At 44.3% G+C, this 141,855-nt stretch overlaps 9 protein-coding genes and 1 pseudogene across 11 annotated transcripts; 5 read left to right on the forward strand and 5 right to left on the reverse strand.

Moving 5' to 3' along the window:
• The first annotated feature begins 186 nt into the window (after positions 1–186).
• Positions 187–1,857, forward strand: LOC103125049 (GTPase IMAP family member 7-like). The gene is made up of 2 exons (XM_060195760.1): positions 187–1,145; positions 1,851–1,857. The coding sequence occupies exons 1-2, from the start codon at positions 187–189 to the stop codon at positions 1,855–1,857; spliced, it is 966 nt and encodes a 321-aa protein (XP_060051743.1).
• Positions 1,858–4,924: 3,067 nt separating this feature from the next.
• On the forward strand, positions 4,925–6,023 carry LOC103125041 (GTPase IMAP family member 7-like). The gene has a single exon (XM_016193742.2). The coding sequence runs from the start codon at positions 4,959–4,961 to the stop codon at positions 5,808–5,810; it is 852 nt and encodes a 283-aa protein (XP_016049228.2). The 5' UTR covers positions 4,925–4,958; the 3' UTR covers positions 5,811–6,023.
• Positions 6,024–9,304: 3,281 nt separating this feature from the next.
• LOC103125050 (la-related protein 7-like) lies at positions 9,305–20,440 on the forward strand (annotated as a pseudogene).
• A 9,361-nt stretch (positions 20,441–29,801) lies between these two features.
• Positions 29,802–37,068, reverse strand: LOC132539813 (GTPase IMAP family member 8-like). The gene is made up of 3 exons (XM_060195743.1): positions 36,971–37,068; positions 30,882–31,542; positions 29,802–30,058 (listed from the first exon to the last, which is right to left on the reverse strand). Exons 1-3 carry the CDS (start codon positions 37,021–37,023, stop codon positions 30,017–30,019), a joined length of 756 nt encoding a protein of 251 aa, XP_060051726.1. The 5' UTR covers positions 37,024–37,068; the 3' UTR covers positions 29,802–30,016.
• An 8,570-nt stretch (positions 37,069–45,638) lies between these two features.
• Positions 45,639–57,213, reverse strand: LOC103125053 (GTPase IMAP family member 7-like). The gene is made up of 2 exons (XM_007535823.3): positions 57,057–57,213; positions 45,639–46,574 (listed from the first exon to the last, which is right to left on the reverse strand). The coding sequence occupies exon 2, from the start codon at positions 46,532–46,534 to the stop codon at positions 45,653–45,655; it is 882 nt and encodes a 293-aa protein (XP_007535885.1). The 5' UTR covers positions 46,535–46,574; positions 57,057–57,213; the 3' UTR covers positions 45,639–45,652.
• Positions 57,214–61,808: 4,595 nt separating this feature from the next.
• Positions 61,809–67,756, reverse strand: LOC103125055 (GTPase IMAP family member 4). The gene is made up of 3 exons (XM_060196794.1): positions 67,643–67,756; positions 66,480–66,533; positions 61,809–63,507 (listed from the first exon to the last, which is right to left on the reverse strand). Exons 2-3 carry the CDS (start codon positions 66,517–66,519, stop codon positions 62,576–62,578), a joined length of 972 nt encoding a protein of 323 aa, XP_060052777.1. The 5' UTR covers positions 66,520–66,533; positions 67,643–67,756; the 3' UTR covers positions 61,809–62,575.
• Positions 67,757–81,164: 13,408 nt separating this feature from the next.
• Positions 81,165–92,310, reverse strand: LOC103125056 (GTPase IMAP family member 5-like). Of its 2 annotated transcripts, none has more exons than XM_060196800.1 (3): positions 92,212–92,310; positions 85,578–85,626; positions 81,165–82,241 (listed from the first exon to the last, which is right to left on the reverse strand). In XM_060196800.1, the coding sequence occupies exons 2-3, from the start codon at positions 85,618–85,620 to the stop codon at positions 81,361–81,363; spliced, it is 924 nt and encodes a 307-aa protein (XP_060052783.1). In that variant the 5' UTR covers positions 85,621–85,626; positions 92,212–92,310; the 3' UTR covers positions 81,165–81,360. The 2 variants fall into 2 exon arrangements, with proteins under 2 accessions (XP_060052783.1, XP_060052784.1); XM_060196801.1 differs by lacking the exon at positions 92,212–92,310 and adding an exon at positions 92,032–92,138.
• Positions 92,311–104,501: 12,191 nt separating this feature from the next.
• Positions 104,502–115,307, forward strand: GIMAP8 (GTPase, IMAP family member 8). The gene is made up of 5 exons (XM_060196797.1): positions 104,502–104,921; positions 107,733–108,396; positions 110,644–110,677; positions 111,956–112,591; positions 113,324–115,307. The coding sequence occupies exons 1-5, from the start codon at positions 104,854–104,856 to the stop codon at positions 113,917–113,919; spliced, it is 1,998 nt and encodes a 665-aa protein (XP_060052780.1). The 5' UTR covers positions 104,502–104,853; the 3' UTR covers positions 113,920–115,307.
• Positions 115,308–123,913: 8,606 nt separating this feature from the next.
• LOC103125058 (GTPase IMAP family member 4-like) lies at positions 123,914–129,804 on the forward strand. The gene is made up of 3 exons (XM_016193750.2): positions 123,914–124,046; positions 124,741–124,794; positions 128,055–129,804. The coding sequence occupies exons 2-3, from the start codon at positions 124,755–124,757 to the stop codon at positions 128,984–128,986; spliced, it is 972 nt and encodes a 323-aa protein (XP_016049236.2). The 5' UTR covers positions 123,914–124,046; positions 124,741–124,754; the 3' UTR covers positions 128,987–129,804.
• Positions 129,805–135,281: 5,477 nt separating this feature from the next.
• LOC132539957 (GTPase IMAP family member 1-like) lies at positions 135,282–139,302 on the reverse strand. 2 transcript variants are annotated; one of them, XM_060196798.1, is made up of 3 exons: positions 139,079–139,302; positions 138,396–138,684; positions 135,282–136,298 (listed from the first exon to the last, which is right to left on the reverse strand). In XM_060196798.1, the coding sequence occupies exons 2-3, from the start codon at positions 138,499–138,501 to the stop codon at positions 135,421–135,423; spliced, it is 984 nt and encodes a 327-aa protein (XP_060052781.1). In that variant the 5' UTR covers positions 138,502–138,684; positions 139,079–139,302; the 3' UTR covers positions 135,282–135,420. The 2 variants fall into 2 exon arrangements, with proteins under 2 accessions (XP_060052781.1, XP_060052782.1); XM_060196799.1 differs by having other exon boundaries at positions 138,396–138,796.
• Positions 139,303–141,855: the final 2,553 nt, after the last annotated feature.

Here is a 141,855-nt window from a genome sequence, read left to right on the forward strand (position 1 = left end):
GTGAGGTCACCTGTGGAACCATTGGCTCCTGAAACTCTTCTGTGGGAGAACTAATCTATTCAATCTTCTGTCTCTACAACATATATATGAAAACAGATGGTTTCCACTTCCATTACTGACCCTTTTTTCCTCTTCCCTTCACCTAGGTCTTGTGGAGATTTGAAGACCACAGCTTCCTGTGTGGGCATGGCTAGCCATCAACACACCACCCCCCTGAGGATTGTTCTTGTAGGGAAAACTGGCAGTGGGAAAAGTGCCACAGGAAACTCCATCCTTGGGAAGAATGTATTTGATTCCAAAATTGCTTCTTACTCTGTCACCAAGACCTGCCAGGAAGCTTCCCGGGAATGGCAGGGGAGGGAGCTTCTTGTTGTGGACACTCCAGGGCTCTTCGACACGAAAAAGAAGTTGTATACCACCTGCAGGGAAATCAGCAAGTGTGTCCTGTCCTCCAGCCCAGGGCCTCACGCCATCCTCATGGTCATACAGTTGAACCGCTACACCGAGGAGGAGCAGAAAACCGTGGAGTTGATCAAGATTGTGTTTGGGCAGTCAGTTATGAAGCACATGGTCATCCTGTTCACTCGCAAAGATGACTTGGAGGACATGGACCTTCTCAACTTCATATCAGAAGCAGATGTGAAACTGAAAAGCATCGTCAAAGAGTGTGACAACCGCGTCTGTGCCTTCAACAACAAGGCAGAAGGGCTGGAGCAGGAGGCGCAGGTGCAGGAGCTGGTTCAGCTGATAGAGAAGATGGTGCAGAAGAACGGAGGGTCTTACTTTTCTGACCCCATCTATAAGGGTGCAGAGGAAAGGTTGAAACAGTGGATAGAAAGACAGGAGAAAATCTATGATGATCAATTAATGAATGAGATTGAAGAAATAGAGAAGGAATATGACGGCAAATTCCAACAAGAAAAGGATAAAATTTTTGAAAAACAAAGGGAACACTATGAAAATTTAAAAAAACATGTAAGAGAAGTAGCTGAGAAGAAAGTACTTGAAGAAATATTGACTGGAGGTGCCGAGCAGTGGCTGAACTCACTGATTGCACAATCTACAGGCTGCAAAGAATCAGGTTTAAGCTCCCTCTTTCTGCCTAGAAATGGGGAATATTCACAAGTAGGGATACTGGGCCACAGGTATGTTTCTCTCTTACTCCCTCTGTCTCTTTTATGCCTTGAAAATAGGCTCTATCCAACATAAATACATAAACGAGCAAATGAGTTAGTGACTGTGAGGCGTGGTCAGTAAGGGGTGGTGATATCTATCTTTGGGAAATGTGAAAATTTACCCTAATGACAAGCCCAACAAAACAGAATTTCCTCCGTAGACTAAAAAAATGATTGCATTAAATATACAAAGGATATCTTGGTACACTTTGAAGTGTTCTTATGTTTCTACTGCTTGTTTTCCTGGGTCTGTTTCTGTCTCTTTTTCTATGGCACTTTTGGGAGTAACTCTTGGTAAATTTCTTTATTTATTCTTAAATTTATATTTATTTTACCAGAGCACTGCTCAGCTCTGTCTTATGGTGGTGAGGAAGATTGAACCTGGGACTTTGCAGCCTCAGGGATGAGAGCCTTTTTGCATAACCATTATACTATTTATCCCCACCCTGATTAACTCTTGTAAGCCAAGTGTAATGGCAAACTTCTTTAGTTTTTGCATTCCTGCTACTGTTGTTACTGTGTCTTCATATTTGGATGATAGTCTTTCAAGGTAAAGTGTGTGTGTCTTTTAAAACCTTGAATATACCACTCCACTTTCTCTTGGCCTCCATATTCCTGCAGAGAAATCTGATCAAGTCTGAGTATGCTACCTTTATAAGTCTCTTTTTTTTCTAGTCCCTAACAGCTTGTAAATTTTTTTCTTCATCCTTGACTTATGATAATTTCACAATGGTACATTTTAGTGTTGGTCTATTTGGGTTTAGGAATTTTGGAGTTCTCTCTGCTTTCTAAATATCTATGTCCTCACTAGAGCCCAGATTTGGAAAATCATCTGCTGATATTATTAAATGTTTTTTGTTTCATTTTTTCCTCTCCTCTCCTTCTGATATACCTATAATCCTGAGATTTTTATTTTTTTTTATTGTGGGACTAATGGTTTACAGTAAATACAGTTGTTGGTATATGTATAAAATTTCTCATTTTTATGCAAAACAGTATTACCTCCAATCTAGGTCCTTCTCCATCATCAGCACCAGGACATGAAAGGCCCCCTCCCACCTCTTCACTTTGGTGCACTACACCAAACTCAGCCCAAGTTCTGCTTTGTGTTTCCCCTTCTGTTCTTATTTCTCAACTTCTGCTTATAAATGAGATCATCCTATACTCATCCTTCTCTTTCTTGCTTACCTTACTTCACATAATTCCTTGAAGTTCCACCCAAGATGAGGGAAAGAAAGTAAATTCATCATTTTTTTTAGTTCACTGGAGGAGATGAATGGTTTACAGTCTACAGTAAAATACAGCAGCTGGTACATTTGAGACTTGCATTAGTTTTCCATATAACACCCTAATAACCCACCTAGATCCACCTCCAGCATCTGCACCAGGACCTGAACACCCTCCCCCCTCCCCAGAGTCCTTACTTTGGTGCAATACACCAACTCCAGTCCAAGTTCTGCTTGGTGTTTTCCCCTCTGTTCTTATTTCCCAACTTCTGTCCATGAGTGAGATCATCCCATATTCATCCTTCTCTTTCTGGCTGATCTCACTTCACAGGATTCCTTCAAGCTCCATCTAAGATGAGGTGAAGAAGGTGAATTCATCATTCTTAATATCTGAGTAGCACATATATTATGTACATATGTATTAATATATAGTATTAATATATGTATATTAATATATACATAGTACATGTTATACCCAGAGGTTCAAGTCCCGATCTCACGCAAAGAAGATCAGAATCACATGCAATAGCAAGAGCCTTTATTAGCAAGCTCAAGCTTGGGCTGCCGACACCCTTCCAAGCAAAGGGAGAGTCTGCGACCCTGATCATTTTTCATCCCACCTTTTATAGTTATTACAGGGTGGGTACAGATGGAAATATGTATGTGGAACAAGAAACAGTTGGTTTTGGGTTAACGGCTGTTCTCAATATTCGGGGCTTTTCTCTAACCTCCACAGTACATATTATGTCCATATACCACAACTTTCTCAGCTGCTCATCTACTGTTGGATGCCTGGGTTGCTTCCACGTTTTGGCTGTTACAAATTGTGCTGCTATGAACATGGGTACACAGAATTTTTTTTTTTTTGAATGAAGGTGTTTGATTCCTTAGGCTTTATCCCTGAGAGAGGAATTGCAGGGTAATAGGGCAGATCCATATATAGCTTTCTGATAGTTCTTTAGACTGCTCTCCACAGAGGTTGGACCAATATACATTTCCACATTTCATAATTTAGTTCACATTATTCTGACAGAGATATAAAAAGTAAGAGACCATAGCATGGTAACTTTCTTCATTGGTGGTGGCCAGGCTTAATCCTGGCCCACAGACATGACAAAAAAGATGTAATATTCAGATGAGCTGTTTAACTAGTTCTTGAAAACAGACTTTATGAAATTTTACTTAAACTGCAAAAAAAAAAAAATCTTAAGGGACATTTTTTTGATACTTAAGTAAAATTATCATAATGAAATATTTATTCATTTTACTTTTCTGGAACATGCTAAATTTATTAGAGCCTAATTTTTCAAATGCCTTTTTTGTATCTTTGTGGTTTTCACATTAGCGTATTGGAAGTAATGTGGTGATAAAGTGATTTTTTTCATGTATATACACTCTAGTATTTTTAAAGTGTAACTAATTTGACTGTTTTTTTTTTTTTTATCACAGAAAGACTGAAGTACTGCTCCACTATCTGTGGGTTTTTTTTAAAATTTCTGTATTGGGGGATTAATGTTTTGCAGCCAAAACAATAAAAAACAATAAAACAATAAACAGTAAAAACAATAGTTTGTACATGCATAACATTTCTCAGTTTTCCACATAACAGTACAATCCCCACTAGGTGGTCTGCTTCCTTTTCTTGTGCTCTCCCCCCGCACCCACCCCATAGTCTTTTCCTTGGTGCAACACACCAACTCCAGTTTAGCTTCTACTTGTGTTTTCTCTTCTGATTCTGTGTGCTTTTATTTTGCTGTCCCATCCTCGGTTTCTGTGCAATACCAGCGGCTTAACCCAGAGACTACTGAATGCAAGACAAGAAGCTACACTTCTGAGTCACCTCCCTGACCTCACCCTAGTATTTATGAAATAAATCATACTTAATCCTGGATATTAGTGCTTACTGTGTATTAACTTATTTTTATTTTTTGTATCAGTGTCCAGAATAAAACTTATCTGTTTTTCTTTTTTTAACAATTTGTAGATTCCTTTGAAAGTAATGTTACTTACAACCATTGATATAATTGAAAGCTCTCCTTTCTTGAGTCACTGAAAGTAGTTTAACCATTGAAATGGCCAGATCATAGAGGTTTAAGTTACACCACCTATGAAACTATCAGCTCCTGAAACTCTTCTCTGGGAGAACTAACCTATTCAATCTTCTTAAAATTTTTTTTAATTATCTTCATTTATTTATTGGATAGAGACAGCCAGAAATTGATAGGAGGAGGGGAGATAGAGAGGGAGAGAAACAGAGAGACACCTGCAGCCCTGCTTCACCACTCGCAAAGGGGAAACCCTGCAGGTGGGGATCCGGGGCTCGAACCCGGGTCCTTGCACACTGTAACATGTGCATTCAACCAGGTGTGCCATCACCCGGCCCTGCTATTCAATCTTCTGTCTCTAAAACAAATATATGAAAACAGATGACCAAACACGCTCAGAGGGGAAGGAAAAGAGTTTAGGGATGGTTTCCACTAACATCACTGACCCTTCTTCCCTTTTCCCTTCACCTAGGTCTTGTGGGGACTTGAAGACCATAGCTTCCTGTGTGGGCATGGCTAGCCATCAACACACCACCCCCCTGAGGATTGTTCTTGTAGGGAAAACTGGCAGTGGGAAAAGTGCCACAGGAAACTCCATCCTTGGGAAGAATGTATTTGATTCTAAAATTGCTTCTTACTCTGTCACCAAGACCTGCCAGAAAGCTTCCCGGGAATGGCAGGGGAGGGAGCTTCTTGTTGTGGACACCCCAGGGCTCTTCGACACGAAAAAGAAGTTGTACACCACCTGCAGGGAAATCAGCAAGTGTGTCCTGTCCTCCAGCCCAGGGCCTCACGCCATCCTCATGGTCATGCAGTTGAACCGCTACACCGAGGAGGAGCAGAAAACCGTGGAGTTGATCAAGATTGTGTTTGGGCAGTCAGTTATGAAGCACATGGTCATCCTGTTCACTCGCAAAGATGACTTGGAGGACATGGACCTTCTCAACTTCATATCAGAAGCAGATGTGAAACTGAAAAGCATCGTCAAAGAGTGTGACAACCGCATCTGTGCCTTCAACAACAAGGCAGAGGGGCTGGAGCAGGAGGCACAGGTGTGGGAGCTGGTTCAGCTGATAGAGAAGATGGTGCAGAAGAACAGAGGGTCTTACTTTTCTGACCCCATCTATAAGGATGCAGAGGAAAGGTTGAAACAGTGGATAGAAAGGCAGGAGAAAATCTATGGTCACCAATTAATGGGTGAGATTAAAGAAATAGAGAAGGATTATTCTGACAAACTGAAACAAGAAAAGGAGACTATTTTCATCAACCTGAGAGGTCACTATATCAATTTAAAAACACTTCTAAGGGAAGAGGCTGAGGAGAACATGCCTGAAGAGATGTTGACAGGCTGGACCAGTTGGTAGCATACCTTGTTGAGGGCAAATATAGTGCTCACAGACCCAGATTCAGCTCCTATTCCTAATCTCCAGTGGGGATGCTTCACAGATACTGAAACAGTGCTATAGGATTCTCTCTCCTTGTTTATCTACCCTTTCCCTCTGGATTGGTCTCTATCCAAAAGAAAGGAGGAAAGGAAGGGAGAGATTGGTATCTAGAAACACCAAGCTGAAGATGTCAACCTTCCAACCCCAACAATCTGGTGAGACCTTTCTCAACACATGGGATTATCCAGTTCCACTTCAGAAGGTGCTTTCTTTAGCAAAGTTACAGATTCTAGATATAGGATAGGATCTAGGGACTGGGTACATACATACACCTATCTATAAGTTAGGAGCAAGTATATACCTTCAAATCAAAGTGCTTAATAGTCCGCTTTGATTATATTTAGAACAATTTGGCTCATCAATTTAGTAGAAAGGCCTAAAGAAGGGACCAATAAATTTGCTAATCAAATATTTATTACCTAGGCTTAGGTACCCTCCTCTCCTACCCCCTACTTCACGTCCCTCAATCACTTTATCTACTCAACTGATTACACAAAGAAAGATACACCTCTTAATCTCTTTTGGCAGCATCAGAATTATTGTCACCCTCTAATAATCTTCAGTAATTTCTTTCTTTCTTTCTTTCTTTCTTTCTTTCTTTCTTTCCTTTCTTTCTTTCTTTCTTTCTTTTTTTTTTTTTTTTTTTTTTTTTTTTTTACCAGAGCACTGTTCAACTCTGGCTTATGGTAGTGCAGGGGATTGAACCTGGGACTTTGGAGCTTCAGGCATGAGAGTCTGTTTGCATTACCATTATGCTGTCTACCCTCCACACAACCCTTTGATAATCTTTAGAAGAAACCCTGTATACAATCGGCCAAGAGATATACTGGCAAAAAATATTGATTAAGTAAAGAACAGTTACTGTTTCTATGACAGCCTTTATTAGAATCACCAAACAAGTAAATTCACTAAAAACTCAAGGTTAACTTAGACCTCACTAAAATCCTAGGTGTGTTTAAGGTCAGGCCTCATAAACCTAATACCAGTTTGGATACAATAAATGACGCTCAACTCTTTGGTAACTGGGAGAAAGTCCAAGGTTGTTGAATAAACCGGGAATACAAAAACTGGAAAAGGGCATGAGACTGGCTCACTTAGTAATGGCCTTTTGGTTACTTCCAGGTCATCTGGGGCCCTAGTCGGGGAATCCTTGGATTTCCCCATAGAATCACTGGGCCTAGAGCTCTAGTAGATCCCTCTCTCCACTATCATTGGTCACTTAGACCAGGAACACCATTATAAGTCCTCCTTTGGGCTCCTTCAGGACCATACTCTCACTATGAAATACCAATGGCAAGGACTTCCCCACTATTCAAAGGGAAGCTGGGTCAACGTACTCCAGGAAGACTGGTCCTGAAATGAGTGCTGAATGTTCCCAGCTGTGACCATAGATTGTGAGCTCCGATTGACAGGAACTCAGAGATCACAGACTCCTGTGGCAAATATGAATAGATATGAGCACTGGGCCAGATAGACATGGTAAATAGTCAACTTTATTTATATATTTTCTTCAAGTTTGGAAGCTACTCTCTGCCCCAATCTAGCTTTCTAGTCCTATTCTCAACTCTGATGCCATCTTCTCAGACAATACTTTTAGTCCACCTGCAGGGTAGCTATCAAGATCAAATAAATATTAGTAAAAGTCATAGGTCCCTAGGAACATACCTAAAATGGACTTCCTAGCTTCTATCCACCCCTATTCGTATTTGCTCTATTCTTACTTTATGATTCCTGCTCATTGAACATTTTGTCTTACTTTATCTTACTACATTTCAGTCATCAAGTTATGGATGCTAGTATGAGTTCATCCTGAACTCCTTGGGCAGATGACCTCATTAGTGTCTCCCAGAGCCTCACCTCCCAGAGCCTTACTCCATTAGGGAAAGATAGAAACAGGCTGCGGGTATGGATCCACCTGCCAGTTCCCATGTCCACTGGGGAAGCAGTTACAGATGCCAGACCTTCCAACTTTGTGTACCCCATAAGGAATTTTGGCCCATGTACCCAGAGGGGTAATTGTTATGGGAAGATGAACCAAAGGCTCTGAATTCCAATTCCGTCAGGACCTGTAGAGAGAAGAGTAAAAAAAGGGGGGAGGGAAGGATACTGAGAAGTAGTAGGTGTGACTTAGAAAGTCAGAGCAGGGAGAACCATAGGAAAAAATGGAGAGGGGAGTCGGGCGGTAGCGTAGCAGGTTAAGAGCACATGGTGCCAAGCGCAAGGACTGGCTTAAGGGTCCTGGTTCGAGCCTTGGCTCCGCACCTGCTGGCCAGTCACTTCACAGGTGGTGATGCAGGTCTGCAGGTGTCTGTCTTTCTCTCTCCTTCTCTTGTTTTCCCCTCCTCTCTCCATTTCTCTCTGTTCTATCCAACAATGATGACATCAATAACAACAACAATAATAATTACAACAATAAAAAGCAACACGGGCAACAAAAGGGAAAATAAATAAATAAATATAAACAAATATTTACAAAAAAAGAAAAAAATGGAGAGGTGGTGGTGGCACACCTGATTGAGTGCCCATGTTGCAATGCACCCCTGGGGGAAAGCGTTGCAAGTGGTGAAGCAGTGCTGCAGGTGTATGTCTCTCTCTCTTTCTACAACCCCTATTCCTTTAAATTTCTAGCTATCTCTAGTCGATAAATAAAGATGATAACAAATTAAAAAAAGAAAAGTGGGCAAATATGTACAAATATAGATAGTTGTAGATATCATGTCAAACCACATGTATGACCTTGGGAGAACTATTGCAGTTTCCAGTGAGGGAATGGGGGACAAGGAACTCTGATGGTGGGAAAGATAGAGAATTATAACCCCTGTTATCATTTTATAAGTCAATATTAAATAACTAATAAAAAGTTTAAAAATATAATCCCAGTAATAAAATAAAGCATCTGAAAAAAAAGACAAAGAAGTAAGAAAGTGGAAAGAAAGAGTTAAGAAGAAGAAGAAGAAGAAGAAGAAGAAGAAGAAGAAGAAGAAGAAGAGAGAGAGAGAGAGAGAGAAAAGGAAGGAAGAAATAGATTGAATGTTTGACTGTAGATGGTGGTAAGAAGTGATTACTATCTTTTGGAAGCCTGTGACAATAAGTGCAATAAACCAGCATTTCCTAAATAGACTGACAAAGAAATTGCTTTCCGCCAGATGAGGCTTGTTTTGGTAGAATGTCAAGTTCAGGATTTCTTCTTAATCTACTATGGTTTGCTGAAGTTGTAGCCTATATTTCTCCAATAGGATACTAGCAATACTTTATGTCCTGCCCATTCTTAGCATCTAACCAAGCCATTTCCTTTTTCCCTATTGGCTTTTGGAATCGGTGTCCCCAACAGAAAATTAGTTGAACTTTGTGGCCACTCTTGCCAACAGCAGATGACTCAGTGATACCACTGACTTCAAGGGTAGATAAGGGCCATGCTTTCCTGTTCTCTTGAGGAACTGGCCCTGGAACTTGGCTGCCATGTTCTGAAGAAGTCCAGGGTGCCTCTCAAGAGGCCCAGTGAGGAGGACGTGAGGTCCCTGCCCCCTGCTCGGACTGCCCCTTTCACCTGCAGCCAGAACCAAACTCCCCATCATGTCACCAGAGAGCCTCCAAGTGCCAGTGGAGACACTGGGTGAATCTGCAAAGAGAAAGAGGGAGTGAATGCCATTAGTGATGCACAAATCAAAGATTTCTGGGGAAAATAAAGCACTTTTTTTTAAACTACTTAGTGTTGGGTTGTTTTATTCAGAATAATCACTAAACAACATGGCAGTTTATTACATTCACAGTGCAAGACATTACTTATTTGTGAGAATCAGGCAGTTACCCATGGCATGAACATCAAGGACTGAATTTAGCAAATTTAAATGAGAAACACCATCTGCCTTACAAGGAACACCTCTGCCACTATGTGTTCTCTTATTCACATCTATAAGTACAGGTTCCTCCACAGTCCAGGAATAGTGTTTCTAAGAAATCTTTAACACTAACATGGTCCAAAGAAGGCTAACATTGTGTCCAGGACCTAACTCACCAGCCAGAGCACAAGCCAACTATATTCAGGACTTAGGTTCAAGTCCCAAGCTATCACCTTGGAGCACCTTGCAAAGGGGGAATCTTCAGTAGTTGTAGAGCAGCACTGGGCAGTTCCTCTTTCTCACTGTCTTTACTCCCTCTTTGTCTCTCATACTTCATTTGAATAAAAAAGGGGGGAATGGTTTCTTGGAATGGCAGAATCACATACAAGTGAAACCCCAGTAAAATGCTGATGGTGACATCAAGAATGAAATACTACTCAGTTATTAAGAATAATGAATTCATATCTTGGATGGAGCTTGAAGGACTCAATGCGAAGTGAGAGAAGCCAGAAAGAAAGCATGAAGATGGGAATGATCTCATCTATGGACGCAAGTGGAGAAATAAGAACAGAAGGGGAAACATAAAGCAGAACTTGACTGAGTTTGGTGTATTGCACCGAAGTAAAGGACTCTGGGGCGAGAGAGCACTTTCAGGTCCTGATGCATGATGGTGGAGGTGGACATAGACTGGGGGTGAGAGTGTTTTACAGAAAAATAGGAAATTTACACATATATTAGGAACTTATTTGCTGTTTACTGTAAACCATTAATCCCCCAATAAAATAATTAAAAAAAGAAACAGTATTATTTTACTTTTTGTCACAAAAACAAAGAACCTCCTCAGATTTCTGGCTGGTGAAATCAAGTGATTGTTGGAAAGCTTTTTTTAAAATTGATTAAATAATGATAGAAAAGACTGTAGAATAAGAGGGGTACAATTCCACACAGTTCCCACTACCAGAGGAGTTCCATATCCCCAATCCCTTCATTGGAAGCTTCCTTATTCTTTACCCTCTGGGTATGGGCCCAGGATCATTATGGAGTGCAGAAGGTGGGAGTTCTGGCTTCTGTAGTTGCTTTTCTGCTGGACATGGGTGTTGGCAGTTGGATACATACTCCAAGCCTGTCTCTCTGTTGGTATGCTTCTAGTTCTGCTTCTGGGATCTAGTTCTGCTTCTGTTACGTTGCTTGACATTGTGGTCTATTTACATGGTCTTTTCTGTTACATTGGTTTGGTCTCACACTCCCCCCCCCACCTTCAGGAGATTTGGTTTAGCCCTTGCTAGTTTCCTGCTTCTCCCTTCTTCCCACCCCCTACCCTACATACTTCCTGAATTCCGGCTGCTGCCACCGGGGGAGAAAGATGCAGGGCAGAACTTGTGGTGATTAGATTAGTTTTTGAATCGTTGCTCCTAAATAAAGAAATACAGCTTCTCTGCTCAGCCATGTGTCCCCAAGTCTCTGTCTACCACGAAGCTAACCTGGTATTCTGGTGCCCCGAACAAACGACATATGGCGCCCACGTGGTACCTGACCTGCACATCCACAAGCCTGTCTCTATCTTTCTCTAGTGGGGCAGGGCTCTGGGGAGGTGAGGTTCCAGGACACATTGTTGAGGTTGTCTGCCTAGGGAAGTCAAGTTGGTGTCATGGTAGAACCTGCAACTCAATGGCTGAAAAAGCATTAAGATATAAGGTAGAATAAATTGTTTACTAATCAGGAACCTAAAGGTAAGAATAGAGCAGATGAGATTTGGGGGTTTCCGTTTTGGAAAAAGTTAGGAAGTCATTTTAGGCATAGTTGAAGGAGTCCATAATTTTATCAATTTTTGCCTGAACCTGATAGCTAACATACAGGTAGGTTAACAATATTGTCTGGGGAGATAGTGGCAGAGTTGGGAATAGGATTAGAAAACTTGATCAGGGCAGAGAATAGCTCCGAAATATGGGAAAACTTTATGAATATTGTTAACTGTAAGCTCCATTGATCTGGGCTGGGGCCCATATTCAGTACAGGAGCCTGTAACCTCTGCACCCCTGTAGGTCTGAGCTTGAATTTTGTGGTCATATCTAGGAACATTCTAGGCTACACTCATTTCAGGACCCTTCTTCTTCTAGCAGTGGAGTATGTTGACCCAGCCTTTCTTCAGAGAGTGGGGCAGTCTTTACCATTGTTGTTCTACATTGAGAGTAAGGTCCTGTAGAGTTCCACAAGAGGTAGTTGGAGAGTTCTTATGGCTCAAGGTAGGTGGTTCTCTGAACTTGTTCTTAGCATAATATTGTGTCCACACATTTTCTCATGATGAGTGAGATATTAAAAATTATTAAAAAAATTATTTATAAGAAGGAAACACTGACAAAAACCATAGGATAAGAGGGGTACAACTCCACACAATTCCCACCACCAGAACTCCATATCCCATCCATCCCCTCCCCTGATAGCTTTCCTATTCTTTATCCCTCTGGGAGTATGGACCCAGGGTCATTATGTGGTACAGAAGGTGGAAGTTCTGGCTTCTGTATTTGCTTCCCTGCTTAACATGGATGTTGACAGATCGATCCATACTCCCAGCCTGTCTCATTAGAGATGATTTTAAAAGTGTTTTGTAGGGAACACTAGCTCCCCAGTGTTCACCTGCTTTCCCAGATTGGCAAGTAGGACCCCCTATCCTTGGGCTTGCTGGAACAGACCATCCCTAATTCTAGTGTCACTCTGTGTTCTCTTTCTTTTCTCATTTATTTAGTTCCATATATAAATGAAAGCATTATCTCTACCCTTTTGGTTGATCTCAGTTTACATGATTCCTTCAAGTTCTATCCAAGAGGGAGCAAAGGATATGAATCCATATTTTTTCCCCCTAATTTTATTAGGTAGGACAGAGAGAAATTGAGAGAGGATAGGGAGCAAGATGGAAAAAAAGTTAGACACCTGCAGACCTGTTTCATAGCTCATGAAGCAGACCCTCTGCAGGTAAGGCTTGGAGACTCAAATCTGGGTCCTTGCACTTGGTAATACACGTGCTTAACCAGGTGTGCAACCACCAGGCCCGAATTCATATTTTTCCCAGCAGAGTAGCCTGGCATTCCCTACTGTGCTCTGGAGGCCAAGTCTGAATCATTCAGCTGGAATATATGAGCCTCAAGGCAACTATTCATTCACAATATCCTTGAGGGTAACCCAAGGGATTACCATGAACCTAACTGGTCAGAGTTCAGATGAATTCTGACTGGATTTAAATAACATGCGGAATGTTAGTGTTTCATAAATGTTTTCTCCTCCCAACTATTGTGTTACCAATACCACAGAAAGACATATGTATAGAGTCTGGTTCCCATTACAGTTGTGTAATAGTTTTATCCAACTGATTTTTAAATCAGATGGGAGAATAGCATGCAAATAAGAGTTATATACTGACTTAACTTTCATCCGTGTTTTGAATGTTGGAGGTTCTATTTATGTATGTTTTCAAGACAATTGAGTTACTGTTTATTTTTATTTAATTTTGGTCCAGAGAATTCTTTAGCTGTGCAGAAGCTTTTCAACTTGATGTAGTCCTGTTGATTTAGTTTTTTTTTTTTCCCTGTGAATGGATTTGAGTTATTGAAGATACCTTTAACACTTAGATCAAACACAGTCCTGCTGTTGGGGCTATGTGTAAGCTTGATAGAGCTTAGGGAGAACCCCCCCCCCATCCTTGGATGGAGGTCTGAGAAGATACCCTCTTGCTAGTCTCTCTCAACTGAGGTGAGCAAAGGGGAGAAACCATCTCTCAGATTAAGTTCTTCCCTTCTTGACTCTCAAGCCCACAGAAACCTCAATACTTCTCTCCATTAACTGCAGGCCACATGGCTGCCTAATTTAATGTTCACTTACTCAAAGTTCACCTCACCTTCTGATCACAGAGGAGAACACACCTTATCACACACTCCATCATACACCTCAGACCTAAGACAAGAGAAATTCCAAACTATATGGCCTTTTGATATCCATCTTCTCTCTGTCTCGACCTACTGGTTTAACCCCTATGCTTCTCTCAAATACCTTTGGATAATTAAGTTGCTTGTGTCATGGAGAATAACTGTCTTGTATCTCATCAATTCCGGTCATACCAGCCCCCTACCATAGGGGCAAACTGACCTTTAAGAAACCTGTAATTTCTGACATGTTTGAAATATGTTCTTTGTTTGGTTTTCTATTTAAACTTTTTCCCACATGCTAATAAACGAGATCTGAGCATGTGTCAGTCTCCCCGGTGTCTTTACTTTGTTTTTTGTCCCTTGAGTGAGTGAGAAAGAACCAGTCAGTTTTCTTTCTGCTGGAGATCACCCCGCCAGAAAGCCTACACCCTGCCAACGTTTTCCTCTGACTATATGATGGTTTCCAGTTCAACATCCAAGTCCTTGATCTATTTAGAGTTTACTTTTCTGTGTAGGGAAATACAGTGGTTCAGTTTCATTCTTTTGCATGTTTCAGCTACTTACATTGTCATGTGTAGGTGTGACATGATGCCTGTGAACTCTTATATTTTTGTAAAGCTTTATTAATCTATGGGTAAAAAGGAGAAAAGAAGTGAGAGAAATACTAAAAGAAAGCTGATGGGGTTTTCCCTGCCCCCAAGAGGGCCCTTTACAAAAAAAAGGTTGTACAGCCCTGCCCATAGCCTGCCTGAAATCACTGGGACTTGTCCCACCTGGAGCTAGGTTCTCTTTGGCTTCACTGAGACCATCTGAGTTTCCATAGCCTCTTGGGTGTACCTACCTCCCCAACTTGGCACTTTGAGCCATCAGACCTCCTGTCTTTGTATGTGTCCCTAACAGAGTGTGTGTGTATAACCTTTTCTAAATTTAACTTTCATAATATCCACTAGGTCTGTCAGGCTTGAGGATATAAATAACTTAGATTAAAAAAAATTTTTTTCAGAACTGCCTAAACAGTTTAAGCCCAGCATCAGAAATCAACATACTGACTGAAAATATTATTTAAAGAAATTATCTCAGCATTAAAAATCTAGGCAGTTTGCCTTATTCAGATATAGCAATAGAGGAGATGAGATTTTGGGTCTTCATGTCATAAGAGGCTAGGGAGTCTATTTTAGGTAGATTTCAAGGGACCCATGACTTTACTAAATTTTTTGAGCCCAACAGCAAGTACAGTAAGCATGTAGAAAGACCTAAAAATGACCATAATGTACTTTTTATCAAATATTTTCTTAGAACTAGACACCCTTCTTACCTACTCTCTAATTCACTTCCCTCATTCACTCTAAATTTAACCCTGTCAGATAAAGTAAGGACTACAAAAGCTGGATAAGGGCATGAGACCAGCACACTTTACTGATGGCCATTTTGGTCATTACCAGGCCACCCCATCATCTGGGATCCTAGTCAGGGAATCTTGGGATTCCCACACTGACATGATGGGCCTAGACCTCAAAGAGATCCCTCTCTCCACCATCGCTGGTCATCTCTATGGGGAACAGCATTGTAGACCCTCTTTGGGCCTCCACAGGACCTTGCCCTCAATGTATAACAACTGTGGTACATGACCTGGGTCAAGCTGCTTATCAGATATCAGGTGCAGGCAAAATCTAGTTGTCATGGGCCACTTGGAATATACTTAAAGTAGACCTCCTAACTTTTTTCCAAAATGGAGACCCTAAATCTTCATCTGAAATATTCTTGCCTTTAGGGTCATGACTAGTCAACAATTTTTTCTGCTTTAGATCTGCAGTCAAATACTCTGCCACTGAGCTATACCTCCTAATTCTACTTTCTGTTTTAACTCTTTTCCAGCCACCAGGTTCCAGATGCTGCTAACCGGTTTTCCTTGGGCAGACGACCCCACCATGTGTCCTGGATCCTCACCTCCCTAGATCCCTTCCTCACTAGGGAAAATAAGGACAGGCTAGAAGTATGTATCCACCAGTCAATGCCCATGTTTAGCAGGAAGCAATTGCAGAAGCCAGACCTTCTACTTTCTGCACCCCATAATGATCCTGGGTCCATATTCCCAGGGATAAAGATTAAGGAAACTATCAAGGAAGGGTATTGGATACAAAGTTCTGGGAGTGGGAACTGTGTGGAACTGTACCCCTGTTATCCTATGGTCTTGTCAATATTTTCATTTTTTAAATAAAAATAAAAAAGAAGAACAACAGTGTTATAAACTGCCCTACTCTCTGAAGGGAGGCGGGGTCAACATACTCTGCCACTTGAGGGAGACCTGTCCTGACATGAGAGCAACCTAGAATGTTCCCAGCTGTGACCATGGACTGTGAGCTCAGACTGACAGGGATGCAGGGATTACACAGGCTTCTGTACTTAATATGAATAAACATGGGCCTGAGGTCAGATTGATGGGGTTTACAGTCAATGGTATTTATATACTTTCTCCATATTTGGGACCTACTCTCTGCCCTGATCCAGCTTTCCAGTCCTATCCCCAACTCTGAGACCATCTTCCCAGACAATAGAGTTATCCCCTATTTCTAATGGGGTAGTTTTTGCTTAGTTTCATGAGCTCTTTTTATGTTTTGGTCACTACACTATTGATTATAACATGCAAATTACTTCTTCCAAGTTATTTACATGTCATTCTTTTTATGGCTGTGGTTCTTACTACTGTATAGATTTTTTTCTTTTTATTTATGAGGTATAGGAGGAGAGAGAAATAACCAGACATCACTCTGGTACATGTGCTGCTGGGGATCGAACTCAGGACATCATGTTTGAGAGTTCATTGTTTTATCCACTGTGTCACCATCCAGAACACTAGAAAAATTTCACTAATATAAACCAATTACTTTATTTTTACTTTCATTTAACTTCTTGGGTTTGAGATATAGTATATGCTTCTTCTTTTTATATTTATTTATATATTCCCTTTTGTTGCCCTTGTTGTTTTATTGTTGTAGTTATTATTGTTGTCATTGTAGGATAGGGCAGAGAGAAATGGAGAGAGGAGGGGAAGACAGAGAGGGGGAAAGAAAGACAGACACCTGCAGACCTGCTTTACTGCTTGTGAATCGACTCCCCTGCAGGTGGGGAGTGGGGGGGCCTCTAACTGGGATCCTTACATTGGTCCTTGTGCTTAGTCTGTACTTCTTATTTATTTATTTATTTATTTATTGGGGGGGTTAGTGTTCTATAGTCAACAGTAAATACAATTGTTTGTACATGCATAACATTTCCCAGTTTTCCACATAACCATCTGCTTTCTTTTTTTTTTAATTTTTAAGTGGGGAATTAATGTTTTACATTCAACAGTAAATACAATAAGTCTATACTTATTTTAAAGAATTAGCTATCTTTATTTATCTCCCATGCTCCTTCAATATTTTCTTGTTACCTGAGTACATTATTAAAGATTCTTAAAGTGTATCACAAAAGAGTAATGAATAGTAATGTTTGCATTTATTTCAGTTTTCTGACATACAGAAATGAAAACCCTCTTACATTAATACAATTTTGAGAACTTTTTAATTTTTTTATTAGTTATTTAATATAGATTTACAAAATTATAAGATAGCAGGGGTCTAATTCCTCATCTTTCTGACCACCAGAGTTCTGTGTCCCCATTCCCTCCATTGGAAACCGCAGTGGTTCTTCCAAGGTCATGGATATGGGCTGACTTTTATTTCTATAATGATTTACATTTATATATATTTGCCCATTTTTTTCTATGGTACTGCCTCCTCTTCTTTTCTAAGTCACAGCCACACCTATTACTACTTCCAGATTTTTTCCTTTTGTCCTCTTCTCTCTTTGGGCCCTGATAGAATTGGAGTTCAGAGTTCTTTGGTCATCTTTCCCTAATGTCTCTCCCCCTCTGGGGGTATGGACAAAAATAAATAATACATTTCTTAAGAGAAGAGAACATAGTGTCCTGCTAGGTTTTTATTCCATAGATGATATAATTTCTGATCTCACATTGAAGCCTACTTCGGTGGTTTACTTTGAGTTGACTTTTGTTAAATGCGTAATGAGACAATTCTGTTTCATTCTTCTGCATGTCATTGCCCAGTTTTCCTTACACTTTAGATTTAAAACCTCTATCTATTTCCATTAAATATTCTGGCTTTCTTTGTTGTAAGTATGAAATGATATTTGAGAAATAGAAGATATGTATCGAATTGCATATATTTTAAAGTAGATATCCTATTTCCCAACACAACTTATTGAAAACATTGTACTCTCCTTACATTTGCATACCTTGCCCTGCTGTGAAAGATACTATATTTTAAAATTTTTAAATTTCTTTTTGTTGGATAGGATAGAGAGAAATGGAGAGGAGAGGAGGCGAAGACAGAGATGGGGAGAGAAAGACAGATACCAGCAGACCTGCTGCACTGCCTGTGAAGTGACTCCCCTGCAGGTGGGGGACACTTTATTTCCTTATTTGTCTGCTTGTTTATAGCAGTGACAAGAAGTCTTCCAGATTAGTGCATGCATGTATATAATTTCATTTCATTAGCTGTTTGTCACTGTCAATATAACACACACACACACACACTTTTTTTGTGTGAGATATGTTCGTTCAGAGCTTAAGTGTGAGTGTGTCTTTTCTCCCTGAGAGACAAGCACAAGAGGACAATTTCTGGGATAAACTTCAGTCCTTGTTGGTGCATCAGTCTGGGAAGGGGGCAGCTGGTACTCTCTCCCTCATCTCTGCTTGACCCTCAATCATCTCCCTTCAATTTTATTTAGCTCTAAGGACAATTCTGCCTTTTGTGGAGCCTGAATAGCCAGTCCTGATGGATAAGATCCAAATTCCCATATTGTTCCCAGGCTGTGATTACTTCACATACCCATTCACATGTACAAGGTGAAATAGAGCCCCCCCTCCCCCAGAGGTGACCTTGTGCATTCTATAAATCCTCCTTGTACAGCACTTCTTCCTCCTGATGATCAGGGCAACACAATACTGAGAAATGATTCTTCTTTGCAGGTCACAGTCCAATGAGACTTGTGATGCAGGCAGTTAGTTTAACCCCAGAGAGTCCAGGGATATAAAGGACAAAGTCCTCCAATGGGGAACTAGGAGTAATGGTGACTACAGTTCTCTTGACACTTCTGCCCTTTAGTTCACAAACCCAGGTGAACTTCCTTATCTAGATCGCAAAGCGATTGTGTTGGGCTTAGCTACATTGGTGTTTGGTGTCTTGTCCACACTGAGGATACTGTGAAAGGCCACAGTAGACCCTCCCATAACCACATATGGGTGTCTTCACAATGCTACTGCAACATCTCCACATGGAGCTCATCCCACCTGTATGATGATATGCCATTGATGTGCTGTGATGGTTCTCAGCTGAAAGATTTTTTTTTTTTTAACAAGGGACACTGGCATCACTTGAGACATCTTTGGTTGTTAAAACAAGATGCATAAAAAGAACAAGTGGCAAAAGCTATTCAGTTTCTCAACAACCCACCAGAAGAAGCACCAAGAAAACCCGGCATATTTCCCAAGACAGTGAAAAATAACCCCATTCTGGCATTTGGAGGAGAAGAGGAGAAGAAGAAGGAGGAGGAGGAGGAGGAGGAGGAGGAGGAGGAGGAGGAGGAGGAGGGTAAGAAGAAGAAGAAGAAGAAGAAGAAGGAGAAGGAGAAGGAGAAGGAGAAGGGAAGAAGACAAAGAAAGAAGAAAGTCCGGGTGAAGAAAGAAGACAGTGTCCAGACCAAAGAAGTGGCACAGACACAACAGACAAGGAGAGCACAGTAAAAATGTCCAGGGCCACATTGGATGGCTCTGATGCCGAGGCCACAGAGCCCTTGAAGCCACCCTCAAATAAAAAGAAAAAAAAGCGAGAAAACAGATGGATCCAGTTTACTTTCAACCAGGACAAGGAAGAGGAAGAGAAGTAACTCAGAGGATGGAGAAAGTCTAAACCCCAAATCAAAAGTCAAGAAATTTACTCAGAAAGACATCAGTCAAGAAACATCAGAAATATCTAGAGATAAAGATTTAGAACTCTCAACAGAAGAGGAGAAAGATACTAGAGATTTAAAAGACAGATCCCTCCTAAAAGCAAAGTGGAAGCACAAGAAAAAGCGTAAGAAGAATCATAAAGTGAGAGAAGAGGTCATCCCACTAAGGGTGCTATCCAAGTGTGAATGAATGGACTTGAAAAAAAGAATATTTAGCATTGCAAAAAGCCTGCATGGCTTCTTAAAAAAAACAATATCCAAAATAAAATTGGAGTCAGAGATGGAGACAGACAATGGAGTGAAGCTTGAAAAAACAAACAGCGATGAGTGTGACCCATGGGAGAAAGTTAATGCCACAGGGCCCACCGTTTGTCAGTGGTGTCATTGTGAAGATCATTATCATGGAGCCTCTGCCTGGCAGGAAACTAGTCAGGGACACTTTGTCAGCAGTCTCAGAAATTGTTATGTTGACCTGCTAGAAGGAGACGCAGAGTGCCATGCTAGATTTAAAACCCCTGAAGATGCTCAAACAGTAATAAATGCACATTCAGAAATTAAAAATAAGCACAGCTGGAAACTCGAGATTCTCTCTGGTGATCACGAGCAGAGGTACTGGCAGAAGATTATGGTAGATAGGCAGGCCAAGCTTAATCAGCCCTGGAAAAAGAAGAGAGGCACTGAGAAGTTAATCACCAAAGTTGAGAAGATTAGACTTGAGAAGACTCAACAAGTGAGTAAACACATTAGATTTTTTTCTGATAAAATATTCTCTCTGCCTATATGACTTTTCTGGTTCAGTATCTTTAGCACAGCCATGCCCTCAACCCAAAGTCTCAGACTATAAGGCTGCCTCCACCTGCCCCCAAGGCAGCCCAATCTCTATGCTCTCTATTTTCTTCTGACCTGCATCAGGAAAACTCACCCATCTCTCCCATTAGGCAAAGAAGCCTCACTTTAGAGTTCTGGGAAACAAAGTATGCAATATTCTACAACTTAAAAAGAAGTAAGTGGAAACTTCTCCCACTTGGAACTTCATACAGGGAGGCTAGTTCTTGAAAGCTTGTATGTCTGCAAATCCTCAGCCTGTGAGTAAAACAAGGTAGCTGGTAAAATAACCTGATTATTAATAACAAATTGTGTGACTATATATTAAATATTGAAAAAGAAAACATGGCAACATTGGAGCTCACATCTCTCAAATACTTAACATAGAATTTTGAAAAACATTTATTTTTACCATGTGTTATTTGTGATTACCAGTGGGTTATAAGATTGTAAGATTACAGAGTATAGGCATAAGGCAACATATCAGTGTTTTATTGGTTTGAATTTTCCCTATAATTAGTGAAGAAATTTTTATTGAACAGAAGGGAAAATGCAAAGCAGAACTTGGGCTGAATTTGGCATATTGCACCAAAGTAAAGGACTCTGGGGAGTGTTTAAGTCCTGGAACATGATGGTTGAGGAGGATTTAGGTGTGTGTGTGTGGGGGTTAGAGTGTTATGTAGAAATCTGAGAAATGTTACACATGTAGCAACTATTGTATTTTACTGTCAACTGTAAACCATTACTCCCCCAATAAAGAAAAAATAAAGTGTATAAAATATGTGTAGAAAATGAAAAAAAAGAACAGTGGACATATGAGAATTTTTCTGGTGATTAAGTGAGAAACAATTGCATGATACAAATTTACTTGTAAGCTAGTACTTGTGAGCTAGTAGTATTCTTAAACAACCAACCTCTGGTGTGACTGATAATATTGTCAGTTATGTAGAATCAAAAGCAGAATGTTATATAGTATTTTTAAAACAAAACACTAATATTTCAAATAAAAAAGAAATTCTCTTTTGGTCCATACTCCCAGAGGGATAAAGAACCGGGAAACTTCCAATGGAGGGGATGGGATATGGAACTCTAGTGGTGGGGATTGTTTGAAATTGTACCTCTGCTATACTATAATATTATTAATCATTATTAAATCACTAATAAAACAAATTATTATTTATTTTCAAACAATTTTATTTATTTTGGATAGACACAGAGAAATTGAGAAGGAAATGGGACAAAGAGGGAGAGAAAGAGAGAGAGAGAGAGACACCTATAAACACTGCTTCTCCACTTAGGAAGCTTCCAACCTGCATGTGGGGGCCAGGGAATGTATCTTTAAAAATATTTTATTTATTAATATTTATTAATTAATGAGAAAGATAGGAGAGAGAGAAAGAACCCAACATAATTCTGGTATGTGTGTTGTTATTGAACTGAGGGCCTCATGCTTAAGAGTCTAATGCTTTATCCATGGCATCACCTTTAGGACTGTGGGTAAGCAGGCCTTCAGTAAGCTATGGGGTCCCATCTTTTCTTGAAGATCTTGAATTTTATGACTGAAATTCTCCCATGTAAGGAGATACCCACATCCTCCATGACTCTTTATCAGCTCATTGGCCATTGTTAAAAGGACTTTCACCTGGGATTCTGCATCTTGGCCAGCTGCTCTGTTATTAAATGCACAAACTCTCATCCCACACTGTTCAACTGTATTCTTAAGAGCTTTGTTATCTGTGTTCTTGACATAATCTTCAATCTTATCTTCTAGATCTTCCTTCCTGGTGAACAGCACAATTGTGTATTTGTTAACTTCCTCTCCAAAGATGGACTTTAGTTCCACCAAAGCCTTCTTATCCATCTGAGTGAACCTCCCCAGCTGGAACACCAGGACCATCACTGTGTTTCCCTCCTTACAATAAGAGGAGCAGTGCCTGACTTCTTCCTTCAGTTGGGACAGACTCTCTCCATCACCAGGCTCCACAGTAAGGGAGGGTGTGTCCACAACTACCAGCTTCTGTCCTTTCCAGATTCGGCTGCTGCTCTGGCAGGTCTTGGTGATGGGCTGAGCACTGAGCTGAGAGAGGAATTCTCTTCTCCCAAGGATGGTGTTACCTGTTGCACTCTTCCCAGTTCCACTCCTCCCCACAAGAACAAAGTTCAATGTCTCTGTGGAAAGAAAAGAAAAACAGGAAGGAACCATGACCATGAGCTGATCTGGAAACATCTTTCATGGTTGACTGTGCCATACACAACAGCAGAGGTTGCTGAGGCAACTGGGGCCTCTTTTCTACCTGGAAGCTCCACCCCCAACCTTAGGAATAGTTAATACCAGTTACATAGCCTTCAAATTCATAAACAGAACTAGGATCTCAGTCTCTTTTCAGTGCTCACTCACTGTCATAACACTCATTCAGACACTGTCTCAGTTCTCTGCCTTTTTCTGGCAACATCTCTGACACTGGGTTCTTGGGAGTGCACTAGTTTTACTACTTTTTAGTTACTCAGCTAGGTCTGTTCCACACATCCCATTCTGTCTTATGCTTCTGTTGTGATTGCACCGTTCTGTGGTCAGCTAATATAACTCTTCACACGTTCTTGTGTTTGAAAATTGTGCCATAGGCAGCTGGTAGAGTCCATCTATTATCAAGTGTACACTGGTCCAACCTTTGTGGAAAACAGTTTGGGGACTTCTTAGAACACTAGAAATAAATCTACTCTATAGCTCAGAAATTCCTTTTCTGGAGGAAGTTACCCAAGGGAAACAAAAACACTTATCACAAGAGACCTATGTTCATAGAAGCACAATTCATAATAAACAAAACCTGGAAGCAACCTAGATGTCCAATGACAGATGAGTGGCTATAAAATTGTGGTGTATGTACATGCCACAAATACTACTCAGATGTTAAATAAGTCAAGGCTATTGCCTTTGAGTCATCTTGGATGGTATTAGAAGACATGATGTTATATAAGGTAAGCAAAAACAGAAGGACAAACACCAAATGATTTCACTTATAAGCAGGATTTAATAAGTATGGACAGTATGGGAGAACATGAAATGAAACATGGACAGAGAATGTTAAATTGCATCAAATAAAGGACTTGGGGATTGCAGGACTATGTGAAAGCTTGGTAGAGCTAAGGGGGAGCTCCTCCCATCTTCTGATGGAGGTCTGAAAAGACACACCTCTCTTGTTAGCCTCTCTCCATAGAGATGAGCCAAGAGAGAAAAGTCTATCAGACTCAGCTTGCCCTTATTAGACTCCCAAATTCACAACAGGCCTACACCCTCTCTCTCTTAGTTCCCCCTGCTGTCAGCCAAATGGTTGCCTGCTTTAGAATTCACTTACTCAAAATTCACACATTCCAGTTCACCTTTTGATCACAAAGGAAGAGCGCATCCTGCCACGCACTCCTAACACAGACAAGTGAAAGCCCCCAAAATCTTGCTTCCTGATGTTCTTTGATGTCCTTAATTTAAATGTAGCCTTGTTCCTCCTTCTCTATCTCACCTTACTGGTTCTACCCCTATTCTTCTTTCAAAAGCCTTTAGATAATTCAATGCCTGCATCAGAGACTAACTGTTTTGATCTTTATGTATCAACTCTTGTCATACCAGCCCCCTGCCATAGGGGGCATGCTGACCTTTAAGAAACCTGTGAATTATGATGTATGTGAAAACTGTTCTTTGTTTAACCTTCTATATTAGCCCAAACCCACCCCTAATAAACGAGTTGTTCCATCAGAATGTTCCCCAGTGTCTCTTGTCTTTATAGTTGAGTCCTTGTGCTAGTGAGGGGAACTGGCAGTTTACCTTTCCTGGCTGGGAGTCACACCAGGTGAGTGCTGGAAGGGGATAGGATCAGGAGGGAAGGGTAAAAGAGAACTGTGGGATTCTGGTACTTAATAAAATCATATTCATATATCAATGACTGCATTGTAAAGAATTAACTTCCTCAATGAAATAAAAAAGAAGATAAATACAGGTGAGCAACATGGATAGATTTAGAAGATATACTAAGGGGAGTTGGGCGGTAGCACAGCAGGTGAAGCACAGGTGACTGCAAAGCGCAAAGACCGGCTTGAGAATACTGGTTCGAGCCCCCCCCCCCCCCGCTCCCCACCTGCAGGGGAGTCGCTTCACAGGCGGTGAAGCAGATCTGCAGGTGTCTGTCTTTCTCTGCCCCTCTGTCTTCCCCTCCTCTCTCCATTTCTCTCTGTCCTACCCAACGACATCAATAACAACAACAATAATAATTACAACAATAAAAAAAATACAATGGCAACAAAGGGAAATAAATAAATATATATATAAAAAAGAAGATATACTAAGTGGAAAATACAGACATAAAGCCACACACAGCATGATTCCATTCCATGGTATTCGAGTACTGGAAAATTAGTCTCTGCTGAAGGAAGATGAGAGAGCAGTTTTTCATTGAGGAATAATGTCTAAGTCACAGAAACATGAACTTCTGTATCTAGATGATGATATGGGTGTAGGTTTGTCAGACTTAATCAAGCTGGACTCTCATGCTCTTTATTCCATTTAAACAATCTTTCAATAAATTACTTATTTATAGAATAAACACCAGATCCATATACTTGTTTCTATACACACACTCTGTCTCCACCCTTCTTCCATGAGCCAAAGTCCACACCAGATCTATGCACTGAACAAATATTAGACTCAGCCAATCCTGATACCATTCCCTGGCATGAGTCCTCCAGAACGTCCATCAGGGTCTGAGTTATAAGGTTGGGAAATGCACTGAATATGACATTGCAAGAGAGCAGGGGGATTTTTGGAGGCGTGACTATGGAGTAGTAGCAGTCAGTCGTATTTTGCTCTTCTTGGTCAACTAAGAAAAACAACAAAAAGTACCTGGAAACTCAACAAAATATGACCAGAATTTCTTCAGAAACTCACCAAGCCACAGTTGAGTACAGACATGTTTGGTTCATAGATAGAAAAGAGATGAGGGAGGTATTCTCAGGATTAAAGGCTGTATTCAGGGACATACTGGGAGAGTGGCAGCTGAGGTGCACCACTTTTGGCTCTAAGTTAAAGAAAAATCTGCTAAAAAAAAATAAAAGAAAACCACATAAGCTACAAGTGAGTACAGACATTTATGGCTTGTGAATAGAAAGGGGTTGAGGAAATGATTTCCAGGACTAAGAACTGTGCTCAGGTACAGCTGGCACAAAATTGGGAGATGGGTGGCTGATGATGTAGCACTTCCATGTCCAAGTTTAAGCAACAAAGAGCTGTTCTTCTTGAGTTTCCAATGCTGTTGTTCCACAGAGGCTGGAATAGCAGCAGAAAAACCCTGTATTGACATCAGGAACTCTGAGCCAGCTTTGTGGCTCAGGATAAAATCTCCCCTCCTCCACAAAGATATATAAACAAGGAAATTGTACTGGCATAACAAAGAAAGCCACACTAAAGGAGGAAACTGAGAAATACACAGCAATGACAGAAACCCCAAATAGCCAGAAAGACACAGAGCTAGAAAAAAATTAAAGATGTAGAGGTCAGAAAATTCATTATGAAATTAAGTCAAGAAACTAACGTTAAGATTCAAGCACTCAGTAATCATTTTACCATAGAATTACAGAAGAAAAATCCCAACAGAACTTCAGGGCCTTAAGGACAATTTGAATGCAGTTCAGGTTGAGGTAAAAGGCCTCAGTAGTAGACTTAGTCAGGTGGAAGCGAGAATATCAACACTAGAAGACACACCACCACATTCTGTGAATTTAAAAGTCTTGGAGAGGAAAGGTTTAGAAAATATGAAGCACTTATCAGTTAAACAGAAGACTGCATCAGAAAGACGTACTTCAGAGTTATTTGGTTCCCTGAGGAAGAGGAGAGAGAAAGAGGAGCAGAGAACATGTTCAAAGAAATTTTAGCAGATAATTTTCCATACCTGAGCATTGTTCAAAATATAGAATTCAAGGTGAATACACACCTAAATTTTTGAATACAAAAATGACACATACCAAGGTATATCACTGTAAAACTATCCAAAACCAGAGACAAGGAAAAAAATATTGCAGGCTGACAGGGTAAGGAAGAAAGTCACCTACAAAGGTAGAACCATCAGGCTTTCATCAGATTTCTCATCACAAACCCTAGAGGCAAGGAAGGAGTGGAATGGCATATTCAAAGTATTAAAAGCTAAGAATTGCCAGCCATGAATTTTGTATACTAATGAATTATCCTTCAAATATGAGGGGTAAATAAAGATCTTGGCAAACATTCAGAAACTGAAGGAATTTGCCACTCCCAACCCTGTCATGCAAGAATTATTGAGAGGAGTCCCACCTGAAAAAAGAAGCAAAGGAATTCCAACTTTTAATAAGATGATAAGAATTAGAATAGAAACAGGACATACTTTAATGATGACTCTTTGGTCACTACCAGGCTACCCCATCACTTGGGGCCTTAGTCAGGGATTACTGGGATTCACACACAGACATGATGGGCCTAGACTTTTAACAGACCCCTCTGCTGTCACTGCCCATCTCCATCAGGAAGAGCGTAATAGACCCCTTTGTGGGTCCATATAGGCCTTTGCCCTCAATGTGGATCAGTAATGTCAGGGACTGTTCTATTCTCCTAAGGCAAGTTGGGCAACATACTCTATCACTTGAGGAAGATGGGTCCTAAAATTAGTGCAGCTTGGAATATTCCTATCTGTCACCACAGAACCTCAGACCTACAGGGGTGCAGAGGTTACATAGCCTCCTAAGCATATAGGCCCTGGATCAAATCAATGGGGTTTACAGTTAACAATATTTATAGACTTTCCCCATATTTGGGAGCTACTCTCTTCCCTGATCCAGCTTCCTAGTCCTTTTTCCAGCCATCTCCCCAGACAATACCTTGGGTCTAACTGCATGTTAGCTGTCAGACACAGGCAAAAACTAGTAATGTCATGGGCCACTTGGAATATACCTAAAACAGACCTACTAGCTTTTTCCAAAATGGAGACCCCCAAATCTTCACTGGCAATATTCTTGCCTTTAGGTTCATGCATAGTCAACAGTTTTTTCTGCTTTATATCTTAACTCATTTTTAGCCACAAGGTTCCAGATGCTACTATGATGCCAACCAGACTTCCCTGGGCAGATGACCCCACCAATGTGTCCAGCCTCCCCAGATCCCTGCCCCACTAGGGAAAGAAGGATACAGGCTAGGAGTATGATCCACCTGCCAATGCCCACGTTCAGTGGGGAAACAATTACAAAAGTCAGACCTTTCACCTTCTGCACTCCATAATGATGCTGGGTTCATACTCCCAGAGGGATAAACAATAGGAAAGCTTTCAAAGGAGGGGATGGGATATGGAGTTCTGATGGTGGGAATTGTACCCCTCTTATCCTATGATCTTGTCAATATTTCCCATATATATATATATATATATATATATATATATATATATATATATATATATACATACATGTATGATAGAACCAGGAATACAACAACAGAAAAAACCAGACACAGGAAATGGGAAGAGCAAAATAGTCACTTTGGCACAGTTCAATGTTGGCAAGACTGAAGTCCTGACTTGTGAGGTATTCTGTCATTCAGTTAAGCTCCACCCCCTTTCAAAAATTAAAAAAAAAGGCTTTGCTTGTGAAATATCCCCCCTCCTTTGGGTGACTCTCCCACTGAACCTGCAATCTTGATAAAGTAATTAGCTCCACAGAGGCCTACCAGGAGCACCTGGCTCTCTCACCCCTCTGGTGTGGGGGTTGGTCTTGGGGAGGGAGGAGTACAGAGAGAAATAGCAAAACTCAACCTCCCTCACTGAATCCATGTCTCCTTTGTCCTTTTTGGCCTCTGTTTGCCAGCCCAAGGGTGGTATAGGGCTCTTCGTTGGTTCCACCTTGACCTCCCCCTTCACCCCTTCACCCCTCCTGCACCACTGGCCCAGAAATCTTATCCTCATCCAAAATCCCCAGGTTTAAAGCAAGTTCCTTGCAGAGCTCAGGCCAGGCGTTGTTTCCAAGCCGCCATATTGCCTCCACCTCAAGTTTAATATGTTTAAGAATCTTACCATGTGGATCGTTTTCATTCTGATATGTAGGTTCACTCATAGAGTCCTGGAAAATGAGAAGATGAATGATATGCATAGATATTAAAACAAAAAACAACAGTTAACAAATAGGAAAAATGAGAAGTTTCAGTTTGCATTGGGAGAGTACAATATAAGAAATGTAATTATGAGTGTTTGTTGTTTAACTTCCCTTATAAAGCTCTGTGGAATAATTCTCAAAAAGAAAGAAACAACTAAAAAATAAAAAGTTATCTTTTTAAAGTAAGGACTACAAAAGGTGGATAAGAGCAAGAGACTGGCACAATTTATTGATGGCCTTTTGGATCACTACCAGGATGCCCCGTCATCCAGGGCCCTAGTCAAGGAATCCTGTATTCTCACACAGACATGATGGGCCTAGACCTCTAACAGATCCCACTCTCCACCATCACTGGTCATCTCCATCAGGGACAACATAAACTCTCTGTGGTCCCCTACAGGACCTTGGCCTCAATATAGAACAATAGTGGTGGAAACTGCCCCACTTTGAAGGGAGGCGAGATCAACATACTCTGTTACTTGAGGAAGATGGGTCCTGAAATGAGTGCAGCCTAGAATGTTCCCAGCTGTGACCATGGACTGTGAGCTCAGACTGACAGGGACTCAGAGGGCACACAGGCTCCTTTGCTAAATATGAATAAACATGGGCTCTGGGTCAGATTGATGGGGTTAACAGTTATTGCTACTTTTATACTTTTCCCATATTTGGGAGCTACTCTCTCCCCTGATCCAGCTTTCTAGTCCTATTCCCAACTCAGACACCATCTTCCTAGACACTTTCAGCCCACCTGCATGTTAGCTGAACGTGGACTGGGTTTGGTGTATTGCACCAAAGAAAGGACTCTGGGGGGAGGGTGGAGGGGTTTTCAGGTCCTGGTGCATGATGGGGGAAGGGGAACTACATTGGAAGTGAGAGTATTTTTCAGAAAATTGGGAAATTTTACACATGTACTGACAAATGTATTATAAACCGTTAATACTACAATAAAAATAATAAAAACAAACAACAAAAAGTTTTCAAAAGAAAAAGCACAAAAGTCCAAGGAGGGATCTTTTAAAAAAGTTTTTTTTTAATGTTTATTTATTCACTTTCACTGCCTTGTTGCTTTATTGTTGTAGATGTTATTGTTGTTGTTGTTGTTGTAGGATAAGACAGAGAGAAATGGAGAGAGGAGGGGAAGACAAAGAGGGGGAGAGAAAGACAGACACCTGCAGACCTGCTTCACTGGCTGTGAAGCGACTCCCCTGTAGGTGGGGAGCTGGGGGCCCGAACCAGGATCCTTATGCTGGTCCTTATGCTTTGTGCCACCTGCGCTTAACCCACCGCATTACCACTAGACTTCTCCAAGGAGGGATCTTGACCAGGGTCACTCATTTGGAATCTGTTGTCAGTGCAAGAAGTCTGACACCACAGCAAATTGCACTCAGCTAAGTGAGACCACAGAGAGCTGGGGAAGAGCAAAGGCCTGAAGAGATGAGAATTCACTTGATGAGGATTTAGCTACTTCTGGAGTAGGAAGAGAGAGGGAGAGGATCCAAGGAAAGTTTTATTGAAGCTAAGAAAAGGAAGAATTCAATGAATCCAATGGGGGCAGAGCCAAGATGACGGCTTGGAGACAACTCCTGGTGTGAGCTCTGCAAGGAAGCTGCTTTCAACCTGGGAAGCTTGGCCACCAGGTTCCAGATGCTACCATGATGTCAACTGGACTTCCCTGGGCAGATGACCCCACCAATGTGTCCTGAAGCCCTGCCTCCCCAGAGCCCCTGGCCCACTAGGGAAAGAGAGAGACAGGCTGGGAGTGTGGATCAACCTGTCAACGCCCATGTTCAGTGGGGAAGTAATTACAGAAGCCAGACCTTCCACCTCCTGCATCTCACAATGACCCTGGGTCCATGCTCCCAGAGGGTTAAAGACTAGGAAAGTTATCAGGGGAGGGTATGGGATATGGAGTTCTGGGGGTGGGAATTGTGTGGAATTGTACCCTCTTATCCTATCGTCTTGTCAATATTTCCATTTCATAAATAGAAATTAAAAAAAGAATTCAATGAATTCTTTCTGAGTCCAGTACTGTGAGGACTGAAATGGACCTATCTACTTGTCAACAGAGTGTAGACGCTCATGACACTTAACGTCACCTCATGCCTATGCTTCCTGTTCCCAAACTGTGGCTGCATCTCTCCTTAGATGTGTCCCATTACCCAACACACCATCAATCACCAACTGGGACTAGGTTCCTCCCACAGCACTGGGGCACAGAGATGCTGAGAGACCCTCACAGACGCTCTCACCTGCAGTCCCCCGGCTCCGTGTCTGAGCTGCAGGCGGTGTGGCCCTCCGTTCTCACGCACCAGATGCTGGACCTTGTCCAGGAGTTCCCTCACCTGGGCTTCCCGTTCCTCCGCACCTGCCTTGTTGTTGAAAGCACAGTACCGGCCCCCGTAGGTCTGCACAGACTCTTTGAGAGATGGGTCATCTTCAATGTAATCTTGCAGAGTGTCACCCCCCAGCTCATCCTTCCGCGTGAAGACGATGAGGGTGAGCTTCCTGCTCTCGTCTCCAAAGGTCTCCAGGATGCCCTTGATGGCATCTGTGTCCTCGGCCTTGAAGTGGCCAATGGGAATGACCAGCAGCAGGGCGTGGATGCTGGGGACACAGAGCTGCAAGCAGTGGTCAAGGTATCTGCACCTGTCCTCAGCCCTGAGCTGTGAGGAGAAAAGGGCAGGCGTGTCGATGACCACGACCTTGCTCTGGCCCCGGGTGGTGCTTGCTGTCTCACACTGGGTGGTCACTGGCTGCTCACTGAACTTAGACGTGAACTCGCGGTTGCCCAAAATAGTGTTTCCGGTGGCACTTTTTCCTGATCCACGTTTCCCCAGGAGAAGAAGCCTCAGCTCAGACAGGGATCCATCTGATTCTGGCAAACTGTTCTCTTCTGAGACCTGGCTGCTTCTGTTGGTTCAGAAAAAACAGTAAATCAGTGTTCCACTCACGATGTGGACAGAGAAATATTAGTACTGGGCAAACTCCTTTTGACTTGATTTGTTTTCTGACAAAGGTTTGGTTACTAAAAATTCTGCAGTCAGACCAGTCTGTGAAAGTAATCCTGTTTTCCAAAATATTCCTTGTTTTCTAATCTCTGAGTGTTTCCTTTTATCTATTTTAATTTTTTTTGCCTCTATGTTTATCACTGGGGCTTAGTGGCAGTACTAAGAATCCACTGCTCCTGGTGGCCATTTTTTCCATTTATTGGACAGGACAGAGAGAAACTGAGAGAGGACGGGAGATAGAGAGGAAGAGAGAAAGAGAGACACCTGCAGACCTGCTTCACTGCTTGTGATGCGTCCCCCTGCAGGAGGGGAGCTTGAACCCGGTTTCATGCATGGGTCCTTGCACTTAGTACTATGTGTGCTTAACCCAGTGCACCACCACCTGGATCCTAATTTAAATGTTTTATGTGGGAGTTGGGTGGTGGTGCACCTGGTTGAGCACACATGTTACAATGTGCAAGGACCCGGGTTTGAATCCCCCGACTCCTCACCTGCAGTGGGAAAGCTTTGTGAGTGGTGAAGCAGGGCTGCAGGCATCTCTCTGTCTCTCTTCCTCTCTATCTCCCCCTTTCCTCTCTATTTTGGCTGTCTCGATCCAATAAGTAAATATAATGAATTAAAAATAATTTAAGTGTTTATTATCAGGAATCATAAACAATACAAAATCCCTTCTAAACACAGCGAGCAGGACATAAGTTGGTTCAGCTGCAATAAAAAACAGTCTGGGGTGTCTTCAACATTCTAAAACTAGACCTAACATGTGGCCTAGCAGTTCTTCTGCTAAGCATCTAGCCCAATAAAACAAAAACTCTCATTTAGCCAAAGACATGTATGCGTCCCAAGGCTCACTGCAGTGTGATGTGTATCTGACAAGATCTGCAAATAGCAGGAGTGGCTAGGCAGGGCACTGTGCTCTCTACACATTATGGAACACTAGCCAAGCATAAGGAATGATGGATTCGGTCTTAGTACAGCATGGCTAAGACGAACAGGATCACCAGAGGGACAACACCCACGTCCAGAGGAGAAGCAGCTACAGAAGCCACAACTCCCACCTTCTGCACCCCAGACAGACTCTCAGAGGGATTAAGAATAGGGAAGCTTCCAATGGAGGGGACGGGACACAGAACTCTGGTGGTGGGAATGGTGTCGTACCCTGTTATCTAATAACCTTGTTATTCAGCATGAAATCACTGATAAAAAATTAAAAACAGTAAAAAAAAAACAACAAAACAATAGATGCACAGAAGCAGATGAAACCCAAAGTAAAACGTCCCCTCAGTGTCTGACTGCAAACTCTCACCGTGGGGGAGGGGAGAGAGTAAAAGGCTGAGGGTCCAGTGGGCTGGGGAGGGCTGAGATGGACACTTGGGTGGTGGGTGTGAAAGGGTAACGCACTCTTAAGCGGTGGAGACTGTACTGTCTCCACCATGCATAGTCTTGCAAATAAGTTCTGACAGAAGGGATATATATATATGTGTATATGCATACATTTATTTATTCTCTTTTGTTGCCCTTGTTGTTTTATTGTTGTAGTTATTATTGTTGTTGATGTCTTCATTGTTGGATAGGACAGAGAGAAATGGAGAGAGGAGGGGAAGACAGAGAGGGGGAGAGAAAGACAGACACCTGCAGACCTGCTTCACCACCTGTGAAGCGACTCCCCTGCAGTTGGGGAGCCGGGGGCTCGAACCCGGATCCTTACGCCGATCCTTGCGCTTTGTGCCACGTGAACTTAACCAGCTGCGCTACTGCCCGACTACCCAGGGTTCATATTTTTCCGAGGGAGCAGCGGTTTCACATTCTGGTATGAACACAGAGTGAGTCTACGCAAGACTCCTTCTGTTCACATGACACATGCGCTGTACTCTCTCCATAGACACAAAGACACATGCAGAAATAATCGCACACATGCACAAAAGCAAATACATAACACTGCCTGCCTGTACCGTGGTGTCCCAATCACAGAGAAAACCTTAGAAGCTCACAAGGGAATCCTCCCTCCCTCCTTGTCTCCCCTCTTCCCTCAGCCCCTCCCAGGCCAGTCTGGAGACCCAGCACACAGGAGACAGAAATGGGGGTGCCCTGTTCCTGAGCTCTGACAGAGACTCTAAGGGCAGCCCCCGCCCTCTTTTCAGCATGAAGACCCCAGGGGCTCAGAGAGGAGCCCCTCCTGGTGCAGGGAGGTCTTTCCCATCGGGAGTGGTCAGACCTGCAGAAAAAGTGCTCAGAGAAGCCAGCAGACCTGGGGAGATGCAGCCCCTGCCCAGCTGAGGGTGGGAATGAGTCTAGAGGGATGGCACGTCTGGAACATGAATCTTGATTTGGGCAAATACTGACCACCTTGGGCGCTCAGAGTGGACACAGAACTGAGGGACGTAGAAAAAGTGTGAGTGGGGGTGGGGGTAGATAGCATAATGATTCTGCAAAGAGACTCTCGTGCCTGAGGCTCCAAAGTTCCAGCTTCAAGCCCCACATCACCATACACCAGAGCTGAGCGGTGCTCTGAAGACAAAAAAAAAAAAAAGGTAAAAAAAGAAAAAGCGAGGGAGGGGGAATCAGACCCAAAGTATAGTCCCCATAACCCCTGCTCAAGCCTCCCTATACTCTGCTGGAGGCGCCAAAGGAGGAGTGATGATCTCTTTTTAAAAAAATTTTTAAAAGATTTTTAAAATATTTATTTCCTTTTTGTTGCCCTTGTTTTTCTTGTTGTTGCAGTTTATTGTTGTTGATGTCGTCATTGTTGGATAGGACAGAGAGAAATGGAGAGAGGAGGGGAAGACAGAGAGAGGGAGAGAAAGATAGACACCTGCAGACCTGCTTCACCGCCTGTGAAGCGACTCCCCTGCAGGTGGGGAGCCAGGGGCTTGAATCTGGTTCCTCACGATGGTCCTTGCACTTTGTGCCACATGCGCTTAACCCACTGCGGCACTGCCGGACTCCCTTTTTTTTTTTACATTTTAATTTAATTTATTTATTATTGGATAGAGACAGAGAGAAATTGAGAAGGGAGGGGGAGATAGAGAGGGAGAGACACTCGTGAAGCTTTCCCCCTGCAGGTGGGGAATGGGGGCTTGAACCTGGGTCCTTGCACATTGTAACATGTGTGCTTAACCAGGTGTGCCACTTGCCCCTCACTTTCTTTCCCTTTTGTTACTTTATTTTATCTTGTTTGCCTCCAGGGTTATTACTGGCTTTCTGTGCCAGCACTACAAATCCACTGCTTATGGTGGCCATTTTTCCCCTTTTATTGGACAAGAGAGAGAGAAATTGAAAGAGGAAGGGGAGAGAGAGAGAGTGAGAGAGAGAGAGAGAGAAAGAGAGACACCTGTTGGTCTGCTTTCAAATTCTGCTTATAAGACCTTCTGTTTTGATCATCACATTAGGTTCGCTTGTATTGCTTAACTCTGTGGTCTATTTACATAGTCATTGTTTTCATTGGTTTAATCCCCATTGGTTCCCGAACTTTTTCCCTTCTCCCCACCCCCTATCCTGCGTACTTCCTCTTCCTGACACTTCTGCCTCAGGAGATATAAAGGACAGGATTTTCTAATGAATAGAGATTAGATTGTAGATCAGGACACCCACCAGCACCCCTGAGGTGTAGATCAGGGCACCCACCAGCACCCCTGAGGTGTAGATCAGGACACCTACCAGCACCCCTGAGGTGTAGATCAGGGCACCCACCAGCACCCCTGAGGTGTAGATCAGGACACCTACCAGCACCCCTGAGGTGTGGATCAGGGCACCCACCAGCACCCCTGAGGTGTAGATCAGGGCACCCACCAACACTCCTGAGGTATAGATTAGGACACACACCAGCACCCCTGAGGTATAGATCAGGACACCCACCAGCACCCCTGAGGTGTAGATCAGGACACCCACCAGCACCCCTGAGGTGTAGATCAGGACACCCACCAGCACCCCTGAGGTGTAGATCAGGACACCCACCAGCACCCCTGAGGTATAGATCAGGACACCCACCAGCACCCCTGAGGTATAGATCAGGACACCCACCAGCACCCCTGAGGTATAGATCAGGACACCCACCAGCACCCCTGAGGTATAGATCAGGACACCCACCAGCACCCCTGAGGTATAGATCAGGACACCCACCAGCACCCCTGAGGTGTAGATCAGGGCACCCACCAGCACTCCTGAGGTATAGATCAGGACACACACCAGCACCCCTGAGGTGTAGATCAGGACACCCACCAGCACCCCTGAGGTGTAGATCAGGACACCCAACAGTACCCCTGAGGTATAGATCAGGACACCCACCAGCACTCCTGATGTATAGATCAGGGCACCCACCAGCACCCCTGAGGTGTAGATCAGGACACACACCAGCACCTCTGAGGTATAGATCAGGACACCCACCAGCACCCCTGAGGTATAGATCAGGACACCCACCAGCACCCCTGAGGTATAGATCAGGACACCCACCAGCACCCCTGAGGTATAGATCAGGACACCCACCAGCACCCCTGAGGTGTAGATCAGGGCACCCACCAGCACTCCTGAGGTATAGATCAGGACACACACCAGCACCCCTGAGGTATAGATCAGGACACCCACCAGCACCCCTGAGGTGTAGATCAGGACACCCACCAGCACTCCTGAGGTATAGATCAGGACACACACCAGCACCCCTGAGGTATAGATCAGGACACCCACCAGCACCCCTGAGGTGTAGATCAGGACACCCACCAGCACCCCTGAGGTATATATCAGGACACCCACCAGCACTCCTGATGTATAGATCAGGGCACCCACCAGCACCCCTGAGGTGTAGATCAGGACACACACCAGCACCTCTGAGGTATAGATCAGGACACCCACCAGCACCCCTGAGGTATAGATCAGGACACCCACCAGCACCCCTGAGGTATAGATCAGGACACCCACCAGCACCCCTGAGGTATAGATCAGGACACCCACCAGCACCCCTGAGGTGTAGATCAGGACACCCACCAGCACCCCTGAGGTATAGATCAGGACACCCACCAGCACTCCTGATGTATAGATCAGGACACCCACCAGCACCCCTGAGGTGTAGATCAGGACACACACCAGCACCTCTGAGGTGTAGATCAGGACACACACCAGCACCTCTGAGGTATAGATCAGGACACCCACTAGCACCCCTGAGGCATAGATCAGGACACCCACCAGCACCCCTGAGGTGTAGATCAGGACACCCACCAGCACCCCTGAGGTATAGATCAGGACACCCACCAGCACCCCTGAATCCCAGCCCTGCAGGAGGCTCCTCAGTCTCCCCAAGTGTCTGCCCCTCTCACCAGTGCCCCACACTGGTAGGCACCTACCTGGACTTTGTTCTCTGAGCTGTCACACTCCTGGGATCCCCACTTGTCTCCATTGTTAGATGCAGAGAAGCAACACCAGTTCTCCTGAAGCTAGCAGAGTCCTAGAGAGCAGTGACTCCGGGACAGAAAGGCAGAGGCCCAAGGTAGGGGTGTGGCCAAGTCACATGCCAGGATCTTATCTCTCACACAGTGTTTCTGAGGCGGAAGTTTTCTAGTACTTTTTTATTTTAACTTTTATTTATAAAAAGGAAACACTGACTGAAGCCACAGGATAAGAGGGGTACAACTTCACACAATTCCCACCACCAGAACTCCATATCCCCTCCCCTCCCCTGATAGCTTTCCTATTCTCTATCCCTCTGGGAGCATGGACCCAGGGTCATTGTGGGATGCAGAAGGTGGACGGTCTGGCTTCTGTAATTGCTTCTCCGCTGAACATGGGTGTTGACAGGTTGATCCATACTCCCAGCCTGTCTCTCTCTTTCCCTAGTGGGGCAGGGCTCTGGGGAAGCAGGGCTCCAGGACACAGTGGTGAGGCTGTCTGCCCAGGGAAGTCTGGTCGACATCATGTTAGCATCTGAAACCTGGTTGCTCAAAAGAGAGTTAACATACAAAGCCAAACAAATTGTTGACCAATCATGGACTTAAAGGCTGGAATAGTGCAGATGAAGAGTTGGGAGGGTCCTTCATTTTGTAGGTAGCTAGTAGGCATATTTTAGTTATATTTCAAAAGGCCTGTAGCTATACTAGTGTTTTTTTTTTTTTTTTGCCTGAGCCTGAAATCTGATATGCAGGTGGATCCTAGTTATTGTCTGGGGAGATGATGCCATGTCTGGAAAAGGACCAGAAAGCTGGATCAGGGAAGAGAGTAGCTCCCTAGTATGGGAAAGGGGTATAAATTTTACTATAAACCCCATCAATTTGATGTGATCTGGGGCCCATAATTACCTTAGGAGCCTGTGTGACCTCTGCAACCCTGTAGATCTGAGGTCACATTCTGTGGTCATGAGTAGGAACATTCCAACCTACCTCAGTATCAGGACCTATCTTCCTCAGGTGTAGCATAGAGTATGTTGTCCAGCCTCCCTTCAGAGGATGGAATATTCTCTACCATTGTTGATCCAGGTTGAGGGCAAGGTCCTATGGGGGAGATTTCCTTTTCTTTATCTTTTGGAGTATGGACCCAAGGTCATTATGGGATGCCGAAGGTGGAAGGTCTGGTTCCTGTAATTGCTTCTCCTATGAACACGGGTGTTGGCAGGTGGACCCGCACCTCTAGCCTGTCTCTCTCTTTCCCTAGTGGGGCAGGGCTGTGGGGAAGTGGGGCTCCAGGAACATTGGTGAGGTTGTCTGTCCAGGGAAGTCTGGTTGGCATCATGCTGCCATCTGTAACCTGGTGGCTGAAAAGAAAGTTAACATACAAAGCCAAACAAATTGTCGACCAATCATGAGCCTAAAGGCTGGAGTAGTGCAGAAAAAATTGGGCCTCCATTTTGTGAATAGTTAGTAGGCCTATTTTAGTTATATTCCAAAGGGCCCATTTTTTTTTCCTAAGCCTGACATCTAATATGCAGGTGGATCCAAGTCATTGTCTGGGGAGATGATGTCTCGGCTGCAAAAAGGATCAGAAAGCTGGATCAGGAAAGAGAGTAGCTCCCAAATATGGGAAAGGGGTATAAATATTGTTGACTGTAAACCCCATTGATTTGATGGGATCTGGGGTCCATATTCATCTGAGGAGCTTATGTGACCTCTTCATCCTTGGAATTTTTATTGCAGCAGTGATGAAGAAGGGCAAAGTCCTTCTTTGCATTCAAAGGGCAATGGGCAAGTCTAGGACTAAGCAAATCCTGAGGTATAAACCAAAGGGCAGCCTGGGTGGAGGGCGGGAGAGACAGGGGCAAACCTTCCAGGAGCAGCACTCCCTCTGGAGGGCCCACTCTTCTGCGGTAGTGACAGAATGGGTGGTGGGATGGAGCTGAGAGTTGGTTGCGGTTAGGGTCCTAGCTATTTTAGTTGGGATCAAGGATTGGGGACTTGGGAACCTGGTTGTGGTGCACCGGGTTAAGCTCACAGTACAAAGTGTAAGGATCTGCTTAAGGATCCTGGTTCAAACCCCCGACTCCCCAGTTGACTCCCCAGTTGTAGGGAGGTCGTTTCACAAGTGATGAAGCAGGTCTGCAGATGTCTTTTTCTCTCTCCCTTTCTTTTTTTTAAATTTATATATATTTATGTATTCCCTTTTTTGCTGCCCTTTTTGTTTTTTATTGTTGTTGTTATTGGTGTCATCGTTGTTGGATAGGACAGAGAAAAATGGAGAGAGGAGGGGAAGACAGAGAGGGGGAGAGAAAGATAGACACTTGAGCTTTGCACCACCTATGCTTAACTCGCTGCACTACCACCCAACTCTCTCTTTCTCCCTTTATATCTTCCCCTCCTCTCTCAATTTCTCTTAGTCCTATCCAAAAAACAAAACAAAACAGCCTGCAGGAGCAGTGGGTTCTTGTGCCAGGACTGTTAATTACAGCGGGTCACAGTTGGCCATCCAGTTGGGCTGAGCCATGAGACTTCAAATTCGACCTACACATGGGGTTTGCCTTGCTGCGATGAGCCCACTGTCCCAGGCAGACTCCTTCAGACTCAGCCTGTGTAACTCAGGGGCTCAGCCTTATGTGGCTTCCCTGGTTTAAGAGCCCTTTCCCTGGTCAGTAAAACACAAAAATGCTACAACTCTGACACTCTCAAATGGCTCATAAAGGGAAACCTTCTTCTTTTTTTTTTTTTTTTTTTTTAATTTATCTTTATTTATTTATTGGATAGAGACAGTCAGAAATCGAGAGGCAAAGGGGAGACAGAGAGACACCTGCAGCACTGCTTCACCACTCGCAAAGCTTTTCCTGTGCAGGTGGGGACCTGGGGCTTGAACCCTGAAACCTTCTTCTTAAAAATAAATATTGTTTTATATTTATTATTGGATAGCGACCGAGAAATTGAGAGGGAGAGGGATAGATAGAGAGGAAGAGAGACAGAGAGATACCTGCAGCCCTGCTCCACCACCCATGAACTGTTACTCTTGCAGGTGGGGAGACCAGGCTTGAACCCAAATCTTTACACGAGTCCTTCCGCTTAGTACTGTGTGATGAGCTTAACTGAGTACCATACCACCTGGCCCCATAGGCCAGAGTTTCTTAATTTTCATTTTACGATGAAAAAAAGACCAAAGGACATGAAACAGCTGCTCTTAGTCATGTTCAAGTGCATGGTACAACAGCATCAAGAACATCTTTTAATCCTTTCCTTTCCTTCCTTTCTTTCTTTCTTTCTTTCTTTCTTTCTTTCTTTCTTTCTTTCTTTCTTCCTTTTTCTCTTTCTTTCCCTCTTTCTCTCTCTCTCTCTCTTTCTTCCTTATTTCCACCAGGGTTAATCACTGGAGCTAGTTGCTAACTCTATGAAGTCACTGCTCCTGGTGGCTATTTTCCCCATTTTTTCCCTTTCTAATTTATTTGACAGGACAGAGAGAAATTGAGAGGGGAAGGTAAGACAGAGTGGGAGAGTGAGAGACCTGTAGACCTGCTTCACCACTCATGAAGCATCCCCCTGCAGGTAGGGAGTGGGGGCTTGAACCTGGATCCTTGTACTTGGGGATATGTGCCCGGCCCACAATTCTTTCTTTCTTTCTTTTTATAATTTTAATTTTATTAGTGACTTAATAGTGATTCACAAAATTATAAGATAATGGGTATAAATCTGCCCCATTCCTACTGTCAGAGCTCTGGGTCCCTATTTCCTCCACTGGGAGCTACAGCAGTTCTCCTAAGGTTGCAGATAGGGGTTAATTATTACTTCTAAATTTTTTTATCGTTGTTGTGGTTATTGTTATAGTTATCACTGTCATTGTTGTTGGATAGGACAGAGAAAAATCGAGAGAGGAGGGGAAGATAGAAAGGGGGACAGAAAGATGGACAGCTGCAGACCTGCTTCACCACCTGTGAAGCGACTCCTCTGCAGTTGGGGAGCCGGGGGCTCAAACCGGGATCTTTACGCCGGTCCTTGCACTTTGCCACCACCTGCACTTAACCTGCTGTGCTACCATCCAAACCCAGGTTAATGATTATTTCTACAACTATCTGTTTATATTTGTCCTTTTTTTTTTCATGGCCCCATCTCCTCTTCACTTCCAAGTCACAACTACACTTATCACTACTTCTGAATGTCCTTCCCTTCCCCTTCTTTTCTCTCTAGGTCCTGATGGAATTGGGGTTCAGAGCCCTCTGGCCACCTTCTCTCTATAGAAGTGAAACCATTGAGTAGTTGTATCACTCCATTTTTATAAAAGACTTACTTGTCATCACCAATGAATAAAGATCCAGGGGCCAGGTGATGGTGCACCTGGTTGAGCGCACATTACAGTACACAAGGACCCAGGTTCAAGCCTCCAGTTCCTGCCTGCAGAGAGGAAGCTTCTTGAGTGGCAAAGCAGGGCTTCAGGTGTCTTTCTATCTACCCCTTCCTCTCCATCTCCCTCTTCCTCTCAATTTCTGTCTGTCTCTAGCTACTAAATAAAGATAATAAAAATAATAATAAAACAGAAATCCAAAGAGGGTGTTTGCTTTTATCACCAGTAGTACAATAGCATCAGGTTTCTGAACTCTCAATCATTTCACCTCTAAATGTTTCATAGGGGTGATGCACTGGGGAGGGTGGAGGAATCCATGCTCAAAACATGAATGAAATAGCACGTATTGGGGGGCAGAGCCAAGATGGTGACTTGGAAGCAGCAGCCGCCTCTGAACAGAAGCAGCTTATAACCCGGGATTCTCTGGATAGGGTAGAACACTGGGCTGTCTGTAGGAGGATGAACACAGGCTGATCAGGGTGACACCCAAACAGAGTCCCATAACTCACTCTTGGGCTGACAAACAGAGGCCAAAAAAGACAAACTAAGGAAAATCTTTTTGGCTTGATTATTTCTGAGCTCAACCCTTCTCCACCCCAGAAACAGCCCCCAGGGGCTGGGCATCCTCTTGTAGCAGGCTTCCAGTGAAGCTATTTTATTTACTATGATTCCTGGCTCACCAGGGGTGTCATTCCAAGCCTTTCTCTCTTTGTTTTCCTCCTCTTTTTTTTTTTTTTGGCTGCTGGAGCTCTATTTGAGTGACAAAATACCTGACCATTCAGAGACTTAGCTCTGTCTGGGAACGTCTACTTGGAGGATTTATTTTTATTTTTATTTTTGGATACTTTTTTTTTTTTTTTTTTTTTTTTTTTTTACAATTGGCTGTCTTTGTTCAGGCTACCTGCAGCCAATCCAGAGCAGTCCAAGCAGCAGACTGGCTGTTAGGGTTTCTTACTCTATTTTATTTTATTTTATTATTTACTACTATTATATACACGTGTCCCTCTTCCCTTCTCCTTCCTCAGGTTGACCAAAATTAATTGCTGCTGCTTTTTTTCAATTGATAGCTGTCTGATTGTCCTATTCATTGTGAGAGGAATTTATTTCTCTCCCTCTCCCCTCCACTTTTCTTTTTTCTATCATCCTAGCTAATTCAAAATAAATAAATAAATAAATAAATAAATAAATAACTCCTTTCACTGCTTCTTTCCCCCCTTCTTATTTTCTTCCTTCTTTTGCTTTCTGAATTCACTGATACTCATTTGGGAATTATTTTGTGGAAGAAATCTGACTTGCAGTGGACTCTTGTGTGTCTGTGCATCTCTCTTTTCTACTGCCTTTTCTCCTCTTGCTATCCCTAGAATATACAGTGGACAGTAGATTTTCATAATTGTTTATTCTTGATCTCCCTTTTTCCCTTTATCTTTCTTTTTCTTTTGGCTTTGGTTGCTATCTTTTCTTGGACTGGTGGTGCTGTTTTGCTATTGTTGTAATTTGTGAGGTTTCTGACTGCATTTGTCATAAAGGGCTTTAGTATAGCATGGCTTGTACTAAAAACACAACAACTGAAGAACAACAGAACAGAAAAAAAAAACCACATCAATTAAAAAAATGGTTAAATCAAGAGCAAATAAAACTGCTGCCATAATGAATCAGGACAGGAGCCCAGAAGAAACTCCAAATCAATCAGATTTAACCATAGATAAGAAAAGTTTGCAAACAATAATAAACCTAATAATCACAGAAATGAAGACAACTATGGAGGAAAGGGCTATCAGAATTAGGGAAACTACAGATGAGACCCTCAAGGAAAATACTAGCTACTTCCAGGTAACTAGAGAACTGAAAGCCGAAATAGCTGAGCTAAAAAGCCAACTAGCAGAACAAGCTAATACTATAACTGAACTGAAGAAAGAAGCTGAGGGAAGGGAAAGCAGACTAACAGAAGCAGAAAACAGAATTAGCCAGAGGATGAACTAGAGAAAACGAAAAAAGAGGTAAAAGAGCTCAAAAAGGGATTGAGAGACACTGAAAACAACAACAGAGACATATGGAATGGTCCCCAAAGATGTAACATTCACATAATTGGTCTGCCAGAGGAAGAAAGAGAGGAAGGCGAAGTAAACATTCTAGAGGAAATAGCAAAAGAAAACTTCCCAGACCTGAACAACAGAAAGGACATTAAGATTCAAGAAACCCAGAGAGTCCAAAACAGAATCAACACAGACCTGAAGACACCAAGACACACCATAGTCACAATGAAAAGAAGTCAGGATAAAGAAAGGATCCTAATGGCTGCAAGAGAAAAACAAAAAGTCACATACAGGGGAAAACCCATAAGACTATCAGCAGACTTCTCCACTCAAACTCTAAAAGCCAGAAGAGAATGACAAGCTACCCACCTGCAGGGGGGACACTTCACAAATTGTGAAGCAGGTCTTCAGGTACCTCTCTCTTTCTATCATCATCATCTCTCTCTCTCTCTATCCCTCCTCTCTCAATTCCTCTCTGTCTTATCCAACAAAATGGAATAAATGGCCACCAGGAGCAATGGATTCCAGCACTGAGCTCCAGCAGTGACCATGGAGGCAAATAAAATAAATAAATAAGTATTACATATTGTCAGTGGTGCTCCCTTTGAAGAGTTTGTCAGTAGCTACTTTAGATACAGCAATTTTAATGGGCAGTAGAATTGAGAGGAGCTGGCCTCAAGGGATCAGGTGACTCCTGAGGCCTCTGTCAGGAGATTGTGGCCATTTTCAGAGCCTTTTAAATCACATGTACAGAGTTTGTCATTTATATTGTGCTAAGCCCAGTCTTTGAAGTTACTGGCAGAGGTAACTGCTAATTGTGACAAAGGAGTCATGTCTGAACTGTGGTCCTGTGAAGATGAATGGATGGGACAAACTGGGAAGATGTTCAGTGATGGGCAGGGAGAGTTGCTGAATAAAACAACCTCCAACACTAAGTACTTCAAAATAATGATGTTTTTCCCTCAGAAATCTTTGATTTGTGCATCACTAATGGCATTCACTCCCTCTTTCTCTTTGCAGATTCACCCAGTGTCTCCACTGGCACTTGGAAGCTCTCTGGTGACATGATGGGGAGTTTGGTTCTGGCTGCAGGTGGAAGGGGCAGCCCAAGAAAGGGGCAAGGACCTCATGTCCACCTCATTGGGCCTCTTGAGGGCCACCTTGGACTTCTTCAGAACATGGTGGCCAAGTTCCAGGGCCAGTTCTTCAAGAGAACAGGAAAGCATGGCCCTTATCTACCCTTGAAGTCAGTGGTATCACTGAGTCATCTGTTGTTTTGCAAGAGTGGCCACAAAGTTCAACTAATTTTCTGTTGGGGACACCAATTCCAAAAGCCAACAGGGAAAAAGGAAATGGCTGGGTTAGATGCTAAGAATGGGCAGGACATAAAGTATTGCTAGTGTCCTATTGGAGAAGTAGAGGCTACAATTTCAGCAAACCATAGTAGATTAAGAAGAAATCCTGAACTTGACATTCTACCAAGATAAGGATCTGGCAGAAAGAAATTTCTTTGTCAGTCTATTTAGGAAATGCTGGTTTACTGGACTTATTGTCACAGGCTTCCCAAAAGATAGTAATCACTTCTTACCACTATCTACAGTCTAACATTCAATTTTTTCCTTTCTCTCTCTTTCTTCCCCTCTTAACTCTTTCTTTCCTCTTTATTCCTTACTTATTTCTCTCCCCTCCCCTTTTAAAAAAATTTCTTTATTGGAGGATTAATGGTTTACAGTTGACAGTAATATACAACAGTTTGTACATGCATTTTCTCAGTTTTTCACATAACAATTCAACCCCACTAGGTCCTCATCACTCTCTCTATTTTATTCTTTCCTTTTCAGATGCTTGTTTTTATTACTGGGATAATTTTTTTCTTTATTGAGGGTGAACTGATGGTTAACAGTTGACAGTAAAATACAATAGTTTGTCCATGTGTAACATTTCCCAGTTTTCTACATAATAATTCAACTCCTACTAGGTCCTCCTCTGCCATCATGCTCCAGGACCTGACCCTCCATCCCTACTCCAGAGCCTTTTAATTTGAAGTACACCCCCTAATCTTTTTTTTATTAGTGAGAAGTTCAATTAATTTACTGTTATGGAACACAGATTCTAAAAGTCAATAGAAGAGCAGAATAGCCAGGTTGGATGATAAGAATGGGCAGGGTAGAAAATATTGTTAGTGTCCTACTGGGGAAGTTGAGGCTATAATTTCAACAGATTGTAGTAGGCTAGAAAGAAATTCTAAATACTTTATTTTGAAAAAACATTCCATATTTCTGAAAGCAGATTCTTAATCATATTGAACATGTCTTCCAGAACTCCGTGTTCAGCTTGCTCCCTCAGACTTTTCTTTAGATTGTCATAATAAACCTTTTTACTTGCAATTACTTCCTCCTTTTCTTTCTGGAGTCTCACGGCACATTCTTTCTCTGCTTGTTTAAATTCCTCCATAAATTGGTCATCGTAGATTTTCTCCTGTGTTTCTACCCACTGCTTCTTCCTTTCCTCGATGTGCTTGTACAAGGCATTGGAAAAGTAGGCCCCTCCGTTATAACACAACATCACCTCTATCAGCTGCACCAGCTCCTGCACCTGAACTTCCTTCTCCGGCCTGTCTGCCTTGTTGCTAAAGGCACAGACGCGGTTGTCACATTCCTTGATGAGGCTTTTCAGACTTACATCTGCCTCTTGGATGAAGTCCCAAAGGTCCGTATCTTCCAAATCCTCTTTGTGAGTGAACAGGATGACCGTGTGATTCATAACTGACTGGCCAAACACGGTCTTGATCAACTCCGTGGTTTTCTGCTCCTCCTCCGTGTAGCGGTTCAGCTGCATGACCATGAGGATGGCGTGAGGCCCGGGGCTAGAATAGAGGACACACCTGCTGATCTCCCTGCAGGTGGATTCGAACTTGTCCTCAGTGTCAAAGAGCCCTGGGGTGTCCACCACCAGGAGTTCCTTCCCTTGCCATTTCCGGGATCCTTTCTGGCAGGTCTTGGTGACAGAGAAGGAAGTGCTTCTAGAATCAAATACTCTTTCCCCAAGGATGGTGTTCCCTGTGGCACTTTTCCCACTGCCGGTTTTCCCAACGAGAAGAATTCTCAGGGTGTCATTGTCCTGATAGCCAGCCATGAGAGTGGAGGAGGCTGTTGTGTTCAGGTATCCACAGAACCTTGAGGTAGGGGAGAAATGCATATCGAATCAATTCAGGTCATCAGAATTCAATGTCCTATTTCTTCCTTTTTTTTTCCCCCTTGAAACTTTGAAGTCTATTACAAAATTTGACCAGTAGAGAGGATGACACAATCCTGTTGTGATTTGAAGAAATATTTAGTTTTTCCATAGAAGAGTACCAGGTGCAGATGGTTTCACAGAGAATTTGTTTAAGTCTTTATGGTCTAGCATCCCAACTCTGATCAAACTATTTCACATATAGAAGAAAGGATGAAAACTGATTCTTTTTTAAATTTTTAAAAAATTATTATGTATTAATTATTGGATAGAGACAGAGAAAACTTGAGAAGGGAAGGGAGATAGAGAGGGAAAGAGAAGAGAAAGACCTGCCACCCTGGGGGCTTGAACCCAGGTCTTTGAACATTTCAACATGTGTAACTCAGCCCCTCTTTTTCTCCCTCCCCCTTTATTTCTGTTTCTCTGAGCAATAACTAATAAGTAAATAAAATGTAAAAATAGTTCAGACAAATTAAAATTTCAAAGCTAACATGTTAGAATTTGGTGGGAATTGGGTGAACCTCTATTTTCCTATGGTCTTGTCAATATTTCCATTTAGAATTTCCATTTAGAATTTGGTGGGAATTGTGTATACCCCTCTTATCCTATGGTCTTGACAATATTTCCATTTTATAAATAAAAATTAAAAAATATATAAAGATATAAAATATAAAAATACTAAGTCCAAAAGGAAAGAATATGAGATACTATATGTGTAGATGAGAAGTCCCATCTGCCTATATCATTCTACTTAATAAACTATAAAGCATAATTAAAAAAAATAGGTCAGAATAAATCATGGAAACTTTACAAATCAATTTAAGCAAAAGTCTCAAGGCAGACAAAAAAAATTTCAACTCAGGGCTGAGTGGTGGCATACCTGATTGAGCGCACATATTATAATGCACAAGGACTGGGTTTGAGCCCCCATCCCCCACCTGCAAGGGGAAAACTTCACAAGTGGTGAAGCAGGGATGTAGATGTCTCACTGTCTCTCTTTCTCTCTATCACTCCCTTCCCTCTTGATTTCTGGCTGTCTCTATCCAATAAATAAAGATAATAGAAAAGAACCTATTTAAAAAATTTCAACTCATATCATAAAGTAAATCTAAAACTAAAGAGGCATCAGTCCAATAATGTGAGTTAAATGGAACAAAACTGTGAACAAACAGCTCAAAGAAAAAAATAAATGCCCTGAAGTATACATAAGTATATTAACATTTACTCATATTAGAGAAAATAATTCAAAATGTTGGAAAATAATTAAAATTATACTGAGATACTGCTACTCACTCTCCCTGCAAGTATTAAAAACTCCATTGCCATCAAAAATAGAAGTATTTTATGATTAAGAACACCAATCCTGGGACTGCAACAAGACAGGACTAGAACGACTCCAGGAACCCACCAAATCACTGGTGAGTGGAAACACATGTGGCTCATGGACAGAGAGGAGCCTAGGGAGAGATTAAGTGGTTGGTAACAGTCCGGAGGTTTATCAGTTGAGACAACACCTCCAGTCTGTTTCACCAACAAAAAGAGTCTGAAGGGAGGAGAGGACTCCCCTAAGACTCAACAAATGCAACTGTGAGTCTCCATTTCTACCTCCCTCAGAATCTGGGGCAGCTGCAGGGAGGCCTTGTGCTAACACCAGGGGACAGAGAACCAACCAGGAAACTCAGGAGAAGATCTATACCTCGATGTCCTAGCAGTGGGGCTGTGAGAGTCTCTTTGCATAACCACTGGATTACCTCTGTCCCACCCTGCTTTATCTCTTGCTCAGGAGTCAGTGATTAAGGTAAGAAGCCTAGCTGAGTTTAAAATCCCTCAAGCTCTCATAGCCTACAGGGAAGAAAAATAACAAAAGAGGCTTTTAAGCCACTGTGCTGCAACTCAGGGATTAAAATAATATTGAAACAATTGTCAATTTATACAACTGTGAACCCTTTAATACCTTACTTAGACATAAGTCAATCCAGGCAAGAGTGATCAGTAATTTGAAAAGTACTGAGAGAGGGACCCCATAACATACTATATAGACTGGTTAAACTAACAAGAAGAAATATTGGAGAAATGAACCAGGACAAGAGTCCAGCTAAAAGCCACCTAAAAGTTGAAGCATAAAATAATGAGGACAACATTTAAACACTAGTTAAGAAAATAATCACAGAAGTAAAGAGTTTGAAAGAATTGTCATCAGAAATGCAGAAACAACCAATGAGACCCTGGAAGAAAACATTAATTATCTCAAGTTTATTAGAGAGCTGAAAGCTGAAATAGCTGAGCTAAGAACACAACTAGCTGAACAAGCTAAAACAGTATCAGAACAGGGCAACAAAATAGATGAACTTCAGAAAACAGTAGAGGGGGGAGAGAATAGAATCAATGAGGCCGAAGACAGAATTAGCAAGATCAAGGATGAATAAGAGACAACTAAAAAAGAAGTAAAAGATCTCAAAAAGAGATTAAGAGATACTGAAAACAACAGTGACCTATGGGATGACTTGAAAAGAAATAATATATGCATTATTGGCTTACCAGAGAAGGAAAGAGAGGGAGGGAAGAAAGCATTCTTCAGGACATAATAGCTGAGAACTTCTATAGTCTAGACAACATAAAAGACATAAAGGTTAAAGAATCCCAGAGGGTCCCAAACAGAATTAACCTAGACTTATATACACCAAGAGACATCATATTTAGAATGGAAAAGAATAAGGATAAAGAAAGGATCCTGAAGGCTGCAAGAGAAAAACAAAGGGTCACCTACAGAGGGAAACCCATAAGATTAGCAGCAGACTTCTCCACACAAACACTACAGGCGTGAAGAGAATGACAAGATATCTATCGAGTGCTCAGTGAGAAAGGTTTTCAACTAAGAATACTGTATCCTGCTAGACTGTCATTCAGACTAGATGGAGGCATAAAAACCTCAGACAAGCAACAGTTGAAAGAATCAACCTACCACCAAGCCTGCCCTGAAAGAAGTTCTGAAAGATCTCCTGTAAACAGTCAGGCCACCATAAATAAGTTATCTATCAGAACACGATAAAATCTACAAGAATGGTAGATATCAATAAATGTCAACGACCTGAATTCACCTACTAAAAAGCACAGAGTAGGAAGATGGATCAGAAAACACAACCCAACAATATGCTGTCTATGGGAAACCCACCTAACTCAACAAGACAAACACAGGCTTAAAGTGAAAGGATGGAAAACTATCATACAAGCTAATGGCCCACAAAAAGGGCAGGAACAGCTATTCTCATATCTGACACAATAGACTTTAAAATAAAATTAAAAATATGGGGGTGGATACTACTTAATGCTCAGTGGATTAGTCAATCAAGAGGACTTAACAAATCTATCTATGCACCCAAGGAGAAGCCATCAAAAATCTACTGAAAGAACTACAGCAATATAGTAACAGCAACACAGTGATAGTAGGGGACTTCAACACCCCACTCTCTCAACTTGACAGATCATCCATGCAGAAAATCAATAAAGAAATGAGGGAGCTAAATGAGGCAATAGATAAACTAGAACTACTGAACATTTTTAGAGTCATTCATCCCAAGAAACTGGAAATACACATTTTACTCAATTTCACACGGGTCAGGATAGACCATATGTTAGGCCACAAAGACAGCATCAGCACATTCAAGAACACTGAACTCATCCCAAGCATCTTCTCAGACCAGAGTGGAATTAAACTAACACTTAACAATCAACAAAAGATTAGAAATAGTCCCAAAATGTGGAAGCTCAATGGTACACTCCTTAACAACTACTGGGTCAAAGAGGAAATAAAGGAAGAAATCACAATGTTTCGAGAGTTCCATGAAAATGAAGATACAAGCTATCAAAATATTTGGGACACAACTAAGGCAGTACTGAGAGGGAAGTTCATAGCCATACAAGTACACATTAGGAAACAAGAAAAAGCACAGATAAACAGCCTGATTGAACATCTTAAAGACCTAGAAGAAGAACAAAGGAACCCTAAAGCAACCAGAAGGACAGAAATCACTAAAGTTAGGGCAGAAATAAACAACATTGAAAATAAAACCATACAAAATATCAACAATTTTGTAAATATTGGTTCTTCGAAAGAGTGAACAAAATCAACAAACCTTTAGGCAGACTCACAAAACAAAAAAGGGAGAAGACCCAAATAAATCAGATCATAAATGAAAGAGGAGATATCACAACAGTCACAGCAGAAATTCAGCATAAAACGCGAGACTTCTATGAACAACCATATGCCACCAAGCTAGAGAAACTGGAAAAAATGGATGATTTCCTAGATACCTACAAACTTTCAAAATTAAGTAAAGAGGAACTAGATAACATGAACAGACCCATCACAGCTAATGAAATTGAAGTAGTTATCAAAAACCTTCCCAAGAATAAAAGTCCTGGACCAGATGTTTTTACAAATGAATTCTATAAAACCTTCAAAGAAGAATACTCCTACTTTTAAAAGTCTTCCAAAAGACTGAAGACAGTGGAATATTCCCTTCCAGCTTCTATGAAGCCCACATCACTTTGATACCAAAAGCAGACAGGGGCACAACCAAAAAAGAAAACTACAGATCAATATCTCTGATGAATACAGATGCTAAAATATTGAACAATATTCTAGCCAACTGGATATAACAGTATATTAAAAAGATTGTTCATCATGACCAAGTGGGGTTTATCCCAGGGGTGAAAGTTTGGTTTAATATATGTAAATCAATCAATTGATCCCCACCACATCAATAAATGCAAGACTAAAAACCATGTGGTCATATCAATAGATGAAGAGAAAGCCTTTGACCACATACAACATCCCTTTATGTTCAAAACACTAAAAAAAATGGGGTCAGATGGAAAATTCCTCAAGATAGTGGAGTCTATATATAGTAAACCTACAGCCAACATCATACTCAATGGTGATAAACTGGAAGCATTTTCCCTAAGATCAGGTACTAGACAGGGCTGCTCACTATCACCATTATTATTCAACTTAGTGTTGTGCCGGGCTAGCATGGGGGTGCCTCTTCTGGGGTGTGTACTCTCTGGGTTGGAGAGAACTCGACTGGAGTGAGCCTGGGCTCCTACTTACTCAGAGATGTGGGAGATAGATGACTCAGGACCCAAGCTCATGGTGGGCTAGAGAATGCAATCTCTTTATTGATCAGAGAGCAACGCTTTTAAAAGCCAGACCTGGAAGTGACAAATCAGAAACGGAAATGGCTAGTAAAGGGGTGGAGAAAGGCAAAAGGGTGCTGGGAAGGTAGAAACTTCCTTAGCAAGTGTTCCAAGGGTTTCAACTGGTGGAATTAATGATATGCTGGAGGAAGGGAGGGTCTTGAAAGATAGATCAAAGGAATGGAATGTGTGGGGATCTTTCAGGCAAAACAGTGATTATGTAGATAGGCCATAGTATCAGGAATGCAGGGTGGAGATGGGGGAGGGAGCTGGCTTCACAATTTCCCCACAGTGTTGGAAGTTCTTGCCATAGCAATCAAATGAGCAAGAAATTAAAGGGATACAGACTGGAAGAGAAGAAGTCAAACTCTCCCCATTTGCAGATGACATGATTGTATACATAGAAAAACCTAAGAAATCCAGCAATTATCTTTTGGAAATCATCAGGAAATACAGTAAGGTGTCAGGCTACAAAATTAACATTCAAAAGTCAGTGGCATTTCTCTATGTTAACACTAAGTTAGAAGAAGTTGAAATCCAGAAAGCAGTTCCTTTTACTATAGCAACAAAACAACAAAATATCTAGGAATAAACCTAACCAAAGAAGTGAAAGACTTGTATACTGAAAATTATGAGTCACTACTCAAGGAAATTGAAAAAGACACAGAAGTGGAAAGATATTCCATGTTCAAGTGTTGGAAGAATTAACATCATCAAAATGAATATACTACCCAGAGCCATCTACAAATTTAATGCTATCCCCATCAAGATCCCAACCACATTTTTTAAGAGAATAGAACAAAAGCTACAAATGTTTATCTGGAACCAGAAAAGACCTAGAATTTCGAAAACAATCTTGAGAAGAAAGAACAGAACTGGAAGCATCACACTCCCAGATTTCAAATTGTATTATAGGGCCATTGTCATCAAAACTGCTTGGTACTGGAACATGAATAGACACACTGACCAGTAGAATAGAACTGAGAGCACAGAAGTAAGCCCTCACACTTATGGACATGTAATATTTGACAAAGGTGCCCAGACTATTAAATGGGGAAAGCAGAGTCTCTTCAAATGATGTTGGAAAAAGTGGGTTGAAACATGCAGAATAATGAAACTGAACCATTATATTTCACCAAATACAAAATTAAATTCCAAGTGGATCAATTACTTGGATGTTAGACCAGAATCTATCATATACATAGAGAAAAATATTGACAGAACTCTTTTCCATATAAATATTAAAGACACCTTCAATGGAATTAATCCAATTACAAAGAAGGCTAAGGCAAGCATTAACCTCTGGGACTACATTAAATTAAAGAGCTTCTGTACAGCAAAAGAAACCACTACCCAAACCAAGAGATCCCTCCCAGAATGGGAGAAGATCTTTATGTGCTATACATCAGACAAGAGGTTAATAACCAAAATGTATAAAGAGCTTGCCAAACTCAACAACAAGAAAACGAATGACTACATCCAGAAATGGGGAGAGGACATGGACAAAATATTTACCATAGAAGAGATCCAAAAAGACTGAGAAACACATGAAAAAATGCTCCAAGTCTCTGATTATCAGAGAAATGCAAATAAAGACAACAATGATATACCACTTCACTCCTGTGAGAAGGTCATACATCAGAAAAGGTAACAGCAGCAAATGCTGGAGGGGTTGTGTAGTCAAAGGAACCCTCTTTCACTGCTGGTGGGAATGTCAGTTGGTCTAACCTCTGTGGAGAACAGGTTGGAGAACTCTCAGAAGGCTAGAAATGGATGTACCCTATGATCCTGCAATTCCTCTCCTGGGAATATATCCTAAGGAACCCAACACACCCATCCAAAGAGATCTGAGTATACATATGTTCTTAGCAGCACAATTTGTAATAGCCAAAACCTGGAAGCAACCCAGGTGTCCAATAACAGATGAGTGGCTGAGCAAGTTGTGGTCTATATACACAATGGAATACTACTCAGCTATAAAAAATGGTGACTTCACCATTTTCAGCTGATCTTGAATGGACTTGACAAAATCATGTTAAGTGAAATAAGTCAGAAACAGAAGGATGAATATGGGATGATCTCACTCTTAGGCAGAAGTTGAAAAACAAGATCAGAAGAGAAAACACAAGTAGAACCTGAACTGGAGTTGGTGTATTGCACCAAAGTAAAAGTCTCTGGGGTGGGTGTGGGGGAGAGTACAGGTCCAAAAAAGATGACAGAGGAACTAGTGAGGGTTGTATTGTTATATGGAAAACTGGGAAATGTTATGCATGTACAAACTATTCTATTTACTGTCAAATGTAAAACACTAATTTGCAAATAAAAAAAACTAGCTAACCAAAAATAAAATACAATAAAAACCTATGATTTACATGGAGACCTGAGATAAAAAAATAAAAAAGAACAAACTCCAAGGCACATCAGCAAAAGACATGAAAATATTAATTTGAAAGTCCTCCCTGGAGTGACAGCATAACAGTCGCTCAAAATACTTTCAAATCTCAGGCTCTGAGCTCCCCGGTTCAGTCCCCAGGCACCTGTACCTTTATGCTCATAGATGCATGGTTTACAATAATCAAAGTCTAAAAGCAGCTGACCTACCTACTGAGAAATGGCTGGAAAAAGAAGCTTAGGGTATCAATTCAGTGGAATACTACTCTGCAATAAAAAATGGGATTGTGCCATTCAGATAAAATGGGGTGACCTAGAAGTGATTCTGCTGAGTGAGAGATCAGTGGGTGAAAGTGGGAGCCAGATGGTGTCTCTTATAAGCCAGAGCTGAGCAGGGCTCTGGGAAAAGGAATACAAAATGCAATCGACAAGCAAACCATATATAACAAAGACAAAGCAAATATGACTTCAAGAGGCTGATCAAGTTGCCAAAGTCCACCAAAGGCTTTGTGTCTGGAGTCCGTCTGACTGTTCCGCCTTCACCCTTCACCCCTGCACACCTCTCTGCCTCTTCCCGACTCCCTCTCAGGTCCAGGATTCTTTTTTTAAATTATTATTATTATCTATTTGTTGGGGGGATTAATGGTTTACAGTCAACTGTAAATTCAATAGTTTGTACATATATAATATTTCCCAGTTTTCCACACAACAATACAGTCCCCACTAGGTCCTCCTCTGCCATCTTGTTCCAGGACCTGAACCCTTCCTCCACCCCAGAATCTTACTTTGGTGCAATACACCAACTCAAAGTTCTGCACAGCAGGTTAAGCGCATGAGGTGCAAAGCGCAAGGACCTGCTTAAAGATCCGGGTTCGAACTCCCGGCTCCCCACCTGCAGGGGATTCGATTCACAAGCAGTGAAGTAGATGTGCAGGTGTCTGTCTTTCTCTCCCCATCTCTGTCTTCCCCTCCTCTCTCCATTTCTCTCTGTCCTATCCAACAACAACATCAATAATAACTACAACAATAAAACAACAAGGGCAACAAAAGGGGATAAATAAATAAATAAGTGTATATACATATATATAAAGTGCTGCTTAGTATTTTCTCTTCTGATCCTGGTTTTCAACGTCTGGTCTGATCATGAATGAGATCATCCCATATTCATCTTTCTATTTCTGTTTTCCCTCACTTAACATGATTCCTGTAGGCCTCAGGAATCTGACTACCTTTCATTTACTGCAACTCAGGGACAGACCAGGTGAGGGCAGAGAAACCCACCCACATCCCGTCTGAGAAGGTAAACTGGTAGCAACATGGAACTAGAGAAGGCTCTGAGGAGTGCTGGGATTTCCTGTTCCCTCACTCAGATGTTACCCTCGCAGGGAAATGGATTCTCTCTGTGAAATGCTGGGAAGGATTCAGTTTATGGAGTCTGGAGGGAATAATGCCTCCAGTTCACTGGCAGGTCCTGTAGAGGACCTGGTTCCCCACAACAGAGCCAACAGACTCTCTGTGATCCTGATTCTTTTAAGAGACTCAGAATAAAGAGGAATTTATTGTGTATGATTTCTCATCGCCTCCAACTTTAACCACCTGCATTGGACACAGTAGGGACCAATTAAGGAAGAAAGATAGGCTAGGGCCAGGTGGTGGAACACCTGTCTGAGAGCACGCATTACAGTGTGCAAGGACCCGGGTTCAAGTCCCCAGTCCCCCCCCCCACTTTTCTTTGCTTTAGTAAAGACAAGTTATAGCAGTCAGGCAGTGGTGAGCCTGGCTAAGCACACACAGCTTCCCGTCTGCAGGGGGAAGCTTCATGAGAGGTGAAGCTGGGCTGTGGGTGTCTCTCTTACTCCCTCTTTACCTCCCCCTCTCCTTTCAATTTCTCTCTGTCCCTATCCAGTAACTAATAAATAAAAATATTTTTAGAAGAGAAAGAAAGATGGGTTGCCAGGAAGCAGTGACTGTCACAAAAATAGCTGAAGAGGCATTTGTTAGAAAATGTTTGTCTAGGCTGGGAGTATGGATTGACTTGCCAACGCCCATGTTCAGTGGGGAAGCAATTACAGAAGCCAGACCTTCCACCTTCTGCACCTCATAATGACCCTGGGTCCATACTCCCAGAAGGATAAAGAATAGGAAAGCTGGGAGTCAGGTGGTAGCGCAGTGGTGCAGGTGGTGCAAAGCACAAGAACCGGCGTAAGGATCCCGGTTTGAGCCCTGGCTCCCCATCTGCAGGGGAGTCACTTCACAGGTGGTGAAGCAGGTCTGCAGGTGTCTGTCTTTCTCTCTCCCTCTCTGTGTCCCCCCTCTTCTCTCTATTTCTCTCTGTCCTATCCAACAACATTGACAACAATAATAACTACAACAATAAAACAACAAGGGCAACAAAAGGGAATAAATAAATCAAATAAATATTTAAATAAAAAAATGAAAAAATATATTTAAAAAAAGAATAGGAAAGCTATCAGGGGAGGGGCTGGGATATGGAGTTCTGGTGGTGGGAACTGGGTGGAGTTGTAACCCTCTTGTCCTATGGTTCTGTCAATATCTCCACTTTATAAATAAAAGTTAATAAAAAATAAAAAAGAACATTTAATATGTAATAAAAGAAAATGTTTTTTTGATAAATATGAAGATATGGACAGGGTGCTAAACAGTCTCCTGCCTCCCCCAGTCCTCACCCCTCTGGCATAGTACCTGCCCCCTCAGACTAGTACACACCCCTGTGCACCCACACAGAATCCCACTGACCCTTACCAGCCACCATTCTGCCTTCTCTCTCTCCCTCTCCCTCTCCCTCTCCCTTTCCCTTTCTCTCTTTCACACTCACCTTTTCTGGAACAGCTTGTCAATTTCCTTCCATAGACTTTCTTGGGCTGACTGGAAAAACAACACCTTCTGAGGTGTCTGAGCCAGGAAGTCCAGTGGGGTGGGGCCAGTGAAGGATGTGTGTGCTTTTAAAGAGACAGAAATGCCTCCCTATGGTAGTGGGTGGCTTGGTTTTGTCTGTTTGAATTTTAAGGCTTTTTCTGAATGTGCCTCCCATGGATCTTTTTCAATTAATATTTTTAATTTTGTATTATAACAGGGGTATGATTTGATACAGTTCCCACCATCAGAATTCTGTGTCCCTTTTCCCTCCTTTATAAACGGCAGGAGGAGGAGCCAGGTGGTGGTGCACTGAGTTAGGCGCACACAGTACTAAGCCCAAGGTCCGGGGCAAAGATCTGGGTTCGAGTCCCTGGCCCCCACCTGCAGAGGGAAGCTTCACAAGTGGCAAAGAAGGTCTGCAGGTGTCTTTCTCTCTTCCTCTCTATCTCCCTATCCCCTCTCAATTTCTCTCTGTCAAATCTATTAAGAAGTAAGAAAAATGGGAAAGCTATCATGGGAGGGGGTGGGTTATGGAGATTGGGTGGTGGGAATTGTGTGGAGTTGTACCCCTCCTACCTTATGTTTTTGTTCATTAATCCTTTCTTAAATAAAGAATTAAAAAAAAAGAAGTAAGAAAAATAGCTGCCAGGAGCAGTGGATTCATAGAGTGGTCTCTGAGCCCTGGTGATAAGCCTGGAGGCCAAAAAGAAAAAAGAAACTGAGAAACTCTAGTATTTTCCCAAGGTCATCAGGATGGGCGGACCCTATAACTTCCTCTCTCTCTTTCTCTCCCCCCCATATATATGTGTGTGTGTGTGTGTGTGTGTGTGTGTGTGTGTGTGTGTGTGTGTATTTTCCCCTGTTTTTTTCAACAGTCCCTACATCACTCCCTTTCCAAGTCATTCCTCTGGGTGTCTTTGCTTTTCTCCTCTGCTCTCTCTGATAAGAGAAACAGTGCCTGTTTTTCTCTAGTGTTTTCCAGGCTGTCTTCCCTTTCAGTGCTGGTATATAAACAAGATTCCTGATGTCAAAGACTTTGGGTCCTGGCAGAATGGGGGTGCAGAGCCCTCATGTGTTTTTCCTATCATTTACCCCTCTGGGAGCCTGGACCCAAATTCTTTATGGGGAGCAGCAGGTGGGAGTTCTGGCTTCTGTAACTGCTTCTCCACTGGACATGGGTGTTGGCAGGTGGATACACACCCCCAGCCTGTCTCTCTCTTTCCCTAGTGGGGTAGAGTTCTGGGGAGGGGAGGTTTCAGGACACACGGGTGGGGTCATCTGCCCAGGGAGGTCAGGATGGAATCATAGTGACATCTGCAACTTGGTGGCTGAAAGGCGGTAAGATGAAAAGCAGGACAAATTGTTTTAATAAGCAGAAACCATAAAGCAGGACTAGAGCAGATGAAAACAGAGACTTGGGGGTCAGGTAGTAGTGCAGCGGGTTAACTGCAAGGCCCCGGCTCTCCACCTGCAAGGGAGTCACTTCACAGGCGGTGAAGCAGGTCTGCTCTCCCCCTCTCTGTCTTCTCCTTCTCTCTCAATTTCTCTCTGTCCTATCCAACAATGATAACATCAATAACAACAACAATAATAACCACAACATCGATAAAACAACAAGGGCAATAAAAGGAAAAAAGTAGCCTCCAGGGGCAGTGGATTCATGGTGGTGCAGGTATCAAGCCCCAGCGATAACTCTGCAGGCAAAAATTTTCCTAGATTTTCCAACTGAATATTTTCCACTTTCTACGGAAGCTTTCATATTTAATCTTGCACCTGTAAGAATACTCTTTTTATATTAATTTTTTTATTGAGGGATTAATGCTTAACAGTGAAATCTTTAACACATAGGCACAACTTCATTTTCTTAATAACTTTATTCATTTTCAAGTATGTTTCAGTAGCATTAAAAACACTCCCAGACACGTTGGCACAATCTTCTCCCCCCTCCCCTTTTCATGTATATCATTCCCGCCACCAAAGGTCTGTGTCTCCACCCCCAGCTCCCTATAGTGAAGCTGAAAATATACCCTCACTCTCCACCCAGAGTTCTTCACTTTGGTGTAATACTCCAAACTCAGTCAAATTCTGCTCTGTGTTTCCCTTTCTGTTCTTTCTCAACCTCTGTTTATGAGTGGGATCATTCCATACTCACCTTTCTCTTTCTGACTTAGCTCACATAACATAATTCAAGACACAACCTTCTTAAGAGAAGGACCAATGCTGAAAGATATCACTCACAGGTAGAACTTGGACAAAAAAGGAAAGGAATGGAAAACTTAAAGTGATACCTGGACTGGATGTGTTGTATTGCACCACAGCAAAGGACTCTGGGGAAGAAGAGAAAGGGACACAATGAAGGGACATCTTAGGTTAGGGGAATGACTCTCTCCCAGACACCTGTCAGGGGGAGGTGAGAGGTTGTGCCTCTAGGCCTGTTGGTATATGTTGTTTTCACCGGGCTGGCTTCACGGCGGGTAACAGACGACCAGGGACTCATGGTTGAGCTGTACTCAGTATCTCTTTATTCATGCTGGATGCAGCACAATCTAAACCGAGCTAAGCTAAACTAAACTAAAAACTACAATCTTGTCCTTATAAATATACTATCCCAGTAGGGTGGGAACAGGATGCGATGCAGAGAGGGTGGAGAGAAAAGTGACTGGTGAAAATCAGGGTGTGACAAGGAGAGGGGGCGGAGCAGGCAAGAATTCTACCACTAAACCACCAATGCCCTGGAGGGAAGGTGGTGCTTGTTAACAGAGGTTATGTAAATAGAATACAGTGTTATGTAAATAGAATGCAGGGGGGATTAAACCAAATGAAACAGAAGGGGTTTTTAAAGCATACCAACAGGTATATTTAATGTTAATGATATATATATATATATTTCTTTAAAAAATTAATTAATTAGGGGGTAGATAGCATAATGGTTATGAAAAGAGATTCTCATGCCTGAGGCTCTAAAGTCCCAGGTTCAATACCCCACACCACCATAAGCCAGAGCTGAGCAGTGCTCTGGTAAAAAAAAATTAATTAATTAATTAACTTTGAAAAGAAGACATTAAACCATAGGATGGGAGGGGTACAACTCCACACAATTCCCACCACCAGATCTATATATCCTATCCCCTCCCCTGATAGCTTTCCCATTCTCTATCCCTCTGGCAATATGGACCCAGGGTCATTGTGGGTTACACAATGCTTCCCCGCTGAACATGGGCGCTGACTTGTCGATCCATACTCCCAGTCTGCCTCTCTCTTTCCCTAGTGGGGTGGGTCTCTGGGGAAGCAGAGCTCCAGGACACATTGGTGGGGTCATCAGTCCAAGGAAGTCTGTTTGGCATCATCTGGAACCTGGTGGCTGAAAAGAGAGTTAACATACAAAGCCAAACAAAGTGTTGAACAGTTATGGACTTAAAGGCTGGAATAGTACAGATGAAGTGTTGGGGGGGTACTCACTGCAGACTCTTGTGTACTTCTGCTTTCAGGTATATATTTTGCCCTAGTTTATGGATACGTGTGAACATATGCTCTATCTCAGAGGACCTGGTCTATATCTAAGTTTTGGGACTTTGTTAGGAAGTGAACCACCTGGAATTGAATTAGAGAATCCTATGAAAGGAAAGGTCTCACCCGGGTAATGAAGCTGAAGAGTTGTCATTCCACACCTGAAGTCTCTGGACACAGTCTGAAGTGAAGCATGTTGAGGTGGCACTCGTTGAGTTGATTAGGTTGTGATCGGCGGATGCAATATTATTTGATATGAATTAAGAGAAGCATGCAGGAAAGTGGGCCCTACCCTAGAGGTTCCAGGACTGAGGGAAATATAGGCTATGTAGTGTAAATGTGAGGTTCCTGCTGTCTTAGGGTTCAAGAAGACAATGGATAGTTATTGTTATCATCACATTATTTGGTAATTGGGTTAACTTTGAAAAGTCCCTTTTTTAGGTTTTGCTGTACAATACCCAACATCTTGTATATAGCTGTGCCACCAGTTGCTTCTGTTCTCCCTGGTCTAGGCTTTTGAGAGAGTCAACATGTCAAAGACTCAGCCTATGTATTAAAAAGACTCAGTCTGTGCTTTAAAAAGTTCGAGACATACAATCAAATTTTCCCCTCTCATATTAATTAAACAGTGATTTATATGACTACAAATAAATGGAAGTGTACATAAACACCATTCCCACCACCAAAAGACTGTGTCCCATCCCAGCCCCATGCAGCCCCAGGGAAAGCAGATTCTATCAATAAGCAGTGAGTGAATCCCAGGAGAACGTGGTCTACAACTATCAAAGGGGTGGTGGTGTGGTTGACACCTTCCAGGCTAAAGACAAAGGACAGGTGTCTTGAAGGCAGATCACTTCTATCTTGAGACAATCTGAGTTTTGATTAAGGTGGTAAATTCATTCTTGAGAGCTTGTTTGGAGGTTCTAGAAGGGGAGCGCAGCTACTCGTATCCCCTCGACCGAAGACCGGTGGGGAAGGCCGTCCTCTTCGACCGAGCGCGCAGCTTTGGGAGGGACGCACATGGAGCGGTGAGGGAGGAAGGGGACACCCGCCTAGCCAGCCAGATTAGCCGAATCAACCCTGGCGATCAATGGGGTGACAGATGTCGCAGCCAGATCGCCCTCACATCCGGTAAATTCATTCTTATGCTCTTAGAAGAAATAGTGTCATTTTCTAAGAAAAACACCCTGCACTTTTGCATGAATAGGAGAGGAAAGTTTTATTACAATAACAATGAGCAGTCAAACATTATTGGGAGCAGGGCAGTGGGTAAGCAGTCGAGTGGTGGACATGGGTGGGCACAATTTCACAGGGGCAGGGAAACTGGCTATTCTGCAAGCTGGTTACATGAGGTTGGTCACAGAGTTTCCAAGATACATCTGAATATACTGAACGCTGTTCTCTTATCTGTTAACTCTCTCCCACTCTAATATTTGACTTAGTTACACTCTGAAAGAGTTAGTGAATATTTTCCAGAAGGCTTTTTGTTCTACCATGTGAAAACTCTAGTAAAATATAGAGTCCATCTTGAAAAACAACGAAGCTAATTTAGCTAGAGATAAGTCCAAAAGCCTTTCATTCTAACTGACTATATAATGCAGAGAAAATTTTGGGTAAGGTGATCATTGTGGTGCCCATGGTAAAAATAAGTGAGAAGAAGCTACAGGCAGAGGTGATGTGCTCATCTATAAAGAACTGAAAGTGGCAAGGTTAATGATGGAAAAAGTGGAAAAAGGTCAAAGTTGCTTTCTTGGGTCTCTACCTTTGAGAAGGAATTCACAAGGTTGGAAGCTGAATGCTTCTGCTCTGAAGCTTCACAAATAAAAATATTGACCTTCCCTTGTTAATCAATAAACTATTTGACAACTCTAATCAGAGAACACTCTTAAGAGTCTGACTAAAAGCAAATGTTTTATAATATGGGTAGAACCACTTAGATAAAAGTTTGGAAATACAAGAGTTTTGTGAAGTTTAATCTTCCCTAAATAAATTTAACACATATAACATGCCACCTTTAAGTGCTCCCAAAATTTTATCAAGGAACCCAGGCTGACTCTCAACTTCTCTTCTGGCATTTTGTTGCCTGACCATGAAGTGAGACCTTGTTTCCGCTATCTCCCTTTCCATCTGTGTCCTTTTTGCTTGCTGCTCTAGTTTATCCTCCAGATTTCTGATTCTCTCTTCATATTCCTCTTTTATCTTTGCTACCTCTCGCTTCAGTTCTGCTCTATAGTGCTCTTGTCTTTCCTGGGTCTGTCTCTGAATCTCCTCCTCAGCCTGCCAGTACATCTTGTTAGTGTAGCATCCTCCCCCGTTCTCCATCACCACCCGCTGGACCAGGGACAGAAGCTGTGCCCTCTGAGCCTCCTGCTCAGCTCCTGTTGCTCTGTTGTTAAATGCACAGCAGTGACCACTGAACTTGCCCACCAGCTCTCGAATCACTGCTGGAGCTTCCCGTAAGTAATCATGAAAATCCATGCCATCAAGGTCATCTTTCCGAGTGAACAAGAGGATCATGTATCTCTTAGCCGCATCCCCAAACAGTTTCAGCATCTTCTCGGTGGCCCTGTGCTCTTCCTGGGTGTAGCGGCCCAGCGGGACCACCAGAAGCAGAGCGTGAGGACCCGGGGAGGTCAGGACAAGGCAGCGGGCAATCTCCCTGCTGGTCTCTGCATCTGAGACCTCAGTGTCAAAAATGCCTGGCGTGTCCACCACCACCACTTCTCTCCCGTTCCAGGAGCTGGTGCCTTTCTCACAGACCTTGGTGATGGACTTTGAAGAAAGGCTGGACTGGAACACCTTCTCTCCCAGGATGCTGTTGCCCGTTGCACTTTTCCCTGCTCCTGTCTTGCCCACCAGGACAAGTCTCAGCTGTGAATCATTGGGCTCTTGCTTCCCAAGTTCTGTGAAACAACGAGACAAAAGCCCAGGGTTAGGAGCAACTCCAGCCACTATTCCCACTACTTCTCTTCCCACATAGTGTCCTGTCCTATTGTCCCCTCTGTCCCGTCTCCACAGAGTGCCTCCTGCACTCATATCAAGACCCACGGGCTGCATGTTCCTCTTGCAGACCTTGGAGAACAATCAACTACTTTGCAGGTTCCCTTGAACTTCTTTCTCTGAACTTTTTTTTTTAGATCGGTGACCCAAAGAGCTTGAAACAAAGCAGTTTCATAAGGAAACACTTACTGTTGATAAGCCCTTCCTCTCAGGGTCCTAAATGATTAACCCCAATTCTGCCTTTAGGTCACCCAATCTCCTTGCTGGTCTCAGTATCTGAGACCTCACTGTCAAAAATGCCAGGTGTGTCCACTACAACTTCTCTATGCTTCCCAATTTATATTTAAAATTTAAGTCTTTCTCTTCTCCACCCAAAGTCAGATAGGTTCATTGCACATTCCTCACACATTCTAGATGACAAAGGGACACCACTGTAGAATGACAAGTATCCCTTTATTGTCACTTGTGCATTCAGCCAGTTTGTAGACTGGCCCACAGTAACACAGCACACATGGCATTGAAGTTCAAGGCTGGAGCTTCATCAGACCAAGAAAAGGCAAAGAAACACATGTCAACAGAAATCCAGGCATTTAAAAAATATTTTAAATTAAGGTGTTGATGAATTATAGCCAACATATTGATCAGTCTCAAGTAGCTTTAAAATTTCTTGAAATTTTCAATAAATATAAACAAGGCAGAGCCAAGATGGTGACTTGGAGACCACACCTGGTGTGAGCTCCAAAAAGAAGCAGCTGTCAACCTGGGATTTTACAGAGAGGGAGAGCAAGGGGTGGTCAGGGGTAACACCAAAAAAGAGTCCTATAACCGCCTCTTGGGCTGGCAAACAAAGGCCGAAAGGACAAAGAAAGGAAAATCTTTGGCTTGACTATTTATGAACTCACCCTCCCCCCCCCAAAAAAAAAAAACCCAGCCCCCACAGGCTGGCCAACTGCTCCTATCAGGCTTCTTTTGGAGCTATTTTCTTCACCAAGATTCCTGCATCAGCAGGGGGGTCATTCCAAGCCTTTTTTTTTTCTCCTTTCTTTTTGTAGGGGGTTGGAGCTTTATTTAAATGACAGAATACTTGAGCAATCAGCCCAGCCTGGGAAAGACTAGCTGGAGGTTTTTTTTATATATATAATATACTTTTTATATTTGGTTGTATTTGCTTAGTTTAGGAAGAGAAACAGGCTGTGTGCAGCCAATCTGGAGTGGTCTAAGCTACAGACTGACTTTTAAGGATTTTTACTCTATTTTATTGTATAATTATTATAATTATATGCACGTGTCCCTTTCCCCTCCTCTTCAGGTTGACCAAAATTAACTGTTGTTGTACTATCCATTGTGGGTGTACTATCAGATCAGTGGGTTGAAAAGTAAAAGGGAGGGACCCTTCAAAACTGAAGAAGCTGTGCTCAGCATAAGCAGGTGCTATCTTGCTGTTCCAATTATTTGCTTCTCTACTCAGCTTGAATAAGAGACCCAATTTTCCATCTTCCTCAAGCAGCTGTGACAATATTAGGTTGACAGTTCCACCCACTCCTGAAACACACCAAAAGTGAGCAGCTTCAGGGATCCAGGATCCAGTCAACTAGAAACTATCTCATACCACATATAAACAGCAACACCCAGCACAAACATTTCAAAAGACAACAAATACAATGGTCAAATAGAAAAAGAAACATTGGAGAAATGAACCAGGACAAAAGCCCCAACAAGCCAGATGCAAAAGAAAATGAGTAACATAACTCAACCACATGTTGTCTGCAGGAATCTCTTAACTCAACAGAACAAACACAGACACAAAGTGAAAGAATGGAAAACTATCATACAAGCCATTGGATCACAAAAAGGACAGGAACAGCTATTCTCACATCTGACATGATAGACTTTAAAATAAATAAAGTAATGAAAGATAGGGCTGAGTACTACTTAATGCTCAGAGGATCAGTCAACCAAGAGGGCCTAACAATTATTAACACCTGTGTACCTAATGAGGGGTCGTCTAGATACATCAGACGTCTACTGAAAGAGCTACAGCAATGTACCAGTAGCAATACAGTAAAGTAGGAGACATCAACACCCCTCTCTCTCAACTTGACAGATGATCTAGACAGAGAATTAATAAGCAAATGAGGGAATTAAATGATAGATAAACCAGAACCACTGAACATTTTCAGAGTCATTCACCCCAAGAAACTGGAATACATATACTATTCAAGTCCTCATTTGTCATTCTCAAGGACAGACCATATGTTAGGCCACAAAAACAGTGTCAACAAATTCAAAAGCATTGAAATCATCCCAAGTATCTTCTAAGGCCACAGTGGAATTAAATTAATACCTAACAACAACAAAAACAAAAATGAGTGAAAGTCCAAAAATATGGAAACTCAACATTACACTACTTAACAACTACTGGGTCAAAGAGAAAATAAAGGAAGAAACTAAAATGTTTTGATAGTTCAATGAACATGAAGACACAACCTATCAAAATATCTGGGACAGAGCTACAGCAGTTCTGAGAGGGAAGTTGGCTTCATAGAAGGTGAAAGTGATGGTGATTTATGCAGGCATGTGAAGCTATATGGTCTCAAGGTCTATAATATTGTAAGACCCTCTTAAGTCACTAAGAAAACAAAGAGAGGAAAAATAGAGGCATATTTATCTTTGTTCATCCTTTTTGTGATGCCATATTACAAGGAAGACTTGAAGATGCTCTGCAGGGATGGGGAAGTAGGATGGATGCCCACGGCCCGTTCTCAGGCTGGGACACTCTGCTGTAGCTAGAGAGTGAGGGGCTAATAAGACAGGGGAGCCTCCTCCCACCTCTGCTCCCTCCATCTGCACAGTGGAGGCCCCATCCCCCTCTCACCATGGCTGCTCCTGGGCTCTCTGTGGATTGGGGATGCCATTGGAGTTTGACTTTCTGTGGATAAAAAAACACAGTCATTTTCAGGAAATGGAGAATAACAAAGAATTTATTCCTATGAGAGTCAGCATTTTCTTTTTACTTATATATTGGGTGTAACAGAGAGAAATTGAAATGGGAGGCAGAGACACACAGGGAGAGAGGAAGATAGACACCTGCAGACTTGCTTTGCCATTTATTTATTTTAATATTTATTTTATTTATTTATTCATTCCCTTTCGTTACCCTTGTTGTTTTACTGTTGTAGTTATTGTTGTCGTTGTTGTTGGATAGGACAGAGAAATGGAGAGAGGAGGGGGAAGACAGAGAGAAAGACAGACACCTGCAGACCTGCTTCACCACTTGTGAAGTGACTCCCCTGCAGGTGGAGAGCCAGGGCTCGAACCGGGATCCTTTCGCTGGTCCTTGCGCTTTGCATGGTGCCACCTGCGCTTAACCCGCTATGCTACAGCCTGACTCCTGCTTTGCCATTTATTAAGGAGGTGGGGAGCAGGGCTTGAACTTTACTGGCTGTGCCACTGCCTGGCTCTCTGAATCATTGCTTAGATTGTCAGTTATATGTTATTGTTATTGTCAAGTTATACTGGAAAAGTCTAGGAAAAATGTCCCTGCCTGTAAGCGAGGCTGGTAAGGAAAGTTCAGGGGCTAGGCAGTGGCACACACCATTAATTAAACATAGTATGAAGTCTGTAGACTGGACCTCCCTCAGAATTCAGTCTGGAGTTTTGAAGGGCATCTCACCCAGAACTCAGCCCAAACTGAGCCCTTGACCTGCCCCCAGCCAGTTCTGCCCCCTGGTCCCCATGTCAACTAGTGACATCACCACCCAGCCAGGGGCTCAAGCAGAATCCTCGGTTCAGCTATGACTCTTCTGTCCTCCACGACCAGCCGTCTGCCACCAACACCTGTTAATATATTTATTTAGACGGGAAATGTATCATTTCCACCTTTACATAACCCAGTCAGTGAGCTCTCCAGAGAGCTCTTTGCTGTGCTGTCTGTCAGCACAGTCCTGGCCCCTGTCAGATCCCAACCCACCCAGCAGACACCCGGAGCCCCAGGTCCCTCCACGCTTTACCCCTCTGAGGGCTCTCTGCCAGGCTCACCTGCTCTTGAAGAAGTTGAGAAGCTCTCAAAATCCTCTCCGGAGAAGCCTGGGAGCTGGTGCTTCTGTTTTCAGAGAATGGAAGTGTTTGCACCATTTGAAGCCTCAGCTTCTAGCAGTTCAGGATGGGTGGAGCCAGTGAGGAGTCCTGGTGGCTTTAAAGAGACAGAAATACTGCCTTTCACAGGTGGTGTTTGCATTTTACCAAATAGATGACATGTTCCTTACTCACCCAAAATAATCAACCTTGATTAGATTGAATTACAGTGACAGAGACAACACTTTGGGATGACACAGCATTGGCTAGGAAGCCAGGATCCCTGCCTGCTCACCATCCCTGCTGGAATGGGAGACACAGAGAAATGCAGAGCAAGTCCAACAGGAAATGTGGTGTTTCCACATTTAGAACCTGCCGCACTCCAGTGACTGGATACAGTGGAAGTGAATAAAACAGAAAAGCCCTTCAGGGAGTTTTCAAGCTTCAATTCAAATATTAAAACCACTGTGGTAGGAAGTCAAAACATAAAACCATTGGGAACCAAGACAAAAGACACACGAGGCTGGAGAAATGGACTCAAAGGACCAGACATGTCCTCTGTTCTTCTCACTTGGCTCCTGGGGGCTGAACACATACTCAACCTGAGAATTCACTGACCTCTCTGCTGGCTGCAGACTCAAGCTTCCCTGTGAACATTTATTTTTTGTTGTTGTTGTTGTTGACCTCCAGGGTTATTACTGAGGCTCTGTGCAGACACTAGGAATCTACTACTCCTGATGGCCATTGTTTCATTTTACTGGATAGGACAGAGAGAAATTGAAGGAAGGGGGAGATAGATAGATATATAGATAGATAGAAAGATAGACACCTGCAGACCCACGTCACCAAGTGTGAAGCTTCCCTCCTGTATGTGGGGAGCTGGGGGTTCGAACCCAGAGCCTTGCAGGGTCCTTGAACTTCATACTATGTGTGCTAAACCAGATGTACCACTGCCTGGACCCTGAACCTTCCTTCCTAGCCACGCTCATGGACAGAGGCATTTTTCTAGACTTTTCCACTTAATGGTTCCAATGTTCTCTAAAAATATGTTTGAAGTGAGAGTCTGGTTTTGCAAGCTCTTATGGTTGAGCAGTTACCCCAGTGTCTGTGGAATTTCCATTAGTAGTTTAGGGATTACTACCTGCTATGCTTGTCTGTCAGCAAGGCTCTTCCCATGAGTGGTGCTATCCCTGGTGAGTGGAGAGCTTTCATTCTCTGCTGAGCACCGATTCCCCACCCAGGCGACTCAGTGGGAGAACTGCAGGAAACAGTGTTTACTGAGAAGGAAGTGAAAGCAGCAAGGCCAAACCAAAACAAGGGGCCAAAGCAGATGGTTGGTTCTTTAAGGTTTTTTTTTTTTCTTTTCTTCTCCAGGGTTATTGCTGAGGCTTGGTGCCTGCACTATGAATGCACTACTCCTGGAGGCCATTTCTCCCATTTTGTTGCCCTTGTTGTTATTATTGCCCTTGTTATCATTATTGTTGCCATTACCATTGCTGGTGATGGATAGGACAGACAGAAATGGAGAGAGGAGGGGAAGACAGAGAGAAGGAGAGAAAGATAGATACCTGAAGACCTGCTTTGGGCTTGTGAAGTGACCTCCTTGAAGATGGGGAGCCGGGGGCTCAAACCGGGATCCTTATGGTGGTCCTTGAGATTCAAGTAATGTGTGTTTAACCCACTGTGCTACCATCTGTCCCCTGGTCTTTAAGGGATTTTAGAGACAGACTGCTTTAAATTTTTATTAAACAGGCCAGTGGGTGTGCACATCTGATCCAGTGTACACATTATCATGCACAAGGACCTGGGTTCACAGCCCTGATCCCCACGTGCAAGGGGAAATTTCACAAATGGTGAAGAAGAGCTGAAAGTGTCTCTCTTTATCTCTGCCTCTCTACCTCTCCCTTTTCTTTCAATTTCTTTCTGCATCTATTCATTCAACAAACAAATAAACAGAGAAATAAGATACTTATGAAATAATAAATTATTTTTATTAAAATAGCAACTGAAGGAAAGTATAGGGGATTATATTTTCTCAGAGTGGAGAGTGGGCAGCCAGTTCAGGTGACTGGCTCAGCTTCCCTCCTGTGGGGTGATTGTGAAAGCATGGTAGAGCATGGGGAACTCCATCATAAAGATGGAGGTCTGAAAAGATACCCCACCTGTCAGTCTCTTCCTTTCAGGGTCGAGCATGGAGGGAAAAGCTTTCCTGACTCAGTTTCTCCTTGTCAGTATCCCAAGCATCACAAAAACCTACACCCCCTAACACTTAACTCATTTCCTTGTTACAAACCAAATGGTTGCCTGCTTGAAGTTCACTACAAGTTCACCATCTTTGATCACATACAAACTATATCATCCTATCCTGTCAGTAGAATAACAGTAAGGCCCACACTCCATTTTCTCGTTCTTTGATCACAATTACTCCATATATCGATATTCTGCCTTGACCAAAAGGCTTTTCTCTGTCTGCCTCTCCATTTATGGTTTAATTAACGTGTTTTTCTAAATACCTTCAGTTAATTACTCTCTTACCCAATAGCCACTAATCACCCCTGAACTCTCCTCTACCCTTATCAATTCTCTTCATTCCCTAGATCCTTCACCATGAAGGTTCTGACCTTTAAAAACCCATCATTATTGTCACATGTGAAAAATGTCCTTTGTTCCCTTCTGCTATTTAAACCCTGCCTTCTGTACAATATATTGGATTGTTTGCAACTAAATGGTCCCTGGTCTCTTCCTGTTGTTAGCCACTAGAGTTAACACAAGAGGTCAGTCTGGTTGCCTTCTGTTGCGAGGCCCCCAACGCGAGTTCCAGCACCCTCCCACCATATCAGGACCTGCAACACCTCTGGCAGACCTATCCTGCTGGTCACACACAACAGAGGGCCCAGTCTGGGTTCTCCAACCTCCAGTCTCCTGCCCCTCCATTTGTCATCACAAACCTACCAATATTTGTGTTCCTAATGACAAGACTCTCCCACCATTGGATAGCAGGGTGGCCATGGCTGGGACCTAATGCTCAGCAGAGAAGCAATTACAAAATCCAGAACTCCCACCTCCTGCACCCCAAAAACAACTTTGGTTCATACTCCCAGAGGTGGAGAAATGTTAGGGAGAGGTGACCTGAGGGCTCTGAACCCTGATGGAATCATCAGAACAGGGAGAGAGAAGAGGAAAAGAAGTAGTAACACGTATAGGTGTGACCTAGAAAGGAAGCAAAGGCAGGGTGGTAGAGAAAATGAGATATATGTATTTAGAGAAAGAACAGTCAACCCACATCTGTGACCTTGGGAGAACCACTGAAGTTTCCAGTGGAGGTTATGGGGACACAGAACTCTGGGGGTGGGAGTGGTGTGGAATTATACCTCTAGTATCTCATAATTTTGTAAATCTATAGTAAATCACAAAAAGTATCTCTGTATTTATATCAGTAACTGTCTATCCCATCAATCTGACCCAGGGTTCATATCTCTATTTCTATTTAGATCAGGAGCCTGTGTAGACTCTGAGTCACTGTCAGTCTGAGTTCGCAGTCTGTGGTCACAGCTGGGAACATTCTAGTTTATACTCATTTCAGGAGCCATCTTCCTCAAGTGGCAGAGTAGGCTGACCCAGCCTTCCCATTGCTGCTCTACAGTGAGGACCTAAAGAGACCAACATGGATGTTGTTCCTGATGTTAAGTGACCAGTGATGGTGGAGAGAGGGATCCATTAGAGGTCTAGGCCCATCATATTTGTGTGGGAATCCCAAGGATTTCCTAACTAAGGCCCCAGATGATGGGGTGGACTGGTACTGACCAAAAAGGCCATCATCAAAGTAAACATTTTTAGCTCTATTTGAAACTTTGACACCATTTTAAGAGACAATATTTTTAGTCCACCTGTGTGTTAGCTATCAGGATCAGGTAAAAATTACTAAAGTCCTGGGCCCTTTGGAACATACCTAAAATAGACTTTATAGCTTCTTTCCAACAGAAGATACCCAATTTCATCTGCTCTATTCCCACTTTTGGGTCCCTGTTTATCAAACAATTTGTCCTGCTTCTATATTACTGTCTCTCAGCCACCAAGTTGCAGATGCTACCATGACGACATCCTGAGTTCTCTGGCAGACAATCTTACCCACTCTACTTCCCCAAAGCCCTGCCCTAGTAGGGAAAGATAGAATCAGGCTGGGGGTATGGACCCACCTGCCAGCACCATATCAAGCAAAGAAGCAATTACAGAAGCCAGACCTTCCACCTTCTGCACCCCATAAGGAATTTGGTTCAGCTCTCTTTCCAGGGACTACCATGTGACCATGAAGCCTGTGAGTTCTTTCCTCTCTCTCTCTCTCTGTCTGTCTGTCTATCCATAAAATTCTTCTTAATAAAAGTTTAATTTACCTGGAAAAAAAAAGAATTTGGTCTATACTCCCCGAAGGAATTTCTGATTTTTAATCCATTTTGACTTGACCTTGGTGTATGGTGTTAAGTGGTTCCTTTCTTTCTTCTCAAGACTGTATTAGTAATATTAGGTATTTTCTGGTTCCAGATAAACATTCACAGCTTTTTTATATTTTCCTAAGTAATATTGGGTGGTACTTGCCTTTCATTAGACTTTTGAAACAACTCTCAGCAAAAAGGAGCAATATGCAGGAAGTCTGAACACCACATGGACAATTATAGGAAATACCTCTTGCTTTCAAATGTTTTAAAACACTTCCTCAACTAGTCAAATCCCTTTGAGGTTAGGACCAGTAAAATTATTAACGTGAGTTCAAGGGTGTGTCCCTGCTTCATGTACCACAAACTAATCTGGTTCCTGGACAAGGCAGTAAAATCCTAACACAAGCTGGCACCAGATGGACCCAAATTCCCCCCCAGAGACGTTACAACTGAGGTTACAGACCCCCACCAAGAATGAAGAAACCCTGGCAGGAAGGACTCCATGATGGCACAAGCCAAATGACTCCCGGCAAAATGAAACTCCCTGGGTGATTTGCCAATGAACTCAGAAAACTCTTCCATGCAAATATTCAGACAACAAATGCAATAGTTGCCTCTTTTGTCAAAACCATCTCCAGCAGATAAACTTAAACATATCTTTATTGCTTAACCAAGAAAGGGGAATATGTTGGGGCATATTTAGAGAGTGTATCTGATAACTTCAGGTTTAATGTGTAACTCAAATATGAAAGGACTTTGTACTCAATGTATGGTCTTTGACTCTTCAAAGAAAGAAAGAATGTTAAAGAGCGAAAGATCTTATGTGAGCAGAAGCCTCAAACAAAGATCATTGACTCAACTTATTTTTTTTTTGTGATTTAATATTGATTTACAAAATTATAAGATAACAGGGGTATAATTCCACACTGTTCTATTAATTCCACACAGAGTTCTGTATCCCCATTCCCTCCATTGGAAACTGTAGTGGTTCTCCCAAGATCACAGATATGGGCTAATTCTATAACTTTATATATTTATGTCACCCCTTCTTTTTGATGGTTCTGTCTTCACTTCCTTTCCAAGTCATCCTTACACCTATTACTATTTCTGGGTGTCTTTCTTTTTTTTACTTTTTCTCTTAGATAAGAGAAACAGTGCCTGACTTTCTCTGGTGTTTTCCAGATTCATTTCTCTTTTACTGATGGTGTAAAAAAAAGATTTTCTTCCAACTATGACACCATCTCCCCAGACAGTAACCTGGGTCCACCTGCATGTTAGTTGCCAGATTCAAGGCAAAAACTACTGAAGTCATGGGCCCTGAGAATATACCTACAACAGACCTACTAGCTCTTTCTAAAATGGAGACCCCAAATCTTCCCCTGCAATATTCCAGCCTTTAGGTTCATGATTAGTCAACAGTTTGTTCTGCTCTATATCTTAACTCTTTTTCAGCCGCCAAGTTCCAGATGCTAACATGATGCCAACCGGACTTCCCTGGGCAGATGACCCCACCAGTATGTCCTGGAACCCAGCCTCCCCAGACCCCTGCCCCACTAGGGAAAGAGAGAGACAGGCTGGGAGTATGAATCGACCTGCCAACACCTATGTTCAATGGAGAATCACTTATAGAAGCCAGACCGTCCACCTTCTGCATCCCACAATGACCCTGGGTCCATACTCCCAGGAGGATAAAAAATAGGGAAGCTTTATAGGAAGGGGATGGGATACAGAGCTCTGGTGGTGGGAATTGTGTGGAATTGTACTCATATTATCCTATAGTATTGTCAATTTTTCTATTTATAAAAAAAGAACAACATGATTTTTGGTGACACTTAGGGTCCTGGTAGAATGGGGATACACCTAGCATTTTAGTGGGGTCTAAGCTAGACCTTGCTAGAGTTTTATTTAATTTTTTTTCTATTTACTTGTTTGATTCTAATAAAGGTTCTTATAGGGAAAATAATTGTCCTTTAGTTGATATGTTTTTTCTAGCGTATCTCTAGGCCAATAGTGTCCAGGGTTTCTTCTCCCTGATTTCAGGAGAGGACCACATAGCATTACTGCAGCAGAACAGTCATAAAGACAATGAGCTTATGGGGCCAGGTGGTGACACACCTCGTCAAGTGCTCACATTACAGGGCACAAAGACACAGGTTCAACTCCCCTGATCCCTACCTGCAGGGGGAAAGCTTCACAAGTGGTGAGCAATGCTGTAGGTGTTTGTCTCCTTCTCTACCTCCCCCTTTTATTTCAATTTCTCTGTCTCTATCCAATAGTAAATAAACAAAAATATAGAAAAAGATACTGAGATTAGATCTATAACTGTATAGGGTCTAACTATCGCTTCGTTCTAGCCTAAGGTGTTTATTCATGCCTATGATATTTGTCCTGCTTCCTGCTAGTGTTAATCTTTCTGGAATTTGGAATTGGGATGTATATTTAGGTGTGTGAATAAAAGGAGTCCAACCCCAAACGTGAGGTTTCACTAATTGCTCCCCCTTCAATGAGGATGCACAGAAATGATGTCATGTCTGGGCTTTCTCAGACAAAAAAAAAGATAGTAAAACAAACTTATCTTTGGGTAGTTTTTTGGTATTTTGCACTGCCAGCCAACATTGCACAGGGGATGGCTTTTATGCCAGTCCTATCCCATCCTGGCCTGTAGTTAGCATCTCTTCTTCTGGGAGTATCCCCCCGTCCCATCTCTTCTGAGTCCCCTGCAAGGACACTATCATCCCGGGTCGTCAGCAGCAGACAGTAGGCAAGTCCTGGGCTTCCTTTAGGGACTGTGCTGTGACACTCAATCTTCATACCTGTGTGGTTCAGGTGCTGTTTTATCTCTGCAGTTACCGCCCATAGCTGACTCCAAACAGGTAAACTGTGTTAGGACTAAGCTGCTCAATCCCTGGGCATCCTAATGGACATCACTTAGGGACCACTTCCTGTGTGAAGCCCTCCCAGCCCTTACGGACCACTTGCTCTGTGAAGTCCTCCCAGCCTGCCAAATTAAAAACATTTTTTTCTTTCTTTACTGGATATAGATAGCCAGAAATCAAGAGGTAAGATAGATAGATAGATAGATAGATAGATACCTGCAACCCTGCTTTACCACTTGCAAAGCTTTTCCCCTGCAGGTGGAGACATGGGGCTCAAACTCAGGCCCTTGTGTTTTGTAACTTCTGCGCTCAACCAAGTGTGCCACCACCAAGCCCTAGAGGGTACATCTTTTCCTTAATTCAGTGCCTTTCTTTTCTTTTTTAAATTGATTAAATTATGAACTTCAAGTCTGTTGGATAAGACAGGTACAATTCCATATCATTCCCACCACCAGAGTTCTGTGTCCCCCTTCCTCCACTGGAAACCTCCCTATTCTTTATGCCTCTGGGGTTCTGGACTCAGAATCATTATGGGCTGTAGAAGGTGGAAGGTCTGGCTTCTGTAATTGCTTCTCCATTGGACATGGATGTGTTGGCTGGTGGATTCACACCCCTAGTTTGTTTCTTTCTTTCCCTAGTGGGGTAGGGCCCTGGGAGGTGGGGTTCCAGACACATTGGTGATGTTGTCTGCCCAGGAAAATCAGGTTGTCATCATGGTAGCATTTGCACCGTGGTGGCTGAAAAGCATTAGGATATAAAGCAGAACAGATTGCTTAATAATCAGGAACCTAAAGGTAAGAATATAATAGATGAGATTTGGTTGCTCCACTTTGGGAAAAGCTAGAAAGTCTATTTTAGGTATGTTCCAAGGGGCCCGTGACTTTACTTATTCTTGCCTGAGCTCTGCAAGCTAACATGCAGGTGGGATAAAAGTACTGTATGGGGAGATAGTTGCAGAGCTAGGAATGAAACTAGAAATCTGGATCAAGGAAGAGATTAGCTCCCAAATGTTGGAAAAGTGTATAATATAATTCATTGTAACCCCCACTGATCTGATCTGGGGCCCATATTCAGCACAGGAGCCTTCATAACCTCTGCATCCCTGTAGGTCTGAGCTCGCTTTCTGTGGTCATAGCCTGGAACATTCTAGGCTGCATTCATTACAGGACCTGTCTTCCTCGAATGGCAGAGTATGTTGATCCAGACTCCCTTTGGAGAGTAGGGGCAGTCCTTACCATTGTTGATCCCCAATTGAGGGCATGGTCCTATGTGGGACTATGTGAAAGCTTGGTGGAGCTTAGGGAAGCTCTCCCATCCCTGGATGGAGGTCTGGAAAGACACCCTACTTGTTGGCCTCTCTCCTTATAGAGATGAGCCAAGAGGGAAAAGTCTCCCAGACTCAGTTTCTCCTTGTTAGTCTCTCAAGCTCACAGAAAGCCTGCAGGCCTCTCACACTTAGTTTTCCCTGCTAGCAGCAGGCCAAATGGCTGCCTGATTTAAGGTTCACTCAAAGTTCACACATCAACTTCACCTTTTGATCATAAAGGAGAACACACTCTATCATACACCCCTAACACCAGACAGTGAAAAGCCCCAAATCCTATTTCCTTGTGTCCTTTGATATCTGTGATTTACATCAAGTTTTGTTTTTCTTCTCCTCTACCTCACCTTACTGGTTTAACCTCTATGCTTCTCTCAAATGCCTTTGGATAATTAACTTGCTTGCATCATGGAGACTAATTGTCTTGATCTTTATGTATCTCATTGATTCTTGTCATACCAACTCCCTACCAAGGGGGCAAGCTGACCTTTAAGAAACCTGTAGTTTCTGACATATGTGAAAAATGTTCTTTGTTTAACTCAGTATAAAAGCCTGTGCCCATCTTCAAATAAATGGATGTTCATACCAGAGTATCTCCTGATGCCTTTTTCTAGTTCACGAAGTTACTACAACTGGTAACAATAGAATATTAGTAATATCTGTAACTTCTTGTCTGAAGAGCAGTAAGATATAAAGCAGGACAAAATATTTAATAAACAGAAACCCAAAAGTAGGAATACAGCAGATGAAATTTGGGGTCTGTGTGGAAGGAAGCTAGGAAGCCTACTTTATGTATGTTCCAAAGGGCCTATGACTTTATTAATTTTTTTTTGCATGAGCCTGATAACTTACATAGAGGTGGACTAAGAATATTGCAGAGAAAAGTGGTGTCAGAGTTAAAAATAGGACAAGAAAACTGGATTAGGGCAGAGTGTGTATCTCCCCAAATTGATGAAGATGTAGAAATTCAGTGAACTGGTATACATCTTCCAAGCTCAGAAGTTGCACCAACTTAGCTATGAGTGGGTTTGGGCCCAAGGTATGGTGTATAAATAATTGTCTCTCAGAGTAGATTTATCCTGGTTGGTCAAGCTGCAAGGTCTGAACCTGGTGTAATGTGAGGGACACTGAGGAAAAGGTGTTATTCCACATATTGGAGTGAAATCCAGGTGATGTCTTGGACCCAGTAGAATCCAATGAGGGTGTGACAATACTGCCATCACCCAGGGAGTCTCTGGTCTGTCTTCAACCCTCTGCCTCACAGTCACTTTTGAGGCACAGGAAACATGTATTATTTAGAAGCTTGTACTATTTAGTTGGTGCCAAGCATGAAGCGTAATAGTCTTCCTGCTTATATAAAGCTGCACTGAATTCCTCATTCCTCTAACAGGTCTGTCTCCCCACTGTCACTGGTCATCTCCATCAGGAACAACATACTGAATCCTCTTGTGGGCCTCTATAGGACTGCTGGCACTCACGTGGAGTGGCCCCAGCCAGTGGGTAAGCCACCGACCCTCCCTCACTGGCTCTTAGGGACCACGTGATTCAGAAGGGAGACATTGGGGAGTACTCTGGTACAAACACTCATTTATTTGGAGATGGGTACAGGATTATATAGAGAGTTAAACAAAGAACATTGCCACCGGTTGTTTCTGTTCTACCTGGTCTAGACTTTTGAGAGAGTCAGCATATCAAAGACTTAGCCTATGTAGTAAAAAGACTCAGTCTGTGTTTTAAGAAGTTTGAGACATACAATCAATTTTTCCCCTCTCATATTAATTAAATAGTGGTTTATATGACTACACTTTAATAGGAGTGTACATAAACACCATTCCAATCATGAAAAGACTGTGTCCCATCCCATCAATCCCATCCTCCCACTGCCCTGGAAAGCCAAATGTCCACCATTCCCCTCACCACAGGGTTTTACTTTGGTGCCCTACTCTCAATTTAATCAGATCCTGCTTTTAGTTTCCCTTTCTGTTTTTAACTTCTGTTGGTGAGTGGGATCATCCCATACTCATATTTATCTTTCTGATTTAGATCACTTCACATAATTCCTTCTAGCTCCATCCAAGATGGGTCAGATAAGGTGGGTTCATTGATTTCAATAGCTGCATAGTATTCCATTGTGTATATATACCACAGCTTTCTCAGCCACTCATCTGTTGTTGGGCACCTGGGTTGCTTCCAGGTTTTAGCTATTATAAATTGTGCTGCTATAATTGTGCATAGGTGTAAACATATCTTTTTGGTTGGGTGTTCTGGAATCCTTGGGGTACATCCCCAGGAGAGGAATTACTGGGTCATATGGAAGGTCCATGTCTAGCCTTGTGAGAGTTCTCCAGACTGCTCTCAAGAGAGGCTGGACCAATTTACATTCCCACCAGCAGTGCAGAAGGGTTCCTCTGTCCCCACAGCCTGTCCAGCATTTGTTGCTGCCGTCCTTTTTGATGTGTGCCATTCTCACAGGAGTGAGGTGGTATTTCAATGTTTTCTTTATTTGCATTTCTCTGACAATCAGAAACCTCGAACAGTTTTTCATATTTTTGTTAGCCTTTTGAACCTCCTTTGAAGTGAATGTTTTGTTCATATCCTCTGCCATTTTTGGATGGGGTCATTTGCTTTTTTGGTGCTAAGTTTGCTGAGCTCTTTGTATATTTTGGTGATTAGTCTCTTGTCTGACATATGGCATGTAAATATCTTCTCCCATTCTGTGAGGGGTCTCTTTGTGTGATAATTTCTTTTTTTAAATTTCTTTTTTATTTAAGAAAGGATAAATTAACAAAACCATAGGGTAGGAGGGGTACAACTCCACACAGTTCCCACCACCCAATCTCCATATCCCATCCCCTCCCCTGATAGCTTTCCCATTCTCTATCCCTCTGGGAACATGGACCCAGGGTTGTTGTGGGTTGCAGAGGGTGGAAGGTCTGGCTTCTGTAATTGCTTCCCCGCTGAACATGGATGTTGACTGGTTGGTCCATACTCCCAGTCTGCCTCTCTCTTTCCCTAGTAGGGTGGGTCTCTGGAGAAGCGGAGCTCCAGGACACATTGGTGGGGTCTTCAGTCCAGGGAAGCCTGGCAGGCATCCTGATGGCATCTGGAACCTGGTGGCTGAAATGTGTGATAATTTCTTTGGCTGTCAAGAAGCTTTTCAATTTGATGTGGTCCCATTGGTTTGTTTCTGCTTTAGTCTTCCTTGCATTTGGGTTTGTTTCATCAAAGATGCCCTTGAGGTTTAGGTGGGAAAGTGTTCCACCAATGTTTTCCTCTAAGTATTTGAGATTTTCTGGTCTACCATCCAGGTCCTTGATCCATTTAGAGTTGATTTTTGTTTCTGGTGAAGTAAGGTGGTTCAATTTCATTCTTCTGCATGTTACAACCCAGTTTTCCTAGCACCATTTATTGAAGAGAGCCTCCTTCTTCCATTTAATACTTTGGGCCCCCTTATCAAAAGTTAGATGTCCATAGATGTGGGGGTTTAGTTCTTGGATTTCAATTCTGTTCCACTGGTCTGTGTGTCTTTTTTGTTTCAGTACCAGGCTATTTTGATGATGATGGATTTATAATATAGTTTGGGTCTGGGAGTGTGATGCCTCAATTTCTGTTTCTTTTCCTCAATATGGTTTTGGCAGTTCTAGCTGTTTTCTGCCTCCAGATAAATGAATCTAGTTTTTGTTCTATTCTCATAAAGAAGCTTGGTGGAACTTTGATGGCTACTGCATTAAATTTGTATATGACTCTGGGGAGAATATTCATTTTGATGATATTTATTCTTCTGATCCATGAGTATCAGGGTGATGCCCCCTAGGTGTTTCCTCCTAACTTTCCTGCCTCAGAGATGCAAACCTTCACCCTGTTGCTGTAAAGGCTTTTCTCTTTCCTGCCCCTCACATCCTGATTCCACCTTCACAATTTCTTTCTTCAGGAATGTAGATTTCACCAGCCCCCAAATGTTCCAATCATTCTCTCTCATGGGGTGTGTGTGTGTAATAGGACATCACTGTTGACAGTCTCCTCTGCTGAAGTCAGAGTGGGCTTCTGGGTCAATAAGGAACACTGTGACCAGCTCTTTCTTCCTTTCTGCTAGAGCACCCCTGGGCCTTCATGGCTATCTGACTCTGCCATGATCAATAGATTTATTAGTTTATTCATTTTAGATACACAGTGAGACACAGAAAAAGAGAGAATATGGGGGAGGAGAGACCACCCCAGGAGGAGAATATGGAAGAGGAAGGAACCACAAAACTATCCCTGAAGTTTCAGTTTGTGCTTGGGACTCCTATATTGACTGGGGACTAGAATCCAGGTTCTCACACATACTAAAGGGTATGCTACCGGGGGAGTGATTGCCCACCCTCCGACCATCCGCTCTTCATACAAATTCTTTCCTCCTATGCACAACTCTAGAGAGAGTAGGATCCTGAGGTGAAACACTCACAAGGATTCTCACCCAACTTATCTTCTTTCTCAAATTCCTCTAGACTCTATCAAGCCAAGTTAGTATTTACTCTGATATTTTCTTTTCTTTTAATGTTTTTATTGGAGGGATTAATGGTTTACAGTAAATACAGTTGTTGGTACAAGTGTCAAATTTCTGACTTTTCAGCAAAACATTCTCATGCTCACCTAGGTCCTCCTCCACATCAGACACCAGGACTAGAAGCCTCCCCACACTTTACAGTCCTTCACTTTGGTGCAACACAGCACACCCAGTCCAAGTCCTGCTTTGTGTTTCTTCTTCTGTTATTATTTCTCTACTTCTGTCCATGAGTGAGATCACCTCATAATTTTTTTTCTCTTTCTGGCTTATCTCACATAATATTTTTTCTTAATAGAACAACAAGGAAATGTTCCCTCCTCATTGGATTTTATTGACCTGAAATCAATGACAAGAACATGAATGGCATGCTCTACATAACAAGGAGAAATTAAAAGTGAAGTGATGTAAATAGGTCAAATTAAGTATCCAGCAGACATACACAGAATGATCCGTAGAGTGAAAATGACAAAAAAAAAAAAAATGCAGAAATAACCTGGACTCACTCACTATCCACCCATCACACCACAGCCGATTATAATGGCAAGAAGGACCAGAGAGCCTATGCTGATGGCTATAGATAAGCCCGGGTGGGAAACCACCCAGCTCTTGGCTCTGAGCAGTGCCCTCCTGAGGCAGCTGCTCCCCCCTTGCAGGTGCTGCCTCTGCTGATCCACCTGCCTCTGCACCTGGGCCAGGTAGCGCCTGTGCTCCTCTGTGCCGGGCCTGTCCCCACTCTGCAGCAGCAGCTGGGCCTCCCAGTAGAGCTGGTTGCTGAGGAAGGTGCCCCCGAGCTCCCTCTCCTGGCTCTCCAGTACAGCCGTGAACCCCTCCAGCTGCACCCTCTGCTCCTCCCCGCTGGCCCTGTTGTTGAAGCCACAGTACCTCCCCCCGCACTCCTGCACCAGCCTGCGCAGCCTGAGGTTGTCTGTGCCCGCCACATAGTCCTGCAGAGACTCAGCCCCCAGGTCCTCCAAGTGGGTGAAGAGGAGCACCATGTGCCTCAGGGTCCCCTCCCCAAAGACCTCCTGGACCCTCCTCACGGCCTCTGAGTCCTGGGCAGTGAAGCGGCCCAGCTGGGTGACCAGCAGCAGCACGTGGGGCCCTGGGGCTGAGAGCAGGTAGCAGTCCCCTATGTCCCTGTAGGTGTCCTGGGTGGGGGGCTGGGCCTCAAAGATGGGGGGCGTGTCAACCACCAGGACGCTCCTGCCATTCCAGCTGCCAATGGCCTTCTGGCACTTGGTGGTGACAGGTTGGGGGGACAGTAGGGACTTGAACTCTGTCTTGCAAAGGATGGTGTTCCCGGTGGAGCTTTTCCCACTGCCAGATTTTCCCACAAGTATGATCCTCAGTGAAGATGAGGTTGCCAACGGGCTCTGTACTGCAGTGCCTATGAAAAAAGAAAAGTGTGTCTTACTACTGTAGAACCTTTTTTTTTAAATTAAAAAATTATATTTATTTTTCCCTTTTGTTGCCCTTGTTTTTTTATTGTTGTAGTAGTTATTATTGTTATTAATGCCATCATTTTTAGGATAGAGAGAAATGGAGAGTTGAGGGGAAGACAGAGAGGGGGAGAGAAAGATAGACACCTGCAGACCTGCTTCACTGCCTGTGAAGAGACTCCCCTGCAGGTAGGGAGCTAGGGGATCGAACCAGGATCCTTATGCCAGTCCTTGAGCTTTGCACCATGTGCACTTATCCTGCTGTGCTACCGATTGACTCCCTGTAGAAACTCTTAAGATACTCATGGGATTTTTTAAGGGTTCGGGACTTCCTTGCAGGAAGTCATGTTGAGAGCTATGCATGAGCTTGCATTCAATCTGGAGAACTCACGTTTGCACTAGGAGCAAACTTTATCACTTCAGAAATGTGTAAGATCCTTTTTTTTTTTTTTTTCCTCCAGGGTTATTGCTGGAGCTTGGTGCCTGCACTACAAATCCACTGCTCCTGGATGCCATTTTTTCCCATTTTGTTTCCCTTGTTGTTGTTATTGTTGTCATTGTTGGATAGGACAGAGAGAAATCAAGAAAGGAGGGGAGACAGATGTTGGGGAGAAAGACAGACACCTGCAGACCTTATTCACTGCCCATGAAGCAACACCCCTGCAGGTGAGGAGCCAGGGGCTTGAACCAGGATCCTTATGCCAGTTCTTGTGCTTTGCTCCATGTGCACTTAACCCACTATGCTACAGCACAACTCCCAAAATGTGTAAGATCTTAAGTCAAGATCCCTCATGGGATTTGTGGAAGGTTAGGCATCACCTTCCAGGAAGTTATGTGGGAACATACATGTAAGTTTGCTTTGAGTCTGGAGAACTCAGAGCCTAAATGGGAGGCCATGCTGAGGTGCAGAGTCAAGAGTAGGAACCTCTTCACTACAGAGCAGGTGCCAAGGGTCTGATCCAAGCCAGGAGGGAGACAAGCTGAAGGCAAAGCAGCTTCCATCCATGGTGCTCAGCCTTGTGTCAGAATGATGGCAGATGAGAAGTCACTAACGAGAAAGCAAGTTACCTCCTCTTCACCCACATATTCTCAGGCACAGCAGTGGAGAAGTGTTCTACCCACTCATCCAAACCTAGATGGCAAAGGCCATCTACGATGCTGTTGCTACCAGGACCACCCACCCAGCACCAACTGACACAAGAGGGTCTCTGCTCTTTATGTGGGAAGCTAAGTGCTTGAAATGGAGATGGTAGCTGGTGTCTAGAAAAAATCCTGTCAGATGATCCTGGGCGGGTCATTGGTGAAGCATGGACTATAAGGCAACTCAAGTCCCCGTACTGGGGAAATGGTAAGTGTTGGAAAGGTTCTGGAGAGAAAGGGGAGTATGTGATGCTGCTGGGAATGCAAAGTGATGCTGCCCTCTGGAAAACACTATAGAGCATCCTCAAGCAAGTAAAAAAGGAAATAACTTATGATCCAGCAATACAACTCCTAGGCACACATGCCAAAGACATGACACACTACTTCAAAGGAATATATGGACCCCTGCATGCATAGTTGTCTTATTCACGATAGCTAAAATGTGGGAGCAGCCTAAATGTCCACTGACAGATGACTGGATAGAGGACTAATGGGGCATATACCCTATGAAGTATGACTTGGAAATCTAAAAAGACAATATGATGTCCTTTGGAACAAAAGGGAATGGAACTAGAGGTGATGATGCTTAGTGAAATAAGTCAGGAAGTGACAGATAACTTTTGATAATTTTCATCATATGTGAGATATAGGGATTGAAGCATAAGAAATTAAACACACACAAACAGGCACACACACACACACAGTCATCTCATCTCTAAGACCTTGAGAAACTGTTGTGATTATCTTCAGGAGAGCAAGGGGTGAGGAGCAGAGCTTTGGTGGTAGGAGTGGTTTGTAATTATCTCCCTATTATTGTGTAATCTTGTTAGTCACTAATGAATCGCCAATAAATGGAAAAAATATATAAAGTGCTTGTGCTGGGAAGATGAGGTGTTTTTCTGATTTCATGAGAGGAAATCAAAAGAAAAGTAATGCTGTGAGGATTATGCTGAGTCAGGGACTAAATTCTTCAAGGGATGAAGCATGTGTGATACTTAACAGTTTCTGGTTTTATTTATTATTTAAATCTTATATTCATTTATTATTGGATAAAGACAGAGATAAACTGAGAGTGGGAGATAGAGTTAAAGAGACAAAGATAAACCTGAAGTCCTGCTTCACCACTCATGAGCTTTCCCCCATAAGTGGGGATCAGGAGCTTCAACACACGCCCTGGTAATATGTGTGCTTAACCAGGTGTGCCACCCCTAGCTCCCTCATGCAATGATTTCTATGGTTTCATGAACCCAGCTGAATTCAGGCTCCTGAAATGCATCATTTTACACCTTCCCTGCCTTAAGATTTCTACATGTTCTGCAGCAAACATTATGGTTAACTCTCTATGTGGAATATTTCCTCCTTTTCATGTGTTCATGGAAACAAAGAATTAATTGTCACAATTCATTTCCAAATTCTCCAACCTTGAACTCAAAGTTTTATTTACACATTTTCCACACATCATGTGAGGGGAGATCACAAGATGAAATGCTATGATGACTGGGAAAATAGAGAATCAGTGTTAGCTGCCATTTCTTCTCCAGGACAAACTATTTGTGTCCTGTTCTTGGAGGACAGCTTAGAGAAAGCAGAACCCCCCCCTGCCCTCTGCAGGAAACCAGGAGAAGGCCTAGGTCAGGCCCAGAAGTCCAGTGTGTCTGCACATCCTGTCCCAGCTCCCTGCCTCCCACATGCAGGTGGAGGTAGAGGGGACCCTGGAGACAAAGTTTGAAGCTTATTCCTTGAGGGACCTGCCTTTCTCCCAGAAGGGACTATAAGACCTGGAGGTACCAGAAAGGTCCAGGCAATCCTCATCTCTTTCTTATAGTCACTAATGAATCACCAGTAAATGGAAAAAATAGATAAAAAGTGTTTGTGCTGGGAAGATGAGATGTTTTTCTGATTGTAATTTGTTCTTTTCTGTCCTTACTTTCTCCCTAAATAAATGCTCATCTCCCTGGGACATGAATGTTTCTCTTGTGGTTCTTCCATGTAGATTCCATCTAGAAGCTCACGTAAGGAGGGACTGAGGCATGGTCCTTTTCAGCTGTTCTCTCGCTTCAGCACTCATTGACTATGGGGAGGGACAAGTGGGAAGAAACTAGTAGCTCTCCCCTGAAGGTCTGTAGCTCTGGGGGCTGTATTACCTTCAGCTATAGTTCCGTATTTGCTCCCCTGAAGTCCTTCCATTCTTTCCTGGGTAAAAAGGGTAAGGATAAAAAACATATGTTCATATAGGTGCTTCCAAGAATAGAGACAACTTTTAAGTTATGTACCTAACAGTGACTATCCTTTGAGATCCCATGTCTGATATAATTTCCTTTTTTTTTTTTTTTTTAAGATAGAGACAGAGAAAGGTAGATAAAGGATGAAAGAGATCACAGAACCCAAGGTTCCCTTATGCTGTGGGGGCTGGTGTTGAACCTGGGTCAAGCATATGACAAAGCAGTGCACTGTGAGGTGTCAGCCTTCACTGGGAGAAAGCACACAGAGATGACAGCAGTGGAGAAAGTAAGTGCAAGAGTGCTTGCTTACTGTTTTCAGCAGAGCCTTTTGTCATGTCAGCTGACACAGCTTAGACAGGCAGCCGTAGTCAGCTGAGTCATTACATAGAAGTGCAGTGTCAGCATTACATCATCAGTGCTAGGTGTAAATGTAGAAAGTAGGTGCAGGTGCAGAAAGTACTGAGTGCAGACCAGACCACACTTCGCAGCTCAACCCCCACTATCTATTTCATCAACCCCCATTCTAATCCTCTACCTCACATTTTCCTTTCAAATGCTCATAATTACAGGAAAATTACATAACAATGCTCAGGGGTTATAGCAAAGCAAACTGTTGTTTCCCTCATCTTAAAGTAAGCATGAGATAATTATCTCACTCCAACTAGTAAAAAAAAAAAACTGAAATAGAGCACTCCTCTAAGGGAAAGATGAAGGAGTAAAAACAACAAACAGACTGCTGAGGAATTATACAGACGCAGTCTATGCCCCCAGGTTTTACCACTCCCTGCGATATCCTCGCAGTGCCCTTTTCAACCAATCCTGTCCCAACACGTCCCTCCTGGTTGTTGCCCAATAAAGCCCCCCCACTTCAGCGTTGTCTCTCTCTCTGGCTCTCCCCCAGGTGGTGAGGTAGCAGGGGACGGCCACTTTTTCGGCTGACTCCACGTGGCCTGAGCCACCCTGTTTGATCCGTAATAAAGATCTGTGTACCCCATTTGCTCTGGATCTCCTCTCTGTCTTCTCCGCAGCGCAGCCCGACACAAACAAAACCAGACATGCTTGCACAGAGAAAAGGTGGTGGTTTAAAAGTGGTCATATATTCTACAATGGAGGAAAAAATGTCTTGTTGTAAGTGACACTAATTCTGTGAAGTACTGGGAATTTTACAGAAACTCAGTTTGACATTTTAGTGATCACAGGAAAGTACAAGGTACCTTCTGATATAAAAGTCAATTTAAGTTTCAAGGATTCCTTCAAGGATATGAGAAAGCCATTGGAGAAAGTCATGAGCAAGAGGAGCTGTGCAGGGAAGGAGGCGAATACTTTGAGTAAGTCCAACTCCCCTGAGCAACCGATGAAGACAAGTGTTTAGTGCACATTGTCTGAAGAGAAGAATCAGTATTGAAGACAGATTTGGGACAAGTTATTGTTTTGTTTTGTATTGTTAATTATGTTTTTAATTGTTCTGTTTTCAATTTTAATTTTAGTTCAGAGACTTCAGACTCTCAGTATCAATTACCATTTTATATTCCCCTACAAAATGAAACAGAAGTTGATACAGCCATTGGTACATTTCCTTGATATGAGACATGATATTGGTTGATTTCTTTTGGTGTTAGAAAAGGAGGAATGTGCAGAGGGCAGAGTGGGACATGCTACTATAGTAAAGATAAACCCTATATTTGTGGTTTATCTGTTCCACTTTAAATATAATGAAGTTATAAAATTTTTGAATTAGAGGGATAAAAAAAAAGAAAATGTTCACCAATTCCAGTGAACAAATTTTTTCTGTTTGAACAAATTATTCTGTTTGAACAAATTATTCTGTTTGAAGATTTAGTATAGCATAAATTTATTTATTTCTTGGCTTACTTATTGCTTTCTACTGTGGGACTGTGAAAGCTTGGTAGAGCTTAGGGGAGCTCTCCCATCCTTGAATGGAGGTCTGGAAAGACAGCTCACTTGTTAGCCTCTCTCCTTATAGAGATAAGCTAAGAGGGAAAAGTCTCCCAGACTCAGTTTCTCCTTGTTAGTCTCTCAAGATCACAGAAAGCCCACAAGCCTCTCACACTTAGTTACCCCTGCTAGCAGCAGGTCTGCTTTAGGGTTCACTCAAAGTTCACACATCCACTTCACCTTTTGATCACAAAGGAGAACACACTCTATCGTACACCCCACAACAGCAGACAGTGAAAAACTCTAACTTCTATTTCCTTGTTCCCTTTGATATCTGTGATTTTCATCAAGCTTTGTTTTTCTTCTCCTCTACCTCACCTTACTGGTTTAACCCCTATGCTTCTCTCAAATGCCTTTGGATAATTAGCCTGCCTGCATCATGGAGACTAATTGTATGATATCAATTCTTGTCATACTAGCCCCCTGCCATACGGGTAAGCTGACATTTAAGAAACCTGTAATTTCTGACATATTTGAGAAATGTTCTTTGTTTAACTCTCTATATAAGTCTATACCCATTTCCAAATAAACGAGTGTTTGTACCAGAATACTCCCCGATGCCTACTTTCTGAATCACGTGATCCCTAAGAGCTGGTGAGGGAGGGTCTGAGACTCCCTGGCTGGAGCCACTCCATGTGAGCACCAGCATTTTATGACCTTCTTTTAAAAAAATTATTTATTTATTCTCTTTTGTTGTCCTTGTTATTTTATTATTGTAATTATTATTGATGTCATTGTTGTTGGATAGGACAGAGAGAAATGGAGAGAAGAGGGGAAGACAGAGAGGGGAGAGAAAGGTAGACACCTGCAGACCTGATTCACCACCTGTGAAGTGACTCTCTTGTAGGTGGGGAGCCGGGGGCTCAAACTGGGATCCTTACCCCAGTCCTTGCGCTTTGTGCCACGTGCACTTAACCCACTGCACTGCTGCCTGACTCCCTCTATGACCTTCTGAACTAGTCTTTTTTCATCTGTCTTGGAGGTTCAGTCAATATATTGAGTATTTAATGTGAGACTCTCAATTGTGTTTTATGGACACCAGTATTCAAAGAGAGCACTGTTTTTGTACTTTACACTTGAACACAAATGACATTATATAACATTGTATCCTATTTGTTATTAACCAATATTTAAACTTTTTCCAAAATATGTGTTGGTAACATCAAACAAGGCTGCCAAATTATCCCCAAATAAACCTCCTGTACACTCCCGCAACAACTTATCTGGATTCCATGGTTTCCTTCACCGTAGCAATTAAAAAGTCTGCCTTCCATAAAGGTCGCATTAACTCAGGTTCACATAGGGGAAGTGCCCCAAATCATGGCTTGCAGAAGGTGATGAGGATCTAAATGTGTGTCTTTTAAGATTTTAATTTATATGTTACAGATGACCTTGATTTCAAAATCTACTATTCTCTTATTTCTGTCTTGTACACACTATTCTATCCCTAAGGTGAAATTTTGTCTTTTATAGGGAAAACCATTTATTTCACCTGGTCTTAATATATTAAGACAGTTTCCTTTCAGCCTGCCCCGTTGTCCCTTATTTGAAGCACAAAGAATAAGAGAATAGTGTTCTTTTCTGGTCATCATCTGCCTTTTAGCACTCTTGCTTCTAATAAACTCAAGTTTTTGCTAAAACTTCCAAGTTGTCTGATATATTTCTATTTTAGACAAAAAAAAAGTAGAATGTCAGGCTTTGGAATCAGTACGTGAGTGTAGGAAAGATCTTGACAACTAGGTGATCGCAGTACCACAATCATCCTCTGTGAAGCCATTTATAATTGTCAAGATTATTGGGCTCATCGTTTTAACCATTTATAATCATTAGAATTATTGGGCTCATTGTTTTAACCATTTATAATTGTTAGAATTATTAGGCTCATTGTTTTAACCATTTATAATTGTTAAAATTATTTGGCTCATTGTTTTAACCATCCTTCTAAATTCATGTGATGAGATCAAGATAGCGAGTACAACTTATATCAAAATATCAGGAGATTAGAAAAAAAGAAAGAAACTCAGGCATACCATTGCTTACAGTGCAAGATGCTACTGCCCTTATGAAAAACAGGATGTATTATTCACAATAGCCAATGTACGGAAGCAACAGAAACATCCAAGATAAAAACAAACTATGAGAGGGGTCAGGCAGTGGCGCATCTGGTTAAACACACACACTACAGTGCACAAGGACCCAGGTTCAAGTCTCTGGTCTCCACCTGGAGGGGGAAAGCTTCAGAAGTGGTGAATCAAGCCTGCAAGTGTCTCTCTTTCTCTCTGCCTATCTCTCGCTCTCCCCTCAATTTCCCTATTCCTAATACATAAAAAATATTTTGAAAAATAGCCAGGGAGTTGGGCGGTAGCGCAGCGAGTAAGCACAGGTGGCACAAAGCACAAGGACTGGCTAAGGATCCCGGTTTGAGCCCCCGGCTCCCCACCTTCAGGGGAGTCACTTCACAGGCGGTGAGGCAGGTCTGCAGGTGTCTGTCTTTCTCTCCCCCTCTCTGTCTTCCCCTCCTCTCTCCATTTCTCTCTGTCCTATCCAACAACAACGACATCAATAATAATAATAACTATAACAATAAAACAAGGGCAACAAAAGGGAATAAATAAATAAATATTAGACTTTCATGCCTGAAGCTCCGAGGACCCAAACTCAATCCCCAGCGTCACCAGCAGCCAGAAATGAGCAGGGCTGTTTGTTTTTTCTCTTGATATCCCTCTCATTAAAAAGGAAATATAAAGCATTAAAACAGCAAGAAAGTCATCGCATCCTGAAACCTGTGAGCCTGATGAAGCTCCAACGGGCTGAGAAGCGGCTCCCCGGAATGGAAGGTGACAGGGTGAGGCTCCCTAGTCAGTCACCCCGCTCCAGCCCCCAACACCTGCCTGGGTCACGTCCCAGTGGCTGGGAAGCCTATCAGTGGCGTGGATCTGTCCATGCAGATGCAGCAGGAAGCTGAGCTCACACAGCTCTGGAGGAGGCAAGAGGGAGAGAAACTGTGGTGCTGTGGGGAGCTCCCTGGGGTCTTGCAGGTGGCAATTCAGCAAACAGGAAGGACCCAGGTGCTAGAAGGGGCAACTTCTAGCTGCCATCTGCCTCTCCCAGCCAGCCTTCTGCCTCTTCCCACTTCTTCACAGAATATGTGAAAACAAAGGAGAGTTAGAAGCAAAGGCTAAGCAGACAGGGAAGGGATTTCCCTCCTTTTAGGTTCAGAATTCACCCTCTAATGTTAAGGGAAGAGGAGCAGAGGGCTCTGAACTCCAGTTCCATTAGGACCCAGAAAGAGAAGAGGAAAAAAAACAAACCAACAAAAACGGAAAGCACACTCAGAAGTAGCAGCAGGGGAGTCGCTTCACAGGTGGTGAAGCAGGTCTGCAGGTGTCTGTCTTTCTCTCCTCCTCTCTGTCTTCCCCTCCTCTCTCCATTTCTCTCTGTCCTATCCAACAATGACAACAACAGTAATATCTACAACAATAAAACAACAAGGGCAACAAAAGGGAATAAATAAATATTAAAAAAAAGAATGGAAGAGAAAGCAGGGCCATAGGGGGGGGAAAAGGGGGCAAATATAGGTGAATATAGATAATTCTAGAAATAGGAGTCAAACTCATAGCTGTGAACATGGGACAACAATTACAGGTTCCAGTGGAGGGAATGGGGAACACAGAACTTGGGTGGTGGGAATGGTGCAGAATTATAACGCTCTTATCTTATGATTTTGTAAATAATTATTAAATCACTAGTTAAAAAAGGGGGAAATAAGAAACTCACCCATTTTCTTCCCCCTCTCTTTCTTTGCCTCTCTCCCCCCTCTCTCTCTCCTCTCTTTCTCCACCCTCTCTTTCTCCTCTCTCTTCTTTCTCTCTTTTCTCTCTCTCCTCTCTCTACCCCATCTTTCTCTCTCCCTCTCCTCTCTCTCTCTCCTCTCTCTCCCCCCTCCTCTCTCCTTTCTCTTCTCTCTCTCCCCCTCCCTCCCCCTCCTCTATCTCTCCTCTCTTCCCCTCTCTCTCCTCTCTCTCTTCCTCCCTCTCCCCCTCTCCTCTCTCTGTCCTCTCTCTCCTCTTTCCCCCCTCTCTCTTCCTCTCTCTCTCCTCTCTCCCCTCTCTCTTCCTCTTTCTCTCCTCTCTCCCCCTCTCTCTCTTCCTCTCCCTCTCCTCTCTCTCCCCTCTCCTTTCTCTCCTCTCTCTCCCCTCTCCTTTCTCTCCTCTCTCTCCCCTCCCTCCCCTCCTCTCCTCTCTCTCCCTTTCTCTCCCCTCTCTCTTTCTCCTCTCTCTCTCTGTCTCTCTCTGTCTCTCTGTCTCTCTCTCTGTCTCTCTCTCTCTCACGCACACACACACACACACACACACACGCACACACACACACATGCACACACACAAGTCCCTCTCCTCCCCAGCCCTCATCTCTGGTGCACCTGTGACTCCCTGAAGTCTTCTCAGGTTTGTGTCTCTGTAATTCTCTGCTCACTGGGGGCAGTAGCTCTGGTGGCCACGGAGAGCCTGGAAGAGCAGCTCAGAGAACAAGACCCCTCCAGGCCTCCATACAGAGTCCCACCTTCTTGATCTCTGGACCCAGCAGATCTCTGTGGACTTACTGGGACTGAAGTTCTTCTGTCTCTGCACCCCTGTAAGGGAGGGGAACTGGGCTAAGCCACCTCTTTGTCTCCTGATTGCACGTTGAAGACCGGAGCAAAGAGGATTGTGGGGAATGCTAAACTGGAGAGAAACTCAGCCAGCTGCCAGGCCCTGATATCAGACACGCCCCAGGGTGGAGAGAAAGTCTCCGTGGCCGGTGGCCATGCAGTTCCTCAGAAGAGGTCAGAGGAACACACATTGGGACAGTGTGCAGTATGTGCCCACAGCCCAAGCTTCGAGGAGTGTTTATTTGTAAGACTTATGCATCAAATGACATTGTTCAGACAAAACAGCAGGTAGTTATAAATCACATACACAAAGATCAGGATACACATCTAAGGGAGAAATCACCAGAGGAAGGGTGCTTAAAAGTGTCATTGTCCAGAATATTCACCACAGAAGAGATCCAAAAGACTGAGAAACACATGAAAAAATGCTCCAAGTCTCTGATTGTCAGAGAAATGCAAATAAAGACAACAATGAGATATCACTTCACTCCTGTGAGAATGTCGTACATCAGAAAAGGTAACAGCAGCAAATGCTGGAGAGGGTGTGGGGTCAAAGGAACCCTCCTGCACTGCTGGTGGGAATGTCAGTTGGTCCAACTTCTGTGGAGAACAGTCTGGAGGACTCTCAGAAGGCTAGAAATGGACCTGCCCTATGATTCTGCAATTCCTCTCCTGGGGATAGATCCTAAGGAACCCAACACACCCATCCGAAAAGATCTGTGTACACATATGTTCTTAGCAGCACAATTTGTAATAGCCAAAACCTGGAAGCAACCCAGGTGTCCAACAACAGATGAGTGGCTGAGCAAGTTGTGGTCTATATACACAATGGAATACTACTCAGTTATGAAAAATGGTGACTTCACCGCTTTCAGCCCATCTTGGAGGGACCTTGAAAAATTCATGTTAAGTGAAATAAGTCAGAAACAGAAGGATGCATACAGGATGATCTCACTCTCAGGCAGAAGTTGAAAACAAGATCAGAAGAGAAAACACAAGTCGAACCTGAAATGGAATTGGAGTCTTACACCAAAGTAAAGGACTCTGGGATGGGTGGGTGGGTGGGTGGGGAGAATACAGGTCCATGAAAGATGATGAATGACATAGTGGGGGTTGTATTGTTAAATGGGAATCTGGGGAATGTTATGCATGTACAAACTATTGTATTTACTGTTGAATGTAAAACATTAATTCCCCAATAAAGAAATAAATTATTTTAAAAAAAAGAAATTGATGAACGGGGCTGGGTGGTGGCACACCTGGTTGAGCGCACATGTTACAGTGCTCAAGGACCAGGGTTCAAGCCCCTGGACCCTACCTGCAGGGGAAAAAGCTTCATGAGTCGTGAAGAAGGGCTGCAGGTGTCTCTCTGACTCTCTTCCTCTCTATCACCCACTTCCCTCTCAATTTCTGGATGTGTCTATCCAATAAATAAATAAATAAATAAATTAAAGATATATATATGTATAAACAGAAAAAATATCTTCATCAAGATTCAGGTTGATTTTAGACCTCCCTGGACAGCCGCTTCCTCCAGGGCACCTTACAACCCCCTTCCTGCCACAAAGGACACCGATCGGGTTGGCTTATGGGTTTGTTCTCACACATACTTCTTTATCCTGAATAAAGGAATAGCCTTACTTCTCATTTCCTCCTGGCTCCTGGGCTTGCACATGAGCGACCTCTCAAGTCAGCACAAGCCACGTTGTTCTGTGCCCACGGAGGAAGGCGTCTCTTCCTGAGCTGGGATTCCTGGCTCTGGGTTCCACCAGCAGAGGAAATACTTTGAATTATTTACTGCCCTTGTCAATAACCACAGAGCCACCAGAGGGCAGGAAAGCCCCATCCTTGCCTCAGTCAGACCCAACTAGACCCAGAAACAGCCTTCCTGCCTGGCACAACCAGTTCTCCAAAAGCTGACTTGCTGCAAATCAGTTGACCAAGAGTCAGCTTGGCAAACTGTCAACTCGCTGACACAACGAGGAAGCAATATGCAAGACGAATCTACGAAAAATGGTAAAATGGTGACCTTCTTAGTCTAGGGAAGTCATTTCACGAGAGAAGAGACTTGCAACTGTACAAAAACACCAGGTGCCTAGAGATAAATTTAACAAAGGCGGTAAAGAACTTGTACACTGAAAAGCATGGTTCATTATGAAGAGGAAAAGAAAGAAAGAAAGAAAAAAGGAGAGAAAGAGAGAGAGAGAGAGAAAGAAGGAAAGGAAGGAAAGAAGGAAGGAAGGAAGAAGAAGGAGGAGGAGGAATCTCAGAAGAGTCTCTACAGAGCTTTTGTGGTTCTTTTTATATGACTCCTATAATTTATTCTATCCCCATAAGGAAGTTTATTGGGATCTTGACAGGGATTGCTTTGAACTTGTAGGAGGGTTATTTTAGAGGTGGTAACTTATATTTTTTTCTTTTTTTTTTTTGACTCACACAACAGGAATTTATTTCTCACATTTTTCCCCCTTTATTGTAGGGATTAATGGTTTACAGTCTACAGTAAAATACAGCTGTTGGTACTCATGTAACATTTCTCGGTTTTTCACATAACAAGTCAACCTCCACCTAGGTCCTCCTTTGTCATCCTTTTCCAGGACCTGAACCCCTCACACCTACCCCACTCCAGAGTCTTTCACTTAGGTGCAACAGGCCAAACTCAGTCCAAGTTCTAGTTTGTATTTTCTTATTTTTCAACTTCTTTTATTATCAGTGGTTTAATAATGATCGACAAGATCGTGGGACAAGAGGGGTGCAGTCTATACTATCATCACCAGAGTTCTGTAGCCCATCCCCAAAGTGGCAATTTTTCTAGTCCCACAAACGAGAGCGAACACTCAGTCTGCTTGCCTTGCTGTGCTCCTTATTGCTTTTCAAGTTTCCTATTGTCTTTTTCAGTTCTGGTTTTAAGATTTATTTGTTATATTATGTAAGGACCCAGGTTCAAGTCCTCTGACCCCCACCTGCAGGGAGGAAGCTTCTCAAATGGTGAAGCAGGGCTGCAAGTATCTCTGTCTCTATTTCTTTCTTTTTAAAAAATATTTATTTCCCCTTTTGTTGCCCTTATTGTTTAACACTGTTGTGGTTATTATTGTTGTTGTTATTGATGTCGTCCTTGTTGGATAGGACAGAGAGAAATGGAGAGAGAAGGGGAAGACAGAGAGGGGGAGAGAAAGACAGACACCTGCAGACCTGCTTCACCGCCTGTGAAGCGACTCCCCTGCAGGTGGGGAGCCGGGGGCTCGAACAGAGATCCTTCCGAGGGTCCTTGTGCTTTGCGCCACCTGCGCTTAACCCGCTGTGCTACCACCCGGCTCCCTCTGTCTCTATTTCTATCTGTCCTGTCCCCTCTTGATTTCTCAATTTCCACCAAATAAATAAGTAATTTTAAAAAAATAAAAAAAGGACATTTATTTGTTTATTAAAACAAAAGAGTGTGTGTGGGGGGAGAATCATAACCTTGCTCTCTTGGGGGGTGAGGACAAAGAGACTCGTGGTGGGAATGGTGGGAATCTGTTCTCCTATTAGCTTATAATTTTGTGAATCTATTAAATCACTAATAAAAAAAAGTGGAGGCACTTCACCCACATGGATTTTACCAGGCTTTTAAAGAGGAATTAAAATTGTTCTAGTTCACCATAAAAAAGAAAAAAGAGAGATGTCACTACTAGTTGGAATCTTTTGAAAATAAAATATTTTTGCAAGATCCCTTACTTGAGTCATCTGCACTTTGCATATCAATGAAAAGAGTGAAAGGAAGTAAGACAATTGTCCTCGATTGAACTCAGGATCTCACACACCCAGAAAAGAAAAGAGAGAAGGAAAGGAAGGAAGAAAGAAAGGCTGAAAGACAGCCACACTGCCTCTCCTAAGCTGTGAGCACTTGGACGGTTACAGTTGTGTGTGGATGGGAAGGAGGAGTCTTCTGGAACTTTGACAGATGTTGCAACATCCAGTGAAGGTATGAAAATACACCTGAAACCTGAGAAAAGACACGTTAAGTCACTAATTAAAAATATAAACAGAAAAGGAAAGAAAAATGTGTATTGGTTCAATAAAAGGAAAGATACAAATATATGTATTTTTTTTTATAAAAAGGAAAGATTGACTAAACCATAGTATAAGAGGGGTACAACTCCACACAATTCCCACCACCAGATCTCCGTATCCCATCCCCTCCCCTGGTAGCTTTCCTATTCTTTATCCCTCTGGGAGTATGGACCCAGGGTCATTGTGGGATGCAGAAGGTGGAAGGTCTGGCTTCTGTAATTGCTTCCCCACTGAACATGGGCGTTGACAGGTGGATCCATACCCCCAGCCTGCCTCTCTCTTTCCCTAGTGGGGCAGGGCTCTGGGGAAGCAGGGTTCCAGGACACATTGATGGGGTTGTCTGTCCAGGGAAGTCTGGTTGGCATCATGGTAACATCTGGAACCTGGTGGCTGAAGAAAGAGAGTTAACATATAAAGCCAAACAAATTGTTGACCAATCATGGACCTAAAGGCTGGAATAGTGCAGATGAAGAGTTGGGGGGTCCTGCATTTTGTAGTTAGTAGGCATATTTTAGTTATATTTATTTATTTATTCCCTTTTGTTGTCCTTGTTGTTATTATTGTTGTCATTGTTGAATAGAACAGAGAGAAATGAAGAGGGGAGGGGAAGACAGAGGGGGAAGAGAAAGATAGACACCTGCAGACCTGCTTTACCACTTGTGAAGCGACTCCCCTGCAGGTGGGGAGCCTGGGGCTTGAACCAGGATCCTTACACGGGTCCTTGCTTTTCTCACCACTGTGCTTCACCCACTGTGCTACTGCCTGACTTCCAAGACGTCTTTTTTTAAGAGTCCTTTTTTAATTTTAATTTTTATTATCTTTATTCACTGAATAGAGATAGCCAGAAATCAGGAGGGAAGGGGAAGATAGAAAGGGAGAGAGACAGAGAGACACCTGTAGCCCTACTTCACCACTCGCAAAGCTTTCCTCCTGCAGGTGGGGACCAGGAGCTTTGAACCCAGGTCCTCACATTGTAACATGTGCACTCAACTAGGTGCCCCACCATCTGGCCCCTGGAAAAACATCTTAAAAGAAAAATAAAAAAGAAAAAAAATGGCCCCAGTTGGTGGGGCACCTGGTTGAGTACACATATTACAGTACACAAGGACCTGGGTTTGAGCCCCCGGCCCTCACCTGCAGGAGGAAATCTTTGTGAGTGATGAAGCAAGGCTGCAGGTGTCTCTCCCCCCTCTAACTCCTCCTACCTTCTTGATTTCTGGTTTTCTCTACCTAATAAATAAAGATAATAATAAATAAAAAATAAAAGAGAGAAAAAGGAAGGAAGGAAGGAAGGAAGAAAAAGGAAAGGAAAGGAGGAACATCCCAGTGGCAGATGCAATGCCATGGGCTGAAGTTACGATCTTATGCACACCAGTCCAGTGCCTTAACTCCTGGCCACCTCTGGGACATTATTTTTTTAATTTATCATTGGTTTTTATTTTGGTTATTTATTGCATTATTTTCTTTCTTTCATGACTGGAGGTTTAACAGAGTCCAGTTGACTGGTGGACACACCCGTACGATCTCTCATGTCCCTGTGACAAGTGTCTGTGAGTGTCACCACTTCTTGCCGACTTTATTCAGATAGAAAGAGAAAGAGGCAGAGAGGGTTCCTCCTGCCAGGAAGGTGGAGGAATTGTGATGCATCCTGACAGTGTCACTCACAGAAGTGAAAGTCAGTTCATGAGCAGAAGTCATGGATCCAGCAAGGTACCATTTTCCCCAAGCTAGAGACGATGACACACTGAGTCAAGAAAAAGCTCTCCAGGGCTGGGAGACAGAATGGCTCTTCAAAAGACTTTCCTGACTGATGGGGTCAGACGGTGGGTGCACCTGGTTAAGCGTTCACATTACAGTGCACAAGGACCCAGGTTCAAGCCCCTGGTCCCCACCTATAGGGGGAAAGCTTCACAAGTGGTGAAGCAGGGCTACAGGTGTCTCTCTGTCTCTCTACTTCTCTACCCCTCTCAATTTACAATAATAACTGAAAAGAAAACAAGTATTTACTACCTAAGTCTCTAAGGCCCCAGGCTCAATGCCCAGCACCATCATCAGCCAGAGCTGAGCAGGGCTCTGTTCTTTGTCTCTCTATCGCTCTCATCAAAATAAATAAATAAATATATTAAAGAAGAATAGAGACACACTCACAAGACTAACTTATTCACTATTGCTGTGACTATTCAGCTGAGTCTTGGGAGCTGTAGCCACAGCAATTAGGCAAGAAAAAAAAATAAAGGGGGGAATTGGACCATGGTGTACCCAGTAGAATACACACAGTACTCTGGACAGGGACCCAGGAGTACTCATATGAGGGAACCTGGGTTCCAAGGAAGGTAGGAGGAGGAGAAGGTGGGCTTCTTCTAGGGGGCAGAGGCTTCTTCCTGGATATCTGGTCAGAGCCCCCTGCAGGCAGGGGCAGATGCCAGAGGGAAGGACTCTGGAACAGAGCAGAGCAGAGTAGAAGGCCCTATCAAACACATTAAATATCAATCACCAGACTGGTGGGCTGGGTGCTGAGGTAATAAAAAAATAAATTAAATTAAAATGAGGTATCATAGAATGTTATATCAGATTTCTTTTAACTCTATAGCCCAGTAAGTCAATGAAAAGATTATATAGATTTCACTGTTTTAAAAAATATTCTACTGGGGAATTAATGGTTTACAGTTTAGTTTTTTTTAAAGATTGTTTTTTAATTATCTTTATTTATTGGATAGTCAGAACTCAAGAGGGAAGGGGGAGATAGAGACAGACAGAGAGACACCTGTAACACTGCTTTACCCTCACAAAGCTTTACCCCTGCAAGTGGGGACTAGGAGCTTGAACCTGGGTCCATGTGCACTGTAACATGTGCACTCAGCCAGGTGCACCACCATCCAGCCCCTACAGTCTAGTCTTTAACACAGAGACACAAACTCTGGTCTCCCCTTGACTGGTGTCCAGGAGACATACCAAGACCCCAATGTCCCTTCATCCTTTCCCTTCCCCTCCATCCCCAGAGTCCTTTGCTTTGGTGCAATACTCCACATTCATAGACTTGACTAATTTAAAGGTCAACTAATCCTTCCTATTTTCAACTCTGACACCATCTTCCCAGACAATACTTTTAGCCCACTTGCATGTCAGCTGTCAGGTTCAGGCAAAGATTACTAAATTCATGGGCCCCTTGGAACAGACCTAAAGTAGACTTCTTGGCTTCTTTCCACACAAAGACCCCTAGTTTCATTTGATCTACTCCTGCCTTTGGGTTTATTTATTTTTTAAATTATTTTTGGGGGAGGGGTTCCTGTTTATTGAACAATTTTCTTTATATCTTACTGCATTTCAGTCACCAAGTTGCAGATGCTACCATGATGATGCCAACCAAATTTCCCTGGGCAGACGCCCTCACCCATGTGTCCTGGAACCACCCCTCCCCTGAACCCTGTCCCACTAGGGAAAAACAAAAACAGGCTGGGGATGTGGATCCACCTGCCAACACCCATGTCCAGTGGAGAAGCAATGACAGAAGCCAGAACTCCCACCTTCTGCACCCCATAAAGCAATTGGCTCCATATTCCCAGAGGGATAAAGAATAGGGAAGCTTCCAGTGGAAGGGATGGGACACAGAACTTTGGTGGTGGGAATTGCATGTAATTATACACCTGTTATCTTACAATCTTGTTAATCATTATTTAATCACTAACAAAAAAGATGGAAACCAAGAAATAAATACATTCTAGTAGGAAAGCTGTTGCAATATTGTACTATTTTGTTTTTTAAATATTATTAATGGTTTGACATTGATTATAAGATAACCTGTGCATATCCCCCCCTGTTGTTAAAATTCGGCGGCTCCAGCTGGCCGGGCTAGCTTCACGGGCGGGTAACAGAGATGACCAGAGACATATGGCTGGACAGGGAAGCTGTATTTCTTTATTCAGGAACAACGATTCATAAACTAAGACAAACTAATCACCAAACAGAACTCTGCTGTCTCTTTGCGGCGGCGCAAGCACTCTCTCTTACTCTCGAACTCAGGAACCCTGGAACTCTGGCGGGGTTCCTAGGGGCGGGGCCAAGCAGGCCTGGGAAACTAACTGGACTGATCCAATTTTCTTGGTGGGGGAGGGTTAGAACAAACCAATGTAAAGCATACAACAATTTCCCCTTTTCTTTTTAACTAAATGACTATAGTATCAAGGGTGTGGGGTGAACAGAAACCTCTATCATACAGGCATTTTTAAAAAAGAAACTGGCACAAACATGGAGAAACATGCAAGCAAGTAACAAGAACCAGTGTGCTGCCAAGGGAAGGCCTGAGGGGGCCATTTTTGCCTCTGTGGGCAAAACTTTATCAGCTTAAAAAACATTTCTTGCCTCTGGGGGGCGTACTTGCCTCGACGGGCATTTGCATGGGGGTGGGGAACGGCCTAGAGTCCCAAAGGCAGCTGGCTGCAATTTACTTACTATGAAACAAACTTGTTATTAGCATATTTCTAATAGAGAAGGAATTTGAGACTTTTACATATCAACAACGTCTTTTAACCTTTTGTTACACCCATTCAAGATGGAGTTGTGCGCAGGAAAGGAAACCTCAGGCATGAGAATAATTAGCATAGCCATTGTGCGGATCTACCATTTCCAATAGAGAAGGTAATGGAGAGTTTTACATATCAACAAGTCTATTTAACCTTTTGTTTGGACCAACTTAGTTAAAATATATTGATTGTTAACTAATTTTTACCTCAGACTTTAAATCTAAGTTAATTTTATCTTTATGAGAATTACGTTGAAAACCTTTTTCATTTAACTTTGACTAGTAAGAATTTAGCCTTAAAGTTACTGTTTACCAAACTTTAAACATACACATAAACATGGTCATTAATGCACAAGGAGAGAAACCTTTGTTACGAAGACATGTCATTTTTTTTTAAATTTTTTATTTAAGAAAGGATTAGTGAACAAAAACATAAGGTAGGAGGGGTACAACTCCACACAATTCCCACCACCCAATCCCCATAACCCACCCCCTCCCATGGTAGCTTTCCCATTCTCTAGCCCTCTGGGAGCATGGGCCCAGGGTCGTTGAGAGTTGCAGAAGGTAGAAGGTCTGGCTTCTGTAATTGCTTCCCTGCTGAACATGGGCGTTGACTGGTCGGTCCATACTCCCAGTCTGCCTCTCTCTTTCCCTAGTAAGGTGTGTCTCTGTGGAAGATGAGCTCCAGGACACATTGGTGGGGTCTTCAATCCAGGGAAGCCTAGCCAGAATCCTGGTGGCATCTGGAACCTGGTGATTGAAAAGAGAGTTAACATATGAAGCCAAACAATTTGTTGAGCAATCATGGATCCCAAGCTTGGAATAGTGGAGAGGAAGTGTTAGGGAGGTACTCACTGCAAACTCTAGTGTACTTCTGCTTTCAGGTATATATTTTGCAGTAGTTTATGGATACGTGTGCACATAAGCTCTCTCTCACAGAAACTGGTGTATATCTAGATTATGGGACTTTGTTAGAAAGTGAACTACCTGAGATGAAATTAGAGTGTACTATAAAAGGAAAGGTCTCACCCGAGTAATGGAGTTGAAGGGTTGTCATTCCACACGTGAAGTCTCTGGATACAGTCTGAGGTGAAGCATGTTGAGGTGGCAATCGTTGCTTTGGTTAGGTTGTGATCGGCGGATGCAATATTATTTGGTTTGGATTGGGAGATGCATACGGGAAAGTGGGCCCTATCCAAGGGTTCCAGGACTGGGGGAAGTAGGGGCTCTATAGTGAAGATGTGAGGTTCCTGCTGTCTTAGGATTCAAAAAGACAATCGATAGTTAATATTATCATCACATTATTTGTTAATTGGGTTAACTTTGAAAAGTCCCTTTGTTATGGTTTGCTATACAGTACCCAGTATCTTGTATACAGCTGTGCTATTGGATGCTTCTAATCTACTTGGTCTAGGCTTTTGAGAGAGTCCGCATATCAAATACATAGCCTATATATTAAAAAGATTCAGTTTGTCTTTTGAGAAACTTTGAGACATACAATTGATTTCCCCCTCTCATATTAATTAACTACTGATTTATATGTCTACATTTTGCTAGGAGTGTACATAAACACCATTCCCACCACCAAAGGACTGTGACCCATCCCTCCCGCCCACTCCCACCTCCCACTGGCCCAGGAAGCTACATGTCTACCCCTCACCACTGGGTTTTTACTTTGGTGCCCTACAACATGTCATTTTAAACACGAATTTAGATATGTACTGTCTTAGTTGTTGGGGGGGGGGTTCACCATCCGGAGGTGGCTTCCCACGCAGCTTCACTTCTAGGAATTGCAGGTTGCGATCTCTGTACAAATTTCTGCGTACTCCAGCTTGTCTGCCTTCAGACCGGACCAGCAGCTGGAGATCTCGTGTGCCCAGTTTCGGCAGGGAGCCTGGGGGTCCGGGAGGCCCGGGATCATTCCAGAATTCATAGCAAGAGGGTGGGCAGGCCAGCATTGTAGAAGGCATGGGCCTAGGTGCCCAGGGGTGGCGGCCATGATAGGCTGCCGCGGCCCTGCCCCATGGTCCTGTCATGTCTGCAGCCCTACTCATAGTGGCCGAGCAGCATGGAGGGATCATGCGTCCAGTACCCTGCACCACGCGGTGGAGAGCCGGCTCCTGTGGGCTGGCCTGTGTGCTGGCATCGGGCTCCTGCTTGGTGGCATCAGGCTCCTGCATGCTGGCATCGGGCTCCTGTGTGGTGGCATCGGGCTCTTGCATGCTGGCGTCAGCCTCCTGCGGGCTGCGGGTCTGCAGGCGCGGTGCGCGGGGTTGTCTGGGCGCAGCCGGCTGGCTGGCTGTTTAACCAGGTGGAAACAGCAGCTCCGCGCCTCGCCTCCCGCCCACTGGCTATTCCCGCTGGCTGTTCTGTGTTCGCCCGAGCGAGTGGAAACCACAGAGTGGTCCAGAGATAAATGTTCCAGAAACAGCAAAACAGTCTCGTGAAGAAAGACCAGAGGCCTTTGGAGATCTCTTCACAAGCAGAAGAGAAGGCCATAGTGCATAGGTAGCCAAGTTGTCTTTACTTATCTGAGAGATGCGTAGGTCAGGTCTACGTGGGCGCCATTTGTTGTTAAAATTCGGAGGCTCCAGCTGGCCGGGCTAGCTTCACGGGCGGGTAACAGAGACGACCAGAGACAGACGGCTGGGCAGGGAAGCTGTATTTCTTTATTCAGGAACAATGATTCATAAACTAAGACAAACTAATCACCAAACAGAACTCTGCTGTCTCTTTGCGGCGGCGCAAGCACTCTCTCTTACTCTCGAACTCAGGAACCCTGGAACTCTGGCGGGGTTCCTAGGGGCGGGGCCAAGCAGGCCCAGGAAACTAACTGGACTGATCCAATTTTCTTGGTGGGGGAGGGCTAGAACAAACCAATGTAAAGCATACAACACCCCCCCTCCCCATCTCCTCACCTTAGCCCACCCTTGTCCCAAGGTCTTAGAGACAGGTTGGAAAAGGGATGGAGCTGGAGGTAATTATGCTCAGTGAGGATGTAAAAGATAATTTCCAGATGGTTTCACCCAAATGTTGGAAATAAAGAATTGAAACACACAGGCTTGCAAATCCAAACAGATAGAAACAAGACGAAAGAAAATACAAAATAAAAAAGGAGTATCTTGATCATATTATAGAGAGGGACAGACACCTGCAGACTTGCTTTGCTGCTTGTGAAGTGTCCCTCTTGCAGGTGGGGAGCCGGGGGCTCGAACTCGGGTCCTTGTGCGGGCCCTTGAGTTTCATACTATGTGCACTTAACCGGGTGAGCCACCACCCACCTCCCCACGCCCCCAATTTATTTATTCCAGTAAACTCCCTAGAACCTTTGTTGCAAGAAGTGAGATTATGCCTTAAGGAAAGAAGGCAAGAAAGGAAGAAGGGAAGAAAGGAAGGAGGAAAGAAAGACAGAAAGAAGGCTGCACAGCGGCAGACCTGGGAGTATCTCCTTGCTTGGAATCTTCCCTTCCCTGGGTGGGGACTCCTCCCACGCCCTCCCATCCACCCACTGCCCCTGCTCCCTCACCAAGTTCTGTTCTAAGGAGCTTCCTGAAGCTTGTCCTGGAGCACAGTTGGCCCTCCAATCTGCAGCCCTAACCCCTTGCTACCCTAAACTCCCAAATCCTCATAATCTCCCCAGCGCCCCAGTCTCCCAGACTCCCAGTCTCAAGCCCTGCACCAGCCTTCCCCCTCCTGCACAGCGGTCCCACTGTCCACTTAGTGGCTGCTGCAGGGCTGCAGGGCTGCAGGGGGAAGGGTGCTCTCTGAGCCCCAATGACAGACACAGCAGCACCCTTGGAAGGAGTAGCAGGTCGCCCTCCCTGCATTTCCTTTTTTGGGCAACTGTGTCGCTGTTGTCTTAAAAAAAAAAAAAACAACCTCTGTTAAGGTCCCCTTCCGCCTCAGAAACTATTCGGGTGGAGGCCCCACCCTGCCTTCCTGTCTCCATCTGTCCTCAGTCCTCCAGTCCCCGCTGCTGTGCCGTGGGCTTCTCCTGGCTGCAGGGGGACAGACGGCAGCCAGCGATGGACAGGGGGCAGTGGAAAGGCCTCAGGGCTCCTGAGGTGGTCACAAACTGGGTTTCAGGATTCAGGTAGGTGTCTGCAAACTTGGGAGAGTGGCTGTGAGAGGCAGCTGCCCACAGGGGGTTGGTGTGGGGGCCAGAAACCTGCTAGAGGGCTGGATACTAGGGGCCTGGTGGGTCCCCCAGTGCAGCTTGGGGTTCAGGGGCCTGGGGGGTGGCTGGGGTCAGGGGAATTCCTATCTGCCATAGCCTTCCTGGAAGAGGTGTGGTCTCCAGGGACTGAGGGGAAGCCGGGTGAATTGGGAAGCAAACAGGTGGGAGGGGCTTCTTTCCTCTTAACCTCTGCCCCCACCCCCTCCACAGACATTTGTGGGTGTGTGAAGGGAAGAGGTCTGGTTACACTGCCAGTCTCTCTGGGAAGGCAGCCTTGATGTTTGGCAACTGATTTCCTATCTAGTTTCTTCCTTCCTTCCTTCCTTCCTTCCTTCCTTCCTTCCTTCCTTCCTTCCTTCCTTCCTTCCTTCCCTCTCTCTCTCTCTCTCTCTCTCTCTTTCTTTCTTTCTTTCTTGATGTCTCTTCTTCTTCTTCTTCTACTTCTTCTTCTTCTTCTTCTTCTTCTTCTTCTTCTTCTTCTTCTTCTTCTTCTTCTTCTTCTTCTTCTTCTTCTTCTTCTTCTATTTTTATTTATAAAAAGGAAACACTGACAAGACCATAGGATAAGAGGGGGTACAACTCTACACAATTCTCACTACCAGAACTCTGGATCCCATCCCCTTCCCTGGTAGCTTTCCTATTCTTTATCCCTCTGGGAGTATGGACCCAGGGTCATTGTGGGATGCAGAAGGTGGAAGGTCTGGTTTCTGTAATTGTTTCTTTGGTGAACATGGACGTTGACAGGTTGATCCATACTCCCAGTCTGTCTCTCTCTTTCCCTAGTCGGGCAGGGCTCTGGGGAAGCAGAGCTCCAGGACACATTGGTGGGGTTGTCTGTCCAGGGAAGTCCAGTTAGCATCATGGTAGCATCTGGAATTTGGTGGCTGAAAGAGTAGTTAACATTTAAAGCCAAACAAATTGTTGACTAATCATGAACCTAAAGGCTGGAATAGTGCAGATGAAGGTTTGAGGGTCTCTCTTTTGTAGATAGCTAGTAGACCTATTTTAGTTACATTCCAAAGAATCCATGACTATACTAGTTTTTTCCCCCTGAACCTGAAATCTGATATGCAGGTGGATCTAAGTTATTGTCTGGGGAGATGATGTCATGGCTGGAAAAAGGACCAGAAAGCTGGATCAGGGAAGAGAGTAACTCCCAAATATGGGAAAAGTGTATAAATATTGTTGACTTTAAACCCCAGACCAGATCAAATCCCACCACCAGAGTTCTGAATCTGCCATCCACCGCAGTTCCCCTAATATTTTAGACATGGGCCAACCATCTTCTCTACAACCATCTGTCCATAATTATACACAGTTGCCCTTCTTTTCCTTATTGAATCCTCTCTCTCCCTCTAAGCCATTCATGACATCATAACTACTTCCATCTGTCCCTCTCCTTTTCCTTCTGTCTCTCTGGGTGCTGATGGAGCTGGAGTGCAGAGTCCTCTTATCTTCATCCTATCACTTCTCCCCCTGCTGGGATATGGATCAAGGTTGTTTATGGGGAGCAGAAGGTAGGAGTTCTGGCTTCTGTCGCTGCTTCTCCACTGAGCCTGGGTGTTGACAGGTTGATTCTGTCTACTGGACCAGAGCTCTGGAGATGTGAGGGTCCAGGACACATTGGTGAGGTCGTCTGCCCAGAGAAGTTAGGGTGGAGTCCTGGTAGCATCTATAACTTGGTGTCTGGGAGGTGGCATAACCTAAGTTGAGACAAGAAGGTTAATGAACAGAAACTAGAAAGTAGGATCAGAGCAGATGAGATTAGGGATTTTAGGGTAGAAGAAAGCTAGGAGAACCATTTTTAGGCATGTTCCTGGCATGCAACTATGGTAGTTTTGCTTGATTTTGGTAGCTAGCCTGAGGTTAGATAAGAATAGTGTCTGAGAGAATGGTGTCAGAGTGGAGAGAAGGGCTAGAAAGTTGGAGATGGGCAGGGAGTAGCTCCCATTCTTGAAAAGAAATCAGGGGAGGGGGTGGGATATGGAGATTGGGTGGTGGGAATTGTGTGGAGTTGTACCCCTCCTACCCTATGGTTTTGTTAATTAATCATTTCTTAAATAAAAAAAAAGAAAAAAAAGAAGAAAAAAGAAAAATTCTGTGGCTAAAATTAACTATTTACCTCCATCTACCTGATCCAGGGTCCATATGTAAATACATATTTATATTTATATTTCAGGACAGATTGGTGAAATCATCATCCCAGGAAGGGTAGGATTAGGATCACAGACACATCTTGAATTTGGTGGCCGAAAGACAGTAAAGTGTAAAGAAGGGCCAAATGTTTAGTAAATGGGGACCAAAAAGCATGATTGGAGCCCATGAGAATAGGGCCACTAGGGAGGAAAGAAAGCTAGGAAGTCGATCTTAGCTATGCTCCTAGGAGCCCAGGACTTTAGTCATCTTTGCTTGAGCTTCATAGGTGACATGGAGGTAGACCAGAAGTGTAATCTGGGAAGATGGTGTCAGAGTGGAGAGTGGAACTTGAGAGCTGGGAGTGGCTCCCAGTGGCTTCCATACTTGAAAAAAGGAAACTATTTTGAGGACTCTCCAGCCTTGAAAAAAGGAGTTCTTTGTTAGTATCATTGGACTTTAGCATTTTAAGATCCCCAGTCTTTGGGAGAAGAACTTGAGTCAAAAGGAGAATGCATTTGTTGACTGTCCACTCTATGGCACTCTATGGGTGAGTAGGATATTGATGTGCTTATTGCTCCCCCCGCCCCACAGTATAAATAACTGGACCCTGGGTCAGAAGAGGAAGTCAGAGTCTCATGACAACACATCTGAAGTAAGGCTGCTTCTTCTGGGGAAATCTCGTTCAGGAAAAAGTGTCACCGGAAACACTATTTTGGGTCACCATGCATTCACATCCAAGTTCAGTGAGCAGCCAGTGACCACCCAGTGTGAGACAGCAAGCACCACCCGGGGCCAGAGCAAGGTCGTGGTCATCGACACGCCTGCCCTTTTCTCCTCACAGCTCAGGGCTGAGGACAGGTGCAGAGACCTTGACCACTGCTTGCAGCTCTGTGTCCCCAGCATCCACGCCCTGCTGCTGGTCATTCCCATTGGCCACTTCAAGGCCGAGGACACAGATGCCATCAAGGGCATCCTGGAGACCTTTGGAGACGAGAGCAGGAAGCTCACCCTCATCGTCTTCACGCGGAAGGATGAGCTGGGGGGTGACACTCTGCAAGATTACATTGAACATGACCCATCTCTCAAAGAGTCTGTGCAGACCTACGGGGGCCGGTACTGTGCTTTCAACAACAAGGCAGGTGCGGAGGAACGGGAAGCCCAGGTGAGGGAACTCCTGGACAAGGTCCAGCGTCTAGTGCGTGCGAACAGAGGGCCACACCGCCTGCAGCTCAGACACGGAGCCAGGGGACAGCAGGTGAGAGCAGTCTGTGAGGGTCTCTCAGCATCTCTGTGCCCCAGTGCTGTGGGGGGAACCTAGTCCCACTTGGTGATTGATGATAGGTTGGGTGATGGGACACGTGCTGTGTCTGAGGAGAGAAGCAGCCACAGTTTGGAAAGATAATGCCACAGACATCAGGATACTTTAACTGTCATATGCCTGGCATAGAATTAATGAATGCACTTCATCTTTCATAGTGCTGCCTTCATAAACAACTCTTCCTTTGGCTTCTCTAAAATGTCATCTTTTGGTTCCTTCTCTTTCCTGCCCACTCCAGAGTTAGCTAAGTCCTCCTCAAATGAGCTCTAAAGATTGGCATCTGCAGGGCTTGGTCCAATCCTGCTCAGTTCTCTTGTCCTGGGAGTGAGTCCAGGTTGTCTTGGCATTGAACTCTGGACAGGGCCTTGTGGTGGAGTTCTGACTTTTTAAAATCCCTTCCACTGCATAGCCATTTGACTGCCTTGCATGATCTCAAACTTCCTATGTTTTTCATCTGAAATCTGTAAGACTATGGTTTTCTTAACTTGATTAGTATTGTGTCACTCATCTTGTTCTTCAAAGTTTTGAGTAAGAGAGTATGCAGAGAATTCTCTAAATACAATAGCAGGAGCAATCAAAGCAAACACAAATTCAGCAAGTTTATTCAAAGTGACTCTCCTTAGAGATGTTGAGTTTGAAGTCTGAGCACATGCAAATGACTGGGAAGTGGGTTTGGGTACCAACAAAAATCTGTGCACAGAAAGCAAGTTTGTGCCCACTGTTAAGAGGAAGGCATTGGGGCGCTAGAGTAACTTGATCGCATGCCTCTGAGACCTGGGCTCCCTCCTTTATGACCCCCTTGAGGGCTTCATGGAGCAGACATGTGAGCTCAAAGAAAGGGCATAGTACTAAATTTTCTACCAAGTAGCCTGAACTGGACTCTTGTTGTTTAAGATGCTTCCTGAACTTTCCGTTGATCTTCAGAGTTGGTTCAGAACCCTTGACCCGACCTAGTCCCCCACCCTCTACCTTTTTTTCCTTCTTCTTCTGGTCTCCTCAACACTACTTTAGATTCTGGGACCATGCTCATGCTCTTAAGCTGTAATTCGAAGCCTGTGACTTTCTTAGCCTCAGATATCCCCTTTCTCACACCTCACCTCACCTCACCTCACCCCAGCCCCAGTCTACTTGCTCTTATCCATCTACTTCAGCCCGGACTCACCTCCCTACGGACTCCTGCCTGTTTATCTCCTGAAATGACGTTCCACACACCCACCTCCTTTGAGTCCCTTTAGCTGGCATGAAGAATCTAGAAAACTAGGCGAAAATAAAATATAGGAAGTTTATAAGAATAGTTAGAATTATCATGATTGCATTGCTTTTACCCTTTTCATTTAGTTCCACGAAAATCTCTATTTGAGTAGCAAGTATGAAGCCTCACCTGAAAGATGAAGATTGTGTCAGTTAGGTGTCTGATTCTCTACCCTCTGTTGACTTCCTTTGTTTACCTGGGTGGGAGAAGTTCCGTCCTTTGCTGATTAGAAGAAGCCTCATCCCTACACTGGGGGTTCGGGCAGGAAAGGAGACAGAGTGACAGAGAGGAAGTTCAGTTTCCAGTATTCTCCCTGCCTTTGGTCCCTCCCCTCTGTTGCATGTTACAGGCACAGGATAATTCCTCCTCAAGGGAGCTAAGAAATATATACGTTGTTTTCCTTTAACAAGGAAAAGAGAGATAGAGAGATGCAAGAGCATTGCTCAGCTCTGGCTTATGGTGGTTCTAGAGATTGAACTTGGGATCTCAGAGCCTCAGGCATAAAAGTCTTTTGCAAAACCATTTTGCAGTGTCCCCAACTCAAGGAGTGCTTCTTAAGCCTCTGGATCCCCCACCCCCCCCAGAACTGTAGATTCAGAACAAATCAGTATTCCTGTTCAGCACCAAGGAGCTAGAAAAGCAGAGAGAGCTTCAGGAAAAATGTCTTTGGTGGATGGCATTTGTGAAGCCCTTCTGAGTGAGAACAAGACTGGTTTTCCTCCTTGGTGGGAATCTGCCTGTCAGAGCCGACGTTTCTTGCATTGGATCCTGCAGGCCAGGCAGACAAAAGCAAACAGGGGCCAAGGTCCTCCTGAGTCTGTGTCAGCTGACCCCCTGCTCTAGCTGATGTGCCTGCATTTCAGTGACTCACTTTGCTCAGAGATGGCGCTACAAATGCCTGTGTATAAGTTCTCCCATTTTTTCCTTCCTAGGAAGGTGTGCCGCAGACCGGAGGCAATCCACATGGTAAGATGTCCTTTACAAATGTTAACAATCAAGCCTGCATTCTTTGGGACGGATTATATAACAGAATGAAGGGAAAACTCTAATTTTCTTTTCTTTGTGGATGGGATTAATGGTTTGCAGTCAACAGTAAAATACTGCAGCTTGTACATGTATAACCTTTCCTAGTTTTCCGCTAAAGCACTCTAGCCCCCACCTCGGTCCTCTTCCGCCATCACGTTCCGGGACCTGAGCACAACTCCCAGCCCAGAGTCCATTACTTTGGTGCAATCCACCAGTGGATATACATTTCATTCATTCGTTCATTCATTCATTCATTCATTCATTCATTCATTCATTCATTCGTTCCTTCGTTCATTCATTCATTCATTCGTTCGTTCATTCATTCATTAACTCTTTCTTTCTTTTTTTCTTTCTTTCTTTTTTTGCCTCCAGGGTTATTGCTGGGGCTCAGTGCCTGTACCATGAATCCACTGCTCCTGGAGGCCATTTTTCCCCCTTTTGTTGCCCTTGTTGTAGCCTTGTTGTGGTCATTGTTGTTACTGATGTCATCGTTGTTGGATAGGACAGAGAGAAATGGAGAGAGGAAGGGAAGACAGAGAGGGGGAGAGAAAGACAGACACCTGCAAGACCTGCTTCACCGCCTGTGAAGCGACTTTCCTGCAGGTGGGGAGCCGGGGGCTCGACCCAGGATCCTTATGCCAGTCCTTGTGCCTTGTGCCATGTGCGCTTAACCCTCTGCACTACCGCCCGACTCCCTGGATATAAATTTTTTTCTAGGGCCATCCCATTCCTGAGCTGTGTTGACTTCACAGCTTGTAGCTTGTATGCCACGGCCTGGCCCACACTTAGCACTTTCTACACCTATTTGCATTGCTTGCCTTTTTTGTCTTTTTCCCAGACTACTGAGTGTACTCTCCTCATACATGAGCATTTTGGAAGCATTACCTACTCAGATTTGTCCTGCTCTGTCTATGAACTATATGTCCTTAAACCTACTTTTTGGTAGCAAAATAAAGGCACAGTAAGGACCAAGATCAGTGAAGGCTTCAAGATCAGATCATGCTTCCGCTTCTGAGATATCTCAGGCCCTTTGTGTAACTCTTCATTCATTCATGGCTCTGTCCCCAAGCCACTTTGATCTGAGACTAGAGTTGTGTGGACTCAGAACGTGGCTCCCATTCTCTGTAAAATGTGACAAGGATGAGAGTCAGAACACTCGTTGACATCTCTATATTCCACTGCATGAAGAGACTCTAAATCTGTCCCTCTGTCCCACAGGTCCAGGGGAGAGACAGCTGCAGTTTGCAGGCTGTAAGCCTAACCCTGAGATGTCAGAGCTGAAGGTCCTGCTTGTGGGGAAACGCGGTGCCGGCAAAAGTACAGCTGGAAACAGGCTTTTGGGGAAGCGAGTCTTTGAGACTAAGTTCAGTGATGTGCCAGTAACCCGGGACTTTCATTCTGAGAGCAGAGTTTGGAAAGGGAGGAAAGTTTCGATTATTGACGCTCCAGACATCTCGTCAGGGGACTTTGAATCAAAGCTTGTGAGACACAGTGTTCCTGGCCCCCACGTCTTCTTGATGGTGACCCCCCTGGACTCGTTCTCTGAGCAAGATGAAGCGGTTCTTAACATCCTCGGAAGATGCTATGGGGGGATGTTCGCCGAGCACATGATCGTTCTGCTCACCAGGAAAGAAGATCTAGAAGATTCTGATCTAGGGGAAGAGAGTGTACAGAGGTTCCTAATAAATGAGCACCGTGGTCTCTCTAAGTACCTGAGGTGGTGTAGAAACCGCTACCAGGTCTTCACCTACAAAGCGGTGGGGGAAGAGGAGCAGCGGCTGGTGGAAGAGCTTCTGGAAAAAATTGTGAACCTGGTGGAGCAGAATGGGAACAGGCCTTGTGTTTCCAGGGCAGGTAGGCAAACTGGAGACAGCACTGCAGGCAGTCTTCTCTTTCATGTCCTTTCATCGGGAGGGTGGGGGCTATGGGTCACAACATGGTGACTGAGGCTTGGGCATATCAGTACCTTCTGAACCTTTTCACTTCTCACTCCTCCCCCCTTACCAGAGTCTTTGGCTTTGGTGCCAAATATATGTCCTGCCTGGTCCTTGATTCACTTTGTGTTTTCCTTTCTAGCTTGTCTCTTTAAGTTCTACTTCTAAATGAGATCATCTGGTATTCCTCTTTTTCTTAGACTTATTTCACTTAACATGCTATCTTCAGATTCCATCCCCAATGAAGTAAAGGAGATGCCTTCATAGTTTCTGACAGCTGAGAAATATTCCATCCTGTACACAACTTTCCTGTGGCACAACTTTCTTAGCCACTCATCAAGCCTTGGATATGTGAGGGATAAACCGTAATACAGGAGCACAGTGATCTCTTTGGGTAGAAAAAAAGAGATGATTCAGAGACAGGAGGAGCATCCTGTCAGTCAGTGAGCACTGTGGGCCAAGTCCTGCTCCTGAGTTCACAGGCCCTGATGCCCTGCTCGGCGTCCTTGCTGAGTGAGAGAAAGAGCCGCCAGGCATGAGGGGACCTTAGTGATGGTCTCTGAGCATCTTCTGCCATCAGGTCTGGTCCAGCTGTGAAAGGTGTACCCAGGTAAGCCCATGGTCACTCACCTCTGCTACTTGTTTTCCACAGAAACCCTGAACATTGTCCTTGTGGGGAGAAGTGGAACTGGAAAAAGTGCAGCGGGAAACACCATTCTTGGGAAGAAGGAGTTTACGTCAGAGCTCCGAGCTCAGCCGGTCACCAAGACCAGCGAGAGCGCCACGGGGAGCTGGCGTGGGCAGGAAGTGGTGGTGGTGGACACACCGTCCCTCCTTGGCATGCCTGGTGAGGGAGAGCATCGGTCCACACTGAGGGAGGAGGCTGAGCACATTCTGTCTCTCTGTAAGAGAGGCAACACTGTGATGGTCCTGGTGTTGCAGCTGGGGAGGTTCACTCAGATGGAAGAGAAGTGTATGCAGGTACTCAGAGCCATCTTCGGGAAGGAAGTGGACAAACACACGATAGTGCTCTTCACCCGAAAGGAGGACCTAGGGTCTGAGAAGATTGAAGATTATGCCAAGAACACAGACAACAAGGCTCTTCGGAAGATAATTGAGAAGTGTGAGGGGAGAGTTTGCACGTTCAACAACAAGGAAACCGGGGAAGCTCGAGAAGCCCAGGTGGAAGAGCTTCTGACTATGGCCAGTAAACTGATAGAGAGAAATGGCGGCTACGTCTCCAGATGAAAGGATATCACGGGGAAAAGAAATGGCTCTGCACAGTCACACTGCTAGGGAACTCGTGGTGAGAGGCAACTCAGTGGTGGGTTAATCGCCTCACATGAGGGAGCCGCCAAGTTTAACAGAAGCACTTTCTAGGGCAGGGCAATGTCTTCTCTTCCTCATCAATAAACAAATCTTTAAAATGCTGACAGAAAGCACGTGTTCATGACTTCACTTAGGAGCTAAAACTATGTTTCCGCAGCCACCAGAAATTACTGGGGCTCCGTTAAGCCAGCACACGCCTCACGTTGGTGGACAGGAATGGGAGAACTGACGGGGTGGGAGGGGGCTTGAGAGGTGGGTTTTCTCACCTGCCAGGGACTCGGCTCTTTGTAGGTTTATCTGTTATGAGTCGGGGCAAGTAACTGTGGGAGGGGGTGTAGTGGGACCGGAAAGGATGAAATAATGTTGGGAAAGCTGGGAAGACTTTTCAGAGATCAGGCTGATATTGAATGTCAAGATCAAGACACAACAATCCTGCAACTTGTCAAGTCAGGTTAGAGTCGAAACACCTGACTGGGACTGGGAGCCAGCTCACCTGGCAGAGCACAGGCTGGACCATGAGCAAGGAAGCAGGTTTGAGTCCCTGGTCCCACATGAAGTCATCCTCATGGAGGAAGCTTCAAAGCAGTGGATGTCTGTGGTGGTGCCTCTCATTCTCTCTCTCTCTCTCTCTCTCTCTCTCTCTCTCATAATCTCTCTTTGGTACTTGCCCTTCTGTGTTTGGCTTCTCCCATCTAATGTGGCCTCTTCAAGTTCCATGCTGGATGATGCTAAGGAGACGTCACCATTTTTAACAGCTGTCTCACTCTCCTTCCATCTACCAATGGAAAGGGCCCACAGAGAGGGGTGGAACCATGCAGGTACAGAGGGGAAGAAACGATCCTGCTTGGAAAAAAAAAGAGGAATAGGCTGGGGATGTGGGTTGATCTTTCAGCACCCATGCTCAGCAGAGAAGAAGCTACAGAAGCCAGAACTCCTACCTTCTGCTCCCCATAAACAACCTTGATCCAGACTCCCAGCAGGGGAGAAGTGATAGGATGAAGATAAGAGGACTCTGCACTCCAGCTCCATCAGCACCCAGAGAGAGAGAAGGAAAAGGAGAGGGACAGACGGAGGTAGTTATGATGTCATGAGTGGCTTAGAGGGAGAGAGAGGATTGAATCAGGATAAGAAGGGGTGACTTTGTATAAATGTGGACAGATAGTTGTAGAGATGATGGTGGGCCCGTGTCTACAACTTTAGGGGAACTGTGATGGATTGCAGTGGGGAGAGTGAAGATTCAGAACTCTGGTGGTGGGATTGGTGTGGATTCAAACTCCTATCAGTATGTAATTCTATAATAAAAATAAAAATAATAAATAAATAAATAAATAAAGAGGCACCTGACCAAGGCTGAGGCCAGTCGGGGGCCAGGTGTCAGAGCATGTGGTTGAGCACCTATGTCAAGATTTGAAAACAATCGATTGTTTGTCACTGGGTGACAAGGTAAGAAATGTGTGACACATATAAATATATTATGGGGAGTCGGGCGGTAGTGCAGCGGGTTCGTGGCGCATAGCGCAAGGACCAGCATAAGGATCCCGGTTCGAGCCCCTGGCTCCCCAGCTGCAGGGGAGTCGCTTCACAGGCGGTGAAGCAGGTCTGCAGGTGTCTGTCTTTCTCTCCGCCTCTCTGTCTTCCCCTCCTCTCTCCATTTCTTTCTGTCCTATCCAACAACGATGACATCAATAACCACAACAATGTTAAACCACAAGGGCAACAAAAGGGTAAATAAACAAATATAAAAAATATAATATTATGGGGGGGTGCAGGCGGTGGCACATGTGGTTGCGCACTCACGTTACAGTGTGCAAGGACCCAGGTTCAACCTCCTGGTCTCCACCCGCAGAGGAGAAGCTTCACAAATGATGAAGCAGGGCTGCAGGTGTTTCTCTGTCTTGTCTCCTTATCTTCCCCTCCACTCTCAATTTCTCTCTAATTATATCCAATAATTCATAAAGTAAAATAAAAAGATAATAAAAATAGGGCTGCAGGTGTCTCTCTGTCTCTCTCCCTCTACCACCTGATCCACCTCTCAACTCCTGGCTGTCTCTATCCAATAAATCAATAAAGATAATAAAAAGTTAAAAAATAAAATAAATAAAAATAGCATTTCCTCAATTGAAAAACTAGCTGAATACAGCGGCCCTACCTGTTTGTCCGGTGCAGGCCTTTCACACTGGTCAGTCCTGGCGTCTACACTCCCTGGTAGGTTGAGCCAGATTTGGTTCAACTTGAGGACGTGTCAACATAGCCTTTCTCCCTCCCTCTTTCCTTTCCTGCAAATATCAGATCTGCGTTACAGTCTAGAATCTGTCCTGTCCAGGTCTTTCTCACCGCTGCCTTTTGCAGGTAATTGGACTCCCCAGAGGAACCGGCAGAGTGCAACTGAACAGGAGGGGATGGGGTGCCTCTTTAATGTTTACTCTAACCACCCTGCCCTCACAATCGCTGCCACTACATCCTTTGGCATGTTATCTAGACTGTAGGGATGAAGAAGTGATGGCTTCCGGGGAGTCAGTCAGTAGCACAGCAGGTTAAGCGCATATGGCGCTAAGGACCCCGGTTTGAGCCCCCGACTCCCCACCTGCAGGGGAGTCACTTCACAAGTGGTGAAGCAGATCTGCAGGTGTCTATCTTTCTCTCCTCCTCTCTGTCTTCCCCTCCTCTCTTCATTTCTCTCTGTCCTATCCAACAACAGTGAAATCAATAACAACTATAATAATAACTACAACAATGAAACAACAAGGGCAATAAAAGAGAATAAATAAATAAATAGTTAAAAAAAGAAGTGATGGCTTTGATTAGCTGTGTGTACATTTGATAAACTAGGAGCTTGTTGCAGACCAAAGCACAAGGCAGACAAGGAACGTCTTCTGGGAAGGCCCCAAGCTTCTTACGAAGACTCCCAGAATCAATCCTTGCACGTTAATTTTATCTTATTTTCTTTGTTTTTGCTCCAAGGGTTGTTACTCAGTGCCAGTACTATGAATCCTCTGCTCATGGTAGCCATTCCCCCCCCCCGCTCCGTTTTTTTTCTTTTTATTGAACAGGGCAGAGAAAAATTGAGAGAGGAGGGGTAGAGAGAGAGAAAAAAAATAGACACCCACAGACCTACTCCGCTGCACTTCAAGCGTCTCCGCTGTCGGGGGCTCAAACTTGGATCCTTGCGCTTAGTACTGTGTGCACTTAACTAGGTCTCTCTACTGCCTGTGAAGCTAGCCCAGCCCGGCACTGTTTGCCATTTGATTACTTTTCTTCTGTTTGTATTTAATAGTTGTACTATTTCCTCAAATTATTACAGTCATCATTATCAAGGAGTGTATTTCCTGATAGTTTCATAGTTTCTGGTTTTACATTTAAGTCTTTAGTTCCTCTTGAGTTAATGTTTTTTTTTCTTATCTTTATTTATTTACTGGATAAAGAAAGCCATAAATCAAGAAGGAATGGGTATATACAGAGGGAGAGAGACAGATACCTGCATCCCTGCTTCACCTCTTGTGAAGCTTTTCCTATGCAGGTGGGGATCAGAGGGTTGAACCTGGGTCCTTGAGCACTGTAGCATGTGCACTCAACCAGGTGCACCACTACCTGGTCCCTTAAGTTAATTTTGGAGTGATAAAATTTGAGTCGAGTTTCATCCTTTTGGTTTTCCCGGTGTCATTTACTGAAGAGTATCTTTTTCTCATTGTGAATCCTTAACTCTCTTTTCAAAGATTAGTTGGCTTAGTTTCCTTATTCTATTTTAATGTGGCATCAAGAAGCGAACCCAGGACCTTTCACATGCGTTATAATATGAGAAGCTTCCCCAATCAATTTTCCACTTTATTTATAAGAAATAGAGAGAGAGAAAGAGAGAGAGAGAGTGAGCAAGAGAGAGAGAGAGAGAGAGAGAGAGAGAGAGAGGATGAGATGACACCGCCACCACCAGCATTCCACCTGTCCTGAGTCTTCCTCAGTACCATCTGTAGTGCTTCCATGTAGGAGTCTGGGCCTCAAAGCTTGGGCCTCTACCAAGTGATCTACCTCCTGGTAACAAGTTTTCTTTTAATTTTTAGAAGGGAAACTTTTTGAAGGGGTTCATCTTCTTGCTTTACAGAGCTGGTTGGGATTTCTATGCGGACAGACTTCTCCATGTGTGTTTGGACATTTCAGATCTCACTGGACCTGTTTCTGGGATGCAGGAAGAAGGTATCTTATTTTTATTTTTAAAAATTTCTTTATTGGGCAATTAATGTTTTGCATTCAACAGTAAATACACTAATTTGTACATGCATAACATTTATCAGTTTTCCATATAACAACACAACCCCCACTAGGTCCTTTGTCATCCTTCTTGGACCTGTATTCTCCCCCCACCCCCAGAGTCTTTTACTTTGGTGCAATATATCAACTCCAGTTCAGGTTCTACTTGTGTTTTCTCTTCTGATCTTGTTTTTCAACTTCTGCCTGAGAGTGAGATCATCCTATATTCATTCTTCTGTTTCTGACTTATTTCACTTAACATGAATTTTTCAAGGTCCATCCAAGGTTCATAGCTGAGTAGTATTCCATTGTGTATATATACCACAACTTGCTCAGCCACTCATCTGTTGTTGGACACTTGGGTTGCTTCCAGGTTTTGGCTATTACAAATTGTGCTGCTAAGAACATACATGTACACAGATCTTTTTGGATGGGTGTGTTGGGTTCCTTAGGCTATATCCCCAGGAGAGGAATTGCAGGACAATATGTTAGGTCCATTTCTAGACTGAAGAAGGTATTTTAGATGCTCTGCAGCACTAGGGTAGGATTCAGTATTGCGGTGCGGCTGAAGCTCTCTCTCTCTCCTCCGATTTCCAGTCAAGGAAATAAATAAAATCCCTTCAGATTTTATTTCTGCCTGATTCGGCCTCTACTTGATATGTGACTTCAGTCCTCAAGTCTGAGAGATTTAGGACCACGAGCACACTATCCTCACTCGGGCACTGTTGTCACTAACCATCCACAGAAAAAGCTGGCTTGAAAAATGCTTGCAGAGTTGCCTATGTGGAATCCCACATCTTTTTGTTTTTATCCTTTCTTTTTTCATTTATTCATTGGGGGATTAAAGTTCTACAGTACAGTTGTTGGTATATGTGTAAAATTAATCAGTTTTCTGCAGGATACTCTCACCAGCATAGGTCCTTCTCCACCATCAGGCATCAGGACCTGAGAGTCACCCTCTGTGCCCCTCCTCCCACCCCCAGAGTCCTTTACTTTGGTGCTTGACACCAAACCCAGTCCCAGTTATGCTTTGTGTTTCCCTTTCTGTTCTTATTTCTCAACTTCTGTCCATGAATGGGATCGTCCCATCTTCATCCTTCTCTTTCTGGCTGATCCCACTTCACAGGATTCCTTCAAACTCCATCCAAGATGAGGTAAAGAAGGTGGATTCATCATTCTTAATAGTTGATATATATCACAACTTATTTTCCTTTATATTGGGGGATTAATGATTTACAGTCAACTGTAAAATACAGTAGTTTGTACATGTGTAACATCTCTCAGTTTTCCGTATAACACTCTAACCTCCTGCCTAGGTCCTCCTCTACTACCATGTTCCTGGACCTGAACACTCCCCCACTCAGAGTCATTTACTTTGGTTCAATACACCAAATCCAGTTTAAGTTCTGCTTTGTGTTTCCTCTCTGTTCTTATTTCTTAACCTCTGTCTATGAGTGAGATCATTCCATATTCATTCTTCTATTTCTGGCTGATCTCACTTCACATGATTCCTTCAAGCTCCATCCAAGATAAAGTGAAGAAGGTGAATTCACTATTTTAATAGCTGAGTAATATTCCATTGTGTATCCAGACCACAACTTACTCAGTCACTCATCTGTTGTTGGACACCTGGGTTGCTTCCAGGCTATTACAAATTGAGCTATGAACACAGGTATACACCGATCTTTTTGGATAGATGCATTTGGTTCCTCAGGATATAACCCCAGGAGAGGAATTGAAGGGTCATAGGGTAGGTCTACCTCTAACTTTCTGAGAGTTCCTCAGACTGCTTTCCACAGGAGTTGGACCCATTGGCATTCCCATCAGAAGTGCAGGAGGGTTTCTTTCTGTCCACAACCTCTTCAGCATTTGTTGCTGCTACCTTTTATGGTGATGTATGACATTCTCAAAGGGTGAAGTGGTATCTCATTATTGTCTTTATTTGCATTTCTCTGATGATGAGCTCAGGTTTTTTTGCATATGTCTGTTGGACTTTTGGATCTCTTCTTTAGTGAATATTCTAGTCATATCCTCTCACCATTTTTGGTTGGGGTCTTTTTGCTTTTTTTGTTGCTGAGTTTGGTGAACTCTTTATATATTTTGGTGATTAGCCTCTTGTCTGATGTGTGGCATGTGAATATCTTCTTCCATTCTGTAATGAGTCATTTGGGTGGTGGTTTCTTTTACTGTGAAGAAACTTTTCAATATGATATAGACTCATTATTTTTTGTCTTTCCTGCAATTAGACTTGTCTCATTGAAGATATCTCTAAAATTTAGATGGAATAGAGTTCTGTCAATATATTCCTCTAAGTATTTGATAGTTTCTGGTGTGACATCCAAGTCCTTGATCCATTTGGAATTCACTTTTGTGTGTGGCGAAATTTAGTGTTTCAGTTTCATCCTTCTACACATTTCAATCCAATTTTCTCAACACCGTTAGTTGAAATTTCTCCATTGAAGTTTGTGTCCTGAGTGTTTATCTATGTAGGTGTGCACAGATGTTCTCTTCTCTTCAGTGTATTCACCTCTGTGCAGGGTGTGTGGAGTCTGTTTCCTCTGGCAAGAAGCCATTGTTGGTCAATGGTTGGCTGCTGAAACTTCAGTAGAAGTCTGAAAGGGGGCACTGTGGTTCCTTGTATGGACAGCAGCCCTTAGGGTCTTGTGTTGCTTTTAAGGTGAGGTGTGATGAGGCTTCTGTTCTGTTGGCTCCAGATCTCTTGAAGCCAGCCACCTTGTATTATGTCTCAGGAATGGGTGGAAATGTTTTAATGGTGACATCGCTGCCTCTGGAATATTACAGGTGATGACCATGCTCAAGTTGAAGATAAATATAGATTACTGGAATGGCTGCAAAAAAAAAAAAATACAATGTCAACCACAGTAAAGTACACACAGAGAAATGAAGGAATTAAACATGAGAAAATGTATACACTCATTAAGAGAGACAAACAGAAAACATACAAAACAACAATAGAAAGGAAAGGAGACAGATAAAGAGAAAAGAGAAAGAAAGAAGGAGGAGGAGGAGGAGAAGTAGTAAAAACCTAGTAGGAGTGTACATACATGCACTCACCACACCTAGTGGGGATAGTGGTGCTGTCACAGGTAGGTGTAAATCAGGCTCCTTTATTACCAATTGGGGAGAACGTCGGTCTGAGAAAACTTCTTTAAGTTCCCAAAACATCTATATTTGCAAGTCTATGCTGCAGACATGAGTGGGTGGGTTTTCAGGTCTAGATTAACAGCAGGGCTACCTGGTTGTTTCAGAGGGATGTCCAATCAGCCTGCCACGTTACCTCAGAGCTGGAGCTGGAACTTAAGCTTTTATTTTAAATTTTAATTTCTTTATTGGGGGATTAATGATTAATGGTCAACTGTAAAATACAATAGTTTGTACATGAGTACCATTTCTCCATCTTCCACATAACAATTCAGCCCCCCACTAGGTCCTCCTCTGCCATCATGTTTCAGGACCTGAACGCTTTGCCCACTCCTACTTCAGAGTCTTTTACTTTGGTGGAGTACACCAACTCATCCAAGTTCTGCTTAGTGTTTTCCCTTCTTTTCTTATATTTCAACTTCTGCTGTGAGTGAGAACATCCCATATTCATCCTTCTGTTTCTGGCTTATCTCACATAACATGATTCCTTCACGTTCCACCCAAGATGGGGTGAAGAAGGTGAATCCATCATTTTAAATAGCTGAGTAGTATTCCATTATGTATCTAGACCACAACTTGTTCAGCCACTCATCTGTTGTTGTACAACTGGGTTGCTTCCAGGTTTTGGCTATTACAAATTGTGCTGCTATGAACACAGGCATATAGAAATATTTTTGGATGGGTGAATTTGGTTCCCTAGTATATAGCCCTAGGAGAGGAATTGCAGGGTCACAAGGTAGGTCTACTTCTAGCCTTCTGAGAGTTCTCTAGACTGCTCTCCACAGGGGTTGGGTCCATTGACATTCTGACCAGCAGTGCAGGAGTGTTCCTTTCTCTCCACAACCTATCCAGCATTTGTTGCTGCTATCTTTTGAAGAATTTTTTTATTTATAAAAAGGAAACATTGACTAAGCAATAGGATAAGAGGGGTACAACTCCACACAGTCCCTACCACCAGATCTCCATATCTCATCCCCTCCTCTGTTAGCTTTCCTATTCTTTATCCCTCTGGGAGTATAGGCCCAGGGTCATTGTGGGATGCAGAAGGTGGAAGGTCTGGCTTCTGTAATTGCTTCCCCGCTGAACATGGGCGTTGACAGGTCGATCTGATCCATACTCCCAGCCTGTCTCTCTCTTTCCCTAGTGGGGCAGGGCTCTAGGGAAGCGGAGCTCCAGTACACATTGGTGGGGTCGTCTGTCCAGGGAAGTCTAGTTGGCATCATGGGAGCATCTGGAACCTGGTGGCTGAAAAGAGAGTTAACATACGAAGCCAAACAAATTGTTGACCAGTCATGGACCTAAAGCCTGGAATAGTACAGATGAATAGTTGGGGGGGAGGGGTGTCCTCCATTTTGTAGATAGTTAGTAGGTATATTTTAGCTATATTTCAAAGGGCCTGTGTCTATACTAGTTTTTTTTTTCCTTTTTCTTTTCTCCCCTGAGTCTGAAATCTGATATGCAGGAGGACCACAGTGGTTTTAATATTTGAATTGCAGCTTGCAAACTCCCTGAAGGGCTTTTCTGCTTTATTCACTTCCACTGTATCCACTCACTGGAGTGCGGCAGGTTCTAAATATGGAAACACCACGTCTCCTGGTGGACTTGCTCTGCATTTCATTGTGTCTCCCATTCCAGCAGAGTTGGTGGGCAGGCAGGGAGCCTGGCCAACACGGTGTCATCCCAGAGTGTTGTCTCTGTCACTGTAACACAATCTAATCAAGGTAATTTGTTTTGGGTGAGTAAGGGACAACTGGAGAAAACGTCTTCTTTTTTAATTTTTTTTTGGCTTCCAGGGTTATGACAGGGGCTGGGTGCCAGCATTAGGATGAATCCACTGCTCCTGGAGGACATCTCCCCCCCCATTGTTGTTGTTGTTGCATAGCACAGAGAGAAATTGAGAGATAGGGAGACAGAAAGACAGACACCTGCAGACCTGCTTTACAACCTGTGAAGCGACTCTCCTACAGGTAGGGGGTGTACTTATGCTTTGTACTAGGTGCTTAACCTGATGCACTGCTGCCCAGCCTCCCCCAGTCCCTCCCTTTTTTTTCTTATGAGAACACTATTTAGCTCTGGTTTATGGTGGTTGAGGGATTGAACCTGGAACTTTGGAGCCTCAGGCAAGAGAGTCTCTTTGCATAACCATTATGCTATCTACCCCCGTGGAAAACATCTTCTGTTTCATAAAACTCAAACACCACCTGTAAAAGGCAATATTTCTATCTCATTTTTTTAAAAAAATATTTCTTCTTAGTGATTGAAAATTGATATGCAAAATTGCATGTCACCAGGGGTATAATTTTACACCATTCCCACCACCAGAGTTCTGAATCCCCTGTCCCTCCAATGTAAATTATGGCATGGTTCACCTAAGGTGACAGACCTGGCTTAATTCTCATTTCTTCAGCCACCTGTCTATATTTGTTAACAGGTTTATGTGTAGCTTGGAAAGGCAGAGAGAAGGGACCTTTTTTCTGTCTCTTTAAAGGCACCAGGCCTCCTCACTGGCTCCACCCATCCTGAGCTGCTGAGAGCTGAGGCTTCAGATGGTGAAAACACTTCCATTCTCTGAAAACAGAAGCACCGGCTCCCAGGCTTCTCCGGAGAGGATTTTGAGAGCTTCTCAACTTCTTCAAGAGCAGGTGAGCCTGGCCGAGAGCCCTCAGAGGGGTAAAGTGTGGAGGGACCTGGGGCTCTGGGCGTCTGCTGGGTGGGTTGGGGTCTACAGGCGCCGGGACTGTGCTGACAGACAGCACAGCAAAGAGCTCTCTGGAGAGCTCACTGACTGGATTATGTGAAGGTAGAAATGATACATTTCCCGTCTAAAGAAATAGATTAACAGGCATTGGTGGTGGACTGCTAGTCATGGAGGACAGAAGAGTCGTAGCTGAACCAAGGATTCTGCTTGAGCCCCTGGCTGGGTGGTGATGTCACTAGTTGACATGGGGACCAGGGGGCAGAACTGGCTGGGGGCAGGTCAAAGGGTTCAGTTTGGGCTGAGTTCTGGGTGAATTGCCCTTCAAAACTCCAGACTGAATTCTGAGGAATCCTACAGCTAAGTCATCTACAGATTACTGATAACTGACAATCAAAGCAGTAATTCACAGAGTAGAGAGGAGTGTCAGAGCAAGAGTGAAGAAATACTTGAAACATCTCCATTTGCGCACAGCAGAGGGAACCCTCCAAATGCGAGTTTGTAGTGAAATACTGGGGAATAAAGAAGAGAAATCAAGTTGTATTTTTTTTATGGGTAAAAAAGAAACTATTGAGTCTGCAAAAGGGAAATTCTTAGTTACTCTCCATTTCCTGAAAATGACTGTGTTTTTTTATCCACAGAAAGTCAAACTCCAATGGCAGCCCCAGTCCACCGAGAGTCCAGGAGCAGCCATGGTGAGTGGGGGCTGGGGCTCCATTGGGCAGGTGGAGGGAGCAGAGCTGGGAGGAGGCTCCCCTGTCTTATCAGCCCCTCACTCTCTAGCTACAGCAGAATGTCCAGGCCTGAGAACAGGCTGTGGGCATCCATCCTACTTCCCCATCCCTGCAGAGCCTCTTCAAGTCTTCCTTGAATGTGGCATGATAATCAGGAAGACAAAGATGAATATGTCGTTATTTTTCTGTTATCTTATTTATTTATTTATTTATTTAAGTGATTTAAGTAAGTTTTACAAGGACTTCAGGAGTATAATTCCCCACCATACGTGCTGAGTGTTAAGTCACCTTGACTTTCACCAGACTTCTCTGTCCACACCCCCATCCCCAACTCCAACTGCCATCAAGGTTTTCACAACATCTCAGACAGAAGCTGGTTGCCATTTTTAGCAGTTTTGTGTTTTGTTTTGTTTTTTGCCTCCAGGGTTATTGCTGGGGATCAGTACCTGCACTATGAATCCACTGCTCCTGGAGGCCATTTTTTCCCCTTTTTGTTGTCCTTGTTGTTTATTGGTGTTGTTACCATTATTGTTGTCATTGTTGTTGGACAGGACAGAGAGAAATGGAGAGAGGAGGGGAAGACAGAGAGGGGGAGAGAAAGACAGACACCTGAAGACCTGCTTTATCAACTGTGAAGTGACTCCCCTGCAGGTGGGGAGCTGGGGGCTTGAACCGGGATCCTTCTGCAGTCCTTGTGATTTGTGCCAAGTGCGCTTAATCCATTGCGCTACTGCCTAGCCCCCCATGTATTTTAATCCTATGTATACCACACACCAGCAAAACACCCAAGGAGTGTCCCTCACCATTTTACTTATTTCACTTAGAACACCTCCAGCTCCACTCATTTTGTCTCAGATGCTTCTGTCTCATCAGTTTTGACTGGAGCATGGTGCTCCACTACACACCTATCCCGTAATCTCTCTGCCACTGTTGGACATGAGGGTTGTTTCTGTATTTTGGTTTATATAAATAGTTTGGCTGAGAACATCAGGATGTGTGTCTCCTTTGAGATGAACACCTCCATGTACTTTGGATGTGTCCACATCATTTACAGAACATCCCTGCAGCTCTGCTGGTTGGTGTGGGGTTGTCTCTTCTTGGTCTGCTGAAGTTCAGGCCTTGAACTTCAGTGCCACATGTGTTGTGCTCCTGTGGACACAGTCCACCTACTGGGAAGATGCACAAGTGAACGACAGAAGGACACTTGTCATTCTGCACTGGGCCCTTTCCACCCTGTAAGATGGGGGACGGTTGTGCAATGAACCTATCAGATGTTTTGGGAGAAGAAAGACTTCGATTCAGAATATAAACTGGGGACTTACCCCTAAAGGCAGATGTGGGCTTCCTCCTCGGTGATCCTGTGAAGAAAGGCTTATCAGCAGCAACTTTTTCCTTAGGAAACTTCAGTGTCCTGCTCTTTGGACCACTGATCTAAAGAAGATCAGGGGAAGAAGCTCAAGGGAACTTGAAAAGTATTTGATTGTTCTCAGGGCCAAGCTGTGGTACACTGGGTAAAGGGCATATAGTATGGAGCAAAAAGCCTGCCTAAAAATCCAAGTTCAAGCCCCTGGCTCCCCAACTGCAGGGGGTGGCTTCACAAGCAGGAAAGCAGGTCTATAAGTGCCTTTCTCTCTCCCTCTCTATCTTCTCTTCCTTTATCAATTTATCTCTTGTCAGACTCTTCAGTGGGGAGGCCTCTTCCCAGGGAAAAACTTTAGGTTTCACATGCTCTGTTGCACACCAGATGTTGGGGTCCCAGAAGGAATGTCCCAGGGCAGCAGGAGTGAGCAACTGGGTCTTCCCCTATGTAGCAAGAGATGCCACTAGAGATCACCAGGGGGATGTGCATGAAAATCTGTTTATTGAACAGCAAAGCATGGCTTGTAAAGGTCGCAGGAGGAAGTGACACGTGTATACTATATATGATAGGGAGGAAGCAGTCACAGGAGGAAGTGACATGTGTATACCATATATGGTAGGGAGGAAGCAGTCACAGGAGGAAGTGACATGTGTATACCATATATGGGAGGGAGGAAGCAGTCACAGGAGGAAGTGACATGTGTATACCATACATGGTAGGGAGGAAGCAGTCACAGGAGGAAGTGACATGTGGATACCATATATGGTAGGGAGGAAGCAGTCACAGGAGGAAGTGACATGTGGATACCATATATGGGAGGGAGGAAGCAGTCACAGGAGGAAGTGACATGTGTATACCATATATGGGAGGGAGGAAGCAGTCACAGAAGGAAGTGACATGTGTATACCATACATGGTAGGGAGGAAGCAGTCATAGGAGGAAGTGACATGTGGATACCATATATGGTAGGGAGACAAAGAGTCTGGGGGAGGGTCAGGACTTTTACAGTAATTGTTGAGCAAGAGGTTTAATAAGTTACAGGGGTGAGGAAGCAAGGTTATCAGTAACCAGCAGCCAGGGGTCCTGAGGGCAGAGAGAAGGTAGATCAGATATGATCAAAGGAATGGAATGGGTGTGGAAGTAGGGAGGGGACTTTCAGGCAACACAATGATTATGCAGAAATAAGGAAGTGGACTATTGTGAGGCAGGGAGGCTGATAGGTCAGACCCTGGAGGCCGTGTAGTAGAGACAGACTGATAGGATTGGTTGTGCCCCTCAGGTTCTCATTTTTCAATGGGGGGGTGGTCCCTGCTATGCTCTACCATATGCTCACAATTGCCTACAATCTCTGTCCCATCCAATAAAATGGGGGAGGGCTGCCAGGAGCTGTGGATTTGTAGTGCACGTACCTGAGCCCCACTGATAACCCTGGAGTAAAAAAAAAAAGGATTTGATTGTTCCCCAAAGCAATGTGCAGCCCCACAGTTTTCTTTCAATTGTATTATGATTTATTTATTTATTTATTATTGGATAGAGACAGGGAGAAATTGAGAGAGAAGGAGACACTAGAAAGAGAGACAGAGAGAGACCTACAGACCTGCTTAACCACTTGTGAAGCTTTCCTACTGAATATGGGAAGCAGGGGCATGAACCTGGGTCCTTGTGCACTGTAATGTGTGTGCTTCACCAGGCTTGCCACCACCTGGCTGCCAGTGCACAGGTCTTGCTGTGAGTGCAGGAGGCACTCTGTGGAGACGGGACAGAGGGGACAATAGGACAGGACACTAGGTGGGAAGAGAAGTAGTGGGAATAGTGGCTGGAGTTGCTCCTAACCCTGGGCTTTTGTCTCGTTGTTTCACAGAACTTGGGAGGCAAGAGCCCAACGATTCACAGCTGAGACTTGTCCTGGTGGGCAAGACAGGAGCAGGGAAAAGTGCAACGGGCAACAGCATCCTGGGAGAGAAGGTGTTCCAGTCCAGCCTTTCTTCAAAGTCCATCACCAAGGTCTGTGAGAAAGGCACCAGCTCCTGGAACGGGAGAGAAGTGGTGGTGGTGGACACACCGGGCATTTTTGACACTGAGGTTTCAGATGCAGAGACCAGCAGGGAGATTGCCCGCTGCCTTGTCCTGACCTCCCCGGGTCCTCACGCTCTGCTTCTGGTGGTCCCGCTGGGCCGCTACACCCAGGAAGAGCACAGGGCCACCAAGAAGATGCTGAAACTGTTTGGGGATGCGGCTAGGAGATACGTGATCCTCTTGTTCACTCGGAAAGATGACCTTGATGGCATGGATTTTCATGATTACTTACGGGAAGCTCCAGCAGTGATTCGAGAGCTGGTGGGCAAGTCCAGTGGTCACTGCTGTGCATTTAACAACAGAGCAACAGGAGCTGAGCAGGAGGCTCAGAGGGCACAGCTTCTGTCCCTGGTCCAGCGGGTGGTGATGGAGAACGGGGGAGGATGCTACACTAACAAGATGTACTGGCAGGCTGAGGAGGAGATTCAGAGACAGACCCAGGAAAGACAAGAGCACTATAGAGCAGAACTGAAGCGAGAGGTAGCAAAGATAAAAGAGGAATATGAAGAGAGAATCAGAAATCTGGAGGATAAACTAGAGCAGCAAGCAAAAAGGACACAGATGGAAAGGGAGATAGCGGAAACAAGGTCTCACTTCATGGTCAGGCAACAAAATGCCAGAAGAGAAGTTGAGAGTCAGCCTGGGTTCTTGGATACAATTTTGAAGGTATTCAAGGTTGCCCAGTTATTTTTCTCACATTTATTTAGGGAACATTAAACTTCATGAAACTCTGTCCGTATTTCCATACTTTTATCTAAGTGGTTCTACCCCATATTACGTATTCACCAAAGGCAAAACATTTGCTTTCAATCAGACTCTTAAGAGAAAAAGTGTTCTTTGTTTAGAGTTGTCAAAAAGTTTATTGGTTTAACAAGGGAAGGACAAGATTTTTATTTGTGAAGCTTCAGTGCAGAAGCACTCAGGTTTCTACCCTGTGAATTCCTTCTCAAAGGTAGAGACCCAAGAAAACAGCTTCCATCTTTTTCTACTTTTTGCATCGTTAACCTTTCCACTTTCAGTTCTTTATAGACAAGCACATCACCTCTGCCTGTAGCTTCTTCTCTCTTAGTTTTGCCATGGGCACCACCATGGTCAACTTATACAAAGGTTTGCTCAAGTTTTCTCTGCACTGCATAGTCAGTTAGAAGGAAAGGCTTTTGGACTTATCTCTAGCTAAATTAACTTTGTTGTTTTTCAAGATAGACTCTATATTTTATTAGATTTTTCATATGATAGAACAAAAAGGCATCTGGAAAACATTCACTAACTCAGAGTATAACTAAGTCAAATACTAGAGTGAAAGAGAGTTAAAGATAAGAGAACAACATTCAGTATATTCAGATGTATCTTAGAAACTCTGTGACTAACCGCATGTAACCAGCTTGCAGATTAGCCAACTTCCCCTGCCTCTGTGAACCTGTGCCCACCCATGTCCACTCACTGCTTACCCACTGCTGGAAGGCCCTCTGAGCTCTCCCTGCTCCCAGAGGATGTCTGACTGCCCATTGTTATTGTTATAAGTCTTTCCTCTCCTACTGATGCCAAAGTGTTTTTTTTCTTTAAAAAAAATGGCTCGGCTGAGGGGGCAGGGCCAAGATGGCGACTTGGAGATAACACCTGGTGTGACCTCCAGAAAGAAGCAACTTACAACCTGGGATTCTCAGGAGAGGGTTGAGTCTTTGATATGTCAACTCTTTTAAAAGCTTAGACCAGGGAGAACAGAAGCAACCGGTGACATTACTTTATAAGAAACAGCTATATACATATAATGTAAAATGACAAAAATTATGGTGATGTTGTGAATGATACAGGAAATCCTATCAATGGGATTTTCAAAGTTAATGTGATTATAGCAATAACTACCTATTGTCTTCTTAAACCCTAAAACAGCAGGAACTGCCCACTTCCTCTATAAAGCCTATATTTCCCCAAGTCCTGAAACCTCTAGGATGAGGGTCACTTTTCTGCATGCTTCTCTCAATTCATACCAAATGATATTGCATTTGCTGATGCCAACCTAATCAACACAACAAGTACCACATTGTCATGCTTCACTTCAGACTGTGTCCAGAGGCGTCAGGTGTGGAATGTCAACCCTTCAGCCTCATTACTCAGATGAGACCTTTCCTTTCATAGTATTCTCTAATTCCATTCCAGGAAGTTCACTTCCTAACAAAGTCCCAAAACCTAGATATAGACCAGGTCCCATGAGATAGAGCATATGTTCTCATGTATCCGTAAATTAGGGCAAAATATATACCTGAAAGAAAAAGTACACAATAGTCTGCAGTGAGTCAGTATACAGCAAGTACAAAGACCTAAAAAGACACCATAAAGTTCCTAGTGAAATAGTGTCTACTTAGACTTAGATACCCTTCTCACCTACTTCCTATTATAGTTCCCTCACTCACTCCAAAGTTAACCTTATCCAAGCAAGGACTGCAAAAGCTGAGTAAGGGCAAGAGACTGGCATACTTTAATGATTATGCTTTAGTCACTATGAGGCCACCCCATCAGCTGGGGCCCTAGTTGGGGAGTCCTGAGATTCCTAATAAAACATGATGGGCCTAGACCTTGAATAAATCACTCTCTGCATTCTTACCATTCATCTCTATCAGGAACAACACAATAGACCCATTTGTGGGCCTCCATAGGACCTTGCCCTCAACATGGATCAACAAAGATAGAGAATGTTCCACGCTCAGAAGGGAGGCTGGACAACATACTCTATGTTCCAACTGATGAAGATGGGTCCTGAGGCAGCTTGGAATGTTCCTACTCTAGACCACATGTCGGGCTAGTGTCGCAGAAGGGAGAGATAACCCAGGAGCCAAGTTCATGGCAGTAGCAATACAATTATTTATTCATGTGGGTGCCCCAGAGTTGGGTGTGTAGTCACCTGGTTAAAACCACTTGGAGCCAAAAATCACAATGGCCTGCATCTGCCTCCCCCTGCACGTCTTCCCTTCTCCCAGTCAGGACATGGAAGAGACAAGACAGAAATGGAAGTGGCTTTACAATCCTATATGTAGTTAGGAGAGGGGCAGAGAAATATGGGAGGGCCTGGAATGGTAGAACCTCCCTAGAAACTGTTGGTAGGGTTTTAACAGGTGGGATTAATGCTACCCGCAGGTGGGGTGGGTCTTGAAGAAGATAGATCAAAGGAATGGAATGGGTGGGGAATCTTTCAGGCAAAACAATGATTATGTAAATAGGCCATAGTATCAGCAATGCAGGGTAGAGCAGGGGGAGCTGGATTCATGCCCGACAACCACAGAATATGAGCTTCGATCTAGAGGGATGCAGTGGTCAGATAGGCTCCTAAGCTGAATATGGGCTGCTGGGCTAGTGTGGGGGTGCCTCTTCTGGGGTGCATGCTCTCTGGGTTAGAGAGAACTTGACTGGAGCCAGCCTGGGCTGCTACTCAGCGACATGGGAAAGAGACTCAGGAACTTGTGGAGGTGTGGCAATGCAATGTCTTTATTGATCAGAGAGTGAAGGCTTTTATAGGTCAGAGCTGGAAGTGGCAATCGGAAACAGAAATGGCTAGGAAAGGGGTGGAGAAAGGCAAAAGGAGGCTGGGATGGGAAGGTAGGAACTTTCTTAGCAACTGTTGCAAGGGTTTTAACTGGTGGGATTATTTAATACCCTGAAGGCAGGGAGGGTAGAAAGAAGATAGATCAAAGGAATGGAATGGGTCGGTATCTTTCAGGCAAATAATGATTATGTAGATAGGCCACAGTATCAGAAATGCAGGGTGGAGAAGGGGGAGCTGGCTTAATGCTTTGTGAGGCATCTCGAAATTTCCTGACATTTCCCCCTTTCTTTTTATCTAATGGCCATATTATCAGGAATGTGGGGTGATTTTTGAGGCAGGGAGTCTGATAGGATGAGGCACACCTTTGGGGTTACTACTGTTCCTTCTTGCTCAACCTCTTGGTAGAGAGAGAGATTGACAGGATAGATGCAATCCTCAGGTTAAGCCCTGCCAAGCTCAACCACCTCCTCACAATTTCCCGACATCTCTCCCTTTTTAAAAAAAATCTAATGGCCATATATAAATGGGTCAATGTCTGTTAAAGACTCCATTTCTGTCAGGGGAATAGCAGTGTAGTGATGAACAGAAACCTTTAGTCAGAAACCTGAATGAGATACCATGCAGGCATTTTTAAAAGAACTAGAATAAGACAGGGAGTGATAAGTAAAATTATCAAGGGCCAGTGTGAGACTGAAGAGAGGCCTGGTAGGCAGAGAGGGGTTGTCTGATCAGTGGAAGGGAACGCTGCCAGATAGGTGGAAGAGAAGGGGCCTGATAGGCCGAGGGGCGAGAGGGGCCATCTGGCATTGCAGAGTCCCGAGACTGGTGGCTGTGAAGTCCATGGACTGCTACAGTCAGTCCTCAAGAAGTCCAGCAGTGTAAAGGGAATGTCCAAGAGCTCCACTACAAGTCTAAAAGAAGTGTCAGCCCAATGCCAATGACCAGGGAAAGAAACACTGTATGCTTTATCTTGGTGGGGGAAGACAGCCACTGGAATTTTGCTTTTCTGTAGAGAGTGAGCTGAAACCACCAAAAGGTGACAGGTGATGCAGAATCAGGAAGAGCAGACAGTAATGGGCAAGAGAAGGGCAGTAGGAAAGTTTTGTCCTTGGACTCTGTGAATCAGGTTCTTCATATTGTGCAGGGTTTCAGGGGGCATTGTAGTTGTGCCATCTTGTGGGCAATGTTAGAGGCCAGGGGTCCAGATAGTATTGGGGATTTCATTTGAGCAGTGGGTTCTTCATGTGAAGGCTTGGCATAGTTGTAATTATTACTTGTGAAGAAAAAACTTACAAGTTAGAAGTTTACTGTTAATTGATAACTGGATGATTAAAATTGGTTTAAATATCTTTATAATTTTGGAAGGCCTTTTTTAGTATGATGTAAGGCTATATAAAAATTTAATCACAATAAAATATGGAAAGGTAAAGAGAAAAACCAGAGTTAGAAGGCTCAGGAATGAGAATCATTAACATAACCATTGTGTGATCTATCATTCACCCAGGCTGGTTCTACCTCTTTAATTGAGAAGGAATCTGAGAGCTTAGCTTTACATATCAATAATGTCTTTTCTAGCTTTTGTCACACCCAGTTAAGATGGAGACACAACCTAGGTGTGTGATACCTATTTTGAAAGACTGTTTGAATTTTAAAGAAAATAAATTTAAAGGTTATCCTATTTAGCTTCGTGTAGCAGTCTCCGTACAGCAGGATCTTCAGACCAAGTTTATATAAAGTATATTGATTTTAAATTAATTTTTACTTTAAACTTTAAACAAACTCAGGTTACTTAGAGAGTTAACACACATTAGTGACAATGTTTCCTAGAATATTTACAATGCCAGACAGATGCCAGATTTGTTGTGGATTAATTTCCACAAGATCAGTTCACAGGGTATTTTGGGGTTTTATAACTCAATAACCATGCATTTAATGTTCAAAATAAAATTGTTGTTTTCCTCTTTGCTGTGAATCCATTTTGTATTAAAGCATGAACAGTCACTTTGCTGTTGTACTTTAGGAGTGGAAAGATACAAAAAGACCATGGAAATCTTTTAAGGACATTTTATCTTGCAATAGTTTAATTCTAAAGATTTATTTGTTTACAAATGAGAAAGAGAAGGAGTAGAGAGATAAAGACAGATAGATAGATAGAGAGAGAGATGTCAGCACAACTCTGCTCCAGCATAAGGCTAAGTTACTCCTCCACTTATACGCATTTCATCTTAAACCTGTGATATCTATCTACTCAAAGTGAAACTCACACACTTAAAAATGGCAGTGAGGTTGAACTTCTGCAAAGCTGACACAGTGCTCACAATCGTCTTTGTAACTCTGCCAGAAACAACAGGATACCTTTGAAATAAACTTCTAATTTCTCTCTAACTTCTACCATACCGGTGCTTCCCTGCCAGTGAAAAATACACACACACTCACTCACTCGCACATTCACACAACACACACACACACACACACACACACACACACACACACACTCATACTTGATTGATTTATTTAGTATCCAGTGTTATCATTGGGGCTCCATGCTGGCACTACAAATCCATAGCTCCTGGTGGCCATTTTTTCCATATTGGTTAAGAGTTAAGACAGAAACGGAGAGAGGAGGGGAGACGGAGAGGGGGAGAGAAAGACAGACACCTGCAGACCTGCTTCACCACCTGTGAAGCGACTCCCCTGAGATCCTTGTGCTTTGCCATGTGCGCTTAAATCTCTGCGCTGCCACTCCACTGATCCCCCAGAGTTTTCTTTAGTCATTCACTTTGCGCTTGAACTAACAGAATTTTTTTTTTAGATTAATCTTTCATTTTGAGAAAAAAAATGGAGAGGGGAGAAAGGAATCTTCCCCCCTGCACATTGTTGTCCCCGTGCACAGCAATGTGCGCTCTACCAGATGCCGCATCGCCTGGCCCCAACAGGTTTCCTCAGGATGAAGGTCTGATTCCCTCTTTGGGCACCAAGCCCTCAGTCTCTGCCTGGCCAGGTGAGCCGCCCCGCCCACACCTGCTCCAGGTGGGGTTCTCCTGCCCAGGCCTGGGTCTGCTCCAGGGCAGGTACAGCAGGAGGGCGGCCCCCAGCAAGGCGGCCAGGCCCAGCCCCCTGCGGGTCCAGAGCTCCGGCAGTGCGGAGGGCAGCCGGAATGCTCAGGGCTGGTCCAGGGCAGCGGCCAGGTGCTGGGCAGCGCTTACAACCTTGCTGGGGGCTCCGTCCACAGGGCTCCGGTCAGGGGATCGCCCGCGTTGGGGAGGGGACGCCCCCGTGGGCCGCAGCAGCCCACAACTCAACTCTGAGTCATTCAACACCGTGTCTGAACTAACAGAACTCTCTTTTTTGAAAGATCATTCTTTTATTTTGGAGGGAGACAGAAAAATTGAGAGGAGAGCAGGAGAGGGAGGAACAGCTGGAATCCCGTTTCTCCATTCACGAGGCTTCCTCCCTGTAGGCGAGGACCCGGGGCTTGAACCCGTGTCCCCGTGCACAGCAATGCGCGCTCTAGCCGGTGCCCACCACGGCTCCACAGGATCCTCCGGCTGGAAGCCCGGCTCGCTCTCTGGGCACCAGTCCTCAGTCCCCAGCGGCGGCTCAGCCCGCGGCCTCACTGCGCGTCTCCCTCCAGAGCTGCGGGCTGGCGGGCGCGGAGCAGCAGGTAGAGCAGCAGGGCGGCCCCCAGCAGCACGGCCAGACCCCGCCGCCCGCGGGTGCCCAGCGCCTCCGCCCAGAGCCGCAGCAGCGCGGAGGGCAGCCGGCGCGCCCAGGGCGGGTCCATGGCGGCGGCCAGGTGGTCGGCCAGCGCCCGCAGCCGCTCCTCGGAGGCTCGGTCCCGCAGGGTGCCTGCCAGGCGGTAGCCCGCGTTGGAGAGGGGCGCGCCCCCGTGCTCCCGCAGCACCGCGCCCACCTGCGCCAGCAGCTCGCCCACCTGCGCGTGGCGCACGGGCTCGGGGGCGCGGTTGTCCAGGCCGCACACGCGGCCCCCGCAGGCCGCCACCAGCTCCCGCAGCGCGCGGTTGTCGCAGCCCCGCACGTAGTCGCGCAGGCTGCCGCCGCCCAGGTCCTCGGCGCGGGTGAAGACCACGACGGTGCGGTCCAGCGCGCCCGGCCCGAACAGCGCCTGTAGCGCCCGCAAGGCGCGCTCGTCCTGCGCAGTGAAGCGGCCGAGCTGCGTGACCAGCAGCAGCGCGTGCGGTCCGGGCGCCGACAGCAGGTAGCAGCGCGCGCGCTCCGTGCGGCCCGGCTCTGTGCGCGGGGCCCCGGGGCCCAGCAGGTCCGGCGTGTCCAGCACGTCCAGGGCCCGCCCGGCCCAGCTGCCCGAGGCCACGCCGCAGGTGCGGGTCACCGGGACGGGGCTCAGCCGCGACGTGAAGGCCGGGCGGCCCAGCAGGCTGTTCCCGGTGGCGCTCTTGCCCGCGCCTGTCCTGCCCACCAGGATGAGCCGCAGAGGGGGCCCCTGGGGCCACAGGGAGGCGTCCTCAGAGCCTGCGGACAGGACAGGGGCGGGGGTCAGGGCAGGCGCTCTGCAAAGGCACAGGGACCCCCCAGAGACACCCCCAACTCAACACCAGGGCTCCTATGGCCACAGGGGTCCTCAGACCTTGTGGACAGGGATGTGGCATTGCGGGGCTCAGGGCGGGCGCTCTGCCCCCAGGCACTGGGACCCCCAAGACACCCCCAACTCCCGGGCTCCTGAGAGCACAGGGAGGGGTCTGCAGACCCTGCGGGACAGGGGTGGGGGACTCAGGGTAGGCGCTCTGCCCCAGGTACTAGGACCCCAAAGTCACCCCCACCCGACGCCAGGGCTCCTGAGGTCACAGGGAGGCGTCCTCAGACCCTGGGGGACAGGAATGGGGCAGTGGGGGGCTCAGGGCAGGCGCTCTACCCCCAGGCACCGGGATCCCCAAGACACCCCCAACCCCTGGGCTCCTGAGGGTACAGGGAGGGGTCTGCAGACCCAGCGGGACAGGGGTGGGGGGCTCAGGGCAGCCTGCAGGGGACTGTTGGCCTGGGCCCTCCTCTCTGTGTGTTTCTGTCTCTCCCTCCCTCGGCTCCCACAACAGCCTGGGCTCCCGTGGGCACAGGGAGGGTGTCCTCAGACCCAGGGGGACAGGAGTGGGGGCACAGAGCAGCCTGCAGGGGCTGGACCCTCCTCTCTCTCTCTGTGTGCGTGTGTCTCTGTCTCTGTGTCTCCCACTCTCCCTGGCCTGGATGTCTTCTCAGCTGGGGAGGACTACAACCTGTGCTTTTATTTCACCATTTCTTCCTCAATATTATTTTTCTATGTTTTTAGAAGCAGAGAGAAACAGAGATGTGAGAGGGAGAGAGACAGACAGATACCTGCAGCCCTGCTTCATCACTCCTGAAGCTTCCCCCTGCAGGTGGGGACCAGGGGTTTGAACCTGGGCCCTTGAGCTCTGTAGCAGGTAACCCAGCCCTGTGTGCAGAGCTTGTGTTCACACTAGACCTTGGGGGTGTGTGTGTGTCTCCTTTTCTCTTAGGCCTCACCCCCTGCACCTGCTCCCACAGCTGGGCAGGATTCTCCAGAGGCTCCATTTACAGACCCGCCCAGGGCAGCTGCTTTGCCTCAGGTGTTGGAGCCCCAGCTGAGCCCCAGGTGAGGGTGGGCGGGCAGGGTCAGGACAGGTGTGGGGCCCAGACTCCTGGTCAGACCACAGCCCCCACCTGCCAGCTGGGCACCCTGCTGCCTGCCGCATCTCTGCGCTGGACCCTTTCTGTAGTGGGGGTTGTATTGTTAAATGGGAATCTGGGGAATGTTCTGCATGTACAAACTATTGTATTTACTGTTGAATGTAAAGCATTAATTCCCCAATAAAGAAATAAATTATTTAAAAAAAAAAGAAAGGGGCAAAGAGGGGCTTCTCGGAGCCTCTGGGAGGTTGGTGAGGCCGCCTCTCCCTTTTCCTCTGCGCTCTCTCCTCCTCTCCCCTCCTCCCCTTCCTTCTCCTCTCTTCTCCTCTTCTCTCCTCTCCTTTCCTCTCTTCCCCTCCCCTCCCCTCCCCTCTCCTCTCCTTCCCTCTCCTCCCCTTCCCTCTCCTCTCCTCTCCTCCCCTCCCCTCTCTTCCTCTCTCCTCTTCTCCTCCCCTCCCCTCCAACTCCTCTCCCCTCCCCTTCCCCTCCCCTTCCCTCTCCTCTCCTTCCCTCTCCTCCCCTTCCCTCCCCTCCCCTTCCCCTCCCCTTCCCTCCAACTCCTCTCCCCTCCCCTTCCCCTCCCTTCCCCCTCCCCTCCCCTCCTCCCCTCTCCCTGCTGCCTGATAGGACAGGTGTTTGCAATCACCCTCCTGTTTTGTAACCAGCTCTGTCTGGAGGCCACGCTCCCCCCAGAACAGGCTTTGACCCTCTGCAGGCTCTGGTGCTGATCAGCCTGGCCTGAGGTTCCTCATCACAGACTCGGAGTCCCTGAGCTCAGGGGACATGGGGCTGGAATGCAGAGCTCAGGGCTCTTGCTGACTCAGCCCAGGGCCAGGCCTCTGCGTCTTGTTCAGCCTGGAGGAGCCTCCGGTTCCCCACGCCCAGGGCTCCCGGGGGACAGGTGCCTGTGGCAGGTTTCCCTGTTCTCACCATAGGCACTTTCTTCATCTCCTGCCACCTTCTTGTCCTCCATGCTTCTCCGGAAGGTTCCAGAAACGCTGTTGTCATTCGTCCATCGGTCCATCCACCTGTCCATGAAGGACGTCCCCCTGCAGTGGCCAAGCACCGAGGGCGAATCACAGGGAGAGTCCTCTGAGCACCAGGCTCCTGTGAGGAACGTGAGAAGGGCCTGGCCTGGATGGCAGTTGGCAGCTGTGTTTTGTTTTCAGAGGCTCCAGATGCACAAAGCAGAGGGCGGACTGTGACCCTTCCTCTATGCCTGTGAGAAGGTCCAGCCAGGATCAGCTGCCCAGGCGAGTCTGTGCTCGGGACAGCAGCTGGAGAACCAGGGAATGTTCAGCGACTGAAGGGCCCTCCTCAGGGTGTTAGGTCTGAGAAAGAGAGATGAAAATTGAAAATAAATAAGTAAATAAATAAATGGGGCTGGGTGGTGGTATGCCAGTTAAGTGCATATATCACCGAGCACAAGGACCCAGGTTTCCAGCCCCTGGTCCCCACCTGCAGGGGGAAAGCTTTGTGAGAGGCCGGGTCTACCCCTCAGGAAGAGGAGTGTCCCCCAGGCTGGGGAAGCCACTCCTGAAACTGCCTGTGTGAGTCTGGGAGCAGCCTGATGACTCTGGGAACTTGGTGGAGAGGGCCTGGGCCTTACTCACCACACCGGGTCTGAGGCTGGTGGAATGCAGGTGCACGGGAAGAGGACGCTCTGGGTGGGGCCCGTTCCTGGGCCAGGTGGCAGCTCCCTCTCCCCTGCCCCTCCCCTGTGTGGCTCCCTCTGTCTGGACAGGCTCTGAGCTGCTTGGAGAAGAAGCCCAAGGCTCAGAGGCTCCCCTGGGCTGGAGTGCAGCAGCCTGTGCTCCCAGCTCACAGAGGAAGTAGAGCTGCTCAGCTCAGCTCAGGAAGCCCAGGGAGGAGGAAGGGCCCAGCCGGGGCTTAAAGGCACAGAGACCTCCTCCTGGCCTGTGGCTGCCCTCTGCTGGGACTCCAGCCTGGCCCCCACCCCAAATACCTTGGCGCAACCAGGGAAGGGAAGGGCACCCTAGACCCCCAAAGTCTGACTCTTTTTCCAGAATAAGGTGCCGATCTCACCTTCAGAGATATACTTTCTATTATTATGAAGTAAAGCAGCTTCACAATCCTTTAACCTAGAACAAAGAAGTGTGCTTCAGTGAAGGGAAAAGGTAGCTTGAAACACAAGTAAATTCTTATTCTGTTTTATATATTTGCTGAAGGGGAGGGTCTTAAAAGAACGCAGAGCCCCCCAGTTCTCTCTGGTGAGGGGAGTAGCACTTTGGTGGTGGGTGACACCGCCACCACGCATTTTGGAAACATGTGGAGTGGTAACCCTCAGATAAATACAGTCCTTGAAAACATTTTCTTTCTTTTAAAAAATTATTTGTTACTGGATAGAGACAGAAATTGAGAAAGGAGAGAGACAGGGAAAAAGATAAGAGACATCTGCAGCCTTGCATCATCACTCCTGAAGCTTTCCCCCCTGCAGGTGGGGAACAGGGGCTTGAACCCAGGTCCCCGTGCACTGTAATGTGTGTGTTTAAAAAGGTATGTGACCTCCTGCCTCCCCCTTTTAAAATATTTTAATTTATTTATTATTGGATAGAGACAGAGAGAAACTGAGAGGAATGGTGAGGTAGAGAGGGAGAGAGACAGAGAGACACCTGCAGTCCTGTTTCACCACTCGAGAAGCTTTCCCCCTGCAGGTGGGGACCAGGGGCTTGAACCTGGGTCCTTACACACTGTAATATGAGCGTTCAACCAGGTGTGCCACCACTTGGCCTCCAAACAATTTCTCAAAAAAAAAAAAAAATCAAAACAACTTTGCCTACAGTTAAAAGCCAAATGATCAGTATATATATTTTTTGTTATTAGTAATTCTCTGTATATATCTTTAATGAAGTCTTTAGGAAGTATTCCTATAAAGACAGACCGGACAGAAGACAAATGACCACACCGAGTCCCCTCTCTCTGAGTCAGTCAGCACAGTCCCGGAGGAAGATTGTTACCTGCAGGGAGAGTTCTGGACCTCACCGTCTACCTGTGCTTTGAGATAACCCACGTCTGCTTTATTCCGCATGCATCATAGACACGGATGTTTCGTTCCTGTTGGTTCAAGTCATCCAACGTGTAGTGCTTTTTACAGTGGGTCTAGGACCATACCACACACAGTGTGAATATTAGCTAGATGTTCAAAAAGCAGACAGTAGCGGGTGTACCAGCAAGGGTGACTCTTCAATGAAATGTTAGCTGAAAGGCATGACCTGCACCCAACAGCATCTTATGAGGTGCTGGTGTGAAAATCCTAGAGGAAGCAAAGCTGTGAACAGAAGCTGGTTGCCAGTCCCTATTCAAGGCACCATTTGCCAGGCTGGGCTAGCTTCACGGGCAGCAGAGAGAGACGGCCAGGGACTCATGGCTGAGTGGTATGCAGTTCAGTCTTTATTCATGTGGAACGCAGCACAAACTATCTCTAATCACAATCTTGTCCTTATATATCCTGAGGAGGAAGAGTCAGGTCCGAAGAGGACGTACGTAGGATAGAGGGTGGGGAGAAGGAAAAAACAGTAAGGATTAAACCAATGCCCTGGAGGCAGGGCGGTGCTTAGTTAACAGTGGTTATGTAAATAGAATACAGTGTAAGCAGGGGGGATTAAACCAATGCCCTGGAGGCAGGGCGGTGCTTAGTTAACAGTGGTTATGTAAATAGAATACAGTGTAAACAGGGGGGATTAAACCAATGCCCTGGAGGCAGGGCGGTGCTTAGTTAACAGTGGTTATGTAAATAGAATACAGTGTTAAGCAGGGGGGATTAAACCAATGCCCTGGAGGCAGGGTGGTGCTTAGTTAACAGTGGTTATGTAAATAGAATACAGTGTTAAGCAGGGGGGATTAAACCAATGAAACAGAAGGGGTCTTAGAAGCAGAATTTAGAAGCAGACCAACAGCTGATGACTAGGCCTCAGCATCTGACCGCAGATGCTTGCTTCCAAGTGTGTGTGGGGGAACTCTTCTCTATCTTGATTATTCACGTAGTGGTTATTTAACTGTGAGATTACCAGGGTTTATCAGATACCACATTTTAAAAAACAGTTGTATTGTATGGTGACTAAGAGTAAGATTTAAAAGTCACAGCACCACTTTATGCTCCACTGAACATAGTTAGGAGACTCGGGTGTGGTTGTCTGACTGTGAAACTGCTTTGTGTTTTCATAGCAGCTTATTTCTGTGTCTTTTTACATGGATCTTTATCACTTCCCATTCAGAGTGACATAGGACGTGGCCCTTCTAGAAGTTCAAAGCTTTGAAGGCTTTGCAGTTGTGAGAATTTCAGACACTTTTTAAAAATGCACTTCTAGTTTCTGATTTATGATTTGACACCTTTTTTTTTTTAGCTGGACTACATAGGTCTTTTAGTTTT

The sequence above is a fragment of the Erinaceus europaeus genome, chromosome 8 (genome assembly GCF_950295315.1).
Source record: "Erinaceus europaeus chromosome 8, mEriEur2.1, whole genome shotgun sequence".
Classification (NCBI taxonomy): Eukaryota; Metazoa; Chordata; class Mammalia; order Eulipotyphla; family Erinaceidae; genus Erinaceus; species Erinaceus europaeus.

Coding starts and splice junctions, on each gene's coding strand:
- LOC103125049 (XM_060195760.1), top strand. CDS start 187: ATGGCTAGCCATCAACACACCACCCCCCTGAGGATTGTTCTTGTAGGG.
- LOC103125041 (XM_016193742.2), top strand. CDS start 4,959: ATGGCTAGCCATCAACACACCACCCCCCTGAGGATTGTTCTTGTAGGG.
- LOC132539813 (XM_060195743.1), bottom strand. CDS start 37,023: ATGGAGACAAGTGGGGATCCCAGGAGTGTGACAGCTCAGAGAACAAAG. Junction 31,543..36,970: donor GCTCAGAGAACAAAGTCCAG/GTAGGTGCCTAC, acceptor CTGAACCAACAG/AAGCAGCCAGGTCTCAGAAG. Junction 30,059..30,881: donor ACGGAGCCGGGGGACTGCAG/GTGAGAGCGTCT, acceptor TCATCTCTTCAG/GCCTTTGCTCTTCCCCAGCT.
- LOC103125053 (XM_007535823.3), bottom strand. CDS start 46,534: ATGGCTGGCTATCAGGACAATGACACCCTGAGAATTCTTCTCGTTGGG.
- LOC103125055 (XM_060196794.1), bottom strand. CDS start 66,519: ATGGCATCCCCAATCCACAGAGAGCCCAGGAGCAGCCATG. Junction 63,508..66,479: donor AGAGCCCAGGAGCAGCCATG/GTGAGAGGGGGA, acceptor GTTGTTTCACAG/AACTTGGGAAGCAAGAGCCC.
- LOC103125056 (XM_060196800.1), bottom strand. CDS start 85,620: ATGGAAGGACTTCAGGGGAGCAAATACGGAACTATAGCTGAAG. Junction 82,242..85,577: donor ATACGGAACTATAGCTGAAG/GTAATACAGCCC, acceptor CTTTTTTCATAG/GCACTGCAGTACAGAGCCCG.
- GIMAP8 (XM_060196797.1), top strand. CDS start 104,854: ATGGACAGGGGGCAGTGGAAAGGCCTCAGGGCTCCTGAGGTGGTCACA. Junction 104,922..107,732: donor AACTGGGTTTCAGGATTCAG/GTAGGTGTCTGC, acceptor CCCGCCCCACAG/TATAAATAACTGGACCCTGG. Junction 112,592..113,323: donor GCCTTGTGTTTCCAGGGCAG/GTAGGCAAACTG, acceptor TGTTTTCCACAG/AAACCCTGAACATTGTCCTT.
- LOC103125058 (XM_016193750.2), top strand. CDS start 124,755: ATGGCAGCCCCAGTCCACCGAGAGTCCAGGAGCAGCCATG. Junction 124,795..128,054: donor AGAGTCCAGGAGCAGCCATG/GTGAGTGGGGGC, acceptor GTTGTTTCACAG/AACTTGGGAGGCAAGAGCCC.
- LOC132539957 (XM_060196798.1), bottom strand. CDS start 138,501: ATGGACAGGTGGATGGACCGATGGACGAATGACAACAGCGTTTCTGGA. Junction 136,299..138,395: donor AGATGAAGAAAGTGCCTATG/GTGAGAACAGGG, acceptor TCCTGTCCGCAG/GCTCTGAGGACGCCTCCCTG.